This window comes from Ruditapes philippinarum, unplaced genomic scaffold (assembly GCF_026571515.1).
Source record: "Ruditapes philippinarum isolate M1 unplaced genomic scaffold, ASM2657151v2 ctg2665_1_1_1_1, whole genome shotgun sequence".
Taxonomy (NCBI): domain Eukaryota; kingdom Metazoa; phylum Mollusca; class Bivalvia; order Venerida; family Veneridae; genus Ruditapes; species Ruditapes philippinarum.
The window spans coordinates 189,918-298,885 of NW_026862957.1; the positions used below are offsets into that span (position 1 = coordinate 189,918).

The 108,968-nt window shown below is 31.9% G+C and overlaps 2 protein-coding genes and 1 long non-coding RNA gene across 3 annotated transcripts; 1 reads left to right on the top strand and 2 right to left on the bottom strand.

Moving 5' to 3' along the window:
- Window positions 1-4,251: 4,251 nt before the first annotated feature.
- Window positions 4,252-6,457, bottom strand: LOC132720766 (uncharacterized). Its single transcript, XR_009624386.1, has 2 exons — window positions 5,830-6,457; window positions 4,252-5,603 (listed from the first exon to the last, which is right to left on the bottom strand). It is a non-coding gene; the product is annotated as an uncharacterized LOC132720766 (long non-coding RNA).
- A 5,895-nt stretch (window positions 6,458-12,352) lies between these two features.
- On the bottom strand, window positions 12,353-48,270 carry LOC132720769 (uncharacterized). The gene is made up of 22 exons (XM_060704980.1): window positions 48,125-48,270; window positions 43,636-43,754; window positions 39,795-39,909; window positions 37,945-38,208; window positions 36,982-37,099; window positions 36,356-36,480; window positions 35,642-35,749; window positions 31,110-31,233; window positions 30,127-30,296; window positions 28,434-28,591; window positions 27,869-28,062; window positions 27,129-27,487; window positions 25,714-25,794; window positions 25,079-25,184; window positions 24,534-24,691; window positions 22,633-22,772; window positions 18,454-18,592; window positions 18,094-18,175; window positions 16,590-16,665; window positions 15,991-16,098; window positions 15,232-15,429; window positions 12,353-12,579 (listed from the first exon to the last, which is right to left on the bottom strand). Exons 1-22 carry the CDS (start codon window positions 48,190-48,192, stop codon window positions 12,353-12,355), a joined length of 3,237 nt encoding a protein of 1,078 aa, XP_060560963.1. The 5' UTR covers window positions 48,193-48,270.
- A 12,006-nt stretch (window positions 48,271-60,276) lies between these two features.
- Window positions 60,277-88,070, top strand: LOC132720767 (diencephalon/mesencephalon homeobox protein 1-A-like). Its single transcript, XM_060704977.1, has 7 exons — window positions 60,277-60,618; window positions 61,918-62,026; window positions 80,035-80,126; window positions 80,352-80,453; window positions 83,442-84,145; window positions 84,575-84,657; window positions 85,664-88,070. Exons 2-7 carry the CDS (start codon window positions 61,942-61,944, stop codon window positions 85,828-85,830), a joined length of 1,233 nt encoding a protein of 410 aa, XP_060560960.1. The 5' UTR covers window positions 60,277-60,618; window positions 61,918-61,941; the 3' UTR covers window positions 85,831-88,070.
- The last annotated feature ends 20,898 nt before the right edge of the window (window positions 88,071-108,968 follow it).

Consider the following 108,968-nt stretch of genomic DNA (forward strand, 5'->3'; position numbering starts at 1 on the left):
AACTTTATAATGTTATCAAACCAAATATTACAAGTTTTTTCTGTCATTAAATCTTGTTCGGTAGTTTTGATCTACCAAATATAACTGCTTGCTTAATTATTTATACATGTATATCCCTGTTCAAGCTTGTAAAAGACAGTCATTTAGATACATCTACCATATAACATGTATATTATAATATTTGTTCATTAAATGATATTGACCCTACCCTATAACTATAGTGCTTAATGATATTTTTAAACGGAGGCCTTGTAATTTCAAGAACGTCGTTGTTTTTACATTTAAATTACAACGGTCAGTTTTATGTTCGCATTTTTAAAATAATGCTATCATGTTTTGTTAAAAAATTATCTAGATAATGGTGCTCAAAACATAGATATATAGATTTTCAGACAAAATTATTTTATATACCAGTCACATCTCGGATTACCAGTAGTTTATTCTGATAATCGTTAAACGTACTGGGAGAGTATACACACTTCATGATTCAAATCATACATGGAACCGTTTAGTTCTATCTAAAAAGTTAATACTTGTTCTGGTGATTGTAGACCGTACATTTATACCTTAATTCTACAAAGCCTTAGATTTGACTCAAGAAAATGTTTCTGTAGTAGATGTTAAAAAAATATTCGACAGAAGCATGATGACTAACATGTCAATTATTGTGTTATAATTGGAAAGTCGATGCATAATAAAATCATTGAAAGATCTTTGAGTTACGTGGGCATTACTATCCAGCTAGCTTACGGAACGTCGGTGGTTCTACTCAGGTGCCCGTTCGTGCCTGAAATAATGCACGGAAGGGCACCTGAGGTCTTCCTCCACCAGTAAAGCTGGAACGTCGCGATATGACCTATACTGTGTCGATGTGACGTAAAACCCAAAACAAACAAACAACAACGTGGGCATTATTATTTAATACAAAGGAATGTTAGTATTTGTTTAACGATATGATGAACTGCGGTATCCTAAATTTGAGGCATGTAATGCCTTCCGCATGAAATTCTTAAGTTTTTGCAGTATTGTCTGTGTTACATTCTGATTTTTATAACTTGTGATAAAGGCATTAAAACCACAGAAAAGAAAACAGATTAAACAATATAATTATTGCTGGACGGTCGTCTTTTTATTTCAAGAGTTTAGGTTAACTTGTAAAGTTGTTTTGAAGAAAAATATTGAGTTAACTTGCCAGATGTTGGAGCTTCAGATGTATTTCTTATGGAACTAATAATATAACGTAATCTTGATCTTCCTAATACATACTTTTCGCGATCCTATACATTTAAAATTGATAGACTAAGACACTATTTAAATGTGGACAATGTTGAATATTGTTTTTTCCAACTTGGTCATATTACAACATTCAACAAACAAACTTTGCTTTATGATTAACACATGTCATAATTTTGTTTTCCGGGGAGCTAAACATAAACAAAATTACAAGAAAATTATGATATTTTATTTTTAAAGAACTTTTTTATTTACAATTAAAATGAAAAACAAAATACACTTAAACACCACATAAAAAGTATGTTTAGTTCCAATAATGAGACTAGTAAGCTAATATTTTCTTGTATACACCGTTAAAAATAAAAATTATGACACGCTTGTGAAAAATCAAAATCTATATTAAATATTTGTAAAGTTTCGGGGAAAGTAATTAATATAAAAGCAGAATTATAATTAAAAGTTCTGTTATGAATTATATAATTGTTATGAGATTAATCATATTAATGTAAATATACTCTGCAATATAAATTGATATACACGTTGTAATAAAGGTAACTTAAAAATGCTTCATATTATACAATAAAAGCTCTACACTATCACGATGTCTTAGAACTGTTTACCTTAGTTGTCAAACTTCTAGAACCCTGATAGAAATAGTAATGACTTTCATTGGACGATTCTGGCAAATACGAAGGCAGATTTGCTCATTGGTTTTACTTGCGGTAATTGCAAAAAGAAATAGAAAAAATAACCAACCTTAAAGTTCACTTTTAAGTGTGTTTGTTAACAAGTTAATTATAAAAATTATATAAAAGATGGATTTTAAACAAACACGTCAAAAAATATATTGTAACATTAACATGATCATTTTGTCTATCAGAAATTTTTAGTAAATTTAAATAGTTAAGAATCTATTATTTTTCAGAATTTTTCAATAGCACAATGGCTTTTCATAACAGTAAAATAAGCTGATAAACTGTAATTTATCACGTTATGTTTGCACTCTTTATGTCATTGAAATATTGAACGTTTTTGAAACAATTTGAATACAGTAAGTTTGTCTTTGTTTATGCTTTCAGAAGGAAGCCGAGTTAAACTGGTCTATAAGAACCAATATATTTATGTAGTCCTTTTCCTCTTCCATTGTAATTTCAATATTTTCATACAGGTGCATTGGTTCTGTTGCTTGTCTGTGAAGTCAATGAAAGTATAGACTGTTCCTCCATTGAAATATTTCTGTCAGATTTATCATCCTCTGTACTGGAATAAAATTGATTCTATAATTAACGTTCAAAGCACATATCTTTGCAACGAGCAATCAACTTAACAAAAATGCATAACATAACATCTAATACGGAATTACACATTTATAAGCTATAACTAACAGCCAATGAAAATTGAACCAAAATGATCTCGTAAATGAGCTCACACATGTTTGATTATGAGAGAATGTTGAGCCTAAATTTCGCCAGTGATTTCACCAGAATATTAAAGATATTCTTCTAGAAATGTTGTCAAATGACAGTTTAATAAACTATGAAATTCTAAATAAAATAAGGGAGTGTTGACATAATGGTCCAGATCTCCGCCACTCAACCGAGGAATAGTGGGCTCAGGCCCGTCCATGTTGATTGTTGAACACAGATTCTTTGTGAATAATTTATTATTAAGTTGATTTACCCTAAAATGAATCCTACATTTGACAATTTATCAATCACCTGTGCAAGAGGCACGTGGAACCATTTCATAACATAATCAAAGCAGTGTGCAATGGTGGGACGTACACAAGTCATTGCAATGAATTCGAAATTACAAATTATTAGGCTATAAAATAATCCTTTTTAATTTACTTACCATTGTTTTCCGCAAAGTTTACCTTCAACAAAATGGCGGGCGCACATGTGTGTACATTCGGAATCCTTCTATTTGATCCATACATAGACTTAGACTGTCAATAAGCAGTAAGCAGTCGGCAGTGAGCAGCAGGCTGTCCAGTTAGCAGTAGGCAGTGAGCAGTAGGCTGTCGTTTATGGAATTCCGTAAAAATGAACCTACAAACTAGGAAAAATTCTTTATAGAAATTTAGAAATATATAAATATTCTCCATTCATATAATGTATTGTGAAGTATTGTGAAGTATGACAAAATGAGCTATTCTTATGTTCACTTACACTTGTTATGGCATACTAAGTACATAAAAATAATAATAATGATAAAACCATTATTTCAAGAATATGTCATATAACATATTGTATATTTAATTTCTGGTTTTTTGAGAAAATGCCGTTACTAATTAGGACACTGTTTGAATATAAACTAAAAAACCTGGGGTGTGCAAATATACTCTTTAGAAAAAAGGTAGAATGGCCTTGTGATGCAGGGTGTATATATAAATAACTAATTACAATGTTTCATTTACAATATGATATTCATTTACTTTTTGAAATCATAGACAACGTATTGAAGCTAAAAAAGGAAATATTTGAATAATTGATTGAAATTTAATACGAAAAAAGGACAAAATGCCTGTTCGAGTTGAAATAAAAAATATGAGAAATATGGAATGATTGGCTTGGCTAATTATGATGACAGACATATCGAATAAATTGTATTAAAATTTCATAAAGCAATTCAACAAAATGCGCGTTCTACAAAATCCAGCTATGATACATGTTTCAAATCTCCAAACGCAACCACAGTACATGTACTTAATCAGCGTGATTAAATGCAAAAGATCAATTACATTTCAAAAATGTTGTATTGCAAAATCCATTTAAATCAAGTGAGGCACGAAGGTTCTTTAGCCAGTTTCAATAATTAAATTAATTCTGTTTGAAAGCAGTATATTTTACGATTTTATTGAAATAGAGAAAAACAGAATCCATAAAGAAAGCCCAACACGGTAAAACTGTAAAATGTTGCAGGCAGAATTACTTCTATAATTCAAACATACCGGTATGTAGAATTTACCAATCTACACAAATTTGCTACCACACATCAAGAAATGACAATGCAGACTAATTGTTAACTGTTTTATTAAAATTCAACATTGTGTAGATATATAAGAGATCATAATTAATATAAGAATTAAATAATGAAAGATAAACAAACAAAAATATCACTACATGTATAACGTTAGTAAAAAGTTCATCACAATCAGCAATATTTTTTAATCGGACAAATAAAACATTCCATGTCACTTTCATAATAAAGACAATACAGTTTACTCTCAGAATTACAATTAATAACATCTGAAAGAAATTAAAAAGTTTGTAAATATTTACAATGAAACTTTTAGCACTTATTACACTATGCCGAATAGGTCAGAATTTAGCATTTTCATCTCCTAAAATTTACATCATTTATGACTGCTTATATTTTAACGACATATAAAATACTATAAGTTGCCCTAGGCTAGGTTGCACTAGATGTGTATCCTTCACAGCATATAAAAAGGCCTGCAGCTTTAATCGAATTTCTATTTAAGTTTTTCTTTACACATAGCTGGGCAGTAAGTTTGACTAGTTTCTATTAGGTGCCTATTTAATCTATGTTTAACAAAGCCCTAGTATCAAACAAGAGCGATCAGTGATCACATCATATGTGTCGCCAATTTCATGATGGCCAATTTCATGTTGGGACAAGTTTTGTGACAGACAGATAGACAGACGGACAGTGCACAACTAGACTTGGTACTGATCATTCCTGTAAAGTTTGGATAAAATTACACCAGTAGACTAGTTTATGAGGAGTAGTTCGGACAAGCTTTTGTGTATCTGGCAACACACAGAAAAAAACACCTTTTTATCAAAGGGCCATAAATCGGCCAAAAATCATTCAACCGGAAAAACCGTGCAATACGCGCAAGGACTTGAGCTACAGATCAATCCTGTGAAGTTTCATTGAAATCGCATTAGTGGTATAAGAGAAGTAGTCCGGACAAACTTTAAAAATAAAAATTATTAAAGGGCCATAACTCTGACAAAAATCATTGAACCGGAAAATGCTGACTATATGCACAACTAGACTTGGTACTGATCATTCCTGTAAAGTTTGGATGAAATTAGACCATTTGTTTATGAGGAGTAGTCCCGACAAGTTTTGTGACGGACAGACGGACGGACAGACAGACGACGGAGAAGTGATCCCTATATGTCGCCACTACTCCGTAGAGGCGACACAATGAATGCATATTTTTATGATACTGCTTTGAAAGTTAAGTTTATTTTTTGTCCATTCACAAGTTTATTGAGCATAGTGTTGGACCCGCCTGTCTTTAAATTTTTAACTTGATGAGTGACTTGGTGCCTCCCTGCCTCCTCCAAACTTGACCGCACTGTCATAATGTTAGAGAAAGCTCCCTCGCTGATCTGTAAACAATGAAAAGAGTACAAATGTCTGCAAGGCCACACATCAATATTTAAAGAAGCTCAGAACTGAGTGTAAATGTATTGTTTCTCAATAAAACATGAACTTTGGTTGATTTGATATTTGATGGATCAATAAAGATTTTTTTAATAACTTTAGGTTAAAAAATATTCATTTCTCTTACACTGTATATTGTTCATGTGTGTGATGACAAAATGAAAATCTTACTTTAGGTGCAAGCTTTGATCGGGAAGTTGGTATTTTGCTCAGTCGTTTCTTGTTTTCATCTGGCTTAGACAATATAACTGAAATTAGAATGTATTAAATCATTTAAAACAATTCCACACGGAAGGTGCATACATTTCCTTATACAAAAATCGTCAATGTACTTTTTCTATAAAATATTTCTGTGGCAGACATACATTACTGGCACTGGTACCGCAGTCATTATGCAAAAACTGATACTGAATTACTGTCTCAGAAAAGTGGTACTAGTACTAGAGGCAGTTGTGAAGTTTTGACAAACATGCCAACATTTTTTCTGAAAGAGATACTAGTAGCTGGTCAATTTCAGGAATTTTTTTTTTTTCTTTTTCAAGAAAGAGCAAACTTTTTTTATCTCATTTGTTACAAAAGAAAGCTATGTTATGGAAAGTTATATTTGAAACTGTTCTACATGAGAACAACCTAACTATAGAGATATCATTTTTATGTTAAATTTATCTTTGTTATAGCTACAGTTTGTATTGTATCTAGTGTTGGGTATCAGACTAAAAATTCACTATTGATAATCGGACCACCGCAATCGATTGTCTGCCGATAGTATAATCGAGTTTCGCATTTTTTATGGCCCTTTTTTATGGTACCAATCCTTGTATGTGGGATACGGACAAAAGCCCCCCCCCCTTCGGACGAAAGCCCCCCCATCTAAAAATGACAAGGTGGACAAAAGCCCCCCATGAAATTTACACATAGGACAAAAGCCCCCCCATAAAAAAGTAAAGGTAGGACAAAAGCCCCCCCCCCCCCCAATAGTCAATCATATTTACATATAGTGTATTAAAGTTGTGTTTTTATGTGTTTAAAAGATATGTATTGGACATCACATGTAGGTGACATAGTGCTAAGGATATTAATTTGATCACTTTGCAAAAGTGATTAAACAATACTACTCTTCTGACACTTGTTGTGTATATGAAAAGCTATGAATTTGGTATCGCATGCATACATTATTTAATTTTTTATCATAAACTTTGTTATCACTTCAATATATACATTATAAATAAACATTAAAACAAATTCTTTTCATTTTTATTTAAAAGTTTGTGTGAAATTTGATGAATTTGAGCACCTGTGCAGTGAAAAAAGATGAGGGGGGGGGAGCTTTTGTCCTACCTGTATTTTTGATGGGGGGGGGGGCTTTTGTCCTATGTGAAAATTTAATGGGGGGGGGGCTTTTGTCCACCTTGTCATTTTTAGATGGGGGGGGGGGGGGGGCTTTCGTCCGGGGGGGCTTTTGTCCTACACTCCTTGTATGTATTTTTTTTTATACAGTACTGGTCAGGGACCATCAACTGGACACTTTTTGAACATTTTTCCTTACAGATTTCATAATTTTTAACCTAGAAATAAAAAAAATTGACAAAGTTCAGCTAGGTTCTTCTCCTAACTAACAAACTAGTTTGTTTATTTCTGAATGTATTTACTCTTATATCTGAGGCTCGACAAGGAGGGTATCAAAATTACCTAAATTGTCAACAGTCTACAGTACCATGTGTCCGGACAGATATGTACATGACGTGATTTAATTCAGATAAAAGCTTGGGTGCTTTGATTTGTGACTTTTAACATGATATACATTATTTCAGCAACAAATGCTGAAGTTTTGGATATTCTATTGTTTACTCTGCAAATGATTATAGCTGGTATATGAGGTCAGGCATTGCTTTCTTGGCCCCCAAATTTCAACGTCAACATTCTTGAAAAAGACATTAAAAAATTACCATTTACGGAGGTTGAAATAAATTTATTTACTTAATTTTAGAAGAAACATGCATTTATTGTTGATATAAAAATGACTGACCACCACTAAACAAAGAAAATTCTAAATTAAGCATTTTTGGGGCCGTCCGGGTTTGGTTGTTGTCCGGTTTTGGTGGTCCCCAACCAGTAGTGACCAAGATTTAAACATGCTGTAAGTAAAAAAGCGGGGCGAAGATGAATTCGCTTTGATGTTCAGGCAACAAAGTCATTCAAATTGCCCTCTTATTCACTAGACATGTTTTTTCTGTATTTTTTTTTATTTTTTTTAATGAGGCAAACAAAAAAGACTTTAGGATCGTCTGAAATTGGGAAACTTCTATTTGACCGTGTGTAAAAAAGTTACGCCCTAGACAATTCAGCAGTGGTAGAACATTAAAATAATCAATTTTTAAAAAGGACTATCGACTGTCACCGATTTTTGGGTTGTCCGATAAGTTATCGATTTTCAGAGACAATCGGGACAACACTAATTGTATCTACAGTTTGTATTGTATCTTTTAAAAAACAAACAGATACCAAAAAATAATTAAAGGATTTATAATGGCGATGTGAGTGTAAAGGTGGAAATACGCTTGTATTAGATGTGTGCATTACTGTAATGACATGAATTAATGAATCACTCAGTGAAATGGAACAAAATGGTTAAGTAAAACATAGTGTGAAGAGGAACATATACATGTATATATCATAATGCACAATTTGGTTTACATGATAATCGATCTACAGCAGAGACCATTTCACTGCTACATATTATTATTCAAATTCCTTTTTATACCAATTTCCTTTTTAAAATCCATCCAGGAAGGACAGAGTTTCATCAATGCACTTTTTTTTCAAAAATTCACATTATAACTTTGAACATACAAGTGAGACCTTGACCTTTGAGCTGGATATCTTAGTCTTGCTTGTGAATATCTTAATTATGTTTAACAGCCATTTACGTTAAGTAATTTTAAAATCCACCCAAGCATGATAGAATTATTAACTGAACACAACCATCAATGCATTAAATAAAAACTTAGTATCATAAGTGATAACCTCGGAGTACAAGTGTGCCCTTGACCTCTGACGGAAGAGCTGATTCTTGCGCATGACACATTGTTATCATGACCTACACATTTATGCATAATGTATTTTGATTTCCACCAAGGAATAACAGACTTGTTGACCAGACAAGGACATCATTGTACTTTCAAGAAAAATGTCCTTAAAGTCAATCATGACCTGGACATTTGAACAAGTCAACAGACCTGTGTCTTGGCCATAACACATCCTTTCAATGTGATATCCATTGATATAAAATTAAACTTTTAAAATCAATCTATAAATGACAAAGTTACTGACCAACAGGAAGGATAGACTGTATGAGAGAAGGGGAGAACACATCCCTACCCACATAAAATGTAGGTCACTGTGTCAAATTATAGTTAACTGATATAAAAATTAATTCACTGGCATTTTGAAATGTGCATTTGTTAAAAATTTTCGGTTGTGAAAAAATGGATTCAATTCAAACCTAGAATTTTTACTATATACTGATGAAAAACCAAAGAAAAGTCTAGCCTTTGCAGTATCAAACAAGAATATAGCTTTTACTTTATACATGTAAGGAAAACAATGACCCCAAACCCAGATAGGACCAAATTTGACTCTAGGTCAATCTAAATTTTTTTACCCTTTGACTTAGATATTCAATAGATTAGAAACAATTTTAGTGAGCTTATATGGAAACATTCAGGCCCTTTCATTTAAGTGCCCAGATCCTGTGAACAGGTCCCCAATTAGCTTTTTGTGCTACTGAATTAAAAAAAGGGCTCCCTGAAATTAGCAGTATAAAAAATGTCTTTATTAAAAAAGACACATTTTTTTTAAAAACCCAATTTTCTAAAAATTCGAAGTGATTTATCACACTTAACAAAAATATACATACTTTTTTAACCTTTTTACTCGGGGGATTTTGTTCTTTAAATGGTTTCCCTGGCAAGTTGATTTTTACCAATCTTTTTTGAGTTATTTCTTTTTCTTTAATGATATTCTAATTTTTGGCAAATTTGGGGATTGTGGGGGAACTGTTAAATTTTTTTGGTATGCATCCATGGTGTTTTTTTTTTTTGCATACGACTGATGAGTAGGGGAAGTCAGTTATCATCATAATAAAATTCCTCCTCTTGACACATTTTACCCGAAGTTTAAAAAGATCAAAGCAAAGAATTTTTCTTAATACGTTTATTGTGTATGAAGTGAAATAGTTGATTTATTTTATCAAAATATTAAAAGGCCTATGGCTCTAATTTTGTCACTGAAAATATTCTCTTAATGACAAAGGAAAAAAATATTGTAAAATATCAGCGAAAGCGATATAAAAATTTTAAACTGGTTTTAAAAATTTTATATTTTTTTGAAATAGTGCAGTGTAAAAAAAATTTGGTTTTTTTTGCTAAGGGAAAAAAATAGTTACTAAAGAAGTCACTGGTTGCTGTACAAAATCAATGGTTTTCTTGGAAATCACTGAATGCTATGAAATTCAATGGTAGAAAGGTAAATGTTTGCTAGGAAGCCACCCATTGCTATGTAAAAAAGTCAATGTTTGCTTTGTAAGTAACTGGTTGCTTTGGAAATTCAATGCTTGCGTGGAAGTCTATGACTGCTATGTAAAGTAAGTGGTTGCTATGGAAGTCAATGGTTGCTAAGGAAAGTCAATTGTTGCAATATTAGTTATTGGTTGCTATAGAAAGTTAATGGTTGCCATGGAAAAACACTGGTTCCTATGGAAAAGTCAATGGTTGTTGTAAAGTCACTGGTTGCTAAAGGCAGTCATTTAATTTAAGAAGACTTGGTGCTATCTAAAAGTCAATGGTTGCTATGGAAGTATATTGTTGCTATAGAAAATCACTTGTTGCTATGTAAAACAATTGGTTGCTGTTGAAAAGGGGTCACTGTTGGTTGTATGGAAAGTCACTGTTTCTATGGAAAGTCAATGGTTTCTAAGAAGTTTCAAACGGCCTATGGAAAATCAATTGTGCCATTGGAAGTAATTTGGTTTCTATGGGAAGTCACTGGTTACTAAAGAGGTTATGTTTGCCAATTGGAAAGTCAATGGTTCCATTGAAAGTAAAATGGTTTGTCATCGAAAGGGTACTGGGTTGTTATGAGAAAAGTCACTGGTTGCTAAAGAGCATCTATGGTTGCCTAGTAAGTCATTTGGTTGCTTATGCGGAAAGTCACTTGTTAATTGAAATCACTGGTTTTTATGGAAGTCATTTTTGCTTATTATGGGTGAATGGTTGTTATAGAAAAATTAAGGTTTTTTTTAAAAAGTTTGCTGCATGGGGAAATCAATGGGCACTTGGGGGTCAATGTTATATGCAAAAATCACGGTTTTATGGAAAACAATTTAAGGAAAAATTTTTTCCCCCCGGATGGGGCAATTTTTATGAAGGGTAATTTAAGGGTTTACCCGACTAGTTTATACCAAAAAATTTAAGGTAAAACTCTATGTAAATATGTTAAAATCGTAAGATATAGCCCTTGCAGTTTATAAGGAGATTTTTTAAAACTATTTACTATAAAAGGAAAAGCCATGACCCCCTGGGGACTATCATTTTAACAAACTTAGTTGAGGTCTACCAGATATTGTTCAAGTAAAAAAACCAAGCTTTAGCTTTTGTTGTTTGACAGAAAAAGAAATTGTTTAAAGCTTTTACTACATACATATAAGGAAAATCTATGTTGCCCTGGGTGGGACAAATTTTGACCCAAGGGCTATAATTTAAATTATTTTGTAGAGGTCCACCAGACAATGTTTCAGCCCAAATATCTTAACTAAAGCCTCTATAGCATATTAGAAAAAGTTTTTTTTACTATATACATACAGTGTATAAGGAAAATTAATGATCCCCTAGGCGGGGCCAATTTTGACCTCAGGGCTTTCATTTGAACAAACATGGTAGACACCCACTTGATGTTTCATGCTGAATATATAAGCTCTAGCTCTTTGTTTTTTTTAGAAGATATTTTTTGTTTTTACTATATACATATACATGTAAGAAAAATCATTGACCCCCTGGGGCGGGGCCAATTTTGACCCCAGGGCTTTAATTTGAACAAACTTGGTAGACACCCACTAGAAGATGTTTCGTGCTAAATATATAAGCTCTAGCTATTTGACTTTTTTAGCAGATTTTTTTTTTTTTTTTTTTAATTTTTATATACATATAAGGAAAATCAATGACCCCTTGGGAAGGGGCAATTTTGACCCAAAGGCTTTTATTTGAACAAATTGGTAGAAGATGTTCTATGCTAAATATCTAAGATCTAGCTCTTTGGGGTTTTTAAAAGAAGATATTTAAATTTTCACTTTCGGTTGCCATGGCTATCAGAGGTCTGCCTGGGATTCATTCTTCAGGTGACCACCCTTGGAACATTCCTGTGAAGTTTGGATGAAATTGGCTCAACAGTTTATGAGGAGATGTCGTTTAATGTAAAAGTTTACGGATGGACAGACGGACGATGGTTGGGATCACAAATGATGAAAATTACAGCTTTCATTACATTAGTCCGACAGTAAGATTATGTACAGAAATTTCAATATCAACAGAAGTCAAACAGTAACAGCCTTAAGATCTCAGAACACACAGCTGTTAGTACTTGAACTTATCAAATTAATACAGTAAAGTTATTGTACTAATAAATACAGCAAAAACCTTTTTCAACTTAATATGTTAACAAGGATGGATAAAATGTGTGACAGTCTTACATGGTCACCAGCTTCATGATCAGTGAATGAAATACTTGTTACCGACGAAATTGGAGTTACTTCTGTATAATCACTACTGCTATTGTATCTGTAACCATCACCAAATTCCTTTTGTGCATCCTTTCTAGACTGCGAGTACATAGGACTTTCTGAATTTTCAAACAGGTCTGGTGATTGAACTGGAATTTTGATATTGACTCATTATTGTAAAATATGTGGATGAAAATATGTACTTACAACTAAATATAAATAAGTACAGCTAATAAATGTTAGTTGGTTTTTTTTAACTAAAGTAGGAGAATTAAAAAATTCTAGGTTAGGTTTAATAATTTAATATTTCAGATTATCAAAACATCAGAAAATATATAAATACTATTATACAATTTGCTACAGGAAGATAAATTTTTATTTGCTGTAGAGAAAGTTACTAAGAAATAACAAAATCTCACTGAAAATTGAAAAAAAATATATAATACAAATAATTTAAAAATACATAAGGAGCTTTTAAATGTAAATTAGTGACAGTAAATGTGCACACACTGACAGTTAGAGATATGCAAAAGCTCAACCCCAGGATATGAGAACTATTCACCAATGATGTTTCAAGCTGATATTTCTTAAATATTTTTTGAGATATAACCTGGAAAAAGCATAAAAGATACAAAAAGGCACTAATCAGAAAAATTATAAAGTTAGATTGATTATGTATTGTTGTCCTGCCCAGCAATCCTCCTCTATGAAATCTATCCACCAATAAAATGATAAAACAAGAAATGTCGAACGACACATATGCCCCCCTTTCTAGCCCTTGACTAACATTATTGGTAACTTTTTTGAGTCTCAAACTTGCCATAAATGGGTACATGGAAATAAAGACTTTGTGATAAATAGTTTTCAATAATAATGAGACATTTGAGGCCCCTGTGATCTAGACCTTTGAACTAGTGACCCAAAATCAATAGGGGTCATCTAATAGTTATGACCAATCAATATTAGAAATTCAAATATGAAGACTTTGTGATAAACAGCTTTCAAGATACTGAGCCGAAATCATGCTAACATTTAAGAACCATGTGACCTTGACCTTTGACCTAGAGGTCACAAAATCAATAGAGGTCACTTACTAGTTATGACCAATCAGTATGTGAAATATGAAGACTTTGTGATAAATAGTTTTCAAGATAATAAGCGGAAACCATTCTGACACTTACGGCCCCTGTGACCTAGACCTTTGATCTAGTGACCCCAAAGCAATGCGGATCATCTGTTGGTTATGACCAATCACTATGTGAAATATGAAGGCTTTGTGATAATTATCTTTGAAGATAATGAGCTGAATTCCTCTACCATTCAAATACCCTGTGACCTTGACCTGGTCACCCCAAAATTAATAGGGGTCATCTACTAGTTATGACCAATCAAGACGTGAAATAGGAAGACTTTGAAATAAATATTAAACAAGATAATAAGCAGAAATCATATTACCATTCAAGGCCCCTGTGACCTTGACCTTTGACCTAGTGACTTCAAAATCAATAACGGTCATCTATTAGTTATGACCAATCAATATGAGAAATATGAAGACTTTGTGATGAATTGTAAACAAGATAATGAGCGAAAACCATTCTGACATTTAAGGCCACTGTGACCTTGACCTTTGACCTAGTGACCCCAAAATCAATAGGGGTCATCTAATAGTTATGACCAATCAATATGTGAAATATGTAGACTTTGGGCTGAATACTTTTCATGATAATCAGCGGAAACCATTCAGACATTTAAGGCCCCTGTGACCTTGACCTTTGACCCTAAAATCAATAGGGGTCATCTACTAGTTATGACCAATCAATATGTGAAATATGAAGACTTTGTGATAATCAGCATAAACCATGTTCACATTTAAGGCCCCTGTGACCTTGACCTTTGACCTAGTGATTCCAAAATCAATAGGTGTCATCTACTACTTATGACCAATCACTATGTGAAATATGACAACTTTGTGATAATCAGCATAAACAATGTTCACATTTAAGGACCCTGTGACCTTGACCTTTAACCTAGTGTCGTAGTGATTCCAAAATCAATAGGTGTCATCTTCTAGACTACTTATGACCAATCACTATGTGAAATATGACGACTTTGTGATCAATACTTTTCAAGATAATCAGCGGAAACCATTCTGACATTTAAGGTCCCTGTAACCTTGACCTTTGACCTAGTGACCCCAAAATCAATAGGGTTATCTACTACTTATGACAAATCATTATGTGAAATATGAAGACTTTGTGATGAATACTTTTTAAGATAATTAGTGGAAACCATTCAGACATTTAAGGCCCCTGTGACCTTTGACCTTGTGACCCCAAAATCTATAGGGCTCATTTACTTGTTATGACCAATCACTATGTGAAATATGACAACTTTGTAATGAATACTTTTCAAGATAATCAGTGGAAACCATTTTGACATTTAAGGCCCCTGTGTGACCTTGTAACCCCAAAATCAATAGGGGTCATCTACTAATTATGACCAATCACTATGTGAATTATGAAGACTTTGTGATAAATCGTTTTCAAGATAATCAACCGAAACCATGTGGTCTACCTATGGACAGACGAACATTAGCAAAACAATATACACCCTCTTCTTCGAAGGGTGGCATAAAAATGGAGTTTCAAGTTGATATCTCAAATAGTTTGAGCTATGGTGCAAACAAAACTTAAACATGAAAAAATAACAGATGTATGGGGAAAGTGACAGAGACTACAATCAAACCCCCCTGCCAACTTTTTGTCTGGGGATAGATAGTATTGATATAATTTAGTAGATACCTTTAGCTAAACTATGTTGTGACATAATTTCTTTTGATATTTTCCGTTTAATTTTTCGCAGTTCATGATCTACCCAGTTTGAAACAGCTTGAGAATCTGTGCTTGCACCAGTTGTAAAAGTACTGCTACTGTTAGAGCTCTTTACACTACTGTTGTCATCATCAACATCAAATGCTATCTGATGAATGTTTTTTTTCCCTGTTAATATAAAGTATTTTTTCATTTACATTTACTACATATCCAAATGCAGCTTGCAAATAAAAATATGGCAAGCATTTCAAATATATGACAAAACTAAATGTTAACTGGTCAGCAGTCTGATTCAAGTCAAAGTCAATATTGATACATTATTAACTTACTGTTAATCATAACAAATGCAATACCTGAGAAATATATGAGCTGCATCACGACAAAACCAACATAGTGCGTTTGTGACCGGCATGGATCCAGACCAGCCTGCGCATCTGTGCAGTCTGATCAGGATCCATGCTGTTCGCTTACTTACCTATTACAAGTAGAGAAACTGATAGCGAACAGCATGGATCCTGATCAGACTGCGCGGATGCGCAGGCTGGTCTGGATCCATGCTGGTCGCAAACGCACTATGTTGGTTTTGTCGTGACGCGGCTCTATGATAATTAAATGCTAAGGTATATCTTAACAATTGAAGATTTCATTACTTTAGAAACAAAATGGCAAGTACGAAATTTCATTTTAAAGAAGTTAGACATTAAACTGATCAAAGGAAAGAGAAAATACCGTTTTCATTTGCAGTAATGTCAGATACAGTTTCCATGCTTCCATTGTCAGTGTTTGAACTTTGAGCTTTAATGGAGTCAACACAAACATTGGCATGATTACCATAATCTAGACAAATAACAAAGTCAATTAAAGAATTGGCTATACATGATACATCTTTGGTGATAAAACATAATTGTTTTTCTACTTTAATAACTGACAGAAAGGCAAGTAAGCTATTAACACTGCTGAACAAGGCAGCAGTGTTACAAATGCATACAGCAAGGTCACTGATACCATTACAGACTGCTATTGTTTATCTTTGTGAGAATGAAACTTTTCAGTTTTAATTGACTGGATATTTGTGTAATGGAAATTTATTCTATGCAAGCCAATGTGTTACTTTGTGTTGCAAATAAACTCTTTTACTGTGACTGTAGTGAATTTATTATCTTTGGAATTAAGTTGCAAAGAAGTGTTCCATTTTTACAACAACAGAATAATGTAACACATGTCATTGCACAATATACATTTAACATTTCCAAAATTAGTATTCTATCAGAGTATGGTATATTAATGATCATAACAGGTATTAACAGACAGTTTTTTATATTTTTTACCTCTTTCACCACAGATTTTCTCAGATGAACGTTCTTTGTTGACTGTTCCATCCAAAACAGCCTGGTAATAATTATGCTGAATACAAACAACATAAATACTATGTTCTCTTCGTCATAATTAATCAACTATTTGTCCCATATTAACAGATAATGTTAAAACAAACACATGCACCAGCTATCATTATGGAAAATATGTGGTAACAAGAGCACCACTGGGCATAGCATTATATGCCCGAAAGTGTTGTTTTTTTATTTTGGTAAGGTTGAAGCATTTGTACGACACGGGAATGAAATAAAGTATTACCTCCTTCAAATAGCAATCCTCCTATTAAGTTTGAATATTGTGGGCCAAATGGAACTTCAGTTATTCTCCGGAAACTGTTTTTCAGTTTTAAAGTAAAAGTAACCTCGAATTTTGACCTTTTGATCCCAAAATCAATAGGGGTGTTCTACCAAATATGGACAATCATCCAATGAAGTTTGAACACTGTGGGCCAAATGGAACTTAAGTTTTGTTCTGGAAACTGTTTTCAGTTTTAAAGTAATAGTGACCTTGACCTTTGCCCAAAAAAATCAATAGAGGTCTTCTACCAATATGGACAATCATCCTATGAAGTTTGAACACTGTGGGCCGAATGGAACTTAAGTTATGCTCCGGAAACTGTTTACTGTTTTAAAGTAATAGTGACCTTGACCTTTGACCTTGTGACCCCAAAATCAATAGGGGTCTTCTACTCAATATGGACAATCATCCTATGAAGGTTGAATATTGTGGGCTAAATGGAACTTAAGTTATGCTCCGGAAACTGTTTTCAGTTTTAAAGTAATAGTGACCTTGACCTTTGACCTTGTGACCCCAAAATCAATAGGGGTCTTCTACTCAATATGGACAATCATCCTATGAAGGTTGAACACTGTGGGCCAAACGAAACTTAAGTTATGCTCTGGAAACTGTTTTCAGTTTTAAGGTAATAGTGACCTTGACCTTTGACCTTGTGACCCCAAAATCAAAAGGGGTCTTCTACCCAATATGGACAATCATCCTATGAAGTTTGAACACTTTGGGCCAAATGGAACTTAAGTTATACTCTGGAAACTGTTTTCAGTTTTTAGGTTATAGTGACCTTGACCTTTGACCTTGTGACCCCAAAATCAATAGGGGTCTTCTACCCAATATGGACAATCATCCTATGAAGTTTGAATACTTTGGACCAAATGGAACTTAAGTTATGCTCCGGAAACCAAATTGCTAACGGATGGACGGATAGACGGACGCCAGGGGGTATAACATAATATGACCGAAATTCTTTCGGGCATATTAAAAAAATACATAACTGAGAAAATATAAAACTTATTCTAATTAGTTCTAATAACAAACTTTGATATAGCAAATTTCTGTTATTTATAATTATATACCCCTTAAAAAACCATAGTTTCACTATAAGAATCAATTACAATGTATAATATTTATTTCTAAAGTATCTATTAAAGTAAAGATATTCACCATTTGTATCTGTTCCTGAAATTCTTTAGCAAGATCTCGAACACTTCCTCTACCACCAAACCAAGCAGGATCTGGTTCAATTCTTTGATGATACATTAATAAATTAAGATAAAGAAATATTAGACAAAATCAATATAAATATGTTTACAATCCAGATACAAATAACGAAAGTACAAGAAATTTGTTGTGATAAGATAGGCAGTAATTTTATAAACTGACTAATATATAAAATATTAAGTAGAATTAAATTTTCAACATCAAATGAATAGGAAATATTTATCTTTCTTCTTCATCAAACAGAATAGTAAAAAAAATACATATAATTCATTTTTCTATTATATAAGTGGAATAAATAATCACACTGGAGCAGATGGTTCTTTCCTTCTAGGTAATGTGACATATTTTGCATTGCCTCTTCTGTTCTCTAATTGACCCAATGGATGAGTTGGACTATGCTCATTGTAGAGTGAATATAAACTTCCTGCTGTAGAAAGCCTCCCTTTAATTGGAAAAAAATCACTGAACAAAGCATATTTACATAGAACTATACATTTACAACATTTAAACAATATTTAGATAGTTTGCCTGCTATATTAACTTTTAAACAACTTTAAAGTGGATCAGTGTCTACAGTCAGGGCACATTTTCTGTACGTATTTTAAATACTGATAAAAACAATAGAAATGTATCAGTTAGATATTCTTATGAAATAATTCTGGAAAACAAAATGTTGATAGAGTTCTGAAGTGATTCAATGTGAACACACATATATATATATATATACGAGGGATGATCAAAAATTAACCGGACTTTGTAATTGATTCTTAACCTGTTTAATGAATTTACGTAAAAATACACGGAACATAAATCGGAATCTATCCCCTAAATGATACAAAAAATACCAACAAGAAATATAAACAAATAAAAAAGTTAAGCTGCTATTGGCATGTACATGTAAAGCAATGCGGCGCACGGTATAACTTTCAAATTGACGTTAACGACGTCACAAATTTATTTTCCTTAACGGAGCAGTTTTTTACTCATTCACGGAGTAGGCCAATACGTGGTACAGTCATGTTATTGATGCGGCGGATCCACTACCTATATATATTTCTGTACAAGTGGGTATCATATTGTATTGTAAAATAATGGATGATGATAAAGAGCTCCAGTAATAACGAAAATTTCCGTTCTTTCCTTCTGTAACTTGATTGTTGGAAAAATTGCACATGCAATAAACTATATTATGTATTACAAATAATGTGAAATGATGTTGCTGAATGATAATGTATCATACACAAGAACAAAATAAAACTATTATCAAAATTGTCATTATTTTTAAAATAAAAACAAAACGCATAGCCGATTTTGAACAGTGACTGTCTAATTGTTGACACAATTTCTCTATAAAAGTATTGTCTAAAATAAGAAAATAATTAATACAATTGTAAACAAAGAAACAATATATGTAATTTATGCATTAACTTTTATCATTTTAAAATCCTTAGTGTTGACTGGACCGTGTCCTAGCTACTGTCGAACACCGTTGACAATGTCCGCAGTCAATCGACTGTCATTTTTCAACGTCCTGGCGATTGACGTCCCCAACGTCCTTGAAAATTTCTTTTTTCGGTCTCTCCCTCACTTGTTTTCTATTTCTTTGTTACCCTTTCTTACTTTTTTATGCTAATCAAAAAATATGATGTGGCTTTCTGGAACTTTTCTCTTGATAGCCATAATCTTTTTCTACGTTTTAAACAGTTTCTCGTCTTACTTTTGACACATTTTTCTTATTGATCGATTTTCGAGACATTCTGACGACATAGTTTCAAGGAGAGTATTTCATTAACATGTGACGTTTGAATTGTGATTGCAAATATAAATATGATTTAAATGAAGTCATTTTACTGACAAAGTCAAAGATATGGTTCATGACGTTTTTGGCGTATTTTGAAATCTAAATGTGCCATATTGTAAAATATACGCAGCTTAAAGCGCCTGATGTCAAGGCGAATTTACACACTGCGCCGGGTAAGCGTTACCATGGTTTTTGAATTCGCTGTTACGGACAATTTTTTTACGTTATCAGATTAGATAAAGCATCAGTTTACACATATTGTTTTCCGATTAAGTGTGATATATAACAATAAGTGACAGGTTGAAAATTGTTCAATTGACAGTCACAGTCCGGTTTATTTTTGATCAGCCCTCGTATATATATATATATATATATATATATATATATATATATATATATATATATATATATATATATATATATATAAACTGTATATATATATATATATATATATATATATATATATGAATAATAATTCAAGCTGTATTTTTTTTTTAATTCTCCTGTTCGTATAAATACATATACATTTGACAAATTTACAAATATCTCAGATTGTTTTGATTGTACTACTACTAATATTTTATTCTAGAGCAATTTATTATCTGCTATATGTCATATGGGTTCATGTTTTTTTAACACTTTGTTACTGGCAACATCCATACATGTATATCTTTTGTGGTATGTTGTCATGTATGGTTCTACATACTATCAACATAATTATTTATAGATCTTCCATTTTAGTCCAATTAACTCTTCCTTTGTTCAATAAGATGTTATGTTTTAACAATAGTTAAAGATTCATACTTTCTTTTAAACCATCATTTGTAGCATTTTAGGCAATAGAAAATAAATAACTAGATTCTCATCCAAATTTTGGGAAAAAATGGGGCGGGTGGGTGGATTTTAATTTTTATTTTCCATTCTCGGTCTGGAATTACACACAAGGAGGTCCATATTTGGGACTTTGTTCTATATAATAGGTTCTAATATTATGTGTATGTAAGATATATAGATTCAGATTGAGAATAGAAGCAACATGATTATATATCTTGATTATAATAATCTAGCTGTTTTATTGAACCTTTCATATGATTGACATGTTTGGACAAAATAAAAAAAAACACAACAATATATAGATCTACATGTATTGTTACAAAATAAGACATATTAATTTTATAAAGGAGTCGAATAAAGATGTACTATGCCTATATGCTGATCAATAGTGCTTTTACATGAGTAAATTAATTAATCAGCTAATGAAGCTACACAAAAAGACAATCCTTTTTATATATTAATTACATTGCAAAAATAACATCTAAGCTATTGAAAATTTGGCAAAGAAAGTACAGAGATTTACCTATTATATTAAAAAGCGATCTTATTTTCACTTGAATCATACCATGACTAGATATTATAAAGATTACATACAAAACCAAGCAGCACGCTGACCATGAAGATTCTATGCGAAATTCATTTTTAAGGCCACAAGGACCGGCACCCTTTTATTTATTTTTGGTTCAGATGATTATTTCAGGCCGTGACATTTCAAGTATTATATGATAACAACCTGGGTGAATGTCAAAATAACGGCTTTTCTTAGTGTGGCTTTCAATGAAAAAACAAAACAAAATGTGGCCGGTAGAAATAATCAGGGTCCTCACTAGAATTTTCAAAATCCTGAGACTCCTTTTTTCTGCTGTTTCTTCTTGATTAATTCCATCATGGAGCTTGTATAATATATCTGTGATTACACACACCCCCCTCCCTTAAGAAAATATACATTGTACAACACAAAGTGGCAAATGTCTCATTCTAAACTAATGTAAACAAAACAGTAAGTTAATTTAATTGATAAACTATATTTAAAGTGTTATTGGACAATTTTTATCAATACAAGGCTTCCTTTTGCTGACTTCTTTTTTTATCATAAAAATCGGCATCGCGAAAATATGTGACAAACGAAAAAAAATGTCTGTTTTCTGCATAACCATTCACAATAATTATTGTAGTTGTCGTTGATTTTGATTTTATCAGATTAATTATTTTATGAGTATTTTTTAGATTGTTATTCAGCTGCTATTTTAAAAGGCATTGTAAAACAAAATTTCCAAATTTGTAATTTACGGCAAAATTTACCGATGCTGTTTATGAACTGCTGTTTATTTGAATATTTGACTTGTCCAAAATTGGTCTTTTGTGGTTCAAACATTCAATATAGTTACAGTTCTTTAACACATTTCATTTAAACTATCAAAACAGGTTATTTTTAGCTCTTAGAAATTTTATTTGGACTCTAGGATTTTTCACGGTAAGAAATTTTATCTCGGCCCGCATGATCCGATCTTTATTCAGCCAGGACCGAGACCGAGACTGACGGATTTTCGGCCGCACAGATGATGATACACTTATATACTTAATTCTTTTTTTTTCATTCTTTTTCATTCTTCTTTATTTTTTTTATTTTTTATTTATTTTTTTTTTTTTTTTGAAAATAAAAATCGTTCGTTCGGGCGGAGCAATTTTTGCCGGGCGGGCGGGGATGAGAATCTGGGAATTTATTTTCTATTGCCTTATGAAACATAGCTTAATCTTGAACAAAAATTATGAAAAAAAGCTTTGTACTAAAACTCTTAACAAATCTTTAAGCATTATTTATTGCTGACCATTCAACTGTAATGTACCTAAAGTTGTGTATTCATCAGATACTGCCTCATATGTTCCATGACTGGCAGGTTTAGCTCCAACAACCCTACTTCTCTGGTGTGTATCCAAAGCAAGGAAACTAAAATGGCCCATAGATGATGTCTTTCTATCCAGTGGTCTGAATTATAATCAATATTGAAGCTGCACCAAAGCAGATGAAAATTCATATTAGTCTGGTAACTGACTTTTTAATACAATGAATTAGGCATTTTCATAAGTAAACTATGTTAAAGGCAAAAACTATGTATTTTCCTAAAATGTAGTGTGAATATTAATTGGTTGACATTATTTTACCATAATTTTTTATTTTTGCATACATTTTTTAAAAGTGAAGGACAACAAAACAGATTTTCCATTGCCATTTTAAATTTTCCTAAATACAATTGAACAACAACAGCCAGTCAAACCCTGGATGTTCCCCCAAGTAGGTTTTGGACAGAGACACATAGACTTTTTTGTTGATATTTCTTGTCTTTTCAGAGTTATGTCTCGGACAAATTTCAATGTGTAAAAATGTAAAAAAGGACAATAACTACAAAATTAGGCAAGACAGAGTTACGGTTCTTATGCACTCCACTTTACTCAATGACATCTATCCACCTACTAAGTTCCTTGTTGATATCTCTTGTAGTTTGACTAAGTTCAGTGTAAAAATGAAAGAAGGGCAATAACTCTAAAACTAGGCAAGGCAAAGTTGCGGTTCTTATGTACTGCACTTCTACTTAAATAAGATCTATCTACCAATAAATTTTCAAGTTGATACCTCTTGTAGTTTCAGAGTTATGTCCTGGACAAGAAAATGCGGACAGACGAAGAAAGTGGAGAATATATGCTCTCCCTCTGGAAAATTACATTACTCTCTATCATTCAATATGTACAGTTAATTTAAAGCACATTTTATACTAATTTACTTCTTCCAAGTGTCAGTTGTACCAGTATTTATGTCAACAAGTTTTTTTTAAATGTATATGAATATCAACTGCATGAATGTTATTGTGCTCACATAAATGCTTTCCTGGTATGATTCCATTATGATAAGTAAAAACTGCTGAGGATAGATTTAAAGATCCTGTAACGCAATTTCTTTATTGGTTTCATATCATAAATAATTATGATGTTCAAATTAAGATTTATCAATATTGTAAGTTCCAAAAAGCATTATTTATAAAGATGTTACCAAATTTAACATTTCATGTATATAAAGGAGGGTAATTAGAAATTTATTTTCTATAAAGTCTAAGTCAAATTTTTCAATAAGAAATGAATACATATATTTTAATGATTACATTAAATGTGGACAAATATTTGCAGTACATATTTTACATGTTTGAAAATTGTTTTATAAGCATAATTATATACATACATTGTATATAAAATTTCACTTAAGTGTGGTAACATCCTGGATTACAACATACAGGATCTTTAAAAAAAATCTTTTGTTTTGCTTTCTTCAAAAACTAAAATTACGCTATTTTTGGGATAGTATTGCTTTTAAAGGAAAACAATAACATGATCTTATATGATATAATGGAATAGAGGTTTGCAAAATATTTTTTTCAAACTGAGAATAAAGAGATAATTTATATTTGTTATACTATATATGAGCAGCGGATGCGCAGGCTGTTCTGGATGACCCATTATGTTGGTTTTGTCATGACGCGGCTCATATGTCTTCTCGGATGTTAATGTGATCAAATTGAAAAGACAAACTTTTAAAACAAGATAGTACTGTACCTTGGTCTACAAATTAGTTGGAATTGATATTAGATTCCTATGATAGCTCCGAGCTATTCTAATATAAAAACAAAAACAATATCAAATAACTCTGAATCTTTAATATAACATGAATAGTACTTCATATTATGAAGTTAAATACAACCTTCCAGTGGCATAATCTGAGGAGGAAGATTCACTTATTTGTACTGCTTCTACCTTCTTACAAATATCATCTCCACTAGCCTTTGTGCCTGTACTGTCATCATACATTGGGTAGCTGATATGCCTGTTTGGACTTTCTTTCTGTTTCCTTTCATATTTCTTAAAATAAAAGCCTTTCTCTACAGCTTATTGAATTATTCAAAAAATTCTTTGAAAAAATCAAATGTTAAATAAATTGCAAGATGTGTTCATACAAGGAAATAAATTTACATTTGAGAAAGTATTTGGTAAATATTTCTGTTTAACATCAAATCAATTAAGAATAAGTTAATTCATCTACATCTATATATTACTGCTTCAAAATATCAAACTGTCTTACTAAGCAGGTGAAGAAAATCGCTGTTTAAACAAATATATTAAGTGCAATTTAATATTGAAGTGTATAATCACCAGTTAACTGTTTTCTAAAAAGCAAAATTTTTTTTTGTTTTCTTTACATTTATGGTTATAGTAATTATTCGAAATAGTTTTAATATCAAAACTAACATTATCACTAAGAGTGGATCTTTTTGTTGGTGTATGATCATTGCTTAAACCAACAAAATAGGCAAATTCATTTTCTGTATCTCTTGAAATATTCTCCCAGCTTATTCTGCAAAAAAAAGTTATGTACATGTATAGTGTTACTTCTAACAATGCATCTACAAGTTTCATTTCAAATCATGAACTCTCTACATGGTCATTAATTTGACATAGATCTGCAAGCATTCAATATACCTAAAAAGTAACAATTAACCATAATTTAAAACTAAATAATTATTATGTAAAAAATAACTGATTTGATGAATAATTAATGAATAATTAACTGTAATGAAACACTGATATAAAAATTGTGAAACAAATGTTAAATGGCCCTTTATCACCCATGCTATTTTTATTTCACAAAAGCTTTTTATATTTGCTGCATGTCCTGTAACAGTTTCCAAAATGTTACTCCGATTGGCCAAATACCTTTTTAGGTCACATTCAGCACTATTTGCATCTCAAGTGTTTTAAATCCTTTACTATAACATTGTAAAACACATGTTTGCCTTAAATTGTACAGAATGGAAAATCTATTCATTCTTGAGGCTTAATGTGGCTTTTAAGTTTATGAAGTTACTTAACAGAAAATTACTGACCCATCTGCTGTAAAATGAAGCTGTTTGTCCTGCCCTTTAGTAGGTGTAGGTTTACTCTTAATGGTAATCCTTTCTTCTATTCTAGAAAAGAAAAATATATAGTAACTAGCCAAACCTTGAAATTAATCTTTATGCAGAATATTTTGCCAAATCTGTTTCAATTTTATCTATTATGTTTATGCAAAGATACAATGTACTTCTATTTCAAACTTCATGGAATATAATGAATTGTAAATTAAATTGGGGTGTAAAAATTAAAAATGTATAGTTATGAATGAAACCAATCTAATATTAGATCAAAGCTGTATTGCATCTGAGTAAAAGCAGAGAGCTAACTGCCCAAGTTTTAATATATATCTTTGGCATTGGTCTTTCTTCCTCATGTTTTTCCTAAATAACTGTTCATTAGTAAAAAAATTGCCTAAGCTCAAAAATGCCCTAGTCAAACCTGTTTAGGGGGTATAATTATTGCCCATTTATTTTGCTTAAAGCAGTTAGCTTTAAGAGGATAACTTAAAATCTATCATATAAATACTCAAAAACTGTGTTCAAAGATATAAGATATCACAAAGTTTATATGTGCATAAATTTTTTTGCAGTTTTGTTTTGCAATCTGCTATTCTGGGATATATACATGTAAATATACTAAACCATTCTTTCAACCATGTCATTACAAAAATAGTGAGGGTAAATAACAATCACTGATCGCAGTTTGCTGGACAAATAATTGATACGACAAACGATTGATACGACAAACAATCACTGATAGCCGAGGTTGTTGGCCAAATATAATATGACAGTCAAAATCTGTAATGCATTATTGTGTGCAGTCTCAGGCATGATATTGCTGACATAATTTATAACTGTCACGGTTCAGAACTGTTCACTAATTAGCGGAGAAATTTTGTAACCGGCCAGATAGCTCAATCGGTAGAGCCCCTGAACGTTATTCCAAGGGTCCCAGATTCGAGTCCTAGTCAGGCTGCATATATTTCTCACCCTGTGACTTTTGGCGCCCAACATGGGACCGTGACTGGAAATAGCTCAGAGTTTAATTTATATTGCTCTTTATTTACCTCTGAAATTCCAGGACAAATTTCAATATAGGAGGGAGGTGACGTCACGGTTCTGATATTTGTTCACTAATTAGGAAAGAAGATGTGTAATCGGCCAGATAGCTCAGTCATTAGAGCCGCTAAACGGTATTCTGAGGGTCCCGGGTTTGCATCCCGGTCAGGCTGCACATTTTTAATTCTCACCCTGTGACATTACTATAATTTGAACATTCCTCAGGTTTTACTTACTCTAGGTTAAAAATTACATTAAATAAAATACATGCTGTTATTTTTTTATGAATGATAATGAATTTAGTTAGTACTGTTATTTATTTCACTTAAGAAATGTTTGATGTTTACTTTGTTTTTTGAGGGTAATCATCTACAGCTCTTTCATTAAATCTCCAGCCATTTTCTCTCTCTGTTCGATTTTTCCTCTTCATCACAGGTGAAGCACCAATTTTACAACTATTTCTCATTATGTCAGTATTATATTCATTGTCATCCCTTGTTGGACGTTCTCTGTCCCTATCTTTCCTTCGTCTTCCTTCTAAATTACTATCTACATAACTGCTTGTGCCAGGCTGATTATCAGATTGTGGTTGGAGTGGTGGTCTTTTAGAGGAGTTTGGCCTTGAACCTGATCTAGACTGACCCCTTCCCTCATCATCATGTGGATGCAAGTGTTGAAAATGAATTTTTACAAATTCTTTAGTATCCTGATAAAAAAAAAAATTCAAGTGGTTTCATGTTGTTGTTTTTCTTTTTTTTTATAATACTTTTGCATGTTGTGTGTAAAAAAAAACAACCTACACAACTGGATACAAGCAGAAATATTTTATAAGCTGATACCAACATATAGAATATTTCTCTTTCTGTTTTTATTTGGAAAAGAGAGGGGTTCAAGTAAAAAAACATGTAAATTTACCAATTGAGTTACTGCTCAGACACAGAAGATCAGAAGTTGTCAATAAATTTTGTTCATTAATTTTCTCTTTGTACAAAAAATTTGGAAAACCAGTAAAAAACCAGTATCATTACTAAATTAATATTTAACTGTTACTCTCTGCAAGTTTTATGAAGTACAGAAACATGCAAACCTTTGGAGCTGCTTTCAGCAAGTCTCTTACATGTAGAAATGAAAGTTGTCTATTTGTTGGATCCAGTTGTAAACCATAATCTAATATGATTCTGTAATATTCTGGTACCTTTCCATTGACTACTTTTATACCTTCACCTTTACTGTAACGAGTTTTTATACTCTCTGAGCACTGGTTGTCCCATGGTACTTCCCCTGTTTCATAAAACAAGGCATTTAAAGGTGATTTCATTTTCTCTCTCACACTTTCAATGTTTTAAAATATACAAATAAATTAGTCAAGATATTAATGTAATAAATTCTATCGAACAATCTTTAAAAATATTGTGACTTGTTGACACAAACTGCCCTAAATAAATGAAATTTAAACATGTATAAGTAGTGATATATTTAGCAAGATATATGTACATTGGCAAAAAAGAAGAAAGCTCTTTACCAAATTGACAGCTTTTGACACAAAAATGCCTGAGCTATTTGTCAATTGAAATTAAAGAATTAAATTTGTTTTGGCTCGATCCTAGCAGTAATGCTACAAAGTTAAAAAAAAATGTAAGAATGAACATTACCATGAAACATTTCCCAAAGAACAGCACAGAAACTAAACATATCACAGTAAAAAGAAGGTGGCATGTTGAACATGACTTCTGGCGCCATCCAATTATAGACTGCATTCTCTTCTGTATTGGATGCCACAGCACTTTTCTTTCCCCACTCACATTTTGATCTGAATAAAACTAGAAATGAGTTCATGAGACACTTATATTCCCACACTACTATGTTTTGTCAGTGTTTGGAAGAATAGTATGATATCAGGACAACCTGATATGCAGACAAGGGAAAATTTACATCCCCCATCCCCTACAAATATTTTAATAAACGGATATGACAGTGTCTGTGTATGTTGCTTATGGAACTATCTTGGACATAATAACTTTATAATATTATATTATACCTCATTTGCATACGCCCTTCTATTTTTAATATGACATCATCCGGTCCATAAACCGCATACAGACCGGGGGCGGTCCATAATTCTTATGAAGACTGTTTAAACGTAACTTTTACGACATACAAAGGGTTTGAAATATATCCCACACACTGAACAAGTAAAATTATTATTTGAAATTCTAACACGACCCGCATTTTTCCCTATTGAACATAGAAGAACCGAAAGTGTGTGTTATTATGCAATAGAGTCACTGTTTGACGCTCTATATTTAGACATGTGACGTAATCATTATACATGTGACGTAACCACAATAAAATCCGACGCTCTGACAATTAGTACGGAAACAAACCAGGCGCAATTTTGCTTAATAGCAGGTACGGCAGCATTTTTTTGTTTATGTCGTGTTAGAATCGAAATAATATATCCAAATCGGTGATTTTATCGCTGGATAACATCACTGTTTGTCGTTCAGATGCGCATCATTATATCACTCGGGCTACGCCCTCGTGATATAATTCCTCGCATCCGAACTCCAAACAGTGATGTTATTGAGCGATAAAATCACAGTTTGGGATATATTATTTCTTAAGTAAATAATAGTAAAAATGACAGCACTCTTTAAAAACAAAGGAACGAAAGGATTTAGATTCGGTATAATATAACAAATAAAACATGGCCTTTCGGACAAAATGCAAGTTTACGGACTGGTTGGTCAGACCTCGGAAGGTATATGTCCCTCAGCTGCGCTTCGGGCCATATACCTTCCTCAGTCTGACTAACCAGTCTGTAAACTTGCATATTTCCCTCAAGGTCATGTTTTATTTGTTAAATAACAGACCTTTATGGGTATTTATAGGAATCAGCTTTCTATCTGCCCTTTTATTCTTGTCTAGAAAATACATCTCTTGTACCAGACTTTTATTATAAATGAATGCCCATAAAATAGTCTCCCCTTTTCACAGAAACAAGAATAAATCCTATTGTTTATGTGGTTTCCTTTTATTAGCTAATATTAAAGATTATGGATGGAATAATACTTGCAAACCATTATATAACCATAATACACAGGCAAAGTTAACTCAGGTTTATACAAAAATGTGTAATAGCTCAACACCAAATTTTTAATTACATAAGGAGGGGGGAAAAGGCTGATAAGTTTAATTTTAGGAAGTACAAAATTAGTACTGGCACTATGTAACTATGTCCATTAAATGGCATTACCTTTTTTCTTAAGTCTTCCTAAGTTTAAAATTCACCAGGCTGTTTGAAACTACAAGAACATGTTTTTCATTGACATTAAAAATACTTACGCCTCTATCATGTACTCAAAGTTCCCAAGTTTGAAAGTGTGTGTACTTATAACACTTATAGCATGTGATGTAATAGAACAATGAACAAGTCCTTGAAGATGTATAAATATTATAGCATCGCACATCTGTAGGGCTATATCATCTATCATCTGTGTGTGCAATCTTTCCATCTGTTAAGGGAAATATCAAGTGCATAAATTAAAATTATTGAATACAAAATTAACACTGCAATACTTTTTTCATTTTGTTTAATGGTATAACTTAAATAAAGCTGCTACATATACAGAGGGTCTTTATATTATACAGAGTCAAATTTAGCATTTAAAATTTTGATGCTTCAACTGCTTTCCAAGAGGGTCTCTTGTATAAATAAAAGGTACAAAAGTCAAACTTTTAACAAAAACCTTAGAAATGGCATTTTATTTATTGAAACATATTAAAAACAGTCAAACCTTGGACAATACATATGTTCTTGCTAATAAATGATCTGTTCTGATAATGTTTATGGGTAGATGCATGGACCACCAAGCTTGTTATATAAATAAATATCTGAAGCATCATTTTATGGAAATAATTAACAGCAATTAAAAATTGTGTAGTATAAATTTCTTATTGTCAGGAAGGCACTTGTTTAAGTTAACACACTTGTTGTTGATTATTGTGCATTTCTAGGATTGACAACAGTGCTTTCCAAGGTCAATTTAGCACCGAAATTTGGCCCCATTCTCCTCTCCAAAAAGAATATATCTCCTATTTCTGAAAAAATTTCCCCTCCAAAATTAAAAAAAAATGATGTTTTGTTGAGATACATAAGCTATCACAGATTGGGGTATTGTAGTTTGAAATGATAATTGTATTGCATCACAATTAACATAAAAGAACAGTTTTTTCTATTTCAAAATTTTCCCTTTTTTGCTTCCAGGACTTTGAGAAGTACTTGAGCTTTATAATGAAAGAAAGTAATTTGATATTATTAGCCAAACCTTTTGATGAAGATAATTGTACAAAGATCCACCTGCAATTCTTTCATAAACAAGGATCATTCCATCTAAGTTGCTAGTTTGACATACACCCATCAATGTCAAAACATTTGGATGTCTTAACTTTCTGAAGTTTTGAATGAATCATAAGAATTAAATTGCAGGTCATTCACATACTAAACAAAATTGATAATTAACTGATACAGACTAAAACTAGAAATGTGTCATCATGCCACGGATGCCCCCGCATGCAGCCATTGAAATTTCAGATGATATAATATTTAGTTCCAAATTTGTTTGCACAAAGTATTTTTTTCATTTAAGTTCAAAGCCCTTAAAACTTTTCAATGTTAACACAAACCATTTTCATACAATGTTCAAGGCACTGAAATTATTCAGTCTTAACCTTTTGAAAATAGCATATTGCATATTTGTAACCAAAATAACGGCTACATACATTTCCACAAAAGTATGAGTGCTGAAACTGAAAGTTCAAAATTTTTCCAACACTCAGGAAAGATCATTGAAGCACGACCAAATTCAAACTTAAACTGCTTATTCCTAAGATGTATCTATATTATTTTCAAAGTGAAAGGGACATAACTCTGCCAAAAAATCATCGAACCATGACCAAATTCCAACTTGACCTGCCCATTCCTTTGACATATCCATATGTCAAATTTGAGTTGAATATGTAACACTGATGGGTTAATGAACAGGAACTGTAAATTTCATATTATTTTCAAAGTGAAAGGGGCATTACTCTGCCAAAAAATCATTGAACCATGACCAACTTTGAACTTGGCCTGGGCATTCCAAAAACATATCCATATGTCAAATTTGAGTTGAATGTGTTGTACCGTTGGGGAGATAATAAACAGAAACTGAAAATTTGATATTATTTTCAAAGTGGAAGGGGCATAACTCTGCCAAAAATCATTGAACCATGACCAAATTTGAACTTGACCTTGGCATTCTTTGACGTATCCATATGTCAAGTTTGAGTTGAATGTGTTGTACTGTTGGGGAGATAATGAACGGAAACTGAAAATTTCATATTATTTTCAAAGTAAAAGGGGCATAACTCTGCAAAAAAAATCATCGAACCATGACCAAATTTGAACTTAACCTGTATTTTCTCATGACATATCCATATGTCAAGTTTGAGTTGAATGTGTTGTACTGTTGGGGAGATAATGAACGGAAACTGAAAATTTCATATTATTTTCAAAGTAAAAGGGGCATAACTCTGCAAAAAAAATCATCGAACCATGACCAAATTTGAACTTAACCTGTATTTTCTCATGACATATCCATATGTCAAATTTGAGTTGAATGTGTTGTACCGTTGGGGAGAGAATGAACGGAAGCTGAAATTTTCATATTATTTTCAAAGTAAAAGGGGCATAACTCTGCCAAAAATCATTGAACCATGACAAAATTCGAACTTGACCTGTACTTTCTCATGACATATCCATATGTCAAGTTTGAGTTGAATGTGTTGTACTGTTGGGGAGATAATGAACGAAAATGAAAATTTCAAATTATTTTAAAGTAAACAAGAGGGCCATGATGGCCCTGAAGTCGCTCACCTGTATATAGGCCCCTGGAGCAGAGCCAGTTTAAACCCCAGGGCTTTTATTTGAACAAACTTGGTAGACAACCATAAGAAGATGTTTCATGCTAAACATCTAAGGTCTAGCTCATTGGGTTTTCAAAAGAAGATTTTTAAAGTTTTTTTCTTTAAACATTTAGTTAAAAACAATGGGGCAGGGCCAGTTTTGACCCAAGGGCTTTTATTTGAACAAACTTTGTAGACACTCACTAGAAGATGCTTCATGCTTAATATCTAAGCTCTAGCTATTTGAGTTTTTTCAAAGAAGATTTTTTAAGTTTTTGCTATATGAACACAAAAGGAAAATCAATGACCCCCGGGGCGGGGCCAATTTTGACCCCAGGGCTTTTGTTTGAACAAACTTGGTAGACATCTATTAGAACATGTTTCATGCTAAATATCTTAGCTCTAGCTCTTTGGGTTATTTAAAAGAAGATTTTTTAGTTTTTACTTTATGCACATAGGGAAAATCAATGACCCCCTGGGGCGGGGCCAATTTTGACCCCAGGGCTTTTATTTGAACAAACTTGGTAGACACCTATTAGAACATGTTTCATGCTAAATATCTTAGCTCTAGCTCTTTGGGTTCTTTAAAAGAAGATTTTTTAGTTTTTACTATATGCATATAGGGAAAATCAATGACCCCCTGGGGCGGGGCCAATTTCGACCCAAGAACTTTTATTTGAACAAACTTGGTAGACATCCATTAGAACATGTTTCATGCTAAATATCTTAGCTCTAGCTCTTTGGGTTCTTTAAAGAAGATTTTTAAGTTTTTACTATATACATATAGGGAAAATCAATGACCCCCTCGGGCGGGGCCAATTTTGACCCCAGGGCTCTTATTTGAACAAACTTGGTCAGACATCCATTAGAACATGTTTCATGCTAAATGTCTTAAATCTAGCTCTTTGGGTTCTTTAAAAGAAGATTTTTAAGTTTTTACTCTATGTATATAGGGAAAATCAATGACCCCTGGGGCGGGACCAATTTTGACCCCCGGGGCTTTTATTTGAACAAACTTGGTAGACATCCATTAGAAGATGTTTCATGCTAAATATCTTAGCTCTAGCTCTTTGGGTTCTTTAAAAGAAGATTTTTTAAGTTTTTACTATATACATATAGGGAAAATCAATGACCCCCTGGGGCGGGGCCAATTTTGACCCCAGGGCTTTTATTTGAACAAACTTGGTAGACACCCACAAGAAGATGTTTCATGCTAAATATCTTAGCTCTAGCTCTTTGGGTTCTTTAAAAGAAGATTTTTTAAGTTTTTACTATATACATATAGGGAAAATCAATGACCCCCTGGGGCGGGGCCAATTTTGACCCCAGGGCTTTTATTTGAACAAACTTGGTAGACACCCATTAGAAGATGTTTCATGCTAAATATCTTAGCTCTAGCTCTTTGGGTTCTTTAAAAGAAGATTTTTTAAGTTTTTACTATATACATATAGGGAAAATCAATGACCCCCTGGGGCGGGGCCAATTTTGACCCCAGGGCTTTTATTTGAACAAACTTGGTAGACACCCACTAGAAGATGTTTCATGCCAAATATCTAAGCTTTAGCTCTTTGGGTTTCTTAGAAGAAGATATTTAAAGTTTTTTCTTTTGGTTGCCATGGTAACCAGAGTTCTGCATGGAATTAAATTCTTTGAACAATTTTCAAAGGTGACCACCAAAGGAACATTCCTGTGAAGTTTGGATGAAATTGGCTTTGTGGTTTATGAGGAGATGTCATTTAAAGTAAAAGTTTATGGACGACGGACTGACGCCGGACGGACGGAGGGACGAAAAGCGATCACAAAAGCTCACCCTGTCACAAAGTGACAGGTGAGCTAAAAAGGCCTTAACTCTGCCAAAAATCATCAAACCATGACCAAATTCAAACTTGACCTGTATTTTCTCATGACATATCCATATGTCAAATTTGAATTGAATGTGTGCAACCGTTACTAAGATAATGAACGGAAACTGATGACGACGGAATGACAGAATGACGGAACAGGGTAACACTATATGCCCCGGCCATTACATGGCGGGGGCATAAAAATAAGACTGAAATGATAATAAATACAAGCTTTTTTAAATGATAAAACTGTATCAAGAATTATAAGCATATATCATATCATGATATAGTATCAATTACAAACATTTATTTCTGTCTTTTTTTTCAAAACAGATGAACACTGCTACTGGAGACAAAAACATCCCTACCATTTCTTTTGCAAAGTATTTATGTAGGTCCATTTATCATCATTTTTTTAAGAAAAACATTTCAACTACATTTGAAGAAAGTCCTTCCAGGAATGTAGAGTTTAAAAGGCAAACAAAAATTGTGTTATCTTTACCTTCAAGGTGACCTAGACTTTGATCCAGCACAACAACAGCATGGGTTTTGCTCATTGCCTTGTTGAGGTTAACATTTATGCTAATTTTGAAGAAAATGCTTTGAGAGGTATAAGATTTATAAAACCCTCCAAGTGTAACAATGACCTTAAGTGGGCATATGTTCTGCATACCACTTATCTTTGTTGATGTGAAAACATAACTGAGGCAAATCCGAATAAAAGCACACAAAAAATTGTCTAACAAATTGTGACCCTAAGTCCTTTAGCTGGCCCAGCGCCACATAGGTTCTGCACATCACCTGGTTGAACATTTGAGGCAAATTTGAAAAAAATCCTTCAAGGATGTATAGCATTCTTAGAGCAGACACTGTGGAAAAGATGCACAGACTGACTAACAAACAGACAACAAAATAATTCCAGTATAAGACCTCTCCATATTAAGTGTTAGGGGTATAATGACGAACAGGGAGACACATTAAGGCACAATAGGTTACCGAAGACTGAAAACACATTTGAAGGCTCTTATTTTATATCTGGTGTCACATATTTTACAGCATGCACATCTTACCCAATATATTCAACTTCATTTATGAGTAAATCAACAACTCCTCCTTGATAAGGATCAACTTCTCTATGCAGCCTCTTTACAGTCACTTGACTGTAATCCCACCATGCACTGTATCAATAAAATAACATTAATTGTGATCAAGTAAAGAATTGTTAAAGCTACATGCCTCCAGATGAGCAAAAATATTTCAAGAGAATCAAACCCAAGAAAAATGTACTAAGATTATAAGACAAGTAAAAAGATTCAGGATTTAAGTAATAATTTATATGTTATGTAAGATTAATGATTTATTTTTCAGTATTTATAACCATGCATATTTCTACTGAGTCACTAACACAGTAAAGGCTATTTTTTGATATTTTTACCTCATTTTGGTAATATACGTGGATTGTGAGAGCTGTTTGTAATGTGTAAGTTACTTAAAAATATTTTAATTCTTTAAAAACATTTTCTAAATGTTCATGAAAATTAGCATGTATCTAGCGGCATGCTGCTTTAAAATCATTTTTCAAGAACTGTTTTTGGAAATCATTATTGATTTGTTTTAATTTTTAATTCTGTTTGTAATTTTTTAAAAATAAGCTTCAACTTAAGAAAAAAGTTGTATGTTATATAAACACATTCTTATAATAAAATGTACTCCATATTTCTGAATTTTCTAAAACTTAAAAAAAATAAATAGAATTTGACCAGTAAGATAAAGTTACATAATACCTTTCCATAACACAGAATGCACCATTGTTGTATGTCTCTCCATCAGGATCATGTTTTAGGTTGTTTTCAGTTACAAGAGGTATTGCTGATATAAATCCTGTCTTGTCTGTACCATTTGAATAAACCTAAAAATTTTGAATGATTTATGCAAGGGAAGTAATTTAGTCAAAAGGTACACAAAGTGTAACATAGTAGCTTCCCTTTCAATATTATATTTAAATAATCATTATGCATGGAAGTTTTGTTAGTTTTGAAGTATTTCTAATTTTTGTCTATTAAATTTCATCTTGACAAATGTGTAGGTATAACAATGAGCCATATTAGTATTAAGCATGAAAATGTACACAAATTTAAATGACACTCATCTTGACAATTACATCATTTGAAAAGCAACTTTTTTATATCTATTTAATTTGCAAGAATTCTTTCTTTAAAATGAATATCAGAAATCCATGCTATTGTTTGACACTTTTGTTTAATAAACAATTGCATCCCTTAACTCAAAGCAGTTGATCAATCAAAAATAATCAATGAAAAATGCCTATGATTAATCATTTATGATTAAAGTGATTGATGTTGTATATATAAACTGTTAAGTCTCATGCGAAATGTTTAAATAATCTTACCTGTCCAAATCCTACTGAATGACGACTAGTTGCCATTCTTTCTAGATCAGCATGGACTGACGGTCTACCAATTCTGTCTCTTATTATCTTTGTGACAGAATTCTTTCTGTTGAAAGCTCTGTTTCCAAAAAAAATATATGGTTTATTTATAGTGTTATTCCTAGAAGTAAAAGGTAATCTTGTTTTGAACTTTTTCTTACAGTCCAATAGATTCCTTCCCTCAAACGCATCACTATTAATATTAATTTGATTAATCTTTGGAAAAGATCAAATAAAGGCTTCATGATTATTAGCTGAATAAAATTCAAATAAAGTTGTTAAAACCTAATTTCCTTGATTAAGTATCATACATAAGTCTAATATAAAGTATTTATAGAAAACAAATAATTAGTTTTATTTTTTTCCTGTTTAATTTTACGTTTATAATATTTGATTATTTCAAAGTCCATCTGTTTGCATTAAAGTGTATAAAGCTATATCTAAAGCAATATTTTGATAAAATTCATAAAAAGTATAATATGTTGTTTGGAATACATAGAATGCCTCTTGTTTTTTAACATGCATGATAATGGTTGTAAGCTGAATAAAATGTTCCAGAACATAAAGTTATGCTGCTATTTCAAGTATTGTTTTCACCTTTTAGCAATTATTTTGTGCATGTGCCATTTGCTCTTTTAAGGAAATATCTAAATATAATTTTTTTCATACAGATATTTTGGTCAAAATTAAAACAATGGTTTAGCAACAAATATATTAAGCTTTATACACACTAATATTAAAACTGTTATTGAAAATAAATAAATTCGAAAGCACTAGTACAAAATTTCATTTTGAAAATTACATAATGAGGAAATGATTAAAATTATTTGTCTTAAATTAAGCAAAACACACTTGAAATAACAGTATAAAAAAAAAATGAAAAAAAGTCAAGTACTAGCTTGTATCTAAATAATAACCTATTACCTATGCAAAGTTTTCGATGATGCTTTCTTTAGCAGTAAATCTTGACCAGATCCAGACATGGCAAACATTCTTGTCTTGTCAAGGAATTCTAAAATCTTCATCCTCTTCTTAGGTGCAGGATTAAGTATTGCCCAGTCTTTCACACTTCTTCCATGATAATCATGTAATCTTAAATCTCCACCTTCTTTTAGCAATTTAAGCAAAATTTTCACACTTCCTAAGTAGCATGCAGCATGGAGAGGAGTAAGCCCTTGATTTGTCTTTCTAAAACCATGAAAATGATAGAAATAAACCAATTCTGAAATCACAATGATATCAGAGCTTAAACTTTGCATATTGTATACAGTCTGACCCTGGTTATTCGACAACCCTGACCCTGGTTATTCGACAACCCTTTATTTGAATACCCGGCATTATAGAAGTAGATCGGCTGTCCCCATTTTATCTCTATATAATTCAATATAAATACAAAGGTATTATTCAAATTACCTCCTATCTTTTGAAGTAAAAATTCCGTCTCGAATATACAATTATGACAGAATTTCACACCTATTTTTGGAAGCCAGACTAACTGCCGCTAATCCACTTGCTGACCATCAAAACTGTGGAAATTTTGTACAACCATACAATCGTGATAATTACGCCTGTTTTTAAGTTAACTTTAATTACCAAAAATTATTTGTATGCAATTATTGGATGGTAAAAAGTAATTAATCTAATAATTTGAATTTAAAGATGAAAGTAAACAATTTAAGTAAAGAAGCACACACTAACATATATTTCTATATGAATACTGACAAAAATCCTTTTTTATTTCAAATAGGTGCATTATGTCCATAGCACAATAAATCCTTATATATTAATAATTGAATATGTATCTTGTCTATGATTAAAATTCTGTACATTGTCAAATGATGTTACTGTTAATGCTTGACAATGGGTAACGTGTTGCTGTTGGTACCAGTTTTGACTGGATGACTAAAGAACCCAGCGGACAGTTTTCACAGATTTTAGATGTGCCCCTGGCCCTCAGCTGCCGATTTTCCTGCGCCATTCTCAAAAATCTCTTCCTTGGCAGATCTCTGCGAACCCAACGATGATTCCAAGTAAATTTTCAGTCCCCAGCAATTCAAGTAATCGAGGTTGGACTGTAGTAGGAATTGTCTTACAAATTTTCAAAAGAATCTAGTCACCAATGGCCTTGAGGTCATCCGGAGATTGTGGAATTGACACCTGTCAAGATCACAATCATGATGCCTCATATAATGGCACCAGTACTGGTAAGTTCCAGGAAGGGTTTCAAATATTAAGTTTCAAGCTTTCAATTCACAAGCTTAAAATGTATTTATCCCTTAAATAAGATCTGAATCTAAGTAATTTTAACAGTTTTGTATTATTCAGACAAATTGGTGCATATATATATGCCTTTAGCTAAAGAAGAATAAAAATTACACAAATATGTTTATTAATTATCAACAATTATTTAACCATATCATGATACATAAATGTTTTGGATTAAGTGTCTAAAAAAAGTCTCTATAGACTGAGATAGTCAATAAAAGATGGCATCAGTATATATTTGTACTTCTAATTTTATACACTGAAACTACAACAATGATTGTTTGTTTGTTTAATTGGGTGTTACGTCACACTGACACAGTATTGGTCATGGCGACGTTCCTGCCTTTCTGGTGTTGGAAGACCTCAGGTGCCCTTCTGTGCATTATTTCAGGCATGAATGGCAACGATGATTGAGAAACAGAGAATATATCTTAAAGACTTTAGAAAACAAGCCAATGCAAATACGTATAACTGGACTGAAAAAGTTATTAAAAATAATGATGTCATACTCATTAGGATTAGCTCCTGATGATAGGAGGTAGGAGGCAACAGATTCATTTCCACCTAGACAGGCACAGAATAAAGGTGTTTGACCTTCATCATTGGGATAATCAACATGAATACCTGGAAATAAAGTTCAATCATTCACTTGGTTAAACCAATATCTGTAACACATTTATTTACAATTTTACTAACATTGCAACTTGAAAAAAATCTGTTTTATACAGTGAATTTCACAACAACAACAACATGAAATAATTATAAAAACCAAAGAAAAAAATAGTTATTTGCACAAAATTTCTTACCTCATTTCTGGCAAGGGAAATCATGGTACAGCTATCATTTTAGAATGTGCCAATTAAGGGACAAGGGAGTAAAACTTTGGATTGTTTTCCACTTGCCAAATGGTAAGTTAGACAGTTTGTTTGTTCATTTCGTTTTACAGTGCACCAACCCAGTTTAGGTCATATGGCATTGATGGAGAGATCATTTTGACTAACCTGAGTTGTTACAATCTTCAAAGCAACATTAGCACACCGTATTACCGGCGGCAGTGATGGCAGATCACTGCAGTGATGGCAGATATCTGAAAATTACCGATCGGTACAGGTAGGTTATAAATTTGGTTGGTTTAATTATATTACACAAATACGGCCCATATCATTGCTATAAAACTATTGTCCATTGAATGGAGATATTGTAAGGTTATTTTGGACTCGTTTTTTCCTGTTTTCAGACTATTTTGAGCAGGTTAAAAGTGAAAGCCTTGGAAAAAATCCGTGATAATGTCTGTTTTCTGTTCGAAATATCTCAAGTTTTAAGTAAATGGCAGGATTTCCTGTTATCAATATAGACGTTCATCCATTGGGGTCACGCAAGCCAAATATCTACCCCGTGAGTCTTTTCTTGAAAGTTTTACAGACGCTCAATCTTGTCCGGTCGAAGAAAAAATGCTGCCGTTGTAGGCAGATACATATTATAAATGCTGCCGTCGATGGCAGAAATACCACGAAAGTGGCTAACATTCTGACAGAAAATCAAGTTCAATCTTTTATCATTTCCTCTTTTCTTTGCGTCCTTTTAGTCGGAATTGAGACGTTAAACTATCATTTCTAATATTTTCTCAAGATAGAAAAGTTATTAATGCGGTGTGTGCATCGAAAAAAGCTTTTTAGCAACATGCAGTTACAGTACAAAACGTGATGATTTAGTACGACAAAATTTCACTATAAATAGAGAAATGAACATGAAAAACTTCATTTTTCTATATTCATGCATGTGTGCTTGATCTGTTCATATGAATTGAAAGGTCAAAAAAGAGAAAAAGAATATAACAAATCAAAAAAATCTAGTTTTTTTCCTATAAATACAGGATTTATTTTTATCTTGTAATATGAATCATCGAAAGGTTCATCTTTATAAGTTGCCATGGTTACAACTAAAATGAATGAAAAAATATATAATTAAATGGGAGCACGTGATGTTAGAACTGTTGTTAATAGTTTAGCATAGTAAATGTAATTCAAAGGCAAACTACAACGCTATTACAAACATGAAAATCTAAAGAAATGACTCCACGTTGTCGTGTTTTTCAAGAACTTGATAATATAGGAAAATATTTGAACTGTCAATAATATTATCTTTCCATTTTACATTAACATACATTGTTTTATGATACACTGATGCCAGTTGCGAGGTTAATAGTCTCCCCTTTATGGCATCAATTTAATAATTTATAATCTGCGCTGATTAAGTAAATTTCAGCCTTTATTTGTCATAAAGCGATGAACATTATTACCTCGAGAAAATAATGTCATATGCTAGCAAATGAATATCCACTTACAGAAGTTACTTGCTGTAATATGCAATTGGCGTTATGTCTTAAAAGGGAGTGCGCTGCTAAACTTAAGATACATATAGTATTGTATGCATGTAACTGACAGACACAACAGATCAAGCACACATGCATGAATATAGAAAAATGAAGTTTTTCATGTTCATTTCTCTATTTATAGTGAAATTTTGTGGTACTAAATCATTACTTTTTGTATTGTAACTGCATGTTGCTAATAAGCTTTTTTTTCGATGAACAACCGCATTAATGAAAAAAATCTACAAAACAGCAATTTTTCTTCAATATTATATGTGAGGCCATGTTTTAACATGGAAAAACGCGTTTTTGGGTAATTTCGTTTTTTTTTTCATCATTTTCTGTTAACCCATTACCAGATATATACGCCTTTCTACGCCTTTTTCACCCTCACCCCTCCTTTTTGCTTTCTCAAATGGTGAAAAAAATGCCTTATTTAGGCCCCCAAACACTTGTTTTTGTTTGATAAATGTTGTTTAAAAAATTGATCATTTTTTCGGCGCGGCCCCCCCCCCCCATCCAAAAGATACATCAGGGGGTTGCCAGAAGGGGGATGTGCCCCCTTCTGTTTGGGGGGTTTGAAGGGGGGCTGAGTCCCCCTCATCGCCAAGAAAACTTTGGACTTGTGGGAGGCTAAAAATGGCCCCAGGTCGATCATAACGTAACGTGTAACCAATGCTGAAAAGCCTTTGACTCTGTCTCAATCCATTGAGAAGTGGCAGCACTTTGAATTCAATTTTGATGGAAAAAATCAACGCAAAATAGTGATTTTTGGCAAGTTTGAGATGTCCCCTAGTTGCTATGGTAACAGGAAATTTCAGACTGAACATGTTGTTACAAAGGCAATGGTCCAGTCAACATTTGTGCCAAGTTTGATTAGTATTGAAGCAGTTTTTATAGTTTTATAGCAACTTGAACTTGTAACGGGAGACCGTTCAATGAAAACAGCCATTTTTCACAAGATGCTCATGGGGTAATGGGTTAATAACTTTTCTATCTTGAGAAAATATTAGAAATGATAGTTTAACATCTCAATTCTGACTAAAAGGACGCAAAGAAAAGAGGAATTGATAAAAGATTGAACTTGATTTTCTGTCAGAATGTTAGCCACTTTCATGGTATTTCTGCCATCGACGGCAGCATTTATAATATGTATCTGCCTACAACGGCAGCATTTTTTTTTCGACCGGACAAGATTAAGCGTCTGTAAAACTTTCAAGAAAAGATTCACGGGGTAGATATTTGGCTTGCGTGACCCCAATGGATGAACGTCTATATTGATAACAGGAAATCCTGCCATTTACTTAAAACTTGAGATATTTTAAACAGAAAACAGACATTTTCACGGATTTTTCTAAGGCTTTCACTTTTAACCTGCTCAAAATAGTCTGAAAACAGGAAAAAAACGAGTCCAAAATTACCCTACAGTATCTCCATTCAATGGACAATAGTTTTATAGCAATGAAATGGGCCGTATTTGTGTAATATAATTAAACCAACCAAATTTATAACCTACCTGTATCGATCGGTAATTTTCAGATATCTGCCATCACTGCAGTGATCTGCCATCACTGCCGCCGGTAATACGGTGTGATTAGGGTTCAAAACCCCCACCTAATCTAGCTAAGACATGTACAGACTCTAGATATTCAGACCCATTTATTTGCTTCTTACAATCATGCAACTCTGAAGCTGTAATTCGGAAAGTGTATTCTCAGCATAGAAAATGTATATTTCATGAGATTAATCAATTTTCCCCATAGTTAACAGAGTAAAGGGACAGAAATACAGTATTTCTTTATTCATTTGTCAGCAGACATTTTTAGTGCTAAAGGAAACTTTTAACTTTTCCGCAGGCAAATAGTCTTGAGTAGAATGGGTCTGGCATAGGATTTCTTCATTTACATGTCAAATAAAGCCAGCCAATTCAATGAACTTTGACATTTAATTTTCATTGTTGATTTTAAAAATCAAAATACCTTGTTGAAGAACCTTTTTCAAGGTCTTCTTGTTACCAACCAAAGCTGAATGATGCAATGTTGTACCAAGCCTATCACTAGAGTCCATCTGACCAACTGATATCAACTGTTCCATTTGTCTGAAACAATATATTCAATACAAAAATGTTACGTATACCATTCAAATTTCCTATTTATTTTAAGTTTGCTCATAGAATTTGATGCATACAACAATGTGCTTATAATATACAGTCAAACATTGTTTGCTCGAACATGGAGGGCCTATTAATGCAAATTTGTTACAGATCGATAGTTTGAGCCAACCAAGGTTGAAATATTATCACATAGAACATAGGCCTAAAGGTTTTCCAGCTAATACATGATAACATCTGTCAAATGATAAATATGTCAACATAATTAGTTGTTAGTACTTCAGTTTGTCGAATAGGTCATTTCTTTTAAATATTAACAAATGAGTATTAATAGGTCATTTCTTGTAAATATTAACAAATGAGTGTTAATTTTATCTATATTCCAGACTTCCTGAAATACATCGGTCCGTCGGACATGTCTGATAAATTTTGATTTATAGGTCAGATGATTTTTTATTCCGGATCAGTCTGACTGTCCGGCTTTTATCCAAGTTGCATGTATACAAAATGGAGTCCCTAAAGGTGCCAAACCTGGGGAAAAACGAAAATCGTAACATCAGAGGAGTGCGCAGAACAGCAGTTAAAGGATGAAAATAATAGACCTGAGACATAATTCAATGAAAAATGGAAGCAGGACTGTGAATTGTTGGGGTATGACAGGGAGGAGATGAAAATGCGCTGTTCAGACTGTGACGATTTTAACGGCGAAAAATTAAAACCGAAAAGTGTCTTAGAAATACAAACACAAGTTTTCCTTTGATTTTGGTTAATTTTATTCAGTCCGACAGATTTCGTTTCGGTCCGACAGATTTTCATGGTTTGTCAGAGTGAGACCGAATGTCTGCAACTTTTTTTTAACTTTCTGGAAGTCTAATATTCATGCATATTGTAAATGGTTGAGTTTGATTGGGCAAACATTTTACAATTTTAAATGGTTGAGATTGATTGGGCAAACATTTTACAAACTTGTTGAACAGTGTTCAAAATATATTTATGTTTATTATGGGATAAATTTTATTTCAAACAATTAATTAATAAAATAGGTCAAAAAAATAATTTTACACCAGCATCTATTTGTAGTCATTTACTAAAATAAAAACAAGTACAAGTATCATTCTATGAATAGATAGCACAGTTACAATACACATTATATATACCAATGGCTGTAATTAAAGCCGGTCGGGTAAACATCATTTATTGACCTTTGCACATTTCACTTACATGTATTTCAAGAGTTATTTTCTTTTTATCGTTACTAAAGACGGCAAATAAACAATGTTATCATAACAAACAAATCAGTTACAACACTTCTAATTTTGTATCCATTAACCTTAATCGCCTTTATCCTGAGGTGCATGTGTCACAGGCTGTTACTTATTCAGAACATGTCGACCCGAAACTTTTGTTGTCTTTTTGTGTTTGACCGAGGTGTGATTTTCACTATATTTCTGCCAAAGGGACCTGAGATGAGGTTAAAGAGTTTGAGCGATCTGGGTTGTTTCTAAATTCAAAATTTTACTATTTCACGTTTAAATGTTGAATTCTGCTTAAGCCGGTGCTAGGGGGCGTGGACGGTAATTTGCACTTTCCAGTACCGTCCATGAACAGGCTCAATCAAACCGAGCCTGCAACATTTTCAATTTTGCCGTGTTGGGCTTTCTTTAGGGATTCTATATTTATCTATTTTATTGAGTGATCCGAGGTAGATCAATATATATAATATAGGAACTTTGCCTGGACTGGGCGATGAGTTCGAGCAAAGCGAGGTTTTCAAGTGATCCGAGTTCGAGTGAACGAAGCTTAACTGTACATGTACATTAAAGCTGCCTATATACAAATAGTTTTGCAGGAAATGTTAGGTTCATTAATATAGGAGGGAAGTATCCCTTTTTGATGCAAATTTTGTAAGCACAGACTTCCCTAAATACATCAGTCTGACGGACATATCCGATAAATTTTGATTAGGTCGGACGATTTTTTATTCCGGATCGGTCCCACTGTCCGGCTTTTATCCAAGTCGCTTTTATCCAAGTCGTAAGGGCCAAAACACCATTTTTGGGGAAGGGGCCTCAGCCTTTTTCTTGGGGAAAATATGCGTGATTTTGGCATACTTTGGGAAAAGGGGTCTCAAATTAACACAAACTTTTAACATGGTCTTCAAAATAGAAAAGCAAAAAGCACTGGAAAATACTAATAAGGCAGTAAAAGACCTTATTTCAACACCATCATTTAATTTTGTACTAAATTCTATGGGAAATTTCAAAAGACTGGGGAATTTAGAGGACCAAACTGGGGAAAGAAAGAGACTAGTTTGGTTGGGGAAGCAGCCTATATTCGGACTCTACAAAGAAGGGTTTTTTGGCCCTGGTGCCAAACCTGGGAAAAAAACCAAAATCTATGCCAGAGGAGAGGGCAAAAGAGCAGTAAAAGGATGAAAATAATAGACCCGAGACAAAATTTAATGAAAAATGGAAGCAGGTCCATAAATCGTTGGTGTACGCCAGGTCGAGGAGGTGAAAATAGGTTGTACGGACTGTGCAAATTTTTACGGCGAAAAAATTAAAACCGAAAAGCGTCTTAGAAATACAAACACAAGTTTTCCTTTGATTTTGATTAATTACATTCAGTCTGACAGAATTCGTTTAGGTCTGACAGATTTTCATGGCTTGTCTTGTCAGACCGAATATCTGACACTTTTTTTTAACTTTCGGGAAGTCTGTAAGCAACACTTGTTGACGGTTACAGAGGCACTTTTAATGAGATCTTCAGTTGTATTTTTGTTAACAAACAAAACGTGTACATCGTAATAGTGAATTAAATTACAATTTACATCAATTGTTTTTACATACTTCGTCTGTTCATATAGTTTTATTTTCATATAGTTAACAGCAGGAAGTTTTTCACAACTTAATTTGCATTTTTGAGGATAAACATGATAGAATCTACCAAAGTAACCTCTTCTGAAATCATCCAAAATGGCACACAATGGAGAGTGGATAGACTTTAGAATCTGTTTTTCAGCTAATTTCAACATTATGCCATATGCTTTTACCTGATTTTTTCAATATTCCTGTTTCTCTACAAAATCACTCGGATTACTTCTAGGGTTAGTGTTAAGGATTAGGGTTAGTAATTTGGGTAAGGGTCAGGTTTAGAGGGTTAGGTTTAGGATTTTAAATCATGAATTTTCCTGCAGGCAGATTCTAAAAGTGGTCTGAAACAGTTTAAAAAAAGATTAATTGGATCATTTGAAATATATTTTTGATATTTCAATACTTACTGATAAACATTAAGAAAAACTGTAGAATCTACCATTTTATAACAGGGCTTTTTTTCCTTCGATAGTCCAGTCTGTGCGAAAGTCTGTCGGTCCTCGGACCTCGCCAACTAAAAATCAGGAGGGCCGAGATAAATTTCTATACAGTCAGTCCTCATGTCCTCATAAAATTTCAGCCTGTTTGAAAATGTTTGGCCTTCTGAAATATGCAAAACTTCCAAGATCGATCTTTTTTTTTTCATTTTTGCTTGTATTCACAGACCCAGATAACCAAAATCACCGCAAGATACAACCAGTTTTTGCTAAGTAATGTAAGCCACCATCTTGTCTTGGATAATTTCCTTACCAAAACATATTTTGTCTCCAACCTTTGAAAGATGTATCGTTTTCTTGTGAATTAAACTAAAGTTTTATATATTATGTTTTGTATATCTTTTTCATAGTATCTTATAGTTAAGTCTGATAATTCATATTTTCTAAATATTTTTGTTTATAATTATGGCAACATCCCTCTCCCACCCCTACAAAAAAATACCTTTCAGAGTCCAGGCCGGGAAAAAATCATCAGGGCCGGAAATAAATCTAAGGATCCCAGTCCTTGTGGCCGGAAAAAAATTTTGACTTTCGCATTGACTGATAGTCGGGACGGTTACAACTTACAGGGCTGCTTCCCCGAAAGGAAAATTCTTTAAAATCTTGCAGTTTTCCCCAAAAAAGTTTTTTCTTCTCATTTTGCATAATTTTCCCCCAAAATTAACGACAGGGCTGCTTCCACTACCTGTTAAAAAAGCCCTGTATCATAGAACCCTGAGTTACCGCGATATAACAGAAATCTATCCTTAAATCTTTCAAAATCAAAACACTAGAGCTACTAGGAGCAAAATGAGAAATAATTAAGCATGATGCAAGTCATAAATCTTAGGCGAATTTACATCAAAGTGGGGCGAGTCTAATTGGGCGAATCGTCAGCGGGGCGAATCGTTATCAGTTTCTGCAGCCAACTACGAATCCCTTTTAGGACTGATTTTTAGAACAAATATTTTCTGCAGTTTAAAAAAAACAGTTGAATTAAAATACTTACCTGTCAGGCATTTGTTTTACAGCATTTGACAAAGAACAGGGAAAAAGACATTTAAACTTATTTGACATTTGCAGACGACATATTTCGTCTGTGTCCAACAGGTGCTTGAAATTTGTTTTTCAGTTGATTGGCGACACAACAGATCTGTATGCGGCATAAAGTAAAGATCCTACACCAATCACGGAGTGCCACGAACATTTTGCTAGTCTGATGGAATCAAAATTTAAATGTTGTTCAAGTTTTTCCATATTTTATACTTGGCTGTCTCGTTAACGTTGATCACAAACTAGTTCACTTAGAACCAATTCACCAGCTAATCAAAACGCTCCTACTTACCAAGGGAAGTAAACTATAAGAGGTTTCAAGGTTTCAAGGTTTATTTGAATACGTCAGGGCCCATATGGGCATGTGACAACATAAAACAGTACATACATACAAAATAATACAAAATGGCAAATAATATGTAAAAACAAAATACTACAAAATGGCAAATTATAAATGGTCATACAACTCCATGATGTAATAAAATTACTGTAATAATTGACTGATAATGGAGGATGAGAGAGAAAAATCAAAAATCATTACGAGAAAAAAACAAAGAGAAAATACATAATCTAATAAGCTAACATTATTTAAATAATAACATAATATTTTTGCAAAATATGGCAAGTTTCAAAAGGATATCTTTATTACTATGGTTCATTAATTTTTCAAATTTTAAAGCACTTGGACGTTCATAGAAATATTTATCAAGATACAGCTTTCTTGTATTGACTAAATGTGAACATTCGAAAAGATAATGGAATTCGTCGCCTAAAGAGTTACTGGTACATAGGTTACAAGTTCTAAGTTCTCTTGGAATATCATCAAACCTTCCTTTTTCAATAGGAAGTTTGTGATTCATACTTCTAAATTTAAAGAGAATTAAAGCTAAATTCATAGGTAACTTGCTGAGGTATGGCTCAAAACAAAAATCCTGTTTATAAATCCTGTAATTTAGACATTTACTGGAATTATTAATTGTACTTCTCCAATTTTGCATAAAATGATCACGCAATCTTAAGTTGACAGTATTCTTGAATGAAGCAGGAGATTCCACATTTTGATTTATCCAAAAATGCGACAATCCAAGATCATTTAAATTATTTCGAACAAAACAGACCCAATCTGATTTAATATTATTCAGAGTATATAAATTATGAGTTGTTCTATATAGAATGCTGACTATCTTATCATGTTTAGAATTAACTATTTTACCCCAGTAATTGAGAACTCTACTTTTAATTTGTGTTGAAAGTGGGGTAATATCCAACTCCCTATAAATCATAGCATTTGGAGTACTCTGTTTCAACTGTAGAATTATCTTTAGGTATTTTAATTGAAATTTATCCACAACACTCACATCTTCAACACCCCAAACTTCACACCCATACAACAAAATGGGTGCTATCATTGTATCAAACAAGTGTAATTGCATATCTATTGGTAAATTAAGTATCCTAGATTTCCTAATTACAGAAAACATGGCTTTACGGGCTTGATCAATAAGGAATGTTTTAGTTCTGCTGAATTTACCATTAAATGAAAATTGGACACCTAAATATGAGAAATGCTCAACAATTTCAAGGACAGTCCCCTCATAGTGAAAGTTAGGCATATTACGCAAACCTCTCTTGGTTTTCCAAAATATAATAACTTTGGTTTTATTTGTATTTACTTCAAGATTCCAAAGCTTGCAGTAGTCAGACATAGCGTTTAATGCTAACTGAAGCTGCTGAGAGCTCTCTGACAATATTACAGTGTCATCCGCATACAATAGTAAATACAGTTTAAGATAAACTTCCATTTCATCATCACTTAACATATCATTTATATGTTCTTTTAGAAACTGCAAACCTTCATATTTATCAGACATAAAATTAGTTAGATCATTCAAGAAAAGAGAAAACAATATTGGAGATAAGTTTTCACCTTGTCTTACTCCAGTATGACTAGTGAAAAAATCTGAAATTGTATTATTCGAACTAACACATGACTTAGCTTTGTCATACATATTGTGTATTATTTTAAAGCATTTCCCATCAATATTGTAACTTAATAATTTATGCCACATGGCAGTGCGATTTACAGAATCAAAGGCCTTGCGATAATCTACAAATGCACAATACAATTTTTTTCCATGTGCTAGATATACGTCCACTAGAAGTTTTAATGAAAATATGTGATCAACAGTACTATAATGCTTCCTGAAACCTGCTTGTTCTTCACATAGAATGTTGTTTGATTCCAAGAAGTCATTTAATCTGTTATTAAGTACCGAAGTGAAAAGTTTTCCAAAGCAACTGAGTATTGTTATGCCCCTGTAATTATCCAGATCATTAATATCCCCTTTATTTTTATACAATGGTAAGATAACTCCCTTGCTCCACACATCCGGAAAGATACCAGAGTCTAATATAATGTTAAAAAATAGCGTAAGTACAGCCAGCAGATTATCAGGAGCATTTTTGAGATACTCATTAATAATATTATCAAATATAGATGGACTTTTATTATTCTTAAGCGCCTTTATAGCCTTATCTATTTCTTGCTCAGTAAATTGCGAATTCAGTGCCTCATTAAACATTGGTAAGTTGTTAACATTAAAATTATCTACGTCATTTTCATTTCTTAAAATATCTGCATTCAAATTACTGAAATGCTCATGGAAAACCTCATTAGTTATTTTATTTATTATCACTTTTTTATCAGAAGAATATTTATTTAATAAACTCCAATAAGATTTAGGATCACTATGCTTTAATCCTCTCAGTTTTTTTATGACATTGTCATTGAAACTGTTAAACTTCTTATTTAATTCTTTTTTATATCTTTTACTGTTTATCATCATAAGGTTTTTATTATCTTCGGTTTTATTTTTCCTATAGGTATTTCTGCTTAGGTAATATTCCTTTCTAAATTTCGAGCAATCTTTATCAAACCATTTTTGGTCAAGTTTGCATTTTTTTCTTTCTGTGAAATATTTTTTTTTCTTGTATTAAATTACACCTTTTAGCAGCATTAGTTATGATACTTGACAGTTTTTTCAGTCAAGGAATTAATACATTCATCATTATAATTCTTATCATTTAATATTTTAATCATTTCTTCTGTAATATTATTTGTATCGATATTATCAAACTGATTTATATAATCATCCTTCAGATTTTTATCCCATGTTGATTTAATAATGGCCTCATTGTTATCGTTTTGCAAAACTGCAGTATCTACATTACAAGTAAGATCCTTTCCAATAATATTAAAACATAATTCTATACCACAATGAACATCAGAAAATAGTGGATTAAAATCTGTCACATCAAAGTGGGTTACTTTGGGAAAGTTAATAGCAGACAATAAAACATAATCAATCAGACTAGTATTTGTAGTTGTGCATTTTCCTATATAGGCATCAGCACCACATCGACCATTAGCAATATGGACATCTGTAAATTTACAAACTTGAAGAAGTCTATTACCATAATTGTTACAGTTATGCATATCACGCGAGTAACGATCGACAGGAAATCCTAATTCAATAAGACGACTTTGTCCAATCAATTGTTTTGTACTGTTATCAAAAAACCTATCAGCAATGTACTTATTTAAGTCTGTAAAGTCAGCAAGTCTACCACTTTTTGCATTAAAATCTCCAAATATACAAAAATCACAGTCATCATAAACAGTGTTGAAATTAAGAATACTATTTTCCAATTCAACAAACAAATCTAGTGAACTATATTTAGAACTTTCTGGAGGAATATACACTACTCCAAATATGCTAGATCTGTCTTTAAATTTAAACCATAAACAGTTTTCAGTGGCGTGATCCAGAAATATTACATTTTTTATCAGAGAATTTTTTATAAAAACCCCAACACCTCCAGATCCACGTTTACAATTATCTCTATTTATAGATCTAAATGTATAACCCTCAACATTAACATTATCAAATTGGTCTAGTTTAGTTTCAACTATACAAAATATATCAAAGTCCTTAATAAAATCAATAAAGTCTGGTATCAGTAACTTGGATACTAAACCACAAACATTCAGAAAGTAGAATTTAACTATTTGAGATTCAAATGGAATGCAATAGAAGTGGTCATGATTAACTTTATATTTTACATCTACATTTTTATGGTTATTTATATCAAACACATCATTCTCATTGTTTGAAATATTATATTGATTACAAGTAGAACTGCACTTGTCCGTAACTTTGTTAATCACAGCATGGTCAGTAGAGATAAATGAACTGTCAACATCGGAACAATTTTCAACAGAAACAGAAATATCAAAGTTATTTTGACTAGTAGAAGAGTCTGTCAATGAGGAAATGGTCTCATCCTCCGACGCATCCTAGATGAGGTGCTCGAGTCCTAGTTCCTTGAGATCTGCCTCGATACTAATGTTAAACAGGTCATCCGGGGAAGAGATGATAACGTGTTTACTCTGGTAAGTACAATGAATGTTCCCATCACGAGTGTATACATTGGATGTATCATCACACTTCTTGACAATGTGAAGAAGTCTTACACGTAACTGTGTCATATCCTCGGTGATAAACACGTTCTTGTAGACGTCTGATTTCTTCAAAAGTTTCTTCAACGAGAATAGTTTATGGAGTTTTGCCCTCGACACAAAACGCACAATAATCTGGTGCTTTGACTTTGTAGGGTGGCAAGCACTAATATCATCCACTGTGAATGTATAATCATCAGAGTCAGACTGGTCAAGAGATTTTAATTTGTTAAAAAGCTCCACGGTTTGAGGGAGAAGAGGTGCCTTTTCATCGTACTTGAAATTGTGGATTCTTACGTTTTCCCGTCTTGTGTACTGCTCTAAGCGGTCTAGCTCGTATTTTCCTATACGGACGTTGGCCTTGATATGATTGATGGTTTCCTCGGAAGCACATTTGTCGATACTCGCTTGTAATTTGTCAAATTTCTCACTAAGAAGTTCATAAACAGAGTCCGCAAGCACAGATATTTCTTCTTTGGATAATTTATTTCCTTTTTTTCCACTCATAGTTGTTGTTTGAAGTTGTGGAATATGTATAAATTGAATATTTTGTATTAGAAATTTACAGCATGGTCGCTGCCATTTTACCGGAAGTGAGCCTTCAACTTAAGTGAGAGAAGTATGCACTTTGTTTTTGTAAATGCGTTCAGTCCCTTTACTACTTTTTTACGATCTTACCAAGTTAAGTCTATCTTAATGGAAATTAGATAGATGAAAAAAAAAACACAAGACGTTATAAAAACACATATAAAAACTTGAAATAACTTAGATATGTATATATAGTACAGTATGTTTATGTATATGCAGATCAAGAAATTGTTACGTGGAGATAAAGGAACTTAAGACAAAAAGAAATTAGGAAACAGAAAATAATAATTACAATAAACAAAGTTGCTCTACTTACATTACACTGTGAGTGCAACTTAAATTATCACTCCTGTTTTTAAGGGCAACGTTGTAGAAATATATTGCTAAATATAATACCCGGGACAACCAATATTCAATCAGTTAAGCTGTTTTTAGCCAATAATAAATGGAAGGGGAAATTATACTTTAAATTTATTTTAGCTATTAATGCATCTATTGACACTTATTCATTTTCAGGTTGGTACATTTTCAACAAGTCTTGATCTTTCTTAGAAATTCAATAAAAACAATATGACCCACTCTGGTTACTCCCAGGAATATTTTAACCTAAATTCAAACAGCAGGGTAATCACCATGGAAAATTTGTTAAAGATAAATCAGGGCCACTAAAAATTGTAGAAAACTTCACAATAGTCTATTCAACAATTTTCAACAGTTTTTTCAAGAATTTAAAAAACTTACACTAAATGTTATAACATATGTACAGCACAATGCATTGGTATGACTACTGTTAATGTGTTTAAAAAGGCAGTTAAAGGTGTCACTTCTTAGTACGCTATTTGGGGTGCAAAATGATAAATGCATCAAATCTTTACAGCCATTTTACCTTCCCCACTTTAAAATATTAGCAAATATGGAAACTTGTCTAGATCTGCCAGCTGGTATCGCTTACAAAACAATTATTCTACAATTATTCTACAATTATCACATGAAAAAATTTGATAACAATATAAGATTTTAATAAGGACCCCCGTGTAAAAAAATTCTGGAAACAAAGTGATCCCTCGGAAGCATTAATCACAACAAAATTACAAGAGAACTGCAGACTCGGTTTGATTGAGTCTGTACATGAGGGATAATGGAAATGTGCAACATCCCTCACGCCCCCTAGCACCGGCTTGAGCGGTACTCAATTCTCAACACTTAATAGTGCTGGCATCAATGATCCCGAAGGACCAGAAAATATAACAACACTGAAAAGTCTGATGAATATTTAGTGGTACATCATATAAATAAATGTTTTAAATACACCTTTGACTGAGGTAAATGGTAAAACTCTTTTGCCAATACTTTATAAAAAATTAACTTGCTAAGAAAAAATTTTACCACTATTTTAAACAAGTGACTATATTGATATAGTGAAAGTTGGACAATTTATATTGTGTCACTTAAAACAAACAGTTTCTTATTGTTTTTCTGAAAACATCTGACAATTAATCAAGTGTGGCATTTCTGTCAAAGCTCAATTTGCAACTCTTTAATGACACCTACGATAGAATTACAACTCAAGCAAAATCTGCTTTATCAAGCTAAAGTATATTGCATTTAAGGGGATAAATACATTAAAGTTTACAAACGTTAATGTAAGCTTTTCTTATTTATTTCACATATTAGTTTCCATCGTTTCGGAGCATACATTCAATATATGTATAAATATTTTTTCAGAGGCTTTATGATGTGGTATTTGATAGAGATTAAACTAAACGTGGGTCGTGTTTTTTGTTTGTTTTTTATTTGCTCTCGTGGCAAGGTGTAAACTGAAAACCAGGTCCGATTCTTGCTCACTTTGCAGTTGAAAAGAAATAAAATAAAAACTGACGGCGACTCATTGCAACAGAAAAGGTGATGCCCTTGGACGTTTTACTGGTTATGTTAGAGTAAATTCTCGTATCTTTGCTAGTGCAAGTAATTCGATAAAATTTAAGACATAACATGATATTTTGTATTTTATCTTTATTACTAAATATTTAATGAGAATTAGATTTTCTTTTTGTCAAACACATACGAGATATATGCTATATGCCGGAGTATACATGTACAATGTAGTCGATAAAATAATAACTTGTCCGAAGCTTAATTGTAGTATTTGTAAAATATTTTCAGATTTTCAGGAGATACAGTGCAGTTATGTGTGATATTTATGATATCTTTATTTTAGATCAACGTGTAATTATTTTGGTTCTTGTAAATAAAACACACTGAAAATGCTAGTATATGAAACAAAATATGTACAATATCAACTCGGACATATTGTATTGTTTTGTGTGTATATCGTGCAAGATAAGTGTATGCATATATTGTACAAACTTAAATGCAACGACATTTCAGTTATGTATCAATGGCAATAAATAAATATATAAATGATTGAATGTTGTTGAATTTTATATTAATCCATAAAGACTCTACTGACTGCCAAGAAGAATAACTTTCTTATGTTTCTGTACAACAGCTATAACAACCATGCTTCTTTGTCCCCCCCCCCCCTTTAATTTAATTGCATTTTTATCTAAATTTGATTTTTATAGTGAAAGGAAAGGGATCAACTTTATTGAGAAAATACTTCTGAATATTTATTCACTACAGTAACCTTTAGCTTGTTGGCGGCAACTGAATCTACACATGCGATGTTATTCTATCAGTTGAATATTCTCTTACAATATGATTATTTGCTTTGTCCAGGTTGAATGATAGTCAAGTCCATTTTAGATGGTTAAAATAAATGTGTATTGAAAATAACGTATAACGTAACATTACAGTTCTTCTTCTTCTTTTTCTTCTTAAGAATATATACGTGTAATTTAAAATACTAATTGAACTGAAATAGAACTAATAAACTTAAAACTTTAAAAGATGCTGGAATTAAGTATTTTCAGTCTACAGATAATTTGGAAAGAAGTAAACAAATTGTTTAAACATCACCTTCGAAACATAAGTTGAAAATAAAGTTTTAAGCATTAACAAAAATGTTAAGAAAAATTTCAGTTCAAGCCCACACAGACATTCTCAAAACATCAAATCATTGACCGAAATAACACGATACCTTTGACTGAATAAAAAACAGATTACTGAAAGATAATAGGATTATTTGAAATAATATCATACAGTACTTGATGGACTAATTCAATTCTCAAACAGCCTTCAAGTTCTGAGTCTGAATACAAATCGCTTTTTATCCGGGTATTAGAAAGTTCCCAATACTATTAATGTAATTAGTATTAGAAAAGTCATTTATAAATGTAATTGAAAATGAGGTCCCCACAGACGATGTTAATGGACCCTCATTTAATCTTATTTCCTGAAAAACTGGATAACGGTGAAGATATTAGGCTAATTAAACAGTAAACAATGAGTAGGGTCGCGATATTTGATCTTGGATAATACGAGAGAAAAGTAAGCTCTGGCCTTTACTTTGTAAGGCAGCGCTTTCCAATGGGAGCCGGTATTTAGATGGAATATTAACTTACAATTAACAAATTGTCGTGGTGATTATGTTAGGGGAATTAGGAAAACATGATATAGCACAAGTGATTAAGATAATGTGCATAAGGACATTGGAAATTAACTTGCAATGAGTACACATTGTTCCGAGTGTACGTGCGGGGAAAGCAAGTTTACATTTCATTGTCACACAAGTTGTTGATAACTACAGTTATTATGGGTTAAAGTGATAGCCACGTATAATTGAGTGGTATTAATCGCTACTAGTGGTCTTAGCTATTAATGTTAAGTGCATGCATTTGAAATAAAGGTCGACAATCTTTCTATAACTTCTGTAAACGATCCCTATACATTCACATCTGAAATTTATTTTCGCTTTCTAATTTACGTTTTGTTATACATGTATTATGAAATTTCAGGTAAAAAGTAATTTGCCTCAATGCTGATTATAGCCAGTCAGTTATAACCACACCCAATTCCCACGGGGGAATAGCGGATACTATGACTTTGGAATTTTTAAATTCTTTGAAAAAATCACCTGCAATGACCCCGTCAGTGTTCGGGCAAACGAAAAGCCAACACCACGCCACTGCCCTTGCCTTTCTCTCTCCCCTCCCCAACCCCGGGGGTTACAATTCATTGATGTAATATATTGATTTCAGTACCCTACTATGAGTTGATTTCTTAACTAAAGCCGCTGTGACAACATTAATGCTAGGACTCCCAATTTGTTGTTGGTTGCCAGGACTTATGATTTCAAACTTAACCAGCTTTAGATAATAAAGTTGAAGTCATAAATATTGCACAATAAAGTATGGTTTTATACTTCCTATCATGAAATGAAAAGAAGAAATTATAGACATGAAAATGTTTTTTTTTGTTGTTGTTTTTTTTTTAAATAAAAGATATAATCTAATTAAAGGGTTATATACTTGTTTTATAAATTACATGAACTATACATCTGGGTTGTCGAGATAGAAACACCTCCAAAGTTTCGGTAAAACCAGACTATTTTAATCAGTGTTTCTTTAGTTAAGTTAATCTCGCAGTAATTGATTTAGTTAATCCAAAGCAGGTACTTCTGAATGGTTTCATTAAAAAAATAGCCCGTCACTAGTAATTTTGAGGAAATTCGCGTAAAATGCTTAAAACTGTCTATGTTAATGTCAGTGTTCTTTTTGTTTGCTAAAGTTTAGAATGTTTAGCGAAAAATTGTTTATTTTGATAAAAATAATTTCTTAGCAATCTATATTTAAGATTTGGTCTACATTTGATACTTTTCGCTTTCTATATATCATTGAATTATTTCAATGGTTATTTCGTTGTTGTTGTTTTCCAAAAAACAACGATAATCTAATTTTTGAACATTTTTTATCAAGGATTTTGTTAATAAGACGGAAAATATACTCGGAATAAACATTGCTCCCCTGTTCCCGCTGTCTCCTAGATGCCCTCAAAATGAAAAGATTTTTTATGAGTCAATAAATATAATCAGTAAATAATAATCCATCATTTCATAACTGCAAGTGGCTATCGTCTTTCTTTGAGAGAATTATTCCAGATAATGTCTATTTTTGTCGATCTCATCTCCGACACGGCTTACTATGCGGAGATACTTGGCAGGTCCCTCCCAATTTCCTACATTTCCGCGAAGACATCCTATAATTGAGTTACTTCGCTTTACAATAAACCATAATCCGCCATGAAAATTTAATAAAACACATTCATAAAGAATAAATAAGCCTCATCTGACTATTCCAAAACAGACATTCGATTAGATATACAAAATTAGGTATATTAACTTCAATTAGGGGTTACTGTGTTTTGCACATCCCCCAATTACCAAGATTAAAACTGACGTGCCATTTGTCGTTTAACGTAATTTTCATAGAATTATTGTTGAATAAGCAAGCCAGATGTATCTGCTCATTTTAGATATATTCATCCTGCGGTATCGATCTACGATATTACATTGTTATATAGATGTTTAAAGACGTCACTCAGAGCACTTGAAAGATGGCATTGCGGATGGAAAGCAGCCGTAGTCTCCCAGTATATGAATACACAATTTCAGACATAGCCGTTTTAATAGAAAGAAATAATAACGGTATTTTGGAATGGAATTTATTGCTGTGTGTTTGAATACTTAAGTTGTGTTTTGAAAGTACAATGTGTTTTAGAATAGAGTACATATAGTTTATATAAAAAGTAATAAATTTGAGAATGACTTTTTAATTTAAATATTTGTTATATAAACAAAGTTTTTTTTACTTTGAAAAGCCCTTTTATCTACACACGAATACCTGTATATTTTCTGTTTTGTCGTTTGTTTAGTGTTTTCTTTTTTTCTATTTTTTTCTTTCCTGTTTTGTTATTCTATTGTTTTTATTTTGCCGGTTTGTTCTATGTCCCTTTTTATAAATCTTATTCGATATTTTCATGTATCAGCGAATAAGATTTGTACAAAGTTCTTAAATCAAAATTGATACACAGTCATGAAGGAAAATGTACCCCCACAAAATAATAAATTGAATTTATGCAAAGTAATTGTATTTTCTTGTAGAAGATTGGTATCAACATACAGAGACCTTTCAGATGCAAACAAGCAACTTGTTCCTTTATTTCTCCCGTTTAAAGCCTTTAGGTTTTTTTAAATACATTGTAAAAAGATTTACATGTATAATTTCTTTATTAAGTAATTAATGTTTGAGAAATTTATTTTAACTATAGTTGAGCGATAAAAGAATACTTCAATGATTTATATTAAGTATATATTGATTTTTTCAGAAAGTTTCTAATTAATTCAATAACGGAAATTTAACGGTAAAATACTTTTAAGAAGCATATGTAATTAAAGTTGGTTTTCACTGATAAGGAATAAAATGATGTGACGTTACTTTGCTTTCAGATTATTTTTTATATCTAACTAAAAGTGTCTCAAAAACATGCTATCGAAAAGTACTAAAATCTATACAAATAAGCTAAAATAGAATAATGATGCATGTACTGTATGCATTGCCATCTAAATGAGCTTAGAATGAGCTCATGTTTATTTATACTCAGTACTGAATAGTTTTTGTTAATCCATTTAAAAACCATTAAATGACGAAACCTGTTTAATAATTAAAAAGATGTTTTATACTTTTTTAAATGGTTCATTTTATATGCGATCACTGTCAAATGGAATTGTCAACACAGTGTTAGTGGGTTTTTTAGATGATTTTTTTTGCCGTTTTTAGTTGTTAATGTAATTTAAGTATCACTGTAGTCTTTTAGGCTATCCGATTCCTTTATAGGTTATGCAGAAGTAGTAGTTAAATCATTCTCCGATACGAAGTAACAGCCATCTTCTGCATGCAGAACATCTGATATCATATATCACCATTAGCGAAGCTCCGCCCATATTTTCTGCGACACCAAAATGATTGGTTATCAGAATTTCCTATAGTTCTGGGCGGATGCAGAGTTCCAATACTTTGTCACCTCTTGTTACTGTCTAAAGACCGACCCCTTGGCGGATGCTGTACCATAATTGCGTATTATGTGACAAAAAACCGAATAAGCGCGCTATTAGCAAACGTGTATAGAGCGCATTATTGGTAACAAATTATTATTCAGCATGACGAACACCCCATTGTCCACGTATTAGAACGAACGGTTCCGATGGATAGAAAATTGAATTATGATTGATAATTTAGCTCCAGTATTCACCCAGAACTTCTTGTCTTATTGTATGAAACACTCTAGAACAAGAAAGTCGAGGAACAATAGAACGGAATTATAATTTGTGTATTTTAAAGAGACTAACAATTCTGCCAGAATAAGAAAAGTTATCCATTTTAGAGGTGAGTTAAGAATTTATTACATTACACAAATATATATTTTATATAATTTATAATGTCTGCAGAATATAATGGATTTTTATTAAAGTGTAATAAAAGATATGAACATTTGTACATACACGGATACTAGTATCTTGTAATTGAAAACACTTTAGTTTTGTACACTTAGCAAATATAAGTAAATAAACAATTATATTTACTGCTATTATATGATCCTATGTATGCAAATTAGTCGTTCTCGTTCAGCATTACGTTTGGTACGAAGCTCTACGAGGAATGTCTTCCTAGCCCACATTCTATATCATAATCCATAAGTCTTGACGAAAATTATGTTATACTGGAGGTCGATCTCTCCTTTACAACAATTAGAAACAATTAAACATTTATTGTTTAGAGTTGCCACTTTAGCAGCAAAGCGAAACTGATGTTAAAACATAGGCTACATTAATCAATTTTTATTGGGCAAAATATAAGAAAATCGTCGTAAAATTAAAACCAAATAATTTTGTGGTCGTTTTATGCATCCCCTGCCTCCATCTGTTTTATACCTGCTGGTAATTAATATCACCTACAGCCTTTCAACAGGTACTACTTTTTAATCAACCTGCAGTCTGTCCTCGTTCAACAGACACTGTACAGTCTTCCAATACACTGCGGAGCAATCTATGCCAATAAAGAAAATTTGACGTTTATGAAATTATATCATAAACATGAAATTTGATTTAAGAGCGCAAATTATAAATTATAAAAACAGATATGTTTGCTATAAAGATTAAAACCAACAAACAAAGATCATATTGATAATTTTTATAGCTTGTTGCTATCTTATAATAGCCTTTTGTTATTATTTTTCAAAATTTGAAAGCATTGTTTTTTATATATTTTTCATGATTTTATGGCAACACGAAGAGCTATAAAGGCTAAAAAATAATGGACGAATTAAAAGAAATGGTAATTTTAATCATTTTTGAATATGTTTGCGGTTACTTATACTGTATCTGTTATTAGCGTCTTGAATTATACTGTGGTATTAAAGTGACTGCTAAGGGTAGGGGGATTGGACACTATAAAAACGAGATTGAAAGGATTAAACTCTAGCCATATTAACAGATGCTGTAAGGTGTTCAAGTTACTGAGTATCAGGTGAGAGTTTCTTTTTAACATTAAACAAATACATGACATTAGACAAGCACATGTAATTATACAAAAACATTTTTATTAGATATATGTATTTAATATTCATTTAATCAGTGTTTTCTCATTTAAATCTATAACCACTGGAATAAATTTGTCTATTTTCAGATACGATTTCAAACTAGATAAAAGATGTTTTGTTTTCATTGTCCACCGGGGTTACACCCAGCTTCCAGACCCCTAGGTATGGACCTACCATTCCAAGCTCACCCATCATGTAAGTTGATTCTTTTATTCGTAGAAATTTATTCAAGATTATACTATTAAGACAAAGGTTTTGATAGTTCATTTGTTAAAAGGTAAATTAGTTTATGAGCACATGTCTAAGATAAATTTCGTGTTTTTGTGCATATTTTTACTTTCTTTTAGACAAATATATGTTTTTTGTCTGAATGAAGGTAAAAAATGTAACAATTTCATATTAAATGAATGTATTTTTTATACAAGCAATTTTTGTTTACATATTAGTCAGATGTGATTGGTATTTCAAATGTTATAGAAGTCAGCTCTTAAAATAAAGCAGCATGTGTCATCAATGCTGTCAGCGTTCTTTCCGAAGAGGAAACGCAGTAGCAAATAAAGGTTTCATGTTTCAAACTGGCATTTGATTTGCGTTTTCTTTCTTTTTCTTCTTTTAAATGAATAAGGTGCATTTATGTTTCACGATGAATACTTAAGAAGTAGTCTAATGTTCAACACTACACATTCAGATATAAAATTGTTGTATAGTTTATCACAGGGGAAAAAGTTTTTTAAAAGAAAATGGCTTTAATTGCTTGCTTAAAGTCATGATGACACTTATCTGTTAAGGCTCAACCTATTCTAGTAAATGAAGGAACGGGCCTTTTTGATAAGCTGTTATTTTTATATGGTGATAAATATGAGTACAGGAATAAGGTAACTCTCACAAGAAGAAACCGTGTGTCATAGGCTACTAACAAAAAATTCGACGTGCAAGAAAAACACATACACACACATGTTTCATTGAAGTACTAGTATACTTACCTTTGGTTCTTTAAACTAGATTTACTATATAACCCCAAGTTTTTCATATATCTACTAATTGATTTGTTACGCATGTTTGTGATGATAATGATGTCTAATATTACACAGTCATATAAATGACTTGTGTGTAACTACGGTTACCTTATAGTATATAAAATGCTAATACTTATGTCAATATAAAACGAGCTTACACTTAACGAAATTAACAACTTTTGTGTTTAAGACTTTGAAATTAAGAAATCAGACCTGTATCTTAGGATGGAGATTTCAATCTTTTAAACATAATGACATTTGTTTATAACCAACTGTTTCATTATCATTTCTTAAATGTTCTGCATGTTTTCTTTCTTACCTGGTATATATATTATTTTATTTCATTTATTTATTAGAGTTATTAACATACATGTATAATTCAATCATTGAACAATACAAGATTGCATGCATAAATGAAACCAATCAAATATTCGATTTATTGGAGACTAATGAAATACTATAAACTATAACACTAAAACATAAAACACCATCACATATTTCCGAGCCTTCTGTAGAAATCACCATGATAAGGGACTAAGAGTTAACATAAGCACATACAATAGCTAAAATTTATATACCTTTGAGTTCATTCTTAATAATTTACTTTGACATGTCAAAAATATATGGTATATATCAACTTCAAGAAAAAAAAACAACAGAAATTTGAAGGCATTTTTGCTTGCTTTTAAGAACACCACATATTAAAGATTGGTTTAAAATGAAGTTCCCTTCTTAATTCCAAATGTAACAATATTTTACATGTTAAAATTAATGCCACATTATTATATAAACTAAACGTAACTGGTACGCAGATAAAGAGTTTGCTTATACACTTGATGATGGAGTGTATGAAGAAAGTATTTCATCGTACATTTACTTAATTTTCAGTCAGTCTGTGTCATACTGTTGGTGACTGAATAAACTTTACAATGCTTAATATTTTAAATGGATTTTTTCATCTTTTAAACTGGAAAAAAATCATTTCTACAGTATGTATGTATGTATGTATGTATGTATGTATGTATGCATGCATGCATGCATGCATGCATGCATGCATGCATGCATGTATGTATGTATGTATGTATGTATGTATGTATGTATGTATGTATGTATGTATGTATGTAAGCTTATTAAGTGTTACTTTAATTCATTACTTGTAAGGATAACTTAGACGTTTTGTTTTAAACTGTGTACATTAATGATAATTTTCTGATGAGAATATGTAAATATAACTCTACCTAAAGCATGAGTCAACGGGAATAACAACATATCTCGTTATGCTTATCTATGATATTACTTAAACTGCACAGAAATATATTAAACTTTATTCCGTTCCATAATAATAAATCACTTATAATGTAATCTGTTTGATTGAATTAGACGCTTGGTTTTAAACCAAATCGTTTGATTTAATGATAATTATATAATGCGAATGTGCTGGTAAACGACTTGAAAGTTTACATAAAGTGTCAATTTACTCAAGTGCAAGTGTATTATTGTTCAAATTCATGTATTTTTGTAAAAAAAAAGACATTACATTTATTAAAGGTCTACACACTCCGACAAAGCTTGAGTCAATTGGAAAAAAGGACCATTTAAATATTGAGTTTAAACAAGGAGAAGCACCTGATCTTCGATTAGTTCAAGCAAGACATAAATTCTCACTTTTACTTAAAATATCGTCGAATGAATGGCATACACAATAAAATACAGCAAAGGAATGGTTTAAGCGTATCTTAAATTTCACAATTTTTATACGTACACTTTAATGTTGAATTCTGTTACAGCCGGTGCAGGGTGGGGGTGAACAATAGCTTGCATTTACCATTATTACCGTCCATACATACGCCCAGTCGTATCGAACGCTCACGACGTTCTTAAATTTGACGTGTTTCGCGACCTTTCAGGTTTTTATTTTGACTATTAAAAATAACATTTTAACTAAAATATAAAAAGCACAACTGACATGATGGTGATTAAAGGCTTTTGCAACAGATGTATGCAAATTAATTTTACAATAAAATGAATTTTATGTATACCAAAATAACAGTTATCTGTACATGTATATCGTAAAGTTAATTTTAAGAGCTTTAATTTAGAATTGAATAAATTGATTGATTTGTGCTCTGATGCTAACAATGCTCCTGCCAACTTATCCAATTCCCTATATGTAATAACAAAATCTCAAAGATGTCGATAGAGAATAATTAAAAGAAGTATTATTATATATATTATAAAAAGTATCTTATCAGTCTTCCTTATTTAGTATAATTATGATATCAAACTAATTACGATATCTTATCTGTGTTTACCATTAGACATTTGAATTTGTGTTCTGGATTTTCCTTCTTTTGAGTTTGGAATAGACCATTATGTAAAGGATACAAAAATTGTTCTAGAAGCAGTAGATTCTGGCCAGACTACACGGGTGTGCATGCTGTTGAAGACTAAAGGCTATGCAATTTCGATTGAAGCAAGTTAATGGTTTTAGCAAAAACATTTTCTTGTTGTATATTATTTTCTCTGGCGTTATTCTGTTAGTACATATGTATTTAAGTTATCTGCGCCTAATTAAATCTAAATCGAAGTAATAAAAACGAATAAAAAGTGCTGATAGAGTACTATTTTATTAATAATTTAATATTATATTAATATATCTTTCACACTTATTTTTAAATGCTTTGAATGACAACACAAACCAAATTGCAGGAATTGGTGAATTTAAACATAGAAAAAGGTTCCATTTAATATCGGCATAACTTTTAGCCCTTGCTAAAGTTCGGATGTTTGCTTTATAAGGAGTTGATTTATACATGTATCAGAATGAAATGTTTTGCATGTATATTTGTTACCATATAAATATTTGTAATGCTTATTGAATACACTGTTGGAGCTCGTTTTTCTTGTTGAAATACCGTCAAATAAAATTCATACCAAATTCATTTAAAATGTTAAATTTATTTTGTTTCAGTAGGTATACACTTTAAAGTTTTGAACGGATTAAAAGCTGAAATATTCTTTAGGCCATTGTGTCTTCTTTTGAAGATAATGAACATCTGAGTAATCGTGAGAAAAACGGAATCACTAAAAACGCATAAAACGACAAAATTGAAAAGTCCGCAGACTCGATTTGATTGATTGTATTGGTACTGGGGCAAGCTACCGTCCATGCCCGCCAGCACCGACTTAAGCAGAATGCAACATCTTACATGAAATTGTAAAATTTTGAATTAGGAAATATCCGCAGATGAAACCTTTAGTTGCTTAATGTAATTCAAGTGGGTTTTTTTTGTGTTTGAAGATTCAAGTGAAAATAAATGTGTTTTTATATAACTTACTGTTTATATTTGCATAAAAACTTGAAAATATAATGATTATATAATATTATAATATGATTTAGCACTCTTTATAATATGTACTTTACTTCACTTTATATCATGAGTTCGTGTGACATCATTGAATTGTTAGAAGAATATGTCAGCTTCTGTTGGCATTAAAACTGAGAAGATTTTTTAAAAATGTATATAAACTATATTAGTCAGTAGTCAATTTCGGAAACAGAATCATTCTTTAAATTTTAATAAGCTTAACTTATATAATTCTAAATTTAAAAACGTTTTTTTGTAACAACACTTTAAAAATAAGTCAAACTTATTTACAAAATGGATAACTCGGTAAATGAAAGTTTTTTAAATTGAGAAAGAATTGTTGATATCTTCTATCAAAACATTTCGAAAAAAAAACTGATTTGGACAAATCATTTTCATTATAATTGTAAACATATTTGAAATACAACACAAATGATAAAATTCTTGAATAAAATCTAACACCAAATACAATATGCGCATAATTCAAGATTTTACAGGTTTTAATATCATACCATCTTAATCTTTGTCTAGATTAAAAAACAAAAACAAAACATTATCTTCTTTTAACTCTTCCCTTTGGGTTTTCTTTTCATAACACGGGACGTCTCGATACAAAATCAGAGGAACGTAATAAAATTTATATTGAACTGAAATAAATTTAATTATTAAAGCTGAGAAATTATTGTACACATTTGTTTATACCTAATGTTAAAGATATTTTAATTCAAAATGGAACCGAATAATGAACTATTTGTGACGAGCCAAATATGACTTTAAAAAAGGAGGATGAGACAGACTGGATGTAATGTAAAACGTCACTTGTTCGTATTTTTTGTCTTGAAATTTTACATTAAAATAACAAAGTAAGTTTCCACAAAAAGAATACCATCACTTTATATGTCGGGTAAGGAATGTTACTATCCTTGCTGGGCGTATCTAAATGATACTTTGTGCACAAATCTAAACTGAAAATCTATGAAAATAGTTTTGAATGTCAAGTTGACACGTACATGTAAAAGAATGTGTTATGTCTGTATATTGCAAACTTATAATTATACTGTGCACTATATTAACTATTTTAGCTTTAGGTTTCATTAGAAATAATACATTTCAGCATTCGAACGGACATGTATTAGAGAGTTATTGTTATATCTATGTTCTCTTTCTATTTCACCGGGTACAAATATTTAAATATAAGCAATTTCTCCTCTGTACCAGCACCAGACACTTCTTTGCACGCCAAAAATAGTTTCGTCCCACTCCCCAAGAATTTTAAAATGTTAACTTATTTGCTTGTGCAGGAAGTATATATTATCTCCGTTTGCACATTGCAAGTGTCTGTTCTATTCTGCGCAACATTACTGATCTCAAATCCTTAGAGAAAAGTTTTCCACGCGCACACCTTCGCATTAATTCAATTTACACTTCCTCGTGCCTTAGTGGGCACAAAGATGCCGCGGCGTTCCCAGGGCAATCAACGAAGCTTCATTCCGGAGCAATCTTACAAAATCTATCAAGGGGTTAAAAGTCAAAATCTGTACGACAAAATTGGATTTGTGAACCAAATTTAAGCACATCATTGTTCCTAATCAGCGTAATTAACCTAACTAATATTGTTAGGGAAATTACATTTCAATGTGCGTTAGCTCAGCCGTATTTCTCCTTCCACTTTCCTGGGTTTTCACCGGTGAAAGTGTACACAAATACGTTTTAAATTGACGATTCTTACGCCGATGTCTTCACAGTAACATGCACCGCTCTATTTAAATTAGATTACATTAATTAAACCAAGGTATTGATTTGACTATAATTATATTAATCAGTCGGGGACGTACAGAATTAAACATGTTTTCCTGTAAGTTGAGATTTCACTATTTAATTGATCTACTTTTAAGTGAATTTTGAGAGAAGTTTGATATTGTTAGAACGGATGAGTTCGAGAAGATTTTTGTTCAAATAAGACACCTTTATTTTCCTTAAATATACGCCAATTTAGAATTATTGTTATAATTTTTGGAGTACGTTCATACACTAAGACATTTCAATCTGTAATAGGCAAAACTAATCAGATAAAATCTCAGATTAAATTGTTCAAATGAAGCAATTTCGTGTGATATGTATAATGTACGCTGCACAAAGCTTTGAGAGGGGAAACGAAAATCTTGTCTCCTCTGACATTTTCTTACCAATTTTTTCTTAATTGAATATGAATAAAAAAATTAACATTTTAAATTTGTTTCTTGAGTTTTGAGTACCCTTGAACCAACGTATTATATAAAATGTTATAAGAAGTTTTACATTGTTAAGATTTAAACATGAATAACGACTAGATTTGTGTTATAAACGTAGCATCTTGTTGGCTGTTGAAGTTCAGATGTTAAAACACTATATTTGAGCAACTGCACAAAGTTAGATTGACATTGACAATGGTTACCAGCTAGTAGTACGTCAGATTATTCTAACAGTAACATTTCTGTTGCTTATTTTTTCAGTAACAGTATTTTTCATCAATCATATTTTACTATATTGATCATTGATTAATATATCAGAAATATTTTAGTTATTCCAGTATTACATGTATAATACGTGTATTATTCTTTTTAGCAGAACGTTGATTTAACTTTAAAAAGCATGTCTGTACATACAAAGATTGCTATACAAACAATATGTCAATAGTTCGTCGATTAATATTTCAACGGTATGTCGATTAATCTTTTATTAGTAAGCTGGTTAATCTCCATGGATTAATCTTCCAGTAGTAAGTTGATAAATCTTCCAGTAGTAAGTTGATAAATCTTCCAGTAGTTAGTCTTCCAGTTATACTCAGAATCGGCAAAACATTTGATAATACTTTTGTGAAGAGTTCTGATAAATATATTGATCATGCCATAATACATAAGTTTAAATAACTGGTATGCAAAAAGACAATGACCCTTCCATATTACAGTTGAAGAATATTTTGCAACAAAGGCAACTAATTTCTGTAATTAAACAATTATTTCACTTTTGCAAGAAATGGTATGACTTACAAAAAATAATGTTACATCAAATTGAATTGTTTAATTGATAAAAAAAACTCATCCAATCAGTATTGAAAAATTATAACATAATTAAATAAATTATTGTAAATTCTGGAAATTGTACTTTTTAATTTAGATTTTTTATAAACAAAAACACTTAAAATTCTAGAGACAAATTTCTAATAAAAGAGGTTAATGTTTGAAAAATCTTGCAGAAACTTAATAGAGAACAAAATTTAGTTAAGAAGATGATATGTACACGAAATGTATATGCTAAAACTGAAAGGTTTGTTTGGAAATTTAACCTTTTCAGAACAAATTGGAAAGAAAAGAAAAAGTAATACTTTGTCACTTAGACAAATAATATAACGTGCCTAATTCAAACTGCTTTATTCGAATAATGACAAAATATAGATCTCCCTTTTATGTAACCAATATTTCTATATTTTTATTCACTTTTTTATTTATCGTTTTATTTATTTGGGGCGTCCGTGGCGAGTGGCTACCGACAGGTTTTTTTTTCAGGTGATAAAGCTATACAGCTAATTGCAGAACGTCGGTGGTTCTACTCAAGTGCTCGTTCGTGCCTGACATAATTCACGGAAGGGCACCTGAGGTCTCAATTCGCAAGTAAAGTTGGAAAGTCGCCATGTGACTAATACTTGCTGTCTCATATGGTATTTTTCGGGTGGCAAGGGTTAACAAACCTTAACACACACATGACCTACACTGTGTTGGTGCGATAACAATTACCAACTGAGATATTTATTTATTTATTTCTTACTTATTTATTTATATGCATTGATTTTTGTTAATTTATGCTTTTAAGAGATTCACGAAATATATTTCAAACAGCAAGAACGTCAAGATTATGCTGTCAAAAATGTTTCAAGTTCATAATATCAAAGCTCTTTGTCGGAACTACATTCTTCTGTAGGTTCTGTTGTTTCTTCATAAAAGAAAATCTCTTTTTAAGATGTCTTTATGATAAAATAATGCTATAATAAGTTAAATGATACTAAGTATTCATTAATAGTTCATCCGTCATTTCAATCTCCTCTGTCACGTTGAAGTGCGAGAATCTCGTATTTAACGATAATAGCTTTATGAATAATTTCATTTACGAAACAATCGTTCCTCTTCAAACTGCTAGCTTTAAAGAACGTCAGATATTACTGCGTTATGAAGTGGTTATATTTAGACAGCTATCCAGTCACATATCGGAAAGTATAGTCTCTCAAATGGACTTTAAACAGATTCCCAACTCGTACTGTCATAAAAAGGATTCTTCTGGCAGGAGAGTGAATAGAAACGCAGACGACATCTGCATTTGAAAAGTACTTTGATTTTCCGCTCGTTGTACATGTATTATTTTACGTAATTCAATTAGCGAGTCTACACGCAGCTTTGCAGGTTTCACAAACGAGTAATGTTTAAAGAAAACTAAACACAAAGAATTTTGAATGTCTGGAAAGGGACTTGCAACTTTCAATGTCAAAGCGGTAAAATATTACATTGTAAGCAATGGTTTAGAACTTGTACATATTATATCAACCCTTAACATGCTGGAAGCCTTTGTTATCAGAATAGAATAGTCAGACCAGCCTACACTTTCATGCAGTCTGACCAGACTCTATGATGTTGGTAGCTCTATTTTTCTAACTTGATATCAAAATGCCTTATTCTTGAAAGGACTGCTCCAAATAAAAATTCAGCAAGTTTAGTGTTAAAATCATAACGTTATAATACAAGTTACAGTGATCTGTATTAAAATTCATACATTGTATTTCGAATTGTATCTTTATATTTAACCTAAACTTAATATCTGTCTTTGAATTGAATAGAATGTTGAACTTGTAAAAAATCATTTTCAATTTTTAAGAAAAGTGTTTTAAACGGTTTTATTCTTATTAAATTTGTATTCTTACTATACGTACATGTATTACATTTGTTCCCAAAAGAAGTAAATTTCCAACATATATCAAAATATATTTAAGTTTATTTAAGTCTTGGACTTGTTTTCAAATCCTCTTTCGAATCTAATTCAGTTATAAAGTCATTATCATTGTTTACCTCTAAATTCATATCTTCATTCTTACGTGATTTTTGTTAAACAATGTCTTCTAGTTGTAATGTATATCTTTGTTTGAAAATTTTGGAAATAAATAGTGTTTAAACTAATTAAGTATATTTGTTGTACAATATTTTTAGATAAAGGTTTACAAAGAAAAGAAACCATAAAAAAGAGACTCAATTGGTCCCGAACCAAATGTCTGTTATCAAGTGGCTAGACTATTCCATTCATGCAGTCTAGATCTTTGCCTTCAATGTCGCCTGGTTAATATTCACATTTTTATATTGAAACCCCTTTAGTAGTTCCTTACACAACTTTGGATGCCAAAGTCTTTATTTTGTTTCTATGTAAAGTTCATAAAGATAAATATAATTTAAAAGGCGATAATGTTTTTGGCAAGACTATAATGAGATATACGCTACACTGAGCAAACAGACAAACTTCAATAGCCTCAGGGCATCACATAAAATTTTCACTAAACGCTGTAGCATATTTATTATTAAAATCTAATCCTAACCTTTTTTTATATTCATTAAATTAATTGGCTAATTATCTAATGTTTTGAAGCTAATAACTATTTATATAGAGTTCTAAAAACTGACTTGTCTTTCTTATTTCATCTTCTCATTTTGTTAAGACATAGCGAAATGTTTATGTTTTTTTAAATTAGTTTAAAATTTGTTTTTATTTTAAACAGTCGTCTTATATAATAACCTTTGATTATCTTTACATTTCAAACCATCATTGTTATATAAAAAATCTTGAGATTAAAATGACAGTTTAATGATGTTTCAGTTTTATTTTCACTAATGTTAGAACTACTCATAGTACACTACTGAGTTCGCATATACATTGCCTTTTTGTACATCTGTATCAAATTAACATCTAATTAAGAACAAAATCTGAGTGTCAAATGGCATACATTATACATTATACAGACTACATGTTACTTGGAACATTTAATAAAACTAATTCCATGTTGTATTAACAACTTTTATTACTTTTTAAGATAAAGTGATGATGTTTTAACCCTACTATATTTGCTACACTGATTTAGAATTGACAAATGCTTATAAAATATTGTTAAGAAAAGACATATTGGGATAAAAAACCTCTTGATAAAGAGACAAATGGGCTTGTTCAAAATAGACTAAGGCCGACTGTCTGTCACCTTCTATGACATTACTTGAGAAGGAAACACCATTTAGTGTGATACCTTGTAGACAAAATACCTTTTCATCATATATTGCAAAGAAAGGGCGACGGTGTTTTGTTCTTTTTCAATTAAGTCGACTTTTCTTTGGAACGGAAGAAGTTTAATAATCTTGCTTTAATTCTAAAAAAATGACACTAGCGGCCGTTTTTCTGGTGTTTTATTATAACTATAACAATTTGAAAATTAATAAGTTGTCACAGATGTAAACTGACATCAAAAATTTAGAGGAAACGTTATTGTTATACCGGTAGTTTACAGTATAACAAAATAATAGTGCTTCATAGAAATTTTACTATCGACATTTCTTCCGATTATGGCTGCAATATTTTCAGTTTGAATTGGCCTTAGCTAAATGTTATAAAATACTACTAGTTCCGTGGTGCAATAGTGCAGTCTTTCGCAAAATGATAAAGAATGACCTTATGTTTATGATCTATAATGTTTAATATAGAAAAGTAAATTACAAATTTGTTAATTGTACATGGATAGGTGAAGGAAAACATTTGAATTTTCTAAGAAATCTCATCCCATCTTGTGAATTAGTTACAAAAAAGTGTCAGTTTAACTTGTTATCTAGGTAGGTATTTATAATTGTCCGTACAATTATGATTATACATGTATCAACATAATTAAGGAATGGAATCTTTAAAAGTTAAGAACTCTCAAATAAGCATACATCATTTACTAATATTCTGATTGAAAGCTTGAAACCCAATCAAAGCTTAGAGTAAAAAAAACTTTTTAGCGCTTTTAATTTTTTGTTATTACTGTTATGGATTAATTACGAAACTTGACTGTTACGTCTTTTTCATGCCTTATTGTTAAGAAAAACGTACGAGTACAAAATGACATTTTTTATAAAAATAATTTATGTGAATAGATAGCGTATATCTTTTTATTATTTTAGATTTCAATAAAAGTCTTCTAATCCTTTCAAAAACTTAAAAGATATGGTTAGACTGTACTCTATTTTATTATTCAAAAATCTTGAATATAACTAAAATAATGAAAGCAAGTTAAATATTGAATGTTTCTCTATACTAAGCTATAGAAGTAAAGCCTCTGACAATTGCTGTATTGAAAAATAAGCAGATAAGTGATTAATCATTGTTTCTGATTTTGTTTCTTTTTTTAAGAGAAATACATACAAATATACTGAATATACTGAATAAGCGTTTATTATTATAACAATTTGAATATATTCAATATCTTATTCTGCAAATTATATTTTAATCGAAACTATTTGGCAATGCTATAGCTCTTAACAATAGATATTATGTATATATTTTCTATGATTTCTGCTGATTTAAAGAAAGGGGTTTTAATGGAAATTGACAGCGATTATACGGTTAGTGAAATTTTGGCTTACACTCGGTGATATTTCTATCTCGAAGACTGTACAAGATATTCGTCAATGTCAAATCGAATCGCAGTAAAACATACTCGTTATATCAATGTCAAAATCAAACGCATCCATTTCATAATCAAACTCGAACTACGCGCATGTCGTATAAATTCGAATTACGTACATATTTCCGCCTAAATGGCAAATTCTTAAAAACATATTTTACATACTAATTTAGTATATTATAAGGGTTTTACTCCATTTCAAAACTAAAAGCAAGAAGCCAGAAAATGCAGCATTCCATCTTTTAAACGTCTAACATGGAGTTTTATAACCGCTTCCATTTGAGAAAATTTGATTTTCGAGGATCCTGTAAATTAAATTACGCGCTGATTTTCAAAGTTTTATCGAATTTCACGCGCTTTTCGGAGTTCTTGCTTTTAAAATGCCATTTCTTTAAAAGGACTCGACAGTTCACTGTTACCGTTAATCAAATCAAAATCACATACAAATACAATTATTCAATAGAAAATCGCTCTTACACAATTACGAATAGTTCCCGGATTATTCGCCAGCCGGTCACTTAGCATTAATTACAATCGAGCGATCCTTCCTAATTACAAATAATATGGAATTATTTGACACGAGCATTGATTTTTTTCCACATGTATCACGCAGCTATATGGTTTGTAACATGATGTCTTGATAGAGTTTGGAAAAAAATAAGGCTTACTTCTTGCAACAAAGGAAACGAATCTATTAAATATCCATATTCATAGCAATAAAACTAGCTTTGCTTTACATAGACGTCCGAATAGGAATTAGTCGTTTTCTGTTCATCCCAACAGTTGTTTTTACCTAAGTTGCTCTTAAATAAACTCCTTTTGGTTCATGTTAAGACATGAACTTACCTTAGATGTTTCAAAATATGCAAACGGTGTCCTTAGTAATGGGAAAGAAATATTGCTATCAAAAATTAAACTCGCTCATATTTTATATATAACATTTAATATTTTATTTGGTTTGTGAATATCAAAACATTTCTCAAACTTACCTTTTATACCTTTTTGGTATGTTTCATTTCTTGAATCTTTGGTTGTGCAGTTTAATACGCTCTCTTTTGAATTCAAAATTTCAAACAAGATATAGGTAATTCTTCTTTATCTTTGTCATGATTTACAATACCTTTGTCTTCTTTAATAACATATTCATCAAGAAGTACTGTTTAAAAAAACTAGCAGACAATGGAACCCTTTTAGTAACTTAGATGTTTGCATTTAGACACGCACATCTTAACCGGAAAGACTAGTTACTTACAAGCTTTTAAGTGTTTTTCTTATCTTTACCAAAACGAGTACCCAAGATTCATTTCAATTTATTTTATTCCGTATATTATGGTCAGTAATTTCTTTTTTCTATCTTCGTCTGCTGAAAGCGCAGACCGGAAGTTGACCCGAAGTAAATGTCTTGATTGGATCTGATTGGTTTGTTTAATCCATTAATTCCGGAAATTGTTGATCGTTGCTACCCACGGAGACACATTAGACGGGCGATAATGCTTACGTATCTCTGCGTAATAAATTTATTTCCTTCCTTTGTTTTCTAATCACGAACCTTAATTGGAAATTTATTGTTCTAGTAGAGATCCGCCGGAAGTTATCGCCTCTTTATTCATTTGCGAGATTTCACGATCACTGGACATGCACGATATTTTGTCATCAAAAACAAATTTCATTTGAGCGGCTAATGGTGTGGACAATTGAACTAAGCTATTGGAACTAATGCGATGTTTAATGGAATTATGGGGTAATATTAGGGACGTTATTGTCTTGTTTTGTTGTCATTAATCGCCATTAAAAATCAGAAACCACAATTTAGTGTTCGCAGACATGCACACTCAGAAGATGCTTCAAGACTCTAGACGTTGTTAGCGACGGTTTTCTCTGTCTGGGTTTCATAAATAAACAAGACTTTACGCTTAATTACGCCTGTCTTTTCATAAAAAATGAAAGTAATTTACATACATGAAAAGTCTGATAAAGAATGAAATTATCTATAAGGTAAATTCGCCTGTAGATTAATTAGCTACAGAATAAGGATTAACGTTTAACTTAGCAAAAATAAGCGATGAAGTAAAAATAAAAGTACAGACTTTAAAAATATTAATTATTCTGTAATGGCTACAAGCGCAGTATGTAACTAGTGTCAACGTGACTTTATATCGAGAGCAGATATTGTTTTGTTTTTATTTGTTTGTTTTTTCTTGCTGTTTTTTATGGATGTTTTACTATTTTATTTTAATCGTATTATAGCTTTTTACACATATTTTTGTTTTCGTTTCTATTTGAAATATTTGACATTTACACTTAACAAACCTTGTAAGTATTCATGTATAAACACCTTATACGTGGGTCAATATCACCATATTATGCTCAAATTGTCAATAAATACAGTTGGGAAAAATGAATGATATTTAATTCATTCCATTTTAATATAAACATAAATAAAAATTTAATGCATATGCTAAACTAGTGTAACGGAGCGTAAAACCTTAATGTCGCAAAATCACGGGGGAGGAAGTGTTACACGAAGGATGGAGTTCTTATGATAACTTGTTCAGGAGTTCTTGTGATAACTGTCACGGAGTTCGTCAGAAAACATCTGTATATACTACAAAAACACTCGTTAAAAATGGTTATTTTCATCTTTCCAAAAGGAGTTTTAGGTGCTAAATTAAACTTCAATAATTAAGCTTGTCTTACATCTTGTATTATGTGTCAAAAACTAATTCACAGGCCATTTTTAATCGCCTCTTGCTTCAAATCTGGTAGTTTTCAGTAAAATTTTCAAATTACTTGCCAATTCACAAGTATTGACCTGTTTATTTCTGGTCTTCATCCTTGCTATACATAATTACCTAATTATAATGCAAAATTGCAAACATAAAGCACCGGCTAACAGATTTATACCCGATTTTTCAAATGTTCCGGAGTTCTTGTGATAACTCTTAAGATGTCACAGAGTTCTTATGATAACTTTTGTTATTGTCAGTGTGTTTCTTGCGCTAAATCACGGCACGTTTTAGCGTTTTTTGTTATTCAATGAGATTGTAAATCATTATGAAATGTAGACCGTTCATCCTTTGCGCAAAAAATAGGATATATAATGTTGGTTTTGAGTGAATTTTAGTTCAAGAGATATTATTTCTTACCCCTGTATCTTTTTCATGGTATTTTTTTTGTTTGACGCAGATTTCGTAGACTGGAAAAAGGATTTATGTACTGGTTTCCTAGCAGTTTCCGGACCCTAGCAGTTTTCTGGCCCTTTATCATTTTCATCCGGACTTACAATCTATTTTTTCTCAGTTAAGCATCTATATTACGGCATCAATCAGAGAAACATTTGTTTTCTATGTAAAACAGCAGTTATAATAGTACTGCGATTAATATGTTTCAAAGTTTTGTCTGTTGTTTTAAGTTACATTAGAAAACTTGCGACACTTACAAGCAACACCTGGGGAATTCTTGTTTTTTTATGCCCATGCACAATAACTGAAATCCCATTCTAGGTAAATCTGGAACCTGGAGGGACAGTTCAAATTTGTTCGAGAGATCGGTAGTTAGAACCCGCCGCAGTTGAGTTTTTATCATGTATCGTACTTTTTAAAAGACATAGGTGTGGAAATTATCCTGGTTATATACTTATTTATTATGGTATAAAATGATACAAATTACTTAGCCCTTAGGTAAGGGAAGCATTCCTATATATTGTCTGCTTAAGAAAGGTGGTTGCTTAAAACATGAGGAACTGAGAACAGCGTGTACGTTTTGAGACATTTTTGTTTTGTGGTGTAAAATTCTGGAAACAAAGTGATCCCTCGGAAGCATTAATCACAACAAAATAACATAAGAATTGCAGACTCGGTTTGATTGAGTCTGTACATGAGGGATACTGTATTAGTGCAACATCCCTCACGGCCCCCTAGCACTGGCTTGAGCGACACTTTATAGTGTTTGCATCAATGATCCCGAAGGACCAGAAAACAAGCCATTATACTGCTGAATATCAGTGGCCGCTGGTTCAATGTTTACTGTAGATGACCTAATTATCCTTTGCAGACACTTAAAACCAACGTTTTGTCCACATTTTTGTGCAAAGGATGAGCGTACTGCATTTCATAATGATTAAAATCTTATTGAATGATAATAAACGTCAAAACGTGCCGTTATTTAGCGCAGAAACACACTGACAATAACAAAAGTTATCATAAGAACTCTGTGACATCTTCAGAGTTATCACAAGAACTCCGGGACATTTGAAAAACCGGGTATAAATCTGTTAGCTGGTGCTTTATGTTTGCAATTTTGCATTATAATTAGGTAATTATGTATAGCAAGGATGAAGACCAGAAATAAACCGGTCAATACTTGTGAATTGGCAAGTAATTTGGAAATTTTACTCAAAACTACCAGATTTGAAGCAAGAGTTGATTAAAAATGGCCTGTGAATTAGTTTTTTACATATAATGCAAGATGTAAGACAAGCTTAATCATTAAAGTTTAATTTAGCACCTAAACTTATTTTTGAACGATGTAAATAACCATTTTTCTACGAGTGTTTTTGTAGTATATACAGATGTTTTCCGACGAACTCCGTGACAGTTATCACAAGAACTCCTGAACAAGTTATCATAAGAACTCCATCCTTCGTGTAACACTTCCTCCCCCGTGAAAATGATGGTATCTGTAGTACAACGTATGTATGATTTTTTTTCCATATGTTTCATAGTTAACGGTAGTTTTGACCAAGCTGATCATTATTCATATTTACTTACCATTATAGCCATCTTATCAAGCCCGCCTCAGAATATGTGTTGTGGCGGCGATTTCAAGTGTTGTAGGATTAAAATTTATTTTCGATCATTTGTCGTAGTGTTACAACTTACTTTCGATCAGGTGTCGTAGTCATAGTGCGAAAAACCTAACGTATTCGACCAAAGTAAAATATTCGAAAGAGTTTTTGATTTAAAATGCGTGCCCGCAGGGAATTGGGTTTAAACTGAAACATATAAGTTTGCTTCTTTAAAAAGAAGTATGCAAGATGTCTCATGCAGCGGTGGAAGATTTGTTTAACTCGAAAAAATGCACAATGAATGTTTATAAATTACAATCATTTATATATCATTATTTATATCAAGAATTTATTATATAATTATATTGAATATATATTCATAATATAAATTGTTTTACACTTCATTCTTTTTGATGTTTTGAAAGATTATATGCCGGAGAAGTGTACATTTTCTTGGCGCTTCAGGGATACATTTATATAAAGGGAACAATTTATGTTATGTTATCAAACTTGATTTAAAATAAATGATATATATTAAAAGTAGTATCAAAACAAAAGTTTCTTGAACATTCAATAATCTAATATTCGATTTATGCTTCAATTAGCTTCAATTTGATAAGCAACAATGGATGCCTCCAGCATTCATTCTCAACAATGTGGAATAATACAACCAAAGTTTTTTTAAAAATTAATAGTGATAGAAGTTATACGGAGTGTGGAGGTTTTGTGTAGTGTCACAGACCATTGCCTAGGAATACGTGAATATATCCAAGAGTGGATAAATCTACCCCTAATTTATTTACAAATTTACTTTACATTGCTCGTTTGTACCATTGGTAAGGGTGGGGCAAACGGTATTAGAATAATGATCATATACATGTAATTATTTTAGGCATGTAATTGATATATCGGTAATTGTTTTGCGACATTGACTTTAAATGCATGTGCGGTATTAGAATAATTAGTGTATGTATTAAATTTGTGTTTCTTATGAAATTAAATCGATGAAATATCATTTCATGTCTCTCAACTGTATATATTGAAATTTTCAGCATGACCGAACTAACACGGACATGCATATGTGATCTTTAAAACATGCACAATTATAAGATTTGTTCATTGTAAGTATTGTATTATATAAGCAAGCGCATTGCACCTATGATCCATGGTTTGAGACGTGGACGCTTTTCACCATCAGCATGATCTCCCGATTGTAAAATGACTGTCTTATCCCTACATTTTTGTTTAAGAGGAACAAAATTGTCTATTCTAATTAAATTCATTTCTAGAACCTTTCTTGTTATGTTTTTCAGTCGCTGGGTATGGCCTTCATAGTGATCTACATGACGATGCTTTTGCTAGACGCAAGCAAAGAAGGAACAGAACAACCTTCACTCTACAACAGGTATGTATGGAAACGCCATTGCGCTTTGTTTACAATGAAAACATTAAAACAACAAAACAACCTGTCATAGCTTTTTTTTAAATATAATATACACATTTACAATTGATACGATACAATGTTTTTATTTATTTAAAAAGAATTTTGTCCTCATTTTCAAAAGATACCTATCATACGTTGATTTATTTTTGATATTTCTATAAAAATGTTTATCTAATTATAACTTAGCTTGAAGAGCTAGAGAAGGCGTTTGCACAGACTCATTACCCAGATGTGTTCACGAGAGAAGATCTTGCCATGCGGATCAATCTTACAGAGGCTAGAGTACAGGTAAGGGTAAACACTTAATCAAAAATATCTTTTAGGAATGGTGCAGAAAATTATAACGTTTTAGCGTTTACAATACTTCTTTTTTGAAAAGAAGTAATATATATAATATATTTAAGGTCAAGAGGTATTGCAATGTCTTCTTGTTTGCCCATATATAAATATATTGATCATGCAGAATTGCTGGACTTTTTATTTTTATAAAACGTCCAGAAAAATCATTGGATGGTATAGCCTCGATTTAAATTGTAATGTAAAAGTTTTAATTAAGGTACATATTACCAGTAAAATATTATAGTTTTACTGCAGTTTATGTTTATATTTAGACAGACGCAAAATAAAAAAATACGTGAAAACTGGGACACATTGAACGGTCTTACAGACCAGTTAAGTTGATAATACAAAAGGCGTTAAAATGCCCGAAAATTGAATTTTCACCGCGTTTCGTAATTTTGCGAATTTGCGCGTTTTACTGCAACACTTGAACAATTTCCGAGTCCGTCTGCTGGTTAAAGCGGTATAGATCGCGCCGCGGATCCTTAACAAGACTGTTACCAGATGTGACAGCGAAGGACAACTAATCAACTTTATCCAATTTTGCTAATATAAATCAAATTAGGTATGAACTCGTCCCTATAACGGTCTGCCGTAGTCCAATGTCATCGTTCAAATAAGAAAACTGTAATTAAAATTGGCAGCGTCATAGAACTGGCATGCAAGCGGAATGCTTCGGGCATTATGATATAGTATTGATTTATATACGGCTGCTAATAGTTTTGTATGATGATATATTTTCATTTATACATATAGATTAATATAAAAGAATTGACAGATTTGTGTTGAAAAACCATTACGTAAGACTGCATATGATGCAAATAGCATTTAATTTGCACATAACAACTTTTAATATCAATTTAGACATATTTATGCCTTTCGCAATTGAACATCGAAACAATATGAAAAACATACATATATACATGTACATATACATAAACACGTTAATAAATCATTGAAAAAATGCACATGTATATAGTTTTATCGACTATTTGAAGACAAATTACATTGGTATCCGAATTTGCGATAAAATGTCAAAAATTATTACGCAAAAGGTTATGAAAGAAACATTTTGTACTTTTGTTTCTAATAAGCAAAAAGATTTCTTTTATATCTCATTTTCATTAAGAAAAAAATTAGGGCGACATATTGTTGCAAAGTCAACGATAATCAAATTTATTATAGAATTTGAGTCAGTGTTTTCTTTCACTTCAGTTCCTTTGTTCCTTTAAAAGCAGGAAACCTTTTGCACGAGAAAATCGTGCAGTAGTCTAGGTTACCGACCTGTTATCGTCAACATAACGCCGACTGACTTTTCTAATTTGCCATGGAAGGCGACGCATAATTACCAGGCGTCCTGGGAATTCCCGTTTCTATTATTTACCCCATCTTTACTTTATGTTATTAAATTAGAAGTAAATAGTTAATTAATGGATTTAGCTAATTCCTAAAGCAATAATACACCCGCTAAATGGATCAGAGCTTAGTAAGAATAGGAAGTTCTATACTGATGGAAATTAAAGCTGCACTTCTGAACTTAAGAACAGCTAAGTTCTATTTTTGGCCACACGTCTCGTAATTTACCAAAACTTGCGCCACTAGTTTGAACCATACACAAAGTTTAAAAATGAAAAAAAACAACAGTAAAACATCTTAACTAAAGTTTAAACTGCATCCAAAACTTTTTTACGTACGCATAAAGTATGAGGCTTGACAAAAAATTACTTGTAAATGATGTAACAGTTTTAATAAAGTTAAAAAGACATTTTCAGTTTAAAAATCTTTAACAAATGAAAAAGCAACATATAATCGTATATAGAAACGTCTGCTCGGCTCGAATCCCATCCTTGCGTTTGTTTCTGGTATAACGCCGGGACGGTCATCTGGGACCATTCTTAACCATTCAAAGTCAACAGTTTCAGCGTTATTTAAACTGCAGTCAATACGGAAATTGTTAATATGGTAATATTCAAACTATTAAAATGTATTTTCAAATAAAGATGTTAAACCTTTAAAAAAAAGAGTTTTAGTATTTAAAATTGAAGATAAAAAATGCATTTATTCTCATCATAAATCAGAAGTATTAATATTTGATTTGAGACATAATTCAGTGTCTGAAATTTAATGACACATAGAGGTATTCTATATAATTTATTTGTCTACATTAAAGCAATTGTATTGTTTTTACTGACAAAATAGCTATTTTAATTCGGTTATGTATCATTTTGTTAAGTCTACATGCATTTGGTCGGTTATCTAAAGGTCCTTATATTATAAAGTATATATCCTCGTCCTCCTAGCAGGGCAATGTGATCGGTCTAAATTCAATCTATTCGAATATAACTTGATCTGCAGCACAATGATGTATTTGCATACTCTCTTAAAATACAATACCACAAGATTCATTTCCTCTATCATTTGCCATTAAAGTATAAGATCATTTTTATCAAGGGACCGCCGATGTAAGATGCGCGGGCACGAACAAAAGCGGAGAGGAAAATGAGAAAATCCGCAAGCTGTCCCGCGAGTATACTAGCGACCGACTCAGGTGCCTTTACTCGCGTCGCTTAATTCAGTTTGCATAACATAATAAACATTTCCTCTATTAGATTAAGAATTGCAGTAAATGAAATATAAATGCGGGGAAATGAGATAAGATCATTTCCCAATAGCTTTATTGTGACATATAAGATTTGTAGCAGTGGAGCGTCATTAGTCAAAACTATTAAGACATTTTATGTAAAATACCAGTGTATTCTGACATTCGTAAAAATGAAATTATGTCACATAACCTTTCACTTGTACTTTGTCATGACAATGATTTAATTAGAAGACATTATTGCAAATTTATCGAATTACACATTTTCCAATGATTCTCGGAATAGCCATAAAATGGTTGTCATTATATTATAATTTTGTCTGTATTTCTTTCTAAAGGTTTGGTTCCAAAATAGAAGAGCTAAATGGAGAAAAAGTGAACGATTCACACAGAGGCCACCGTCTTCAAAAGACGGAAATGACAATGCTGAAGATGTAAAATCTGATAACGAGGCTGAAGACCCGGATGTTTGTGGGGATGTATCTGACACATGCCTGGAACCAGAAGAAAATGACGAACATCGTTTTGAAGGAGAAAGACTTTTGCCCCAACAAGACGATTTTCACGATTTAGAAAAAAATAACAATGAGGAAAATAGTAGTGAAAATGATAATCATCACATGGATAGCGTTATAGTAACACAACATACACCAGAAAAGAAGGTTGCTACAGCAACTGAAGATATTTCTGACCATGTCGTTGAAGATTTATCATCAGCGCCATCTTCCAAATCAGACATTGATTTGATCAATCCACCACCGGCTCACTCAATTCATAGCATTGTTTCTAATAATAATGATCAAATGATAGAATCCAATGATACACCACAATCAAAATCACCGGAAGACGACAGTAACTCGTCTCCAGTCAGGTCTACTGGTTCGCCAGTGTCACCACTAGCGTCTCTTGCCCTCGTGAATACAGCGCGTGCCAACATGATGATGAATTCTAAACCGATGTTACAACATTCATTTACACAGACGCTAATGGCACTCAGTAACAACGCCATGAATAGACCAGCGTTCTTCCCAATGCTAGAAAGGTATGGTGAAGTATATTTATTTCATTTTTTATTAATAAGTGTATTAGTGTTTAGTATTTTCGAATATATTTACTAAGGATTTGGCAGTTCTCTCATATATTTCTGTATGATTTTGACACATTTCACACCAGTACTTTCCTATCAATTTTCATTTATTTTGAATTTTGAAATTCGGATATGCAACTTTAGCCGCTTTCATTCATATATACATTGATATATTATTTAACTTTAATATCAAGTACCTTGCTTTTTTGTTTAAAAAAAAATTTATTTTCTATATACAATAGACACCTGAACAATAACCCATCCAAAATTAGCTGTAAAAAGCCTATGCCGGGCTTGGTAACTTCTTGTAGTAAATGCACATACAGCAAAATAGCTTCATCATTTTATTATAAAATTCTTTTAATTTTTGTATTTATTTTACAGCAACTACAAACAATACCTGGACAACTACTTCTCCCCCAGACCTCTGTTTCCCGCACATTTCTCGGCACATCCAGCCTTTAAAGGTAATTAATTTTCTGTATAAGTTCTTGTTTTTGTAGGTTTTGCTCAATCTTTACTGTTAACATACAGCATTTTAAGAGAAGATGTTACCCAGTGGTAAAGGTGACTATTTTCCAAAACAGTGAATTTAAGTCCCGCTGGGGTTAGGACCATGTTTCCTCATATGTCATTACTACTTTTTAGTTCCAGAAACGGACTAAACAATGGTTCAAACAAGCTGGCTAAGCTGAATATGTGTTTTCACTTTGGCTCTCTAAACTATAGAGCATTTTTTTTACCATATATACATGTTTTGGTATGACATTTTTTCACTTGGTTAAGCATTGTACTTTTAATATTTATTCTTATAAAGATAATACATTTATCGAAAGAAAGAACTTTACATGTACAACATATAGATGATTTTGTAACACTACAAATGGACAAAAAAGTTTGTTTTAAAATGCGGTCAATTGTTTTAAGAATGCAGGTTTGGTGATAATGTTAGATTTTTGGGATTTCTTAAAAATTATCTCACGTCATTTTCTGTTGTAATATACATCTTCTGCTAAATGTTGTGATGTTAAATATATATCACGTGCATTTTTACAATGGATTACAAATGTCATTTCAAGCAGGAACATTCCCAAAGTGTATCATGAAAGGTGCCGCGAATGCCAGAAAACCTATTACATTTGAACTTTACTGACATGAAACATTTATATTTGAATAACGTTAAAAACTAAAAGCATCATCTTCCCGTATGCGCCGGGCAATTATCTCAAATCAGGGTAAACTAACATATTATTTTTGCCCGTAATGCCGGAGAAAAAATACTGCTCTAAAAGCTGTAAGTGTAAAAGTAACAAAAACAACAACAATGGATTAAAGCTTTGATGGGATATTCTCTGCAGTTATTACAGAAATAACCAAATCAATTTTAGTATTATTTGATAAACTCTAATCAATTTTTTATTGTTATTTGGATGTAAAAGTGGTTTTCACACACCCCTTTTTTGCATATTGCAGGCTACATGCCATTATGTGGATGCTGTGGAACACGAGGCCCATGTACGTCTATGATGGCTGGACACGAGACACGCACGAGCAGCGTTGCCGAGCTACGAAGGCGCGCACGTGAACATTCCGAGGCCCTGTCAACAACCCCGACCGAGAGTGGAATTCAGAGGCCCTGAAAACTCTTTTGTAAACCAGTTATTGAATTTTTGGACTCACAGGGCTCCTTGTCAACAAGAAATTACAAAATTACTTCCGGGAACAGACATCTTTCTGCTTAACTTCAAATATGGTTTTGAAAAAATACCATAAAGTTCTATTCTTTGTTATGAATGATGCAGAAAGTTGATCATAATTATATCTTACTTTCTGGAAACTCGAGGAGACATCTGTACTTTGATAAGCAGTGCTGAACTTTTTCAAACATGTCTTAAAACTGTGCTTTTGTACACTAAATGTATTTTCGCCTGTTTTGATTTTAATGAATTGATAACCTCGTAAAAACCACCGATAGTGTTATTCAAAAGAAAAGACAATGTCGCGAAACATTCATGTTCAGAAAGTTTACATGGTGTAAATACATGAATAACTATTAAATTTTGACAGTGTTTACATGAATAACTTTTAAATTTTGACAGTGTTTACATAAAATACATAAAAAAACTATTAAACTGATTACATGTTTTGTACATTAGAATGAATTCAATATGATTTTTCTTGGTTTTTAGAGTGGTCTAAATTAAATTTGGTTTGTATTATATACACATACAAATGTATCAAAACAAAACAAATAAGGAATATTGGCACCTCTAATGACATGTTAAGAAAGATTTAGTTGATATGTATAATACCAATGCAAGGCCTTTAAACATTTTATTTTTTCTTACTCGATCGAATCTCACCAGATCTTAAAAGATTTTTGCAAGATGTTCTTATTTTCTCATTTCTTATTTATTTTCTTTTAAACCTTGATACAATGTAAACGTTACATAGTTTTATTTTAACATTTTATGAAGCAACAGATGTTGATTGATGAATATAAAATCTCTGAAATGTTTAATATTTCACTTAAATACTTTTTGGACAGAATTAAGCTCTCAGATATCTGACTGACACTGGAATTAGAGACATGATTTTATTAATCATGCATCAATGTTTTCTAGTTGTTTTACTTCTTCTTTTTTTTTTGGAAATGAATAATAATGGCTAGAAGTTATGATCTTTCAAAATCATGATAATAGATAAAAAAATAATTATAACTTTATATACAAATCACTTTTTCCGATAAATAAAAAAAATAAGATTTTTTTTTTATAATATACTTTACATTAAACTGTCACGATGAAAGAAATAATTGTTACATTAATACTAACAAAAATTAATTTTGAATAATGCTTCACATGTTTGTTTGAACATGTCTACAGTTGACATTTTTCTCACTTGGTATTTATTTCATGCCAGATTCAAATAAAAGATCACAGTTCAAACTTATAAAAATTAGGATATGAAGATGAATAAGAAATAGTGTATGTGTACACATATCATTTTTTTAACAAATGAGCCGTGTCACGACAAAACCAACATAATGGATTTGCGACCAGCATGGATCCAGACCAGCCTGCGCATCCGCGCAGTCTGATCAGGATCCATGCTGTTCGCTTACAAACCCTATTACAAGTAGAGAAACTGATAGCGAACAGCATGGATCCTGATCAGACTGCGCGGATGCATTATGTTGGTTTTGTCATGACACGGCTCAAATGTGCAATAGCGGCATTAAACCTGACACATGCAGAAACCACTTTATAAAGCAATAACTGCTGAAGAATATTACATTGTATAATCATTTGAAAAAATCGCATGGTGCATTCAAATGGTTTCTGTAGCGTATTGTTCGAAGTTTTAAGTTAAGACTGAACAAATTATTTCATTGTTTGTCTAAGTGGAAATTAGAGATGATCAATCATCACATTTTTTTTTCAAATCAAGTGCTATAAAATGCTATTGTTCTTATCTTATCTTACCAAATAACCATTCTGCTTCTTGCAGAAAACCTATCATAGCTTTATCCCAACCGTTCACGATTTTTTTTAGATTATTATGTATTATTTAAATGATATTATTTAAACACTCAGTTGTCCATCTGTGTTGGAAATCGATATGTACATATGTGAATTTATAAGCATGAGCAGACAACTTTGGTGAACAATTGACATTCAGAAACTAACTGAATATTTTTTTTATTTATATTTTTAACACTTTACATATAGTTACAATATTATACGACGTTATTTTGTCATCTCTATTAAATAAGTGCTATATTGATGTAAATTGCCAACTTTTTTAATTAATGGCTTCATATTGTTATATATTTTGTTTATTTCATAGTTTATGAATTGTGACTTTCACAAATAAAGCTATTTCCCATCTATAAATTTTGTATTAATAGTTCCCTCGACAAATGGTGCCTACTTGGTTTGGAGTAAACCAACTATATATAGAGTGTTTCAACCAAATGTTAATGCACTGTGTCACCGTTTATTGCAAGAAAACTGGTAATTTTATCCTTATTAATTTATTTTTGTTTAAAGGCATTGTGATGGGTCACAGTGCCATCCTACCAGTGAAGATAAACAGATAAAAATTATGCTTCTCTTAATTAGTGCTTAAATACGGTTCCACTCCACATGGTTAGGAGGGAGCGAAATATTAGTGCTTTCAAATGTAAGGTGATGGTAGTTAAAAATATTATTGCATAGAGACATGTGTTTCACGAATAAAAATACAATTAATTTAATAACTATATGATTATATAATCAATTTAATACTAACACACTCATACGAGTTCATAAAATGAAAGAATAGAAACCTTACATAACATCCAACAGGGCAAACATGAAAATGTTGCAGAATCGGTTTGATTGAGCCTGATTTTGAACGGAAGTGGTAAATGCAAGCTTCTCTCTCCGTCACATATTACACTGACTCAATCAGAGGAATTTTAAGATTTAAGTATACAAACGATTCGTATATGTGTTAATAAGGCAATTATCAAGGAATTAAGATGTAACTGTTAGTACTAAATAAAAGCTACCGCCCTGTTCCTGAAGTAAAAGAACGCGTGTACCCTTTACGACAAAACAATAGGCATTATTCAACTATCTTGAATTTGAAAGGTCTAAAGTAACATCTGTCTCCCTCTCAAAAGTTTTGAGGAATAAATAAACACGTGTATAACAATATATAGCGGGATACTAGTAAATGTCAAATAATACGGTATGATGTCAGTTGAACGCATTTATTATGTGATCAGCAGGAAAAAAACAGAGCTTGTGAAATCAAAGAATATCTAATAAGATCTTACTGACAGACAAAACAAACATATCGAAGTAGTTTTTTTAACCAGGAACCGTTTGCTAATCTGATTTCATTTAAGCCAAAATGGGTACTCAAAAATAATACAAACAAATATTTAACATGAAAAGTCGTTTAAATTCATACAGTTCCGCTGCTTATAAGCCAGGTTTCATTTAAATTTCTCTTTTACATCTAAGACGACAATAGAATATGGTTTATGCGGTTTTGACGAGCTTCTGTATGTAAGCAATCTAAAGAACAGTATATAACAATTTCATATTTTTACATATAGAAAAAACTCAAATGCTCACTGTTGTTGTTACTATATAGACATCTACATGTCATTTTAAGATATCTGCGAAGACATTTGACGCTTATTTCCTTATAATGCAGCTTGCACAGATCAGTTTAGTTTCGGACGAGTAATTGCTTTGATATTTTCCAGGTAACCAATTGCCTTAATTGGGAATTGTAGCGAAAGCTGATTTACTTGAAACAACGGAAACAATTTAGGTGTTTAAAATCTTTTAAATGTAAAAACTCCAAGGTAAAGAGATAGATAGATGTTATGTTACATGTATTTACTTAGAAACTAATTCTAGATATGGTGACTAGCGAATTTTCTATTAGATTTCATTGAAAAAATAGTTTTTTTGGTATTTCAACTCTAATAAAATATTCATTTTGTACTTTGTATTTGAAAGAAATACATCTTTCTAGTAACATGGATATGATGTAATGGTACTGTATAATCCTTACCAGGCTAAATAACTAAAATAGACTTGTCCATCTTTCGATCTGGACAAAACCACGGACAATTTCAAATATCTAAATAGTGACAGTCCATGATCCGACGTCACGGATGTACCTGGTAATTTTAATCTATACTCATAACACGGGTAAAATATTTCGACACACTTAAGACACTAACGTGCAATTTCTGAACGAAATGTCTATAAATTAGCATATAAATGTTCAACAGAATACTCTGGACATAGTGTCTAAACAGAAAGATAAAGATTTTGTAATGGTATTGATAATCATTCATACCCATTTAGTGCGCTGCAATATATTCCAAATTGTGTATACATTTTTCACTGAATTGTTATTAAGGCGAATGTATTATATATATATAATCATCATAATAGATATACTTGTACATGTAATTATATATATTTACATGTAAAACTTTAACCACATAAAGAAACCGTGGAATGTACGAAATACGTAAACACATGCACAATTGAATTTGATTAAAATACGTTTTCAGGGTATGTAACATGGCAATAAAGTAGTCAATTCAGATGAAAAACTTGCCTTTTAATTTATTAAGATAGTAAGAGGTGACAAGATTTGTGATGCTCCCGGTCATTAAGCTTTTAGTACTGAAAATTATACCAAACTTTCTCGAATATAAGAAGATATATACTTGTTTGTTGCTGTTAAACCCACACACTTTCGAAACAAATCAAAGTATATTTGACTCTAAATATTCCTCACCATTATTTCACTTGCAAGTAGTTTTAGTTTGTTAAGGTTTTGCACTAGAGGGTCGTTTATCTAATCATTATCGGACTGATGGTTGAAATTAATCCGTAATTTAGTCCTCAGCGTTTCAGAATAGCGCACATTAAGCCGCGTCAATATGTAACGAAAGCCCTTGTACGGTTAAACTAAGATAAGTTAATCACAGACTAATATGAGTGCTCTCGCACCATAATTAGATGACGAAAATCTTCTTACAACTCAGTGGGCAAATGCCTCTGATTACCTAATTAGTTAACCACATCGCCACTTGATTTTTGCTCGAGAAATCTTATTTTCCAACAATTCCTCCATTCATTAATTTCTGTCTAAATTGAAGCTTAAGCGAAGCCTGTAAACTAATTTCCTAAAGGCAAAACAATTTGTTTCCTTAACGAATAGAGGAGATCTCAGAAAATATACTTAGTTAACATTATCAGCGTTTACTGAATATACACTCAAATACCTTCCTATATCTTTTGATGGTCATGGTAGTTGTATATTTAATGCTTTATCGGGCAATAATTCAATCATTTCAAGTAAAATGTTCGGCTACATATTACAGGAAGATTTTCCCATTGAGGTTACATGATGAAAATTGGTGAGAACATGTCAAAATTTTCATTGGTCCGTATACAAGTTGTGCTGTAACAATCACTGTTAATATGTCTTGTCTAAAAATCTATCGCTACTTTTCGACCTTTGTCGTCATACTTCAGTAGAACATGCATTCTGCAAAGGCGGCCGAACGAAGTACACCTGTTAGAGCTTATTGATAAGTAAAAAGACCGACATCATTTTGCTAGATTTCAGCAAATAGTCCCCGAGGTATTTGACAACGTTATATACAATGTTAAATGTCAGCAAAACATCATCTCTGAATATGAAATAGAGAAAAACAGAATCCCTAAAGAAAGCCCAACACGGCAAAATTGTAAAATGTTGCAGGCTCGGTTTGATTGAGCCTGTTCACTAAAAAACTTTTAGTCCAAGTCTATCTTTATTCAAGATAAATCATGTACCTACATATTAAATACAATTCACACAAGGAAACTTGCAGGCTGGAATAACTGTTTTTCGGGCGTCAAACAGGGCTGTAATATGTAGCCGACATCGTCTTTTATATTCCGAACGACCTTGCCCGTGAAATCAACTACACTGACCTTGGTATTCCGGTTGGAGACATATAACTATTGTTATTAATGTACGCAAACGACATAGTCCTAATGGAGGATAGTGAGGAGAAATTACAATCCGTGTTAGACACTATCTGGTGTAAGCACTGGAGAGTCATCAATGCTGATAAGAAAAGTCTAAATGTGTGCATCAGGGGAGAGTACAAAGAAGTAGATTTGAATTCAAAATAAGCAACAAAAAGATAGAAAAATGATTTTGCATCCAACAGTAAATCTCTTGGTAAAAGCAGCTTGATGTGTTCTTTGTTTTTTTAACATATTCGTTATCTAAAGACTTTGATTTCAAATCAGAGGAAATAATATACATATTATACCAATACTATACTATTGCTCGTAGGTATTGGCTGTAAGGAATACCCACAAAATGATTATGCTCAGAACAGAGGCATGGGGTACTTTCTTGGTTGCCATCGCTTCACGCCAACTTTTGCAATAGTTTAGGACACTGGATGGTTACAAAATATTTACAGAAGAATGGATATATTATTCGATTATGGAATAGATGGTTGACAGACGGGTTTGATATAGGCTACATTAAGTGCATCAATAATGGTCTTTTGATATTAAACACATTATGATCATGTTTGGATCATCAATGACGACAATAGAACTATCACATGCGAACAGTTTAATAATGACCCACTATTCCAATATCTAGTCCGAATGCGTTCCAAGCGTGTCAAAACTGAGAACATATCGTATATCTAAGGAAAACTTATGAATTTACTAGAATGCGTGAATGCTTTCTATAATTAACTATTTTAAATATTGTAAATTGAAGATACTGACTATATTAAACTCGCAGGTCTGAAAATTGACTAGAATGTTTAACTATTTGTTTAAATGTACAAACAGTTCTTTAAAAGAAGTTCAGTAATTCATTTTCATGTAATTTTGTTGTGATTAATGCTTCCGTGGGATCACTTTGTTTCCAGATTTTTGTATTTTTACATGTAATTACCGTCCTATGCGCCGGGTGTTATTGAATAATACTTTGCTATTACCCATGCACATGTCATAATAATCTTATCTGTCGAATTGATTACTTAGATTAATAAGAGAATGTGTACTTCCAGACAATTTACACATTAAGCGAAGAAATTTGATCGTTAAATTTCTAGACCCATCTTACATTAGACATTAGAAACATGAAAAAGGAAAGGACGGCTTCTTATTTTCTCTCCGTTTTTGTACACTACATCATTGAAGTCATGTTGAGGTGACAATAAAAACAATATACATTTTTGACCTTAATTTTGAATTTCATTCTCCGCAAATAATGTATAAAGCTGGGAAAATAGCCGTCAAGAACATGTAATAGTACTGTCTGATGGCAGGTAATATACCGCATTTTAACATAAACTAATTAAGCAGAAAAATCCTTATTAGCAACAACAAATTAAAGGTCTATTATATCCCAGAAGTTGTTGTATTTTATTTCTCACAATCTATTTATATTTGGTGTCCTGTATTTGTTTCCAAAAACTTCCAGTACCTCATTGGCCAGGTACCTGAACCATCGTTTGATTTTGTTGCCTTTTAGTTATGACTAATGTTATAGTGATTTGGTATTTTGTATGGAAGTCAAAATATTACTTTGTTTACATTATTCTACTTTAATGACAAATACTCCAACATTCAGCGCAACATCCAGGTGATAAGCATCTTACCACTCTAAAAACTCTATTTATATGTTATAAAACTCATGTTCGCCCTTTCCAAAGAAGGATAGATTTCTTGTTCCTGAGGCATTATGTGCGTTTAAGAGTAGAACGTACATTGTAGTCATTCTAACATTATTTTCTGCGAAACATGCGTAGAACACTTGGGCAAGACATATTTATTAGAGCGGACTGTGTTTTAAATGATACTTTGATTAAAGTATTAAACGCTGGTCAATAAACGACAAAAAAAAACAATTTATTTTACTTTCTATCAAACATCATTGAATAAGATTTACTAAAAACTTGCATTTCATGTTTCACGTTAAATATAAAATGTCGTCTGCTCACACAAGGCGTTTAACATTTGAGCAATAATAGAAGAAAACCTTTGTTAGATTATAGCTTTCTTGACATTTTCAATATTGCCTTTTAAAGTTTTTCATGACATTCAAAAGCTATCAGTGCACACAATTACTCAATTAAAATTCAATAAAAAAAGTAATTAACTTCATCATATGACTGTCTGTAATGCTGTAAAGCAAGATGGAAGTGAAATTTTTATTTTCCTATAGATTTGTCTTTCATCTGCTCTGCTGCAACCCAAAAGTGAAAAGCCTTTAAAAGTTTGACCAGGTTCTATAGTGTGTTTTTCTTTTCTTTTGTTACCTCAACTTTTGATAAAGAAATCCCATAAACTTTGAAATATCTGTTCCAAATTCAAAACACGAATTCAGCACCTTTAAGTGCTATATTTCTACTGGGCACTAAATTTTTGTATGGAAAGAGATAGAGGGACCGTGTCAAAATATAAAGAAAATCATAACATAAAATCAAAAACATGCTGCTCAAAGCAAAATATCACAACTTTTATAAAAGTTATTCAATAAACTAGTAATCTTCAAATTACAGAAGGTATGTTCTTTTCAGGAATTTAAAGCAGTGGAATTATATGTAGATGTACTCATCTGAATACGTGTATTGTTGCAATCTTGATTCAATTAGCCATGTGTCCATAGTGAAATCATTGTTTGCATTTTGATACGAATATTCAAATGGGTAAATTAGCCTTTTTGCAAAATTAAAAACCTCATTTTAATCCAATGTGAGCACAATTTTGCACATGGACGGTCGCCAACCTCAACTGCTACAAATACAACTTATCAACAATTGTGACCATTCAACGGACTGTTCCATTATGTTCTTATAGTAAACAGATATGCTGCTTGAAGACATCTTTCTTAAGAAAATTTTACAAGGATGAAATAGTTTTTGATTTTCTCAATAGGTGTAACGTACGTTTTGATTTTACCGACAAGTGTGTATTCATACAGTGAATAGATAAAACATAAAAATAATAATGATAAAACATTTAAACATGTAATAAAATTATGGTTATTAGCTAAAGCAACATTTTCATTTTGGTTTCTGTTATGACATGATGATTCTACTTGTACGATTTTATAATGATTTTATAGTGAGTTTAATTGCATTTGTATTAATATTTGACAAAAATTTAATTATGTATTTAAATGTTTTCGGCAACTATAGCATTGTTCTTTACCCGTTGTCTAAATAATTTTATTTTATACGTTTCATGAGTATTAACAACAGTACTAGTGAAAATGATTTGTTATAAATCAGGGTCTTTTAAACAGAAAGAAATGTTTGAGAGACCCTGGTTAAATTAAGCTTTATATTAACTAGAAAAAATAAATAAAAAAGAAGAAAAGGAAAAAAAAGTTCAAATACTAAAATTAAGAATACTGCTGATAGAGTGTTTTGATGATTTAAACATGATATTTTGCCTTGTATGCTCTGTATAATATGCTATTTAATTGTCAACTAGAAACAATAAATAAGGTTTTAAACTAGAAGTATAAGGAAACAGTTATTGCTGCATGCTTGACAGAAGGGTAATCATTAGTCATATAATATTTTATCTATTTTAGTATTTATCATTGTATTTTATTTCTGCTCAGTTTTTTGTAAGACAGGTTAGATTGAGAAAACAACTCTTGCAAAGTTATACAAATATATTAATCACAGACGACGATTCCAATATTTTTATTGCATTTTAGAAATGCAGGAAAATTTCATTTTATTTTGTCTTATAAAAAACGAGGGAGTAATCCTTCATAAAACATATCTGGAATGCAAAAGATTTTTTTTTCAAATACACCGATAAATATCATATTCAGTAAAATAATGAATTTTTCATAATGGTCGCGATAAAGTCAAGTTTCCTAGAAATTGTTATTCATCATTTAGTGCGCTTGAATTTATTATTCTCTATTGATAAAGTACCAAACTCCAATTATGGGATCAGAAATTAAATTTGCCACAATAATTTAATGTGGAGAAATTGTCCGAAGAATCCCAAAGTGGCTATAACGTGTAATTTGGCGTAGTAATTGGGTAAGCGGCGCGCGACATGGGACGGTGTGCCTACTGGAAGTGGTAGTATCCCTTGGTTGAATGTATGATTAAATAAGCGCGGGGAATGAAGTGTTATGGTATCAATCATGATGTAGTCTGATTAGATTTTTTACACATAACTGCCAGCCATTTTGCTAAAAATTCTGACGGGTTTATCACAACTTAAAAGACGAATTCGTGAGAGAGCACTTTATTTCATATCTGAGTAGTGTAATCTTATTTGCATATAGAATTGATCGCTCTGAAACGCATTATCTAAATTTCATTTTATAACGTTTTTGTTGTATTTGTACTGATATCAAACTGTTATTTTCCTACTTTTGGTCACGAGCGCGGTTTTAATAGGTTTATTATATTGCTGATTTTATGTTTTCAAAACTTTAAAGCGCAACTGGCTAGAAATAGTAATGAATAAATATTAACTATGGTACAATATGCTCAGATCATACAAAAAGGTTTTTAACCTTATTTTCCTAAATCTAAATTGTACTTAAGCGCTTTGTTTTCCTTTATTTTCTCTACGATTTGTTATTAATATTAGAAAAATGATTCAATTGAGAGACAAGCGGATGCACATTTATTTTATTCCCTAAAGGAAACTCACTACTGCTACATTCAAAGCATGCACATTAAAAGTCCCATAATACATTAAATTTTATGCTTTGCATGAGCAAGATATAAGTGAAAAATTGTAACATATTACTGTGTACATGGTGTTTTAGAGATGAAATAAACAATGATGAAAAGAGATCTGCGAGTATATAACTTGGAAAATAGAACATATTCATAAATTTTTGCCCGTTATTATAATTTATATTTCCAAATCGTTTACAGTCACATTAGAGATTTCGTGATAACGGAACAATTCCAGTGCATATTTAAAACTAGATACAAATTAAGCACAACTTCAATTAATTTAAGATGATGCTAATTAACAAGAAACCCTACTTGTGTGTTAAGTCTTGTCTCTATATTAAATCCATACATCACGATTTGTTAAAGAGTTTTTGCTAAATTTATTGGAGGTTTAACCCTTTCTACTGGGGGTTCTAACAAGCAAACGAGAATATACGACGCTGATAATGTTAACTAAGTATATTTTCTGAGATCTCCTCTATTCGTTAAGGAAACAAATTGTTTTGCCTTTAGGAAATTAGTTTACAGGCTTCGCTTAAGCTTCAATTTAGACAGAAATTAATGAATGGAGGAATTGTTGGAAAATAAGATTTCTCGAGCAAAAATCAAGTGGCGACGTGGTTAACTAATAAGATATAAGAAGAATTTGGTTCATGAGGATGTAAGGATGTTTTAGACTATCATTTAATTTAAGGCGGTGGTTTAAGGTTTTTATTTAGATTATATATCTAGAAGCATTAATACACTATTAATTAAGGTGGTTCGATATTCAAATAATGTAAGATAAATGCTGGTATTTGTATATTTGAAGACAATATGACGAACAGTGAAACATAAACGTTTTATAAAATACTAACCAGACTAGTTCGTACATGTATTAAGATATATGAGCCGCGTCATGACAAAACCAACATAATGGGTTTGCAACCAGCATGGATCCAGACCAGCAGTCTGATCAGGATCCATGCTGTTCGCTATCAGTTTCTCTACTTGTTATAGACTTTGTAAGCGAACAGCATGGATCCTGATCAGACTGCGCGGATGCGCAGACTGGTCTGGATCCATGCTGGTCGCAAACGCACTATGTTGGTTTTGTCATGACGCGGCTCAATTATAAGGCTTTAACTTATAAAAGCAGTATAATCTCTGCAAGGAATCCCTCTTTAAAGCAATTACCTTTTTTACAAGTACAATATCACTTTTTCCAATAGGAACACTTCATAACTTTAAATCTCTCTACAGCAAAAACTCTCAGCAACAACCAAAATGGTTGTATCACAAAAGGGGGCTGTTCTGTACAGGTTATACTGTAATTATCTCCGAAAAACTTTCACTTGGCAACAACATGACAAACAATTTGCATATCATGACACAATGTAATCATTTCAAAAATATATATTTCTATAAAGTGGAAATATAATCATGTTTGAAATGAATTTATATCAAAAGTTTGTGTTTGGCACAGACTTTATAAGTTAATTATAACGTATATGTTTGTTTATCAGACGTATATTGTATTTTGAATTTTGCATGTTTTTAATAACTGTGTGAGTCAAGTTCAATAAAACAAATGCACGTTTAACTGTATATATTTACGATTTAATAGTATATATCCTTTTGATAAACTGCTTACTTGTTATTCATTATAAAAAAATCTTGATTTCCAGTAGATTGAATATTATAATACATTTAAATGTATATGATATTTTGTCACAGTAAATAATAACTTTTAACATGCAATTATAGTATTAAGTCTTCCGGAAAACGTTTTTTTTAAAGACAACAAATATGCATAAGAAGGGCAGCCGTTTTGATGCATCATGAACATTTAAAAAATCATTTAATTTTACTAATGCTTTGTAACCAAGCGTTTTTAAGCTGCAAAATGAGAATATTCTCCTATTTTGGTCAATGACATATTTCTGTTATAAATATTTAGTTGCGTTAGAAGAAAAGTTAAAAAAAAATTTATTCCTGGACAAAACTTTTCGTAGACATTTGTCCACTTAACAAAATGTTCAGTTTTTATTGCAAGTTTGGAAGTTTTATACGCATATAACTCAGTTATCCTTTATATTCATTCCTCGGGAAAATAAAGAAATTGAGAAAAATAACATGTAAGACAGAAAGCTGCATCAATGTCAAATAAAAAGCTGCAATGATTGAATCACTGACCCATTTTCAAAAAAAGCATGCTGCGCATTGTTTTGAATGATAATTATGATTATGACGTAGGGCAAGAGCCTGTGACACATCACTCCTGAGATAGATGACAACTGAAGCTTCCCAGGGGTTTCCATAGACAACCACGCGCATGCGCAATTAGATAATTCGATTAAGTCGGTTGCTGGACCAATATTAATTGAATTGAAAAACACTATATCTTTCCAAGTTCTACGAAATAACGGAGTAAATGACTTTAATTGGGAGACCAGTAACAAAATTTGACAAAATTCCCACCTTTGATTTGATAATGCTACTATCAACAGACCAGTATTACGATAAAAATTTATTAACTCGCGCGAAAGTAATTGCAATTGTCGTCTATATTGGAATTATTTATAGCCATTCCAACCGTAACAATGTTAGACAGCTTAATTTGTCCCGGAATAACCCATTGCAAAATTTGTCTTAATTATTAATGAAAATGTTTCTCAATTCCGGATTACTGCCTATACTTTATAGTTTTCAACTGTGTTTCTGAAATAAAATTACGACCCATTATTGTGGAAGCTAACACTGAAAGATTTAAAACCATGTAAACAGTCATTTTACCCTCATTTAACGCGTTCCGGGAATAAATCTTTGCCGGCTTTTCCTGCCATTCTTGACGTGTTTATGACCAAATCGAGGCTGGAAGTCTCGAACCACGTGATTTTCGGCGAGATATAAGGAGATTTGGAAATTAAAACTCTTAATGCGCGGGATATGAGTGCTAATGAGATAATTTAAGATCTTCTAAGTTGGGTTAATTCTTCTTTAATGCAGTTTGGGAAATTTTCTCACAGTTGAGCTCTGTTTATAACACTTAAAATGCATAAAACGTTCTTTTCAATTCCCATAACAAGAATAAATTGAAAATGGGGAAGAGTGCTTTCAATTTATAGCGTGATATTCTTGTTAACCTTATAAACTAGCATTTCCTAATACAAAAATATCCGTTAGAGGCATAAAGAACTGTCATCCTTTCTCGCAATGTGGTGGATTCTGATGTCAAAGTGTTTCCCTTTTTAAACATATCTACCGAATACGGATACTTCTGTATATTAATTTCGCTTTCTTATGATATGAGTGACGCGATGTTACGCAAGTTTATACGTAAAATTGTATTTCCTTTCATTCAAATATGAAAAATATAGAAGTAGAAATGAAATATTTAGTAATACTTTCTTTTAAAAAGTCTATGGACACTAACAGTGTTAAAATAAGAACACAAAATTTCGCTTCTTGTAACCTTCTGCGGCAAAATGTCAATTGGATTGCAATAATAATTGTATTTTTAACTGACTGTGACATTTGGCATCAGTTAAAATTGTCACTGGAAAGAATTTTGTGACAGAAGAACGCGCGTCCCATTGTTTCCACATGATATATATGTTCTTTTTGTACCAAAGGTTTACTATTTTATAATATACAATTTCACAAATACTGAAATAGACGTCGGTGCAAATAAGAAATCACGAAATTTACGTGCAGTTTTGACGGAACATATTTGGAATTTTCGTATTAAGTAATAAATTAGACAATAATAGTCAATCATTTAAGATTAGACAATTAGGTAATATTAGTTTTCGTCTGCAGGACTGTGTAAAAGTGTAATAAATGTGCATTAATATATTAACAATGCTGACCTTAAAATCTGCGTGAAACCTTTTCAACCATGTAAATCTTCCGATACGAAAAAGAATAAATTATTTCACTCACTGGTACCTTTCCTTTCTAAATGAATTCAAATGATATAAGAGAATAAAAAACACATTTTATGTTTATAATACACTAAATACAGTGTCTTGAAATAAAACACAGAAAACATCATACTTCTGATATTTCTAAGAAATATATGTTTATATATTGTTATTATCCAGAGTCAAATAATGTTCAGATTTACTCATAATTTTTTATACATGTATCTGTAAATTAGCTTTTGCTGCTTATGTAAAAGCATTTTTTACTTTCAAAAATCATGACCAACGTTTAATGATGTTTCATAGTCACATATTAAGAAGTTCTCCATGTCATGTATCAGGCCTACGTTTCCCTATTAACAGATAGTAATATACATATAGAACAAAGCATAAATTCTAATTAAGGTGGCATTATGTTAATTTTTCACGGTCAAGTTGTTCTGAAATGACTAAATATATATTTTAAAGGATTGACTGTTATAATGGTGATTGACCAACAGTTGATGTTGAAAAATGTTTAGAATAAAATATTAATCTGCCTTAACTATAAAAAGACTGCCCCACACTCTTTTTAAATAGGACGTGAATAGTCCATTCAGATGGATATTTACAGAAATTTCATCGTGCCACGTGAGTTATTTATCGTTAAAACGAATTAAATAATGACATTTAAAGGAATTATGGCAAAATGTAAACATATTTTGTTTTTCACCTGTTCACTTACTATATATACCCTTGAATGGACATAATGTCACTACAGAACACATTATATGAATGTCATAGTGTGTATTGGAGTTTATTTGTACTCGCCACCGGTTGCCGATATGGACAAGTCCTCCAGAAGAGTGTTAGTCCTTTTAGATTTTGAAGGATAGTGCAAGATACACATACAGAAAGATGCCCTAATTCCAGAAGCTTCTCCTGATTCTTTAGCGTGCCAAGTGTTTAAGAACTCATACATGGGACCTCAATTTAAAGTCTCACTCGAAAGACTATTCGGGAAACCTGGGAATTAAACAACCAATGTCGAGATTACAAGTGTCGCACTCTGACCGATTGAGCTATGCAGACTAGCTTTAATATCATACAAATTGTATAACATTTATATATGTGTCACGTGTAACAAAGTCTTTATAAACAAATGTTCGATAATACTGTTCTTAAATCTGGTAACAAGTTCACAACGTTTACAAAACAGAGTAGAATATGTATTTTATAAAGCATTGTTTATATAAAGATTAAAGTTAATATTAAAATATAAAAAAATACAACCGTTATGACATAATAGTATGAAATAAAACAACAAGAAAAAAAGAAAGATAAAAAACATAAATTAATTCTATAAAATACATTACAAGCGGTTATCATTTCTTCCATTATTAGGCCCTATCACCCAGTTAGAATTTTTTTTTTTTGTAATGAAACAATATTTCTCATTTCGTTAACAGCGAATATTATCTGAAATGTATTGCAAAATCATTTTTCTACAAAAGAGAACGCCTTCAGGATACATGAAAATAACTGTTTTGTATGTTACACCATTCACATAGACGACTATAAAACGGGAAGTAACAATTTGTCAATAGCAAGCGTCTGTAAGGTCGGTTATAATCAGACTCACTTAGAAGTATATCTTCATCAGTCTAACTGCTTTAAATCGCCAGTCACTTCTCTCAATTATGGGGCATTTTGGCTTAAGTGTTTTCTAATACGGCCCATACAGGCTGATGAATCTCCCCGCTCCGCTTCTAGAGGCCATTATTCCTCTTATTACATTACATTGTTATCCTGATATTATCTAAATTAAATTACAACAAATTTGTCTTTAAAAATGTCAGCTTATAATCTGATTTTCTCGATAACATTACACAGAACCCGACAAATTTATATAGAATTAGAATAGCAAGTCGATAAAGTTTAATGCAATCGATTTGTCAGAATATCAAATGAGAAAAAACGGACATTGCTGTATGGAAATTTTGCCGGATATCTTGGCTCAAGTTTTGAAATAAAACTATATTAATGATATTGCTTTTATTTCCCGTTTTTGGAAAGACTTCCAGAAAAAACTTCTACATGAATCTTGCTATCACTATCAAAGCGGTATCTGAAAAAGAAACGGCAGTTTTTTGTTAATTTTTTTATTTGTTTCTGCCGTGCCCACTTTTTAATTTGTTTCAAAATGCATATTAACATTATGTTAGATTCAATGTCTACGGGTAAACAGAGTGCTATATTCATTGTCTATATATACGGGTAAACATGTTTTGAATGGAATAGATACGTGTAAACATTTTGCTATATTCAGTAGCTTAGGGTGAACACATTGCTACATTCACTTATTTCGGTTAAACATGATATCAAATCAGTGACCACATAAATTTCTGTGTCTATTTTTTAGGGGTTGAAGCGAAAATAAATGTATTTAGTTTGAACGAAATTTAGACGCCAACAGAATCACCGAATAGTTTTAAAACAAGTTATGTGACTTGAACAAACCCTGGAAGTTACGATAAGATATATTGTGGATATTGTATGATTGGAACAAGTCTAAATCATTCATATGACATGTTCTTTAACGTTTCCAGAGTTCACTGTGACAACTATTGTGAAATCTTAACGGTCTTAGGTCAAGTTAGGGAACCTCCAATTTATTCTTTATATGGAGAAAAGTTTTGTTTCTGTGACTACCTAGTGTATTAATTTTGAGGACATTTACAGAATAATAAATGAAAAATTCAAAACGAAGAAATGAAAAAATTGCCTGTGTCTCCCTTTAAATTCAGTGACTATAGGCCTTCAGATAACATTTTGTAGATTCAGTGGCGTGAATACCCTTGTTAAATTTAATATCCTTAAAAATCGACTCTTAAAAAAGAAGTCTTCGTTATGTAATCTACAGAAACAAACACGTTAACCGTTTTGCCCATTTGTACGCCCTCCCTACCCACTACATTTATATACAGACTACTCTACAAGATTTACCATCAATAACCTTGAATATTTTTTTTTCAAATTATAGAAAATTATAGAAATCAAAGAGACAATAGCTAATTATCCTAGGGCACGTTAAGCTCCGCTCTGAATCATTCCATATCTGAAATGATGCTACTGATTTACAAACCCAAACATAATCATATTAAGTGCTGAAATAGTTCTCTTTATCACTGCATATTTTCCATAGATTCTATCTTTTTCTGGATACAATTTCAGTGAAGCACCTGTATTTGAGATCTTGTAAAGTGATATATCCAGTTCCGCTCACTACAAAAGAATCCATGAGCATAAATGACAACAAATTTCCATGCCATTTCACACCTGACAAAAACCCACTTCTGTCTAAAATTAATTTGAATGTTTTACAGTGATTTGCGAAGGAAATGAGATCAAAAGCGTACAAGGTGCGCAAACCATGAGGGACCATATTTTGATTCAATTCCGACTCAATCAATTAAGAGTGGAGATGATTTAATGGTTTTTTAGCCTAGCAAAGAATAGCGAGATAGTTCTACTGTTTACTTTTGTAATTTTGATTATATCAGGTAATAATTGAATTCGGATCCACGGATAATTATTTGATACTGAACAATTTCACTTAATCTAATAGTGCATCTCAAATATTGTAAAATTATAAAAGCGGCGTTATTAATATGCTCTCTACCGTATTAGATGAAGTCCCTTTGGTGTTTCTAATTGACTTAAAATATGGGATGCTTCCGTTTTCCTTTATCAGTGAAGCAATGAAACAGATAAAAATGCTCGTTTCTGCGTAAGGGAATTAGATTGCAACTGTATCGGAAAGAAATTTACCTAAGAAATCAAACACGATGCCTGCTTCGAGTAATAAATGTTACAAATTACATGATCGTTTTCATTTAACGAAGTTATAAAGAATAAAGAAAACATGGGAGTTTTTTTCGTGTTTCATTTTAATGCTATCATAGTAAATGTCTTAAAAAAGACAGTTCGAATAAAAAAGGCAACAACGAAAGAATTTATATAAAGTGTTAACATGAATTTATTGAGTATTGATCATGTTGATGATTTTCTTTCTACAAAAGTACCAATTGCAAGTAAAGACCTCTTTAAATCCTTCAAATTTAAATTTCCATCGAAAACACTCCTCTATTAAACTATTTAAAAAAAACTACTTTTTAATAAAAAAAATAATAACCACTTAAAACCATATATTCATCTGAAGATATTTATTGGCCATCTCTGTTCCAATTTGTGCAGGACGATAGTTGGTGAAGAATGGGCGTTTAAGTTGTTTTAATGGCCGTTATTAAAGTGTGTACACACAAAGCACGAAATCCCTTTGACTGGTACAATACACGCTGTATGGAGACCAACCCTATAATTACAGGCGAATTAAGTGGACTGTAATACCGTAAAATATAAAAATGAAGCGGTTAACATTTCCAAGTCACAGGGAAATCTGTCATTATTTTATTTAATCTATATATATAATATAAACAAGGGATACAAGTCGTGGCCTCGCACTACCAGCACGGGTTCGTAAAATGCATTCACACGTGTAAACTGTATAAAATATCCTCTATTCCATCAAAGTTATTGTAGAAGTTAATATATGAACGAGTCATTACCAAAGTTCTACTACAAACACTTCATTAAAACCTGTAACATTGCAGGAAATAGCTAACATTTCAATATTTACATTGGCTGTCAAGTTGTCGTCCATTTTGCAGGTGTGTTTATGTTCCGAGTATTTTCATTGGCTGATGAAAAAACCGCTATTTGTCGCGGCTATATGCCGTTATTATCCAGATTATTATTATTCATTAGCCAATGAAATTGACAGTTACTAACAGAAGTTGGATTTACGCATGGAACATACGGGCAACATCAAAATGGAAGCCGAGGATAGAAATTATCAAAACAAACAATAATTGTTTCAATAATTTGTACCAGAAGATAATGATTGCATCATTCTTGGTGGTACATGATTGATTTTTACCGATTACATGATTAAACTTTCTTATATGAGCATACGTTTGCATTAGATGTCGTTTTACACGTGTAATTTTACAAACCCAAATTTTACGAACGTGTGTAAAAATGAAACATGAAAGGTTATTTTTAATAATATTTTGTCCATGTAACAAAGTGTATCATTTTTAATTGAAATTATCGATTCTTTCATCAATGTCCAACAATCAAAAGAAAAAAAAAAACTGTTGTATACTGCGTTATATTTACTTTTTCATGACTTGAGCAATTTTGAGTTGTATCCCTTGTTATATGATATACATAGGGGGAAAGGAAAAAAATGACAGAACCCCCTGTGTTCCAAGTTGGTTGGACCTCCGATTATATTTTCTATGATACATGTCGTCACCTTCTATTGTCTGTAGACTGGTAAAGGTGCTACACTTCCCTGGAAGAATCAAGGGGAAATTTCAACGTTGCCGTTCACACTGAAACAAAAGCATGTCCCTTGCATGTACCATGTAATATATTAAAACCATTCCTGAACATCTATATTTTGTATGCCGACTAGTACGTTAAATTTGTTAACGTTTTTAAGAAAAAACTATGCCAGTATCTGCCTTGTCATTCTTCTACAATTTTTTTTCTCTTTATTATTTCACAATGTCGTGCATAACATCCATCGACACACAAAAACGTGACGTGAACGTAGACGGGTTGGAGTAACTTTTCACAATCATGATGTATCAAATAGAGCACCATTACATATCATCGTTGTTTTTTCTGACATAATAATATTGTCCAAATGCTGTAGAGTATTTTTTTTTTTGAGTGAGTGAGTGTACGATATTTGAAATTTTATGCCTTACATAACATTTGTCACTTTTAATAAAGTAAAAATTTGCAGGAATACATATTACATGTATACTAATCTCGGTTTCATTAAAAAACACATCTGATGTGAATTTGACCAAGTACTGGAAATCTATTTGTTGAAATAAATATTGAAACAAGGTACTATTGTTTCGATAAATATTAAAATCAGGAAAAGTATAAAATATGACCGGTACAATTGTTCTTCAGCTTCCGGCGATACAACTCATTAATGACTTGTACCGCCGTTATTATGTCCCTTCCTTTATAAATCGTTCGTTTTTACATAATTTTCGAGATATAGTGCATTGTACAATTCATCTGTACTTTTTTATTGAGGAGGTCAAGGTCTTTCCAAGATGAACAACGTGCAATGGTTCCTTTTTTCTTCGAGTTTGACGAATCACCCGGATGCGTGCGCCGAGGTGACAATTACATTTTGTCCAAGTTGTGAATGAATCGCGCTGTTCCTTTATGCGGAACCAAATTTCATCAGCAGCGAAAACCTTTCTATCACTCGTATAATTCAATAACATCATAAAGTGATATTATTTCATCTATTTTGATTATGAGATATTAATAAGAAATTAACGATACAAAATCCATTAGTAGAAACAAATGACACACTAGAAAGCAACTACTTTTCCGGTTTGTATTCCCCTGGGATCAATAAGGATTGCATCGAGAATTGTAATCCAATTTGTTGACCAATATTTAAAGAATGAATTGACGCAAATTTGTGGTTTGGTGTTAAAACTGTCTCGGACGTGTAAATTGACGCGTAAAATTCACCAGCAGACGACCTCAAATACGAATGTGCGGACACGAAACAACACTTTCTATCCGAAAAAAATTGACACCATAAAAGATCCATTTTTCGTGCACTATCCGTGTTACATGCCTTATGTTTTGGGAAGTTGTGGGTTAAATGTAATAATTTTGAAGTGACAAAAGCCAATAGTGCGTAATACAACACTTGTCGTAAAACAGTCGAGAAAACCTGCTTAAAATGACGGCCAGAACCGTTTTGGATGGCAATTTTGTTAAAACAATGTCTCTACTGATTATCTGCATTTTCTTCAGATTACCGCCAAAATTTCGTCTAATAGGTTGATTACGAAGCGAACCCATTTAGAGCGTGTTAAGCTAGATGAATAATACATTGTACACAGTGTCCTATTGAAAATACAAAAGATTGTCATGCATTTATCTTGCTGTACTCAATGTATCTGTTCACAGTTTTAGAAGATGAAATTTGTGCAGTTCATTAAATCTATCACAAACTTGACAGGAATAATCCCGGTGGAAACTTGGTTATCATTTTCCCATGACACAACTAAGAACTCGATGTATTCTGGTTTGAACTTGAAAATGCTTAAATAGGCATTGTGACATTATTTTGATGATCAATGCAAGTTTTTGCGCGAGAGCTCGTGAACTTTTATAAAACTGATGTAAAACTACAAGACAGCCATTCTAGAGTTAAATAAACACTAACGTGATTAAGACATTTTAGAACTATATGTGAAAAGACATCGTTTCCACATGAGACAGTGGTAACTTTCAGACAAAATGATGTGTAATAAGATTTCTTACTTATTCTGAATTCCTGTACAAAAGTTAATGAAAAAATGTGTTCAAATATTCAAACATAAGAACTAAATAACTTTATAAACGCAAATATTTTTTTTATACAAGTCGGGAAAAAATTAACTAGTAAATGTACGAAAAACATGTTTGTACAAAACAAATGCTCCGTCCCAAATCTTCAATAAATAACTTTAAAAAGACCATGAGCTCTGAAAAATTCACCTTAGAGGTTCATCATTGGAGTTGACTGTCGTATTTCAGTACCTTAAATCCGTTAAATACAAAGGCCAAAGTTCAAATAATGAAGACATGGCAAATGTTACATTTATCGGAAATTCCTGTACAATTCCACCAACTGATTAATATTAGAGGTATAACTGAATATTTTTGGTCAAAATATGTCGTAAAGGCAAATATGTACTTTTTATAATAAAAGTGTGGAAATGAAAAGTATATACGGGTAATGTAGACACCTGTCGTGCGTACGACGGTTCGGTTTGTTTTTTACTGATCGTTGTTGCTGCTCGTGTTCTATGATAACGTGAATCGCTCCTTCTCGACAAAAAAAAAACAACAAAAACAAACAAACATTAACACTTACATTAAACCATGAGACCAACAACAAGAGCTGTCACTACAACAGCACAGCTATTGTAAGCGATTGATAGTAACTATAGGGTGTAAAGTTACGGGACTTAGCGACCTACATTTATAATTCTGAAGACAAGCGCAAAGATTCAAGTGAATGCCTTTGACAGTATTAAATGAAATATATAGTTGCACGCTATATATAGGCCTATTATTTTTCGAATTGTTTCATTTTAGAAGAATGTTTGACTGTCAGATATATTTGAGGTTTACTTTATCCAACTAGTCACACAATAGTTAACCTTAAAATTTGTGGTTATTTTATCCTATACAATTTACAAGGCATTGCTGTAACCATCGGACATAAATTAAGAACAGGTATGTTGCAAGTGCATGTAGTTATGTTTTCACAGACTATATAGTGTTCTAAATATAATTTCATTCTGGGAGAGACCACTATAAATGTCATGGTTACTTTCCAGCTTTACTGGTACAGGAAGGCCTCAGGGGCCTCTCTGGGTATAATTTTAGATACGCGAGTAGAACCACTGATGTTCCGAAAGTTATCTCGATAGCTTACGCACATAAAACAATCCAA

Coding starts and splice junctions, on each gene's coding strand:
- LOC132720769 (XM_060704980.1), bottom strand. CDS start 48,192: ATGTCAAATAAGTTTAAATGTCTTTTTCCCTGTTCTTTGTCAAATGCT. Junction 24,692..25,078: donor GATCCACTCTTAGTGATAAT/GTTAGTTTTGAT, acceptor TTTTATTTTAAG/AAATATGAAAGGAAACAGAA. Junction 18,176..18,453: donor AAAGAACCATCTGCTCCAGT/GTGATTATTTAT, acceptor GTATCATCAAAG/AATTGAACCAGATCCTGCTT.
- LOC132720767 (XM_060704977.1), top strand. CDS start 61,942: ATGTTTTGTTTTCATTGTCCACCGGGGTTACACCCAGCTTCCAGACCC. Junction 80,454..83,441: donor TTACAGAGGCTAGAGTACAG/GTAAGGGTAAAC, acceptor TTCTTTCTAAAG/GTTTGGTTCCAAAATAGAAG. Junction 84,658..85,663: donor GGCACATCCAGCCTTTAAAG/GTAATTAATTTT, acceptor TGCATATTGCAG/GCTACATGCCATTATGTGGA.